The sequence below is a fragment of the Panthera uncia genome (assembly GCF_023721935.1).
Source record: "Panthera uncia isolate 11264 chromosome B2 unlocalized genomic scaffold, Puncia_PCG_1.0 HiC_scaffold_24, whole genome shotgun sequence".
NCBI lineage: Eukaryota > Metazoa > Chordata > Mammalia > Carnivora > Felidae > Panthera > Panthera uncia.
In genome coordinates, this window is record NW_026057580.1 from 119,380,874 (window position 1) to 119,502,882 (window position 122,009).

The following is a 122,009-nucleotide window of genomic DNA, read 5'->3' on the forward strand; positions in this document are numbered from 1 at the left end:
AGGCACAAGGCACTCTCCATGTTTCTGCTCCACTGGCTTTGGATTGACTTCAAATGTTGCTTAACTCCCTCCCACGACTGCATGATGGCTGCAGGGGCCCAGAAGTCACAAGCAGACATAACAATGACCAGAGGAAGAGGCTCATTTTCTTTCTGTGTGACACTTTGTAACAGCCATAAAACACTTCAGTAATATTCAAGGTGGACTAACCATGTACAAGTCAGTGTATTGTTATGGTTATGGCTTTTTTTCTTTCCCAGTTTTTGGATGGTGAACTATTGCTCAAATGAAACCACATCAACCCATGTGGTTGTGTTCAAAGAAATTCAGTTCAGCATTCAAATAAAATTAAAACTAACTCCAAATAAATTTCAAAGGCTGTTTGTTACCAAGAGAAACCCGCCCTGATCCCACCCTTCCCAAGCTCATTTCATGCTCCATGTTTCTTCTGTTTCTCAGTGGATGTGAAGGCTTTCCCTTCACCCTTATACTCTCCCTTAACTCCCTTCTCCCTACTTTCAACCTAGTTTCTTTCTTTCTTCTTTTCTTTCCTTCCCTATTTTTCTCTTTTATGTAAATCTGCCATCCTGTTTTTAGGTTCTCCTTACAATTCATGTCTGATGTGCACAATAGGGCATAGGAAACACCTATGTGTGGTGCCAAGCAGGAGGCGGGGAAAGGACCTGAATAATCACATGTAACTTTTTTGCTTCTGTTATGCTGATTTCCATGTACAACTTTCTGCTAGTGTCCTGGGAAAGGGGCCTGCAAAAGAATCTTTGGCTTCTCCCTTCCTTCACTATTGTGCGCTGGAGTTGTAAAACAAATTTTAAAGCCTATAGAATTTAGACAGATTTGAGTCTGAACAACAATTGTGCCACTTACTACCACTTGCACTGGTTACTTAACAACTCTTTAAAACTTAAAGTTTTTTCTTTTACCAAAGTAATACGGTTACAGATTTTAAAATTCAAGTAGGATTTCCAGATTCATAACAAAAAATAGCAATCACCTGCATCAAGCATTCCCACTTTCAATTCCTTCCTCTAACTTAACTCTTCGCTATTGTTTTTTAAAATTTACTCTATTTCTTTTTTAATGTTTCTTTTTGAGAGAGAGAAAGAGAGAGAGAGAAAGAGAGAACGAGCAGGGGAGGGGCAGAGAGAGAGAGAGAGAGGGAGATACAGAATCCGAAGCAGGCTCCAGGCTCTGAGTTGTCAGCACAGAACCCAACGCGGGGCACAAAGTGTGAGATCACGACCTGAGCTGAAGCCAGAGGCTTAATGGACTGAGCCAAGCAGGCGACCCCTCCCCCCGCCCCCGGGGCCTTTTTTTAATGTTTACTCTCCTATTTCTTATAAAAGAGTCTCTAATGCTATGTCTGTCTTATTCCCTTGCACGTATTATCTATGGACTTACCAGCTCTAGCAGATGAAGATTTAACTCTTCCACCGGATTTCCCAGACACACGCATTTATGAACACGTATAAGATTGCCTCCCATTTTTTAAAAAAATTATAGCATCCTTTTGTATTAAATTACCATTCTGTATTTACTTTATTATTTTTTTTAATGTTTATTTTTGAAAGAGGGGGAGAGAGACAGAGTGTGAGCGGGGGAGGGGCAGAGAGAGAGACACACACAGAATCGGAAGCAGGCTCCAGGCTCCAAGCTGTCAGCACAGAGCCCGATGCAGGCATCGAACTCACAGACTAGGAGATCATGACCTGAGCTGAAATCAAGAGTTGGACGCTTAACTGACTGAGCCACTCAGGCGCCCCTCAATTTTTTTTTTAACAGATGTCATTTAAGGAATGTTTTCCATTCAGATAGAATTTTCTTAAAAAATTTTTTTTTTAAGATTTGTTATTTTTGAGAGACAGAGACAGAGTGTGAGCAGGGGAAGGGCAAAGAGAGAGAGAGAGAGAGAGAGAGAGAGAGAGAGAGAGAGAGAATCTAAAATAGGCTCCAGGTTCTGAGCTGTCAGCACAGAGCCCGACATGGGGCTCGAACCCACAAACCATGAGAACGTGACCTGAGCTGAAGTCAGACACTTAACCAACTGAGCCACATAGATGCCCCATGTATTTGCCTTACTAAAGCTAGGTAATTATTCACAGCTGAGGCACATGCGGTGATTACATTTTATTTTTTGTGCACTTTTTTGTCTTTACTGGATTCAACAATTGCCTAATATATTTGCTTGACGTTTCTGTGTACCTCTTACTTATCATCACCAAACTCCAAAGATCTTCCTTTAAAGTATTCAGACACATCAGGTGTTCATGGGTGTCACTGTCCTGGATGAGGAAGGTATCTCTGGGAGGCACCTGCTCTAGTTTAAATGGTCTCTATCTAGGACTTACTTTCCTCCTCTGTCTTCACTTGGATTCCCTGCTACCCAGGTCCTAAATATCCCTCTTTCCGGACTACTTAATTTTGGAGAGTATCCCTCTGCAGGTTTCTGAATGGATTTGGTAGATCATATTTTTGAGCTGCATATCTCAATATATCTTTATTCTACCCTCACACTTAACTAATATTTTGAGTGAGAGTAGAATTTAGTGTTAGAATTATTTTCTTCAGAATTTTAAAGTTAAGTCTCCACTGAATTTCAGCTTCCTGGGATTCAATTGAGAATTTCCATGCCCTTCTGATTTCCAAACCTTTAAATGTGACCTTTTTCTTTTTCCTATGGGAACTTTTTTTTTTTTTTTTTTTTTTTTTAGGAAGGGGCAAGTCTGAATATTTATTACCCTTCTTAAAAATATGATTATTTAGGGGCACCTGGGTGGCTCAGTCGGTTGGGTGGCCGACTTCGGCTCGGGTCATGATCTCGCGGTCCGTGAGTTCGAGTCCTGCGTCGGGCTCTGTGCTGACAGCTCAGAGCCCGGAGCCTGCTTCAGATTGTGTCTCCCTCTCTCTGACCCTCCCCCGTTCATGCTCTGTCTCTCTCTGTCTCAAAAATAAATAAATGTTAAAAAAAAAATAAAAAAAATAAAAATAAAAAAATATGATTATTTACATAACTTGGTTTTTAATAATTGGCTCTCCTGAGTCAGTACAAGCCAGCTTCAGCACACCACTGCCCCTAAGCCTCTAGGAGGCCTTAGGATTGTACTGTCCACCAGGAGACAGCCTGACTGCATTTTCTTATGGAACATGTGGGAGTAAGCAGGGAAGGAATCTTTAGGCAGAATGCCACCAAGGTTCACTTAAATTCAGTTATCTCCTGGTCTCTCTTCTTCCTGATCTGCATGGAGGCTCAGAAGTAGAAGGATTTGCTCAAAGGAACAGAAAGGAACAAAAAGAACCAGGAAAGACTTCAATGCGAAAGGAACAGAGCCAAAGCTCTGGAGGGGGACAGGTCAGGGAAGAGCTGAGGTTGAAAGCCTCTGGCCCTCGGTTCTCAAGAAAGGCAGACTTGGGGGGGGGGGGGCAGATGCCTTTTATTGGTCTAACCAGCGTAACTAGTAGTAGGTTTGGGCAGAGCTCCCCTATCTGTCCTGGCCCCCATCTTTCCTGGGTGTTCCTGACTCACCCCAGGGGAGGAGAGTGTTGGGCAGGGGTGGCAGGCAGAGCCAGGATCGAAAAGGGGATCAGGGTGAAGTAGAAAGCACGGGGTTACCAGATCACTCAAATAAAAAGCCCATCAGGGCAGAAGAGAGGATATTTCCCCAAACAGGCCCCTCTGCCCTTGCCAGGAGTGGAAGGGGGCAGGAAGCTTTCACTAGAGGTTTCCTACTGTGCCCTTTGTGCTATCAGCATCTCCCAGATGTGTTCCTCAGCTTCCTTCACACTCTGCTCCAGGTAGGATTTTTTCTGTTCCAATTCTTTAATTTTTTCTTCTGCTATTTTCTGTTTCTCTGAGTTGATTGTGAATTACCTCCTTGGACTGAAGAATAAACATTCTTCCTACACCTTCATACAGGTTAGTCTCATCTATCAAAGTCATAATCTCTGTATCTGTAAGATGTGCATGCTTTTTTGTCTGTTTAGCTGTTCAATCTGTATGTCTGCAACTTCACCTTCTGTTGAATGTCAATAACTTTGGCTTGAAGCTCTGTGAAGGCCCTCTTCAATTCCAGATCCACGGGAGCGGCCATCTTGGTTCACTCAGGGTGCCTCTCCCTATGGAAACTTTTAAAGATCTTTTCTTTATCGCTGGTGTCCTGAAATTTCATGATGTACTTTAGTGTGGATCATTTTAGATTTGTCGTGCTGGGCATTTGGCAATCCTTTTCAATATAAGAACGTGTCTTTTACATCTGGGAAGTTTTCTTGAATTATTTCTTGAGTATTTCCTCCTCTTCATTTTCTCTTTCTTGTAATTCCTATTTTTCACGTCAAACTTTAATCTTCTAATTTTCTTATGTTTTGTCTTTCTCCATATTTTTCTCTTTGTTCCAATATCTGTGAGATATCATCAGATTTATCTTCTAACTTTAAACACTTTTTAAATTTAGGGCGCCTGAGTGGCTCAGTCGGTTGAGCGTCCGACTTCCGCTCAGGTCATGATCTCATGGCTCCTAGTTCGAACCCTGTGTCAGGCTCTGTGCTGACAGCTCAGAGCCTGGAGCCTGCTTCTGATTCTGTGTCTCCCTCTCTCTCTGCCCCTAACCCACTCGCATTGTCTCTGTCTCTCTCAAAAATAAATAAACGTTAAAAAAAATTTTAAACACTTTTTAAATTTATCATGGCTTTTATAATTTTCAAGAGCTCTTATTTTTGGAATGTTCTTTTACATATTCCCTCTCTGTTTCTCTCATGGATAATCTTCAGAGATTGCAAAGAATAATGTTTTTTTTTTTTAATTTTTTTTTTTTTAACATTTATTTATTTTTGAGACAGAGAGAGACAGAGTATGAATGGGGGAGGGGCAGAAGAATAATGGTTTTTTTTACAATATTTTTCTTCTTTCTTCTAGTTTTTTGTTTTTTCCTTTTCTTCTGTCTTCCTCACATGTCTGTCAATCCTCGGTCACAGGTGTCTATTTCGGAGGGAGGCAGACATACTTATCAGAAGCTCTGTGGGATAGATGAAGACCACCAAGTGGTGGGACTCACCTAAGGCAGTTTGAGGAGCTTGGCTGGCCTGTCACCCTCCGCCTCCACTGTCTGGGTCCCCACAGGCTGCAGCTGGTGTCTCTGCTTGCCCCTCACTCCTTCCGAACTCCTTTTGTTTCCTAGGTTTTCTCCTTCTGACCTTCCTCTTTTGAGATTCCACTTCCTTCCAGGCTCAAGTCACACTTTATCTTCTTGTTGCCTTCTTCATCCGCATGTTATAAACTTTACACTATGTTTCACTTGTTTCCCAATATTTAATGTATGTTCATTTGTCTTCCCAACTGCAACGTGTGTCCCTTAAGATGAGAGACCACTTCGCATCCTTCTTGGTGTGGCACCCAACCAGTAGTAGCTGCTAAGCACTGTTGATTTTACCGAAAGAAATTTTAAAGTCAGCCAGAAAGGAAAGCCTTGTATGCCGGGTGGAGAGATTCCTTCTCAGATGTAATACATACATGTGGTGTCGCTGCAGTTTGGTAATGCTTTCTGAGTGCTTGATCTGTCAAGTGCTTTGCAAGAGACTCTGAAGAGAGCAGCATTTGATCATTTTACTTCAGCGGAAGCCTCTCGTTCCCTGGGGTTCACAGCAGCACTACCAGATATGTTGTGTGTACAGACAGGTTTTGAGATGCGGCCTAAATAATTAGGTATTACTAATAATTTAACTTCCTCCGTAATTTACCTAAAAATAAATTAGATTGGTTTAAAGGCTAATCTGCTATCACACTTGGCCAGTGAAACATTCTCTTGGTTGTAGAGAAAAGGGTGGCATTGCAGCTAGAGGAACGGACATTGGGTATAGTCTGGACTGCCTGATATCTGAGCCTTAAGGGAGCGTGTCCTGACTGTGAACTTGACTGATCTTAAAGCGGTTTTCCAAATAAGGTGGATATGGTGGCTTACAAGCAGAGTCCAAACTCCTTACCATGAGATGGAGACGCTGCATGACCAGGTGATCCTGTTCACCAACCAGTTTTATGTGCCACCACTCTCTCATGTATAGGTTACAGTCCGTGAAATTCCTCTAACATGTCCTGCTTCTGCACCTGTCCTTGCTTCTCCCCAGAAATCTCACTCCATTCAGACCAGAAAACCTGCCCAGTAAATAAATTCGGCTTCAAGGGTAATTATGATCATCATCATCACAGACAGCAATGCCAACAAATGGCTAAAATGCACGTGCTTACCAAGGGCTGAGTGCTCTGCCATATTCTTTGTTTTTTGGTTTGTTTTTGCTTTTTAAAGTTTATTTATTTTGAGAGAGCGAGAGCAGCAGAGAGTCAGAGAGAGAGGGAGAGAGAATCTCAAGAACTGTGACACCAAGACCTGAGCAGAAACCAAGGTTTGGACGCTTAACCTCCTGAGCCGCCAGGCGCCCCTCTGCTGTATTCCTCGTAAGCACTGCCTGGGAAGTACCATTACCGTCCCAACTAAAGAGTCGAGGAAGCTGTGCGTACAGAGGTTAAAAAACAACTTGCCCAGGATCACGCACCCGATTCCGTATTCCCCACTCCCACTCCCCATACCTCACGCGTAAATGGGCACATTCAGAGTTGGTTAACACAGGTTTGCCCCGGTTTCCCAAAGTTTGTCACCCCACTTCGTCAGCGCGTTTCCGCTAACTCAAAGAAATCCGAAGAGGTCTTCCGCTTGCATGAAAAAAGCCACCGGGGCACCAGTGCAGGTCTTTCCTAAAAGCGAAGTGGTGTACTCTTCGCTTTGCACCGTTTGGACTTAGAAAAGGTTTCAGAGAGCGCTCTGCTTTCCGACGGAGCGGCAACCTCCCAAGAGCCTTTCGGGACAGCCGGGCTTCAGGCAAGCCTGACCTTCTCCCGAGCCGGCCGCGGCGGTCACCTGGGTCCCCGAAAAACTGGCGCCAGGGGCTCCGGGTAGCGTCGGCCCCCACAGGCCAGCAGGGCGAACGAGCCCAGGCGGCCAGCCTCAATCCACCCGCGGCCCGCAGCGCAGCACCGGCAGAAAGGAGAGGAAAGAGGGGGCGCCCCGCCGACGCCCACGGGAGGCGCAGGAACCGTGTGACCCCGACCTAGGAAGCAACGCGCGGTTTCCAAGGACACGGGCGTGGCGCCTGCGCAGCTCGCTTCCCCGGAGCCGGGGGAACGGGCCGGGCAGGCCCCGCCCCCCGTGCAGGGAGGTTCCCGCGAGCGGAAGCGCTTGGGGCGGAAGCGGAAGTGCGCAGACGGCTGCGGCTGGGCCGAGGGCGGTGCGGGCGCGTCTCTGGCTGTGCTGGCGTATCTCTAGGTAGGGCCGGGTCTGCGGGGCCAGCGCCGTCCCGACCGCTCCCCGCCTGCCGGGCTCGGCTCGCTGCGCTCGCGTTTCTGCGCCGTCGCGGCCGCCCCGGCCGTGAACCCCGTCGCGGGTCCCTTGGCCCGGGTCCGAGCCCTCCGCGGCCTTGCCCGCCCTCAGCCCCGCCGCCCCGCTCCGGGTACCTGGGAATCGCCGCCCACCGCCTTTCCCCTCCTGGGCCTCTCCGTCCCGGTCACCTCATTCCCTGACCTCCCGCCCCCCCCCCCCCCCCCCCCCCGGCTGCGACCTTCGCTTCCTCCTCTTTGGTGTCGTCCTGACCCGACCCTCAAGAGACGTGTGCCAATTCCGGGTCCTGACCTGACGGTCCCCTCAAGAGATGTGTGCCAATGCCGGCTCCGCTCTTCTCGGCTACCCGGCCGCACAACTGTGTGATCGCCCCCAGAGAGGCGTCCTCTGATGTCTGCACTCGCGTCTCAAAACTTGTGTGCCTTTCCCCCCAGGCATGTCTGGGCTGTCCTCAGCCGGGGCTCCAGCCCCTAGCAAGTGCTAAGTCCTTGCAGAAAGGAAGATGAAAAGACGGCAGACCAGTGTACGGATAGCCGAGAGGACGACTTGTCTACGGTGGCCAAGCAGGGGCAGGAAAGTGTCTTTGCAGGAGCGGGGATTTGAGCTGAGGGTTAAAGAAGTAGGGTTAGATAATAGAAGTAGAAGATAATAGCCTAGCGATGGGGAATGGCAGGAAGTTACAGAGAATTTGGGGCAAGGAAGTGAAGTGATCAGATGTCATTATTAAGAGTTAGCCTGGCAGGTGTAGGATGATGGCGTGGGGTGATGGTACATCATGACAAGAGGGCTTTTGCGGTTGTGCAGGAGAGAAGCTTTAAAACCTAAACCCGGAAATGGTAGTGGAGAGAACTTGGAGGTGAGTTGGATGCGAAAGGCATGAGGTGTTGGTATTTCTAATGACTTGTAGGTTTTTGGCTTGACGTTTGAGATGACTCAGAGAGTGAGAAATGGCTTGGGGAGCAAGTCTGGAGCATCAGGCTGCTGACTGCTCACCTCCCAAGCGTATTAAGTTGTTTGGCCTGGAGCTGTATTTCACGGTTCCTCTAGTCACCTCGCCCTTTATTTTTGTCCTTGGTCTCTGTCATTTGTGAGTCATGGCCTCACGTCTGCATGTGCTCAGTGACCTGCCCCTGTTTGGGCCTTGCTCGTAGGAGCTAGCCTCTCTGCACCGGCACAGCCTTCACACATTGTCTGTGTTTAGATTTCCTCGTCACCCTGTCTCCTGCCATCCCTAAGCTCTGCGAAGTGGTTCTCGCCCACCGTGTGGTAACGCTGGTCTCAGAGCTGCACTTGTCCTTCCTCACCAGCTGTGCTCAGGAACAGCGCTGACAGCATCCCAGCTGTGCCAAACCCCTCACTGCCCATGTCTGTACGCACACTGTCTCTGAACCACCTTCCCTCTTACCTACCTTGTATAATTTCTAAACCCCTAATCTCTCCGACACGTGGCGCCCTCTCCTCTGGTCACTTCTGGCCCGCTGTTTTCTCGCCTGCAAACTGAGAAGACAAGGAGGTGGCATCTGAGGTCCTACCCCATCCCTGAGCCTTAACCTGGGTGCCGTTTATGGGGTAGATTTACCGTGAAGCTAATGAAGACCAGGTTTCAGGGTCCCTCACTTTCATGAGCCCCTTCCAAGACCCTGGGAAAGACCTCAGTGGTCTTGTGTTTATAATTTTGTAGTTTTTAAAAAGAAGGACCCCAACCGTGTAGGCTTCAGGCCCTGCACAACTTGGATCCCTGTGAAACTGGCCATTTGTCACATCCTGCTGTCTTGCTGTTTGCATTCTTGTCCTTCAGACTTTCCCCTTCATGTGTGTGCTAATCATCGGGGCTTGGAGACAGAACAGGAGTGAATGGAGCCCAGTTCCTGCTGGAACCCTCAGCCGGGGAGGGGCATGCATTTGGCAGAACCTTTGCGGCGATGCCTGTATTGATTTCACTGCTGCGTTGCCACCTTTTTCAAGAAAAGGTTAATGGTGAGAAGGAAAGTCTGTTTGATTGAGGTCATAAAAGCAGTTCTTATCTCTGGAAGAAGCTACAGCAATACATGGAAAATCCTTCAGGGGCATTAATTGCATCCTTTCAGTAGTTTGAAAGTGAGGTAACCCCTATGCTGTAAGTTAGTTTCATAAGGCTTCGTAATAAGTATGAATAACTTTTTATTTTGATTTGCTTTTACATATGTTTCTTTGTAAAGTGCTGTTGGGAAGATCTTCACAGACTAAAAACGTGTTGTTTAAGCCTTAAATTACTTACATAAAATAACATATTTTTAAAGCATTTTATAGCAGTAGTTTAAAATCTACCAAATTGAGAGGTAAATCATTATTTAATTTGTACAAAAAAGGGAATCGATGATCTACAAAGAGATGAAATGTTTTGTCTCCGGTCAGACATTGCCAACCAAAAACCCAGCTCCTGAGCATCCTTACAAGAAGGAACCCACTGCTTTTGCTGTAGAACGTTTGCTATGATGTGGACCAAACCAGTAGGTCCTTCAGTATGCCTGTCTAGCTGCAGAGTCCTGCCGGGACGCGTGAGGTTCCACGAGGCTGTGCAGCTGAACTACTGTTCCCATTAGCGCTGTAGCCCAGAGTTGCGTTATTGTAAAGTCAGTTATATCCAAACCATCGCCACCCAGGACAAGAGGAAGGTAATTCTGTTTGAAACAGGGGAGTTTTCTGGATAGTTCAATTCTGGGTTTTTGCCCAGTAAACACTAAAATCTCCCATTTCAGGGTGGCAGTCTTTGTAAAATATAACATTTCCCTGCTTTGTTAATAGAATGCATTGGATGTAGTATAAACTTGCTTTAATGATCTCAAACACTTTAAACATAATTTGTTAGTTGTGATGTAAACACTGTTAGAACTTGTTGAGGCGCGGGAAGCTATTCCGCTGTTATTTGTAAGGAGTTTTTGTGTCTCTCGGGTTTTTTTAGTGTTCCTGTTCTTCTGCTTTCTCCTTATCAGCCCTCAGCAGTTCCTGCTGCCATTGGTGTACATATGCCTGCTTCAGATGCCCTTTCCATATTTTTCTCTTCTGTGGACATAGAAGCTTCTTGTTAGAACTGAATAAAGAAATAGTCTGTAGATATAAATAAGAGCTTGAAGAAGTCTCTTACGAATAAATTGTTTTAGCCTTAACTCATGAGTTTATATTGATTCTTACCCTGAATTCTGAATAAATGAAGCATAAATTTGTGCATGTATACGTGTGTCTTCACCTGTGTTCAGTGACAGTGATTTTCACATTATGTGTCATTGTCCTTTAAGGGGTTTTGTAGAGCTGAAGTGGGTTAGGGAAAGGCCCAGTGCTCTGGTTGCTCCTTCAGTCCTGATTATTCTGTTAATGCCCTTATGACTGGGAGAACCTTCAGGAAGGAGAGCTCTCTGGCTGAGGACACCCACAGGGTAATTCCCAGCACTGGAGCCGACAGCAACCAGACCACTCCGATGTGACGGTTAGGTGGGGGTGTGGCTTAGTAAAAGGTGCATAGGCTTTGGAGGCCGATGGGTTCAAATCTCGCCTCTCCTGTTGTCTGTGGCCTCCGGCAGGTGCCCTGATGTGGCACACACACTGCTGCCCAGCACCAGCTCTTTTTCCTTCTTGGCTGGTACAGCATGCCTGTCGCAAGTCTGAAAAACGGATCATGGGCCCGTGGGACTAGAGATGTCTGCTGCGGGACTTTTAGAGTAAGTGTGCAATATGGTGCATTTTGACACACGTGTGCACACTGCTAGGCTTTCTTCTCTGATGGACCCTGTGCCTTTCACTCCCTCTCTCAGGGCTCATATCTTAGTGACTTTGCCTTGCCTGCTGCTGTGTCCACAGCCGCTAGCACAGGGCCTGGAGTACAGTAAACACTAGATGGACATTTATGGAGCAAATATGGGAACTTAGAACTCTTGCCTTTGGTACGTGTGTGGGGGCCAAAAGAGGGTCTCTTCCTCTGTTGTCTTGCAATGGGAGTTAGGACTCTGCACCCCACCAGTGTCAGGGTTCTTCCAGAGTAGGTGTCTGGATGTTGGGCAGCTAGAGCAACCAGTGCCTCCCAGAGCCCCGTCATTTATCTCCAGTCTTGCCTGTCTCCAGCCTTTCTCCACCACGTCAGGTGAGTGTTTCTAAAATGTTCTTGTTTAGGAGCCTTGATGACCAGTACCTGGTCTCCCTTGGGAAGAAGTGCAGGTGCCTATGTGTCCTTTGGGAGCCCTGTGCTATTTGGCCCTGTCTGCAGCATCATCGCCTCACTCTTCCTCCTTTAAATCAGAGTTCTGGCCACACAGAGGTTGTTTTTTGTTTTGTTTTTTTCCATTTTCCATGTTCGAGGAACACATAAGTAGCATTGCAGGTAAAACTGGTGAATAGAACACGTATCTTAAGCACCTTAGAAACACCCATTTACTGATTAAAAAAAAAGATATCTTACAAACTTTAAAACATTTTCACTCCTTATTTCTCCTGTGCCTCCCGCCTGCCTGCTGTCTCATCTCCGTCTGGCGCATCCGTCTTTCCTGCCTTTCGTCAAGGCTCACTTCTAGTGCCCTGGCTCAGGACAGCCATTGTGGATCCTTGATCTCGGATGGGTCCTCCTGCTGAGTAGCTCTGTGCCATTTCTCTGGCCTGTAGCTATGCTCAAGTGACTGTTGTTGGTTGAATGTTTTCCTGATGAAGCATAACCCTCTGGAGGGCAGGGCCCCTGTGTCTTGTTGGTAGAGAGGGTCTGCCGTAGTCCGTGACCTAAGGTGCTTGCTGAAGGAGTAAACCAGATGTATGTTCAGACAAGATCCCTTGGTATTGTTGAGGAGAACTGAGTGCTAATGAGTGGCAGCTACAAATGATATCTTGTCGAAAAAAGGACCAATATGTGCTTTTACTTGACTCAGCAGTTTCATATCCAAGATTTGTCCCAAGGAAGTGCTCAGAGATGGGCTCAAAGATTTATATACACAGATGGGATTCACTTTCTTCTCTCTGGCATTGTGCATCCATTAAAAGTGACACTGCAGGAGAAGTTTAACACAATGATTTGGAAATCTATTCATGATCAATTAAGACAAAAAAGTCGATTACAGAAAAGTATCCCTATTTTTAAAAACAATGAGTAATAATAAAAAAAGGCTAGAAATATGTACTCTAAAATTGTTGTAGTCATTGTCTTTGGAAGATGAGATTATGAGTAGTCTTTTTTTTCCTCCCCCTTTGTGCTATCTCTGACTTTTCTGCAAAGGACATGACTACTTGTTAAATTAGGAACATTTTTGTGAATATATTTCCGATAGTGAAAAGTAAACCAACTTGTAAAAATCATAAATACAGTAAAACCTCAGTAAAACTTATAAAGCTTTGTTCTAAATTTTGAGATAACTTAAGAATTTTGACTGGTGCTGTGATGATTTTACTAACCCTAGGCGATGATGGTATGCTTTATGAATAAATTTGTAATACAAGTGAAATTGCGTCACAGTATATGAGGCAGGTCTTATACCCCTCATTTTGCAGATAAGAAAAATGAAGCTTATAGAATAAAGTAACTTGCTCAGTATTTTACTGCTGTTGAGTGGAAGTTAGAATCTGAATTCACTAGAGCCTTCCCTTTTAATGACAGTATTATGCTGCCTAGTGGTCTGTCACTTCTCCCTAGGGCACTGCTTGGGGGCGGGGGGGGGGGGGGACTGACCTGTTGACCTAGCAGCTGCTGAGTGCCTACATCAGCCATGCGCCAGTTTTCTGGATCTTGGCACCAGTGGTCATGGCCTGACTGTGTCCTGGAGGGCCCTCCAGGACACCCTGCATGTTTGATGTACGTACGGTGTACATCAGAATAGCTATAGGCTTTCCGTTTCTCATGTGAAGAGCTTCATAGAGATGTGGTGTGGGAGAAAAAATGTTCTGACGCTTGCTGAAACAGTACGGAAGGTTTTACTCAAGATTATTGCAATAGGGGTGTTCCACTAAGGGAGAGAGATGGGGCTCAGCTTTGAACACAGCAAAGATGCCTGGGGATTTGTAGCCTGCCAGCAGTAAGAACCAAGGGGATGACGCATTTGATCGGATCTTGAGGGTGATCATCTATTGAGGGCAGGGATCTTCTCCAGACAGACTCAGCAGGACTCTTGCTGAGACTGGACTCAGCCAGGATGCACGCAGATGCCCAAGGTTGAGGCCTTATTGAGAGGAGGGCCCGGAGGAGTCTGATGGAAATCTGCCTCGGTAGGGCATCTTTTCGGTAGTTAATGAGTCCTGGGTGGAGGGGCTCCAAAGCATGGCCACCAGCGCAGTGGCGGCCGCCTGCAGCTTGCTTGTTCACCTGGTTTGTGCATTCATGAATATTCAGTAAACACTGAGCTAACCCTGTCTCATGTGCTGCTGTGGCATAGGTATTCATGTCACGGAGTTTTCAGTCCTCTTTCTTGCCTTGCTGTGCTGAAGGGGGTCCCTGTCGGTTTCCCTTTGTAGGTGAGGTTGGTGGGGAGCCAGGGAAAGAAGCCCCACGTCCAGCGACAAGGTGACCTTCCTGAGGCGCGGGCCCAGCCAGCATGTGACCGGGGAAGGAAACACCTGACTTGGAAATGAAGCAAAGAAAAAGGAGGACCGTGTGTTTTGTCACCATCGTGCGGGCCGTTATTTAACAGATTCACCCAAGATTGTTTAGTTTTCTAACCCAACGTGCCTCTCCGACTTTGCCACTTACTCTTGATTGGAGCCCAGATGCTGATGCTCCATGTGTCAATTTATAGGTTTTTGTCTTGTACAGATACAAATTATTTCTGTCTGATAAACGTAAACCCCAAAGTTTTGATTTCATTGCTTTGTAGGTCTTCAGCTGAATTTGTCTCCGGCTGAAAATAGCTCATTTCAGTGAACTCCAGCTCTTCGGTGCCCTCTGAACCTGCGTCCCCTGTACAGACTTCCTCGTTAACTTGCATGCCCATTGCAAAAGTATGCTCTGACATTGTTGCATGCTGGTGCTTTAGGGTGGCCAGAGCTGCTGCTACCGATTGTCCTTCTGCAAACACTGATCTCTGGGTAGGAGGTGTCCCTCCCGCCCCCCCGTCTGTGGGTTGTCCATGAGTCCATTTGTCCCTGTGTCCAGAGGGACTCGGCCCCTTCTGTCAGTGGCGGTGTAGAGATGTGTCTGTGCTGAGGCACTCACTGCACCTTTCATTCCTCTAAGTGTTCATCGTCGAAGGTTGTGAATAAAGAGACTTCGGGATTTCTCTTTCATCTTCTGCGTCCTCATTTCCCGGTAACCAGTATGTTGGGACTGGTCCAGCTGTATAGAGGGATGCCGTTCCTAGGAGGAGGCCCCTTCCCGTGTAACACGCTCTGTACTTGTGTGCCTGCTTCTCCTTCATCAACTTCCTGCCTTGAGGCTTTGTTTCCCAAATCAGTGTCAGCTCCTTGAGGGCAGGGTCTCTGCTTCCTACTCTTTATTTGCCTGCAGACGGAGTCCATAAACTTCAATGCCTTCTTTTCATTCATTTATTCGCAAGTACTTACTGGGCCCCTGGCATGTCGGACACAGTGCTGGGTGTTGGGGATGTGACACAGTGACATCATCTGCCCTGAGGAGGCCTGCATTAATGGAAGTGATTCCCAGATTGTACTTTGGGCAAGAAACTCCTCTAATGAGACATCTGTTTTCTTTCTGAACAATATCTAGATAATGAAAATTGTATATATGTAGGTATATGTACGTGTATATTTATAGTCACCTTTAAAACCACCTTTAAAGAATGAAAACCTCAGTACAGTTGGCCCCTTCGCACAGTCAAAAATCTGCAAATAAACTTCTGACCCCCACCCAAGAACTTACCTCCTAATAGCGTGTTGACGGAGCTGTACTGGTAACACTCAACTAATACAGTTTGTGTGCCATTGGTATTGTCTACCGTATTCTTAAAGTAAGCTAGAGAAAAGAAAACGTTATTAAGAAAATCCTAAGGAAAAGATAATACTGTACTATATATATGTATGTATGTATATATAAAATCATACTGTACTATATATATATATATGTATGTATGTATATATAAAATCCACGTCCAAGTGGACCCATGCACTTCAAACTTGTGTTCAAGGGTCAGCCGTACATGCTCTTAGCAGCAAAAGGCTTCACCAAAAAAAGGAAACCTACAATTATTTAAAACGGTAGTGTCCACAGAATTTATTTTCTTAGCCGTTTCATTTCATGTGAACTTAGGCGTCTCATTGAGGGGCGGGTGGCGTGAGCCTCAGAGCCGAAGGACCGGAAGATGTCGTCCAGAGTCACCAGTCCCAGGTCTTCGCCTGCCCGGGGTTTTCTTTGTAAATACTGTAGAAGAGCACGTCGTAGCGGAACGTTCCTGAGGTAATTTGCGATTCAGAATGTGAGAAATTGGCAGTGCGAAAGAGGAAAAACCCGTACATGTTTAATTACAATGGTGAGCTTTTCACTGCTGGGTGGGAAAGGACGCAAACATTTGAATAAAATCAAAGCAGAGGCTGAGCCCGACTTCTCCCAAAATAAAGAGGAGAGTGTTTGGAGCAGCTCAGTGTTGTCACTCGCGGTTTTAGCAGAAAAATGCTTGAAACAAAAATCCCTTTTTCTCGGTGAGGGAAGGCAGCCAACCCGAATGTGGCGGAGCCGCCGCACAAACGGGAGCCCGCGTCTGTGTGGGAGCGGGCGCTGATCTCTTTGGCTCCAGCTTGATCTCCACGTGCGTCTCGCGCGAGCCAGTGGCCGACCGGGAGGTCCCACCGGTGCCGGTGGGCTGGATGGGGGGGGATCCTCCCGCGCCGGCGGTGGGCTCTGTCGGATGCTGGGCACCCCCCGGGAACCTGGTGGAAGCGGGGGAGTCTCAGGTCATCGTGCAGGCAGAGTCGGAATCCGGAAGACCGCCTTCGGTACACCGCGCAAGTCTGCTGTTTGCAAAGCTGGGCACCGAATAATGGCCCGCAGTGTATGCGCTCTAAGCATCGTTTCTTTAATCCATCCTGACCACCCTTATGTGTGTTCTTTGGTTCTCTTTCCGAACCTGGGCCAGACTGCTGTGTTGGGACACCGGGAGAAAAACCGTCTGGCCTCAGAAACACAGCGGAACCTTCGTCGACAGAGGGTCCGCACGCAGAGGCCCAAACCGTAGAACTTCCTTGTAGCTGAAATAACCGTGAAGTCCAGCTTGGGCTTCAGACACTCGTACCTTGGTCATGTTCCCGAGGTAAATGCTATGAGGGTTCTTTCCGCAGTGGATTGGGGGGTATATTCAATAACTTAATGGGCAAGACTTTCTAAGTTTCGACATAAATGTGTGAGATCTATATCCTCTCCATGTTTATATATTTTCAGTATCCGTGGCCATTAAACAGATACGCAACTTCGGATTCTACTAGGGGCCGGTGTCCATTAACAGGCAATAAATTCTTAAAAGAGGGTCCTGTGTGAGGGTACCTTTTCTCAACATAGTGGTTTATTTGCAGTTTCTTCACTTGTAAAGTAGAGCTTATAGTGTTTTGCCTGTCAGAGATGTTCTAAAGACTGGAGATTTTGTGTGTTGAGTGCCCAGTGCCATCTGGTAGGAGGTGAGCGCGCCGCGAGGCTGGACGTCACCGATGCTCATTGGCAGCTGATGGCTGCCGCCCTCGGTCCCGAGCCTGGAGAGGCGTTGTTTGTCCTCCCATAGCTATTTGTGTAATAAGGACTTTTTGTTTGTTCTGTCAGTGGACATGAAGCCATGATGAGTCTTAAAAGAAAACCAAAGTGAAAATTATACGCCGTTAAGATCAAAGGTGTCATCATGGAATTTTTTCTGACCAGTGACAGATGTTATTACCTACTTGAAGAATGTCATGGGTCGCCTGGGTGGCTTCAGCGTCCGACTTCAGCTCAGGTCATGATCTCACGGTTCATGAGTTCGAGCCCCACGTCAGACTCTGCGCTGATAGCTCCGAGCCTGGAGCCGGCTTTGGATTCTGTGTCTCCCTCTTTCTGGCCCACCCCTGCTTGCGCTCTGTCTCCATGAATGAATAAAGTTAAAAAAAAAAAAAAAAGAATGTCATATGTTACATCCTTTATTATACATAGGACACCTTACTTTTTATACAAAGTACTCTGCTTAGGATTTTGCCAGATTTTCAGTTTGAAGTCTTTTTACTACTTTGTCAGTGTTTGCATTTTTTTTTAAGTTTATATATTTATTTTGAGAGAGAGCGAGTGAGTGACCGTGGGGGTGGGGCAGAGAGAGAGGGAAAGAGTGAATCCCAAGTAGGCTCCATGCTGTCCGTGCAGTGCCCAATGTGGGGCTCAATCCCACAAACTGTGAGATCATGACCTAAGCCAAAATCAAGAGTCACATGCTTAACTGACTTGAGGCACCCAGGTGCCCCTGTTTTTGCATTTTAGAGTAGGCAGTTTTCCACTGAAAGCCAGTCACCAACTCAGATATTACATTTGACAGGGTCAAGTTTTATGTGTTTTTCTTTTTGATGCCTTTATTCAGGTATACTTGATAAATAGTAAGCCACTTACAGTTTACAGTTTGACGAGGGTTAGCCCGTGTTTACCCGTGAAACTATCACCACAATTAAGGTGGTGAGCATATCCATCACTCCAAGAGTTTCCATTATGTAAATCCCTCCCTCCCACCTGCCCTACCCCAGACCACCACCGCCTGCTCTCTGGTGCCACAGATCAGCCCCACTCTCGGTGAAGTAGAATTTCATACAAATGGGTCACATGGAGTGTATTCCCGTTTGGCCTACGTTCTTTCACTCAGCAAGATGGTTTTGAGAAGCATCCGTGTTACGTGCATCTGTCTGTGTTTGGGGCTTTCAAAATTAACTTCTGCTTGAGTTCCTAGATGGGAAATAATGACTTCTTGAGAACCGTTACCCTTCATTAATAGTTTCAATACAAATCTTAGAGGACTGCTGCGCTGTGTTGTCCTTACGAAGGCCAACTCTGGTGATTCATGCTTAGGTTAAGGTTCCTCTTTGTCTTCAGTGAAAACTCGTTAGGCTTCTAACCGGTATGCCATGTTACATACCTTGTTAGTGCCTAGAGTGTTTTGAAAATAGAGTGCGAATATGAAGTATTGTCTTCTGTTTATTTACTTTAAAAGGTATCCTATGTCTAGTGATAATGTCATAACAACTCATTTAATTTTCCTTTCCAGATCCTTTCCAGGAGGCCAGTTATGGGTGTGAGAGGTTTGCAGGGATTCGTGGGCAGTACCTGCCCACATATATGTACAGTAGTGAATTTCAAAGAACTGGCAGAACACCACCGAAGCAAGCATCCTGGATGTACTCCTACCATTGTGGTTGATGCCATGTGTTGTCTCAGATACTGGTACACTCCTGAATCTTGGATCTGCGGTGGCCAGTGGCGGGAATACTTCTCTGCTTTGCGGGATTTTGTTAAGAGTTTTACAGCTGTTGGCATCAGGTTGATATTCTTCTTTGATGGCACGGTGGAGCAGGATAAGAGAGATGAGTGGGTGAAACGAAGACTAAAGAACAACAGGGAGATCTCCAGGATTTTCCATTATATCAAGTCACATAAGGAGCAGCCTGGCAGAAACATGTTCTTCATTCCCTCAGGGCTGGCCATATTTACACGATTTGCTTTGAAGAGCCTGGGTCAGGAAACTCTTTGTTCGTTGCAAGAGGCCGACTATGAGGTGGCATCTTATGGCCTCCAGAATAACTGTCTTGGTATTCTTGGAGAAGACACCGACTACTTAATCTATGATACCTGTCCCTACTTTTCAATTAGTGAGCTCTGTCTGGACAGTCTCGATACTGTCATGCTCTGTAGAGAGAAGCTCTGTGAGAGTCTAGATATCAGCCTGGCAGACCTTCCTCTTCTGGCCTGCCTGCTTGGCAACGATATTATTCCAGAAGGCATGTTTGAAAGCTTTCGGTACAAGTGCTTGTCTTCCTATACCTCTGTAAAGGAGAACTTTGACAAAAAAGGGAACATCATCTTAGCTGTAGCAGACCATATATCTAAAGTTCTTCGCTTGCATCAAGGTGAAAAAAAGCTAGAAGAGATGTTACCTTTGGGACCAAACAAAGCTCTTTTTTATAAGGGTGTGGCATCATATCTTTTGCCAGGACAGAAATCTCCATGGTTTTTCCAAAAACCTAAGGGTTTAATAACTTTGGACAAGGAGGTGGTATCCATGAGTTCAGACCCTGAATCCAAGCAAGAAGTTCCCATGTGTACAGACCCCGAATCCAAGCAAGGAGTTCCCATGTGTACCGACCCCGAATCCAAGCAAGGAGTTCCCCTGTGTACAGACCCTGATTCCAAGCAAGGAATTCCCATGTGTACCGACCCTGAATCCAAACAAGGAGTTCCCATGTGTACAGATCCTGAATCCAAGCAAGGAGTTCCCATGTGGACAAATCCTGAATCCAAGCAAGGAGTTCCCGTGTGGACAGATCCTGAATCCAAGCAAGGAGTTCCTGTGTGTACAGATCCTGAGTCCAAACAAGGAGTTCCTGTGTCTACAGACCCTGATTCCAAGCAAGCTGTTCCCATGTGTATAGATCCTGGCTCCAAGGAAGGATTCCTCCTGTGTACACATCCTGAATCCAAGCAAGGAGTTCCTATGTGTACACATCCTGAATTCAAGCAAGGAGATCCTGTGTGTACACACCCTGAATCCATGCAAGGAGATCCTGTGTGTACACACCCTGAATCCAAGCAAGGAGTTCCCATGTATGCATACTCTGAATACAGGCAAGGAGTTCCCATGCGTACGTACTCTGAATCCAAGCAAGGAGTTCCCATGTGTACACACACTGAATTCAAGCAAAAATCACCTCTGGGTGCAGACTCTGAATTTAAGCTAGAAACACCTATATGTACAAACCCTGGAATTAAACAAGAAGACCTTGTGAATATGGAGCCTGAAATCAAACAACAAGTAACCATGGTTTCAGACCCTGAAATCTTAAAGGTATGTAGATGTGCCCACCCAAATCTGACATGTCATGATTGAAAGTATATCCATTAATGGATTTGTCATGGATCTTTATTGACTACTTGCAGCGGTTAGGGCACTGTGGGGGACACAGAACAGGGCAATGTAGTTAGGAAGTATGACATAATGCATATGGAAACTCACATTATAAAGTATGCTGGATGTTGTTACATGCCTGTTCTAGAAGAGAGCTCTAGAAATTTGAAGGAGAGGTCACTGTGGGTTAAGTACAGAGAGAAGTTACTGAAGAGGTAGAGTGGAACCAGACCTTCATGAGAGCCGATATTTGTTCTGAATAAGCAGATCTTTGTTGCTTTGGGGCACGTGGTAGAACAGTAGGCTGGAGGACAGGGTCTGAGGGGAGCCATGGGGAGAGAGGTTGGAAAGGGTAGAATGTAACCAGATTGGGAAGACTGTTACCTGCCCCACTAGGAGTTTGGACTTAATCCTGAAAGTGACAGAGCCCTTGGGAGGTTTTACGGAGGACTGCTATTGATGAACCACGTGTTACGTGTGAGGCTGGGGGGTTACACGTGTTGTCTCTTACCCACAAACCATCCGTTGTTCCTAACAAAGTGTCACCATCTTCCATTCCCGGTGCACAAGTTACAAACCTAGCAATTACCACTCCTGGTAACTGTTCTCTCCCTGTCTTGTTACTTGTACCTAGTCAGTTAGTCTCACCACCCTAGCATATGTGGTCTCTGGTCTGAATTACTCAGGAATGGCTGACAACTCTTCCGTGTAGACTTTTGCCCCTTCTAGTCCACTGGCCATGCTGCATGCAGAAATGAAGCCTTATTCTGTAACTCTTAGGGTAGAAACAGTAGCCTTAAGCAGGCCACGGCCTGCCATCACCTCACCACGGCCACTTCTCTAGCCTGGTCAGTCCCTTGTCTGTCATGGCCCGGCACGTGCTCCTCTGCCTCTTGGGAACCTCCCCCGCCCCTTTGCTGCTTCATGGCTACTAGTCTTCTGTCCCATCTGGGCGGTCACTTACTCAGAGAAGCCCCGACCAGCCACCCACCTGTGTAGCGCATGCCTCACTGGAATGTCATGCTCGGGACGGTGCCGTGAGGGCAGGGTCTCGTTTGTTTCTCCCACTGCTGAGCCCCTTGTGCCCGTCACACTGTGTCTCACTGAACGTTGAAGGCAGTATTCCTTTTCTCTCGTACCTTTAGGGCCTTTCCCTTGGTGGCTCCTTCCCTCCGTCCTGTACAACTACATGGGTTCTCCTGTCTTGAGAAGTCCTTCACCTCTTCCTCCATTACATACATTGTAGCAGATAAGTTCCTTTAGTAACATAAAAAATTACGGTACAAAGTAGAATGCAATATGTACTTTAAGAGAATTACAGGTGAAAAAGTATTAAGGAGTTAAAATTATCCTACCTGGAAGCATCCTTAAAAGGTGGGCTTCGTGGAAGGAAAAGAATGTGGGTTAGAAATTGGAGGGAGGGCAGAATCTGAACCCCAGGTGGAAGCGTGCTTGGACAGTAGAGAAGGAGAGGTACGCATGGGGAAAGGCCTGCTCTCAACACAGACTTGGACACCATCCGAGCAGACTCCACTCGAAGTGAGGGAAATGGACAGAGAAGACCTAAATCTAATTCTGCTCGTTTATTTGGTTTGGTTTTATCATGAGGCTGGATGTGAGAATGCTAGTTTAATACAGACCATGCAGAGATGATTCTCCACTGATGTATCTTTGTACGGCTGTTTGTAGTTACTGGAGGCTGTTCCTCACATCGCTGGCCTTACTTGTCACGCAGCTCTCGGTAGACACGCTTGCCTCCCTCCTCACATGAGAACGTGTTGTGAAAGGGCTAAATGACATTGCCTGCAGTCACACAGCCAGTACTTGGCAGACCCTAGCTTTGAACTCAAGCCTCTAACTGCAAGTTTGACCCTTTACAAGATCACATCTGTGCTCCCTCTCGCGTGGGGAGAGGCGGGTTGGTCGTGGTCAGTAGCCTAGAAGTGCGAGCTCAGAAGAATTGGTCAGCTCCTGCTCGGGCCTGGCTTCAGAGAGAGAACTTGGAGCCACCGGAACAGTTTGCCTGAAGGACAGGACAGGGAAAGGCACGCGGGCAAAGGACGGCAGTGCAGAAGTGGAGCCTGCAGGGTACCTCAGTGCCTAGAGGAGGGCAAGGTCTGCCTTTCAGCCAGCCCAGGACTCGTGTCAAGTACGAGGCGGCATCACCCTGGGCTCTCTGCCTTTCCCGTCTTGACCCGGCCCCTGCTGGTTCCCGACCCACGCTCCTTTCCCAGCTGTGTGTGGCCTGAAGCACCATGAGGCAAGGGAAGGTGGGTTCTAGTTGGGAGCAGAAGACAGGGTGCCACTTGAGGTGAACCGTCACGGGAGAGGGGCTTGTGAGGTGGGGGGTGGGGAGGCCCAGAAGGGGCGCATTTCCGGGAGCCCAAGTGAGGCTGTGGAAGGCTTGACTGTGCCTGAGGAACAATGGAGCTGTTCCACTGTGACCGCATGGCAGTGGTCTCTAGCGGGTGTGTTGGTGGACTGGAAAGAGGACGCCGGGGCCTTGAATGTTAGGGTGAAGGTTTGTGGTAGCCATTCAGACACTCTGGGGAGGGCAGTGGCTGGACCTTCTTCTAAGAACACAGGCTGTGGGTGCTGTGGAGGGTGGACTGGAGAGGGGAGGAATGGGCCGAAGTCAGCCGGACGTTTTCATAGTAATGCCTGTCAGCGGGCAGACAACACGCTGTGCGCTAAGTCTGCTGGTGATTGGGAGGCTGGAGGTGGAGGAGGAATAAGACGATTTCGAGCCCAGATGCCCCGAGGCAGGAAAACAGAGACGCCAGCTTGATGTCATGAGCTTGAGGGACAGTTGCTCCATTTCCGAGAGCCTAAAAACACTGGCATGTGACACAGGGGTGTTGATTTTTTCTCTTTAGAGGTTACTGTTTCGTTTTCAAGGAGAAACCAGTCATATCTGAATTTTGAACAGATTGCTAGAGCACATCACGTCCAGGCAGAGAGCTACCTGGTGTACAACATCATGAGCAGCGGGGAGATCGAATGCAGCAACACCTTGGAGGACGCGCTGGACCAGGCTCTGCCCAGCCAGGCTTTCGTCTACCGCCCGGTGCGCCAGCGCGTTTACTCCCTCCTGCTGGGGGGCGGCGAAGGTGAGTGGGGCGGGCCGCTTAGCAGCGGTGCTCTCTGGAGTTGGAGTCTGAGAAACGGGCCAAATGAGGTGGAATGCATTCTTTCGGGACGCGGACACGATTGGAAAGGGGTTTGTCTGTCTTTAAAATCTGTCATTGAGAATCCCAGTCACATCTGTACGGCATTAAGGGAAAACGCCAGGGGGCATCTCTCTCTAATTAGTAAGCGGTTGATCAGTACTCATTAAAAGAAGAGTGCATTGTTGTTATAAAATCTTATGTTTTATCCAGTTATATTTAATTTATTATAAATTCGTAATTTATAATAATAATTCATATAATAATAATTTATATTTAGTTTTCTATTTTTCTTCCTTAGAAGGTTTGGTGGTTTTTAAAAATGTGAAAACCCTTTTCTCCTGCAGGAGTGTGGGGTATGTTTATTATTAGAAGACAGTGCCTACTTACTCCCCCCTCAAAATGTGATTTTCATAAAATAATTTCATAAAATCTAGTACATCATATTTTAAAGTATAAACAAAATTTCCCTTTAGAGTAGTTGTTGTTTCCTGTCAATATTTTCATCGTGCAGTGGCAACAGTTGTGTAGGGGGAGGACTGTCAGTGACCAGAACAGAAAATCTGGGGGCCTTCAACGCCAGGTATAAAATTATTAGACCCTATCGCTGTCTTTTCGGAGCAGTTTGGGGGGCATCATGAGTGGAGAAGAGCACTTCATAGTAGAGACTAGGGACACTTGACATATGGGTTACCTCCTGCGTAAGGTCCTGCTCCCCCGAGACGGGCCTCCTGGGACACTGCTGTCTGACTCGAGAGTGCTTTGATGAGAAACGGGGCCTCTCACACTGTGACCAGGACTGGAGATAGAAGCAGCGGGGTCCCAATAAAAACATGTCTTTGGTCCTTCTGCCTAAACTCCATTATTTCCAAACATACCAATACAGTATTGGTGTTAGTATTATTCTGTTATTCCGGAAAGTAAACATTTACCTGACCTAAAGGTGGTGACAGAATTGTCAGATTAAAATGCTGTAATCATTCTTTTCTCTGGTGGGAGATGGAGTGGCAGAGTTCTTTGAATCCAGTTTTATTAGATTCCCGGCACTGCCCAGGACATACTGCCTTTTCCCATGTGTGCTGTCAGGCTTCAGAGGCTTATGGGTCCTGAGAAAGACACAAGAAAGATGCTTATGCTAATTTAAAAACAGAAACAAAAGAACCTACGGGATAAACTTAGGGACCAGGTATTGTTTAAGTAATTTTTTCTACTTCTTTTCTTATGTGATTCTCTCTCCATATTCGCTCTTCACATGAGTGATTTCACATTGATTCCCATGATAAAAAAAAAATCTTAACCATGAAAGAATTTTTACATTACAGAACATTTCAGTTCCAGTATATAAAGTTTACTAAAATTTCAGACTTTGTTAGTGTGATTTATTTGCAGCCATATTGATGACTTTATTACATAACCAGAATAACAGGAAAAATTTCTGTGAAGACAGGAACTCGTCCTCACAATTGATCTTTACTTTTTTCCTTTTCAACTTTGTGGCTTTCTACATGAAGTTAAGATCATTAGGACGTTATGTGGATGGAACTAAGAGGGTATTATGCTAAGCGAAATTAGAGAAAGACATATATCCTGTGACTTCACTCATATGAGGACTTTAAGACACAGAACAGATGAACACAAGGGAAGGGAAGCAAAAATAATATAGAAACAGGGAGGGGACAAAACAGAAGAGACTGTTAAATATGGAGAACAAACTGAGGGTTGCTGGACGGGTGGTGGGGGGGATGGCCTAAATGGGTAAGGGTTTAAGGAATCTACTCCTGGAATCATTGTTGCACCATATGCGAACTAACCTGGATGTAAATTTTTAAAATAAATAAATTACTAAAAAAAAGACTATTAGGACGTGAACATACAGTGTTGCTACCGCCAGTTTACTTCCGGTGATGAGAATGGAGCGTGTTCTGTGTCGTTTGCTTAGCTGTTATCCCACGTGTGTTGGAAACCACGTATGTTCTGCAGTGCTGCTCCAAGAGTATCAGTGGTGTTAACAGGGCTGTTCTCCCAGTTTTCTTTTGACTTGTGCTTAGTTCTTGAGAGAAGAGTGTGGGAATCTGCAGATGTTACTGTGGATGTTTTTATTTATTCCCTCAGTTCTGTTAGTTTTTGCTTCAGATATCTTTTTTAACTTTTTAAAAGTTTTATTTTTTATTTACTATTTGAGGGAGAGAGTGCACGTGTGCACACGAGCGGGGCACGGTGGGGGCAGAAAGAGAGAGAGAGAGAGAGAGAGAGAGAGAGAGAGAGAGAATCCCAAGCAGGCTCTGTGCTGTCAGTGTGGAGCCCAACCCGGGGCTCTGTCTCATGGCTGTGAGATCATGACCTGAGCCAAAATCAAGAGGCAGGTGTTTGACCAACTGGGCCACCCAGGCGCCCCTGCTCCAGATATTTTTGAACTTCTATTGTTAGGTGCGTATATGTCGAGGATTGTTATGTTTAGTGGTGAATTGACCCTTTTAACATTATGGGATTTCCCTTAAAAAAAAATCTGGTAATACTCCTTGTCTTAAAGTTGGCTTTGCCTGATACTGCTGTATACACCTTTAAGTTACCACAGTTTGCCTTCAGATAGTACGATACTGCATTGTGTGTGATGTGGAAACCTCATAGCAGTGAACTTTAATTTTCCCCGTCATTTTTGCTGTTATTATTTTATGTCTTCTGTACATTTTTAAACTTTTTATAGTGCATAGACTTTCATGTACCCTTGCCCCAGTTCCCCCTGCAAAGATGACTGTAGTAAAGTATATGTTAATTCATTAGTATGTTTTTTTTTTTTTTTTTTTTTTTTTTTTTTAGAGAGCATGAGTAGAGGAGGGGCAGAGGCGGGGAGAGAGCGAGAGCGAGCGCGAGAGCGAGCGAGAGAGGGTCTAAAGCAAACTCCACACTCAGCACAGAGCCTGCCGCAGGGCTCAATCCCATGACCCTGGCATCATGACCTGAGCTGAAACCAAGAGTTGGACGCTCAACCAACTGAGCCACCCGGGTGCCCCACATTAATACAATTTTTATCACTTTTACCATTTTTTTACATTCACTCATTTGTTTGTATGTGTGTATAGTTTTATGCAGTTCTGTTCTGTCAAGATACAGAATTGGTCCATCACCACAGAGGAACTCTCTGATGCCATCACTTTGTACCCTGCCCTCTGGCTCTGTCCCCTGTTGGCCGCTTGTCTGTCCTCCATCTCTGCATTTTGGTTTTTTTGAGCGTGTCACAGAAATGGTTGGTCATGTCAAGAATATTACCTATAATGTATAATCTTTTGAGGTTATGCATAGGTTTTAAATCTCATAATATGTGATTCTTATTCTTACTTTAAACCAGGGGTTGGCAAAGTTTTTTTGCGAAGGGCCTGATGACGGTAAATACTTTGGGCTTTGAGGGCCCTTGTAGTCTCTGTAACACAGCCCTGCTGCTGTCACGCACACGTGACAGGGTGGAGCTCCGAGAGTTAGCTGTGTTTCAATAACGTTTAATCTCCTTGTCTCATGCCACAGAATTTGAATTTTATATTATCTTCCTGTGCCACAGAATATATTTTGATAATTTTCTGGTCATTTGAAGTAATGCGAAAAGATTTCAAGCTTTCAAACTGTATAAAAACAAGCAAGCCAGATTTGGCCCATCAGCTGTAACTTTCCAACCATTATCTTCAATAGTAAGTTGCTTTTGAGAGGAGTTTTCAAATGAGAAGTCTTCTGTCTGCCATTTCTGGTGTAGATCCAAATTTCCTTTAGTGTCATCTTTCTTCCTTTAGAGAACTTGGCTTTTACATTTCTTATCATGCTCATTTCAATTTCCTGGTTTTTTTCCCTGAAAATATCTATATTTCAGGAGTGTAATTTTGCTGTACATAGAATTTTAGGTATTTTTGTTGTTCAGCACTGTAAAGACGTTATGTTGTCTCTGGCTTGTGTTGGCTGTCATGTGGTGACAGTGGCCCTTCTTACTGTGGTTCCCCATCTGTAATGAGTGTTTTTCTCTCTGGCTGTTTGTAAGATTTTCTCTTGAGCACTGGTTTCAGCAGTTTGTTTAACTGAGCTTTGGAGTGGTACCCTCAGTGTTTATTCTGCTTGGGGTTCTCACGCTTCTTGGATCAGTGAGTTTATATTTCCTATCAAATTTGAAACAAAATGAGCATTACATCAACATTGTTCTCTGTCTCCGTTGCTTTCATCTCTCACACTGGGCCTCCAGCTTACGTGCGTGATTTATGGCGCATGTGCTCCTTGCATACCAAGGAGCACTTGCTTTTTAAGCCTCTTATCTCTGCTTTGATTTGGGTATCTCCTGTTGGCTTGGTTTTCAAGTTCTGTGAGCCTTTCTTCTGCAACATCTAATCTGCTGTAACCCATCCAGTGAAATCTTTGTTTCAGATATTGTGTTTTTCAGCTGCTGTTAAAAAATCTTCCATTTCTTTTTTTTTTTCCCCTGTCTTCACGTTTGCCTTTAAAACCTTAAATTTATTCATAGGAGCTGTTTCCAAGTCCTTGTCCACTAACTCCCATCAGCCCCATCATTTCTGGGCCTGGGTCTGTTTACTGAGTTTCCTCCTTATAAGAGGGCCACAGGGTTCTGCTTATTCTCATGTATTTCTGCTTTTCTCATGTCCATTGTATTTAGATTGTAAGCTAGAAGATTTTGGATCACTGAAGGGTATTGTCTTGTGGTCCGTCAGGCAGTTAATTTACCTGATCCTTTAAATTTTACGCTTTATTAGGATGGGTCTGTGGGAACTTCACTCTAGAGCTGGAGTGGCCCGGCTCCTGACTGTTGGCCTTCCTGGGCTGTCACCTGAGTGCTAGGTGCCTGATGAAGTAAGTCTCTGCACATTGGCTGGTAGGACTCTGATGTCACGGAGCTCTGTGCGGGCTCTGGTGGTTGCTCAGTGGGGCTGGTCAGTAGTTGTCTTGTCCAGCCTCCCTGAGTTTTGCTCTAAACACAGAGCTCAGTTCTCAACGAGGACCTCCGTGCAGAGTTTGGGAGCCCCTTTCTGCATAGGGCCAAGTCTTTGCTGTTCTGTGTGGCATTCCCAGCTGTCCTAGCAGTCTTGATCTACAGGCTCTGTCTCCTCATCTCAGAGACTTTCTTGCTCTGCTCGGGCTCTCCCTCCCGAGGCCGCAGTCTGCACAGGCCTCTGTCCAACTCGAGAATGCAGTGGCTTCAGAAATTTGTCCAGGGGCGCCTGGGTGGTGCGGTCAGTTAAGCGTCCGACTCTTGATTTCGGCTCAGGTCATGATCTCGCAGTTTGTGGGTTCGAGCCCCACATGGGGCTGTACTCTGATGGTGCGGAGCCTACTTGGGACTCTCTCTCCCCTTCTCTCTGCCCCTCCCCTGCTTTTGTGAGCACACAAAATAAATGAATATTTTTCTCTCTCAAAATAAATAAATAAACTAAAAAAAAAAGAAATTTGTCCAGATATAGAGGTGTCGGTGGGAACACTGGCCAAGCAGCTCTGCCCCCACCTTGGCCACCTCCCACCCTGCTCCAGTATCAGGGGTGCTGATGAAGTCAGCGCCAGTGTGATGCCAGTGTGATTCTAGTTCCTTTTTTGGTGCCTCTCTTTTCTCTGCAAAGTTTTAATGATAGCTTCTTTACCCTTTATGTTTACAAATTTTTCTCCTCTCTGTTATCTCTGTTTCTGTTATTAGAACTGCTAAGAAATGGATGTTTTACTTCCTAGGATGATATTCTGTGTTTCTTAATCTTCTAATTCCTGGTTTGTTTTTCCTACACTGTGGGAACATTTCACCACTTCATTGTCAACATATGGAAAAGTTTCCATCTCTACTTCCTTTCTCCATCAAGGCCTGGTGCCCCAGTGAGTCCTCCACCTGTCTGCTCTCTGCAGACACTGTCTGTCCGCCAGCTCCTCCCTGGCGGTCAGCTTTCTGCTTGGGACCCCACGTCGATGGCCCACGTCCCTCCCGGCCTTCCTCCCCCAGCCCCTGCTCTCTGCCGACCCCCACATGTGGGAGGTCCTCACACTGCATTTGACCCCTTTACACCCAAGTGGTCCCATCTACTTGCAATGCTCTAGAAACTATATCCATGTTGACAGATACAACTTTTACTTTTTTCTAGCTCAGGCCATTCTGATCAATTCTGTTTGTTCCTTATGCCCTTAAAAACTACCTCCCCCAAATTCCTCCCTTACTCCTTTATCAAAAAAGGACCGTGTATGTTTGTTCTGATCTCCTCACAGTTTGTTTATGGGCTTGTTTGTCTGATGTCTCTTGTCCCCGTTTGCTGTCAGCTGAGCTAGCAGAGACTGTTCAGGTGGCATTTTACTGTGCCCTGCAGATTCTTGGTATAAATTAGGTGATTCGCGATCTGATTTTTGAGTATATGTTTAAAATATGACCATTTCAGGAGTATTTCCACTTAGCAAAGCTTTCCTTAGAAGAGGACTGTAACGGTGGAATTTCAGACACAGGAGAAAGAGTGATGGGCTTTCAAGTCCCACAGGCGAGCAGCCTTCTCTGAGCCCAGTCTGACCGGCAGGTGGGAGCCACTTGACTAAAGTGAGATTTAGAACCAAAGGCGCCTCTCACCCCACAGGTGTAGACCCTGAGTCTTAAACTCGCGCAGCCGCCGACACCGGAGGCCTGAGCCAAAAAGCACGGGCACTGGATTGACAGGCAGGCGCTTCAGAGTCCCCAGTTTTGGGTATAGCTCGGATGGCTGGTCTGTTGGGTACTCCACCTCCTCTGATTATATTGAGGTGCTTGGCTGGCAGCTCTCCTCCGTGTATTCTGTCTGGCCAACTGTGTGCTGTTTAGACGGCCAGGTGGTGTCATGGCCCCAGACCGGCTGCCGTCATTCCTGCCTCCTCCCATCCTGCCTTCATGCCCGTTCTCACTTTACTTCAGGTTCTGACTGTCTCCTAATGAAAAGCTTAGCTTACATCACTGTGAAGCCTTATACATTTTAGGAAATGGAAAAAACTCAGGAAGGTGCCGAAGCAAAGGCAAAGTGTGTCCTCCTTTACCGCTCTGCCGACGGAGAGGCCGGCCAGAGCCGTGCACGCAGGCAGCCGTCTGCGGTTGGGGGGGGGGAGGGGTCGTCACACTCTTCCCTTGCCATTCTGCCCTCCTTCTCCCCCAGCGCCCTTCTAGGGACCCCCACACAGCTGGAGGAGGCTGGTGCTCTCCTGATGGGGCGGCCAGCCCCGTGGGTAAATGGTCACTGTCCAGGCCACTGGCTCATTAAAATCCTAGATACGTGTACACAAGAGAGTATGTTTGGGGAACTTTTTTAACTTTTTCAGGACTAAGGCCACATATAAGCATAGATTAAACTAGGAGTATAAAAATATCACAGAACCCTAAGGACAGATCTCTTTCTTTAAAAGCCTGAGGGATGTTATCAAACTTGGAAGTCCCAGTAATTGAGAGGTTGTGATCAACATTGCTTCTCCTCACTGTCTCGCCCCTTGCCCGCCGCTGCCCCAGCACACGCCTGGGGAGGAGCGGTGGGCATAAGCGAGGCAGAGTTTTCCTGGGGAGGGACTGCCAGTGTGGACACTTCCACAACTTTGCTCCGAGAAGAGGTGTCTTCGTTACATACAGAAGATCGTACGCAGTGGAGCCGTGTGTCCGTCCTTTGGGAGTAGCAGAAGACCAAGTTTGATTATGTCTTTTTTTCCTTTTTCCGTATAAAATGTTACAGCTTGAAGGGAGGTAAACTAGCAGAGAACTTTTCTCAAGTTCTTCACTCCTTTGCACGCGCAGCCTGGCAAGTCGAAAGTCTGAGAAATCAGCCTTTTCTTTTAGGAATTACCAAACTTAATTTCCTCTTCTCTTTTTCTTGATTTTTAGGCATTTAAGAAGATTATTTCATTTCAATTCAGACACACCGAATTGTTGCCCATGTTTCTGCTGTAGTTTCAAAGTGCATGCCAGATTAAAACCTCTGAAATTTTGTTTTTCCTGTTAAACAGAGTTTTATTTTTTTAATTTTTAACATTTTTAATTGAAGTGTAGTTGACATACGATATTCATTTTAGGTGTACAACACAGTGATTCGACATTTATATAAATTAAAAAACGCTCAGCATGGTAAGTATGGTTACCATCTGTCACCATACAAGCTTATTCCCAAATTATTGACTGCATTACCTACTCTCTACTTTCGTCTTCGTGCCTTATTTATCTTGTAACTGGAAGTCGTCTCCTTAATCCCTTCCGCTATTTCATCCACCCTTCCCACCCCCCACCTCGTCTCTGGCAACCTCCGCTTTCTCGGTATTTATGAGTCTCTTTCTGTTTGTACATCTGTTTTGGTTTTTTTTAGATTCCACGTACCAGTGGAAATTATATGGTACTTGTCTTTCTCCATCTGGCTTGTTTCACTTAGCATAAGACCCTCCACATCCATCTTTGTTGTTGCAGCATTTCATTCCTTTTTATGGCTGGCTGATAATTCCTCTGTGTTTGTGTGTGTACCTTTATCCATTCGTCTATCGGTGGACAGCTTGGGCTGCTTCCATATCTTGGCTATTGTAAATAACGCTGCCACAAACATAGAGTTGCACATATCTTTTCAAATTAGTGTTTTCATTTTATCAGGGTAAATACCCAGAAATGAAATTACTGTATCACGTGGTATTTCTATTTTTAGGTTTGTGACGAGCCTCCATACTGTTTTCCGTAGCGGTGGCAGCAGTTTCCACTTCCACCAACAGTGGATAAGGGTTCCCTTTTCTCCACGTCCTCCCCCATACTCGTTGTTTTTGTCTTTTTGATTCTAGCCATTCTGACAAGTGTGAGGTGGCATCTCATTGTGGTCTTGATTTGTGTTTCCCTGATGATGAGTGACACTGAGCATCTTTTCGTGTGTCTGTTGGCCATCTTTGGAAAGATGTCTGTTGGATGTCTTTGGAAAATGTCTGTTCTGGACCTCTCTCCCATTTCTTTTTTTTTTTTTTTTAATTTTTTCTTTCAACGTTTTTTATTTATTTTTGGGACAGAGAGAGACAGAGCATGAATGGGGGAGGGGCAGAGAGAGAGGGAGACACAGAATTGGAAACAGGCTCCAGGCTCCGAGCCATCAGCCCAGAGCCTGACGCGGGGCTCGAACTCACGGACCGCGAGATCGTGACCTGGCTGAAGTCGGACGCTTAACCGACTGCGCCACCCAGGCGCCCCTCTCTCCCATTTCTTAATCAGATTGTTTGATTCTTTAGTGTTGAGTTGTAGGAGTTCTTTATATATTCTGTATACTAACCCCATATTGGATATGTTGTTCGTAAATATCTTCTTCCATTCAGTAGGTTGCCTTTTGGTTTTGTTGATGGTTTCCTTCACTGTGCAGAAGTTTTTTTAATTTGATGAAGTCCCAATAGTTTATTTTTGCCTTTGTTGCCCTTGCCTCAAGAGACAGATCCAAAAAAGTATCGCTCGCACCAATGTCCAAGAGTTTATTGCCTCTGTTTTCTTTAAGGAGTTTTATAGAAAAATCTCTGAAATTATGTGGCACCCCAGATAACAGGCTAAACTCTAGGATTTTTCAGCAGTATCTGTTTCTTTTAAGAGGATCTCAGGTAACACTTTACATCTAGCTCTGGGTTTTGGAAGGATTGCGGAGTTTAACCGCGTCTGTGAGAGGGATAATTTGAATAAAAGTGAAAATGCTGCCATCTGAATATTTAGGTTTGGAAAAGTCATTAACCAGACTATAAAACTTAATTCTTGTAAATGTTGACATTTTCTAGCTACCGTGCACTGCCCTTGTGGCCTCTCATGATAGAGGAAGGAAGTGAGGACGCACCTTGGGTGTCCCTGTTGCCCAGCAGCTCACACGGGGAGGGACAGAACCCACAAAGTGATTTAATGCTCCTTTACTTGCCCTGCACCTCAGAAAAATACTCATGTATTAATATCTCTGTCACTTCCTGTATCCTGGCCCACAGCTTCAGATAAAAGTTCATTTAGGGAGTGAAAGTTCAGATCAGCAGGGCGGCTTTAACTTTAATCCTCTGGCTAGCTAATTTGTTATGTGATAGAAATTGCGGGTTTTCATATTCAAGCCTCTGTGTGGTCAGTAGCTGACAGGTACTGCGTTTTCAGCAGCGTGGTTCACTCTTGTTCCGTGACTGTATTGTGTGGTCAATGAAACTCATTGGGTTTAAGTCAGTCACCTTAAAAGCAAAAGCTTTTGTTCTTTTGTTAATTAAGAGAAACTTTGTTAAGGGTTAATGTGGACTTAACCCTACTGGCCTAAATCGTGGAGAAAAGAAGGAATTTGCTGTCTGTGCTGATGAGAATTCTGGAGAAGAGGGGGAAGCCGGGGTCTCTGCTGGTCTTCGGCCCAGTGCGTGCCTTGCACAGCAGCAGGGTGTATGGATCCTATTGAGCTGGTCTCACTGGGCTGGGCAGCTCTTCCTGGATGGTAGCCGAGTAAGTGACTGCTGTGTGGCATTTCTCTTGGAATATGTGTCCAAAAACTGACTTCTCTAGGTCTTAACAGGGGAGGAAATAAAAGACAATGTACCTGGTGTTGTTTAATAAAGGATACCAGTGCCTATCATGAAACTGCTTTCTTCTCATGTTATTTGGAATTGAAACTCTGAGAAGTCAACCCCAAACCCTTATATTTAGAGATTTGGAGCAGTTGTAGATGAAAGATGACATAAAATGTGGTTTTGTAAATGTTTCAGTCTTGCTAAGGAGACAGTCGGCAGACTAGGCGCGTGACGGTGGTTGAGTGTCCTCATCCAGCGAGACGCCGAAAGCCGGTGACGTTTGTCTTGGGTGTGAGAGAATGCTCTCCTTTTGGAAATAGTGGCTTAGAACACCATTCGCTCAGCTGACTATTTTTTAGGGTGGTGAACACCTTGGCCAAGAGAATTACGTAGAAAGTGGGTTGGGTGTTTTTGTTTGTTTTTTTAGCAGCCGTAAGAATACTATTCAGATTTTCTTTTTTTCTTTTTCTTTTTGTATGTGTGGGATTTAGGCTAAGTTGAATGTGTTCATTAAAGTTAGTAAGCATCTGCCCTGGGACCATGACGACGACTCTCTCCTGGTCCCAGGAGCTCGGTCCGGTGGGCAGTGATGAGGGGAGTAAGCAGGCACGTGCAGTGTCGGCCAGAGAACCGTGGTGGGGAAGCACACAGGTCTTGAGTGGAGGAAGGGGAGAGGGGAGGGGTGTGGACCACATCCACATGTGGAGATGAGAAAGGGCATGGTGGGGTGGAGGATGGGAGGTGCTCTAGCCGGGGAGCAGGATGTGAGCCAGAGCTGGGGTCCTCGGGGGCCCAGCCGAGCAGCACACAACCCCAGGCACTGGTGAGCCAGAGACCTAGGGGTGCTGCAGGCCCGCCGTGTGCAGATCTAGGTGAGGACGCCAGGGCACACGGCGTGCGGTGGGGCGGGGGCTGCGGGGCTCTACGTGCTCCCAGGTCTACACTCTTATGCTGGCACCTTGGGCTTTATTGTGCGATTTCCATTTAGCGTGTCAGCCTGGTCTAACTTTCATTGTAAAAAAGCAAAAACCAAAAAGCCTGCATTTACATGGACAATGGCTTGGGTGGGGTGAGTCTGAAGACAGTCTAAGCAGGGCCGGGCCGTGTGGGGAAGGAAACCAGACCTCAAAGGGTCAGGGGGTGGTCAAGAGGGCCCTGGGGAAGGGGAGGCAGGCATGGAGGCAGGAGGTTTGGGTGCTGAAGAGACAGCAGCCCGGAGACCCCAAGCTAGGCGAGTGTGTGCAGTAGGAGAGCCACCTTCCACCTTTGCTTACGGAGTAAGGTAGAACAGAAGACAAACTGAATTTTTTTCTAATTTCTTTTTCAAACGTTTATTTATTTTTGAGAGAGGTAGATGTGAGCAGGGGAAGGGGCAGAGAGAGAGGGAGACACAGAATCTGAAGCAGGCTCCAGGCTCCGAGCTGTCAGCACAGAGTCTGAGTGTGGTTCGAACTTGCGAAGGTCGAGATCATGACCTGAGCCAAAATCGGACGCTTAACTGACTGAGCCCCCCACGTGCCCCATAAACTGAATTTTTAATAGCAGTTAATGATCCAGCATACAGAAATGCCTGTTTTATTTTTTACTTTATTTATTTATTGAGAGAGAGAGAGTGAGCAAGCGAGCACACGCATGAACAGGGGAGGGGGGAGAGAGAGAGAGAATCTTAAGCAGGCTCCACTGTCGGCGCAGAGCCCCACAGGGGTCTGGATCCCATGACCCTGGGATCGTGACCTGAGCCGAAATCAAGAGTCGAATTCTAAACCAACTGAGCCACCCAGGCGTCCCAGAAATGCCTTCATTCTATATTATTCCTACCAGCTTTTTGAATTGTCTAATGTCATAGTAGTCTTGATAGTTGCATTAAATAGTAGATTGAAGACCAGAAAGGACTGTCCTCCCAGTTTTCACTAAATGCTACGTGGAGCAGTGTGAGGGCCCAAAAGGAAGGACATTATAGGAACCATCTAGGTGGTTACCTCTGCCCTCCATCATTGCTTACTTACCCAAGTTATCCTGCCGGCTCTCCCACCCCAGAGGTTCTTGTTCTTGTTGAAATGGGATCGGAGGGTACGGAACTAATTGTTGGATGCCTGAGGTCCCTCTCAGTGACCTTGGATGTAAGGACTCCCTGTACTCACCAGCTTGAAATTGGTCCCCGGGGGAGCTGGGTCTGTCTCACTGTTAGCCTGGTGACGAGTGTCGGTACTCATGCGTATCTATTGATCCGGCTGTCTCTACTCAGATGGCGCCAGCACCTGCCCCACTGTCAAGGAGTGGTTTGTGTACTCTGGGAACCCACTGAGGCACCCGGACCTCGTCAGGCCTCTGCAGATGAACATTCCAGGTACAGACAGCTTTGGTTTCAATAAATCAAATCTGTTCACCATTTGATACAAATCCAGTAATGGATCCATTGTGGAAACATATTTTTCTAGAACTGCGCTTAAGCCAATTTTCATTTTAACCCTGGGCCCAAGAGGAGTGTATCTGTCTAACAACATTCAAACATAGCAGAGGAAAGGGCGTTCGACAGCTGGGAACAGTCTGGGCCAGTCTGCTGCCTGACTGCCTCACCCCACCTGTGCTCTGTTCAAGGGCCGCACTAGGGGAGAGCGAGCCACTCCGAGAGGAGCATGGCTGCGGGTCTGAGCCCATTGCTGCCAGATCCCCAGGCCTCGTGCCTGGTCATCACTCAGTAAATGTCCACCAAATTCACAGGGTTGGGTTCTTGATATTCTGATTAAATTAACTCTTGTCTCCTCCCTACCCCTGGAAGTGTGTTTTGATGAACTGAAAAGGGAAGAGAAAGGGAAGTTATTTCAGCTGGAAAAGTAGATTTTCCTTCCACGAGTGTTATCTTAAAACCCTTAATGGGAGGGAAGGAAAAACAAAGTCCCCTAGAAATTAGCTGAAGTCCTTTCTTCCTGTGAGTTCTTGGTACCTACACAAGAGCACGGATTTATGACTCAGGTGGTGTTCTACACAGAGGCAGGTCCAAGAGCGGGGGGGGGGGGGGGGGGGGGGGTGGTGAGGGCTTATTTTTAGTGTCCCTTGTCATTGTTTCAGAGAACAGATATTTTCTAAAATTTTGATAATCTGTTTTTGTATGCATTAAATTCTCTCATGCCACTATTATTTTTAATCACACGGGCCTGTAGTTTACCAAATAAGGATGTGAGCACTGCAAAGTATTTTTCTCCTAAATAGAATTGTACTGGGGGAGAAGGTGAGGAAAGTTATTATAGAGAATATTTCCTTATTCTCTCAGTCAGTGATAGACGCACACCTAAAAAGGTACTTATCAAAAAAACAAATGAAGATGAATTGACATTTGTGTTTACAGCAAGAAATATTTTGAAAGGATAACCAAAATGATTTTTCAAAAATGTTTTATTATTTCCATCTTATTGTGTCTTTCCAAAAATAATATGAAAAGGGATTATTATAGTTTTCTAAATGGTTTGAATTAAAGAGAATATTTGGCTATTCGTCATTATATTATGAGTTAGTTTTAAAGGCCACTCCCTAAAATGTTTTAATAAACTCTGGAAGTCATAAAATTATCACAGAGACTCCTTCTGGGGCTTATGCAAAAAGTCTCCTTGGCACGACTGGCCCCACAAGGTTCTGCCTGTGATGCAGACCCACGCGGGGCAGCGTGCCGGGCTCTGCTCTAGGAAGAGCTCGTGCAGAGGGCCGGGTCTGAAAGGCTCCTTTGTCCCCCATTGCCAGTGACCTGGATGTGGTCCTGAGCTTCCATTGCTGATAATGTACATGAGTCGCTCTGCTTGTCTATGCTTGTGTTAATGATACAAAAATGACAAAACTTTAAATTTATTTTTTGAGTGAGAGAGCATGTGCAAGTGGGGGGGGGGGGGGAGAGAGAGAGAGAGAACAAACGGGGGAGGGGCAGAGGAGGGGAGAGGGGGGAGAGAATCCCAAGCAGGCTCCACTGTCAGCCCAGAACCCGCTGCTGGGCTCCATCCCATGACCCTGGGATCGTGATCTGAGCTGAAATCGAGTTGGACACTTAACCGACTGAGCCACCCAGGCGTTCCCCCCTCCCCCCCGCCACTTTTTTAACAAGATTTTTTTTTTAATATTAAATACTTTTCTGTATCCATGAGGAAACATGCCAAATGGTTTTTAAACTAAAATGGAGGAACAGACTGTCCATGCTTCTGTGACAGGCGTTTTCCGAGGCTGAGACTACATGTGGTTAAAAACCATGGAATCCTCTGACCGGGGCTTTCCTTACACCTACATCAGAAGACTTGACACCTGTAGGTGCCTCTCATGTGGGTGTGAAATGCCCCTGAGGTCTGATCAGAGTCCTTGTTCCCAAGTGAGGCCAGTAGTGCTGTCGGTGGAAGGCACCTGAGAGTTCTTGTTCTCCTGAGAGAGCTTCAATCAGGTTGATTCCATAAATGTTATATTTTCAGTGAATCTCCTGGTAGAGAGACCAGAGTGTTTTTCTCTTAAAGGCTTTCTTCTAACAGCACATTTGATACAGCTTGCTTTCTTAAATAGTGGAAATAAAACAGAAATCATAAGATATTTTTCAACAAAATGGAAAGGAAACAGGGGAGCAGAAAAATTGCAGAGGTTACCTAAAAAGGAGAAAGAATTAAAACTGACCAGTCAGGGAGCAGAAAAGTAAATGTCATCACTGGCATATTTTATTCAGGTTGCTCACTGATCTTCCTGTGTTCCCCTGTGTGTGCAGGTTGTAGACAGTCAAATGTCCCCTGTGTGTGTGTGTACAGGTTGTAGACAGGTGTCCCCTGTGTGTGTATGTAGGTTTTAGACAGTCAGATGTCCCGTGTGTGTGTGTGTGTGTGTGTGTGTGTATTTGTGTGTGTGTGCAGGTTGTAGACAGTCAGATGTATGTGCGAATGCCTAATCTGTGTTACAGGGATCACGTGTTGCTACGTGTTACAGCTCTCATTTATCTCACCACATATTGTGAGACATGCTGTTTCCAATGATGCAAGAAGGGTGTACCTTGAAATCTAGCTTCCTTTCCCCAGACATAGCTCTTGAAGAGTCTGTGGACATGCAACCCGCTTTCTTTCTTCTTCCTCACTTACCAGTGTTCTGCATTTCGTGGAATGAGTCTTGGAACAAACAACAGGCAGGCATTAGAAATAGCATTTTTATCTCCAGAATTGGAGATTTTTTTCCCTTGGACAAAGTAGTAGTGATTTTCTCCCCCCCCCCCCCCCGTTGTCATTTTTCAGTCCCCATAAGCGTACCCTTATTTTAGAAACCTGGGACAGCTGATTATAGACTTCTAATTGGCAACTTGTCTACCTGCAGTTTTTGTCAAGTGTTGTTCAAGAATCAGTAAATAAACTTAGTATTTCTGGCTATATAAGGACATTTTACTCACCAAAATCTTTCAGGTCCTCTTAGGAGACTTTTACAAAGTGAAATGACATGAAATGGTACATTTCCTGAAAGAAGGGCTGTGTTTAACTCATGTCTCATTTGCTGGGAAGTGGTAGTGAAGCTTTCTGATTTCAGCCTCTCTTCTGTATACTGTTGACACTTTTCATCTTGACACCTGATGGGTGCAGATCAAGAAAGTTGTCAAATGTTGTCAACTTCTATGGGTGGTGAGTAGAAATCCCCAGCTGCCATCGGGTGCACACCAGGTGAGGAGGTGATGACAGGACGGCCCACTTCTGGAACTGCCTACCTGAGATCTTGGATCAAGAGAAATGGGTTTGGGGGGCCGTGGTGGTTCAAGTCAGTGAGGTGTCTTGATACAAGCGTGGGTCATGATCTCGCCTTTGTGGGATGGAGCCTCGTGCTGGGCTCCTTGGGATTCTCTCTCTCCCTCGCTCTGCTCCTCCCCCGCTGTGTGCACAGTGGTAAGTAAGTAAGTAAATAAATAAATAAATAAATAAACATTTTTAAAAAAGAGAGAAATGGGTTTAAAACCTCAGTTGTGGTTTTCTTTCCATTTGTAAAAATAGTTTGAAGATTTGTCGGATAATGTGTTACAAATACACATTTGAGTCATAAGCCAACAGTTGAATTTCACACTGCTTTTTTTTTTTTTTTTTTTTTTTTTGGGACAGAGACAGAGCATGAACGGGGGAGGGGCAGAGAGAGAGGGAGACACAGAATCGGAAACAGGCTCCAGGCTCCGAGCCATCAGCCCAGAGCCTGACGGCGGGGCTCGAACTCACGGACCGCGAGATCGTGACCTGGCTGAAGTCGGACGCTTAACCGACTGCGCCACCCAGGCGCCCCTCACACTGCTTTTTATAGCCACATTCACTGTATTTTGAGTGCATTAGGTAGATGTGGTATAACAGTATCGTTTCGCAAGCGTGAAATTAGACATTTCATCCGTGTACGTTTAGAGCTGAATATGTTATTAATGCATTCTACTCTGTTTATAGCTGAATGAATTTTTTTTTCCTCATTATAAATAGGCTGTTGAAGTTTACCCAGCCATAGTGAAGATTCAGTTCACATATAAGTCCTCAGGGATTTTAATTTTGTTTTATTTTGGCCAGGAATGCTCTATTAAACAAATATTCATGTAAATCAAACTCATGAACTAATGAAGTCTTCCCAGGTAAACATGAGACATAAGATGTATTTAACTTTGAGAACACTCATCAGTCACATCCTGACAGTGGGCACAAACCAGACAGGTGTGTGGTTTTTATCACCCTAGTGATGTGCAAGGGAGATAGCCATAAGATAAGTCTTAAGACACAGCTATTGAAATACATATTTCCATATAAAAAGTGTACACAATGGCCATGGCTTAGAGTCTCAAGAGTGTCTTTACTCAGTCGTGTTCACTGCTGTAAAAACACAAACAGAACCATTGCTCTATTGCTTTGTTACTCAAGAGGTGCAGCCAGCAGCCCTTTGCCAGCAGTGGGTCGTCCAGGTATCTCTCGAGAAGGTCTTCACCCTTGCCATTCACAGAAGTGACTTCCTTCCCTAGCCCTCTGCCCCACCTCTGTGGGCTCAGGTCCCCCGGAGGGCTCCTAGGCTTTCCTGACCATCTGTTCACACAAAATCTTTTACCAAGTCACATAAGCAGGTTTTTGAAGCTGATGTGTTTTAGATGCGATGCTAGTTGATGACCTAAAGGTGAGATTGATTTTTTAGGTCTGTGGCTCTTTGAAACATCTCAGCTGCCCATGGAGCTCTGGAGGAAGTCTAGGGGCCACCCTTGATCTTTTCTGGCCCAGTCTTGTCTGTCCCCAGGAGTGAGGGGTGTGTGTGTGTGTGGGTGTGTGTGTGGGTGTGGGTGTGGGTGGGTGTGGTGGAAAGAGAGGAGCTCTGAGCTGATCTGCCTTTCAATTCTGATCAAAATAGGTTTCGTGGGTTTTTTTTTTAATAATTTTTTTAAGTTTATTTACTTTGAGAGAGAGCATGTGTACATGAGTGGGGGGAAGGGCAAAGAAAGAGGGAGAGAGAGAATCCCAACCAGGCTCCAAGCCATCAGCATGGTACCTGACATGAGGCTCGATCCCATGAACCAGGAGATCATGACCTGAGCTGAAAGCAAGAATTGGACACTTAACCAACTGAGCCACCCAAGTGCCCCCAGATTAGGTTTCTTTTAATTTTGGTTTTCATTTTATTTATTTCAGAGAGGGAGCACACAAGTTGGGGGGAGGGAGAGAGAGAATCCCAAACATGCCCCATGCTCCGCACAGAGCCCAATGCAGGGCTCGATCCTACAACCCTGGGATCATGACCTGAGCCGAAATCAAGAGTCAGATGCTCAACCAGCTGAGCCACTTGGGCGCACCTTAAATTGAAATTACTAACAGTATCTTTTGTGTTAGGTAGGCCCAACCTCTTGGGTTATCATACCAAGGTTAAACACCACTTTGACTAGAGTCAGTTTACGAGTAGAAGAGAACTAATGTAAATGATCCTTCAAAGAAATTCACCCTTTATGGCTTAAGATGATGAAATGTATCAACTGAGGAGTATATCTGTGGATAGTACTTAGGAAGAGAACCAACCTTATAATTACAGCTGTTACATGGGGTCATCAGAGGGTCCCCTTTACAGCCCAGCGAGTACTGCTTGTGGCATGAAATGATGACAGCTCCAGAATATGTGGTCTTGTATTAAAGACAAAGACCCTCACGTTCTGGAGAAGGCTGTGGTGGTGTCTTACCTCCTACATTAACATGCAAATGGGTGTTCAGTGCCTATTTCTGACTGAATAATTGATTGAATTTAGGATTAAAATTCTCTAATTTCTGAGGACATGATTTTTCAAACTGGTGGTTTTCTATAACCTATTTTATCATTAGACCTCAAGAACCAATTTAATTATTGGTAAGTTATTCTTGTTTATGTAATTGATTTTTTAGCTTTTTTTTTTTAAGGTATTTTTGTCTGCGTAAATTATTTCTTAGCTGTTTCGTGGTATTCAAACTTTGCCTGCACCAGAATCACCTGGAGAGCATGTTACAACAGATTGCTGCCCCCTGCCCCCTGGAATTAGATTTAGGAGGCCTGGGGCAGGGCCCCAAGAATTGGTAATTTAAAAAATATACATATTTATTTATTTTTTGAGAGAGAGAGAGAGAGAGAGAGAGAGGCAGGCAGGCGGGAGGGGCAGAGAGAGGAGGAGACCCAGAATCCGAAGCAGGCTCCAGGCTCCGAGCTGCCAGCACAGAGCCCAGCGTGGGGCTCGAGCTCACGAACTGTGAGATCATGACCTGAGCCGAAGTCGGACATTTAACCGACTGAGCCCCCCAGGCACCCCAAGAATTGGCAGTTTTAACAAATTCCCAGATGATGCTAAGGGTGGGAGTAACTGCCATCAGCATGTCACACTGTTTGTTCAGAACATCTCATGTTCATTACTGCCACAATACTTGGCTCTAAATATATCTCATGAAGCTCATTCTTCCTGTATTAAACTCTTATGTGTAAGCAAATGAAACACAAGTAAAATCTTTCATTGTCCATCCCCTTGCATTGTAATGGGGACTTGGCCTCTTAGCTGGGTGGGTAAATGCTTTACATGCACTGAAAAAAGGACCAGAAGTTATGTTTTAAAATATGGCTATATCTGAGTGACAGGGTTGTCGATGATTTTTATTTTTATTTTATTTATGCTATTTTTTCCTAAGTTTTTTACAATGCATGACTTGGGGAGGGTAGAGTCAGAAAAAATGTTTTTCAACTACTTTAGTATATTTGAAATAACTGTGATAATGGGATATTCATCCCTTACCTTAGATCAGGGCTTGGCAAACTTTTTCTGCAAAGAGTTAGATGTAAATATTTTAGACCTTGGGGGCAATGTGGTCTCTGTGCTGCTACCCAGCTCTGCATTCAGACTGCGCAGGGAGCCACAGGCAGCACAAGAATGAATGAGTGTGGTGCTGTTTCGATAAAATTTTATTTAGGGACATTGAAATTGGCACTTCATGTAATTTTCTCACATTGAGAAATATTTTTCTTTTGATTTTTTTCGGTCATTTAAACTTCCGAAAACCATTCTTAGTTTATGGGCCTACAGAAACAGGATGAAGTGCATTTGGCCCATGGGCTACGGTTTGCTGTCGCTGCAAGATGATTATTTCCCTGAAAAGCGTGTTTCTGGGAAGTCATGACTGACCACTGTGATCACCTTGGAGTAGTATCTCTGTCTTATTAACTAGCGCGGGAGATTGGGTCCGGGTTTTTTTTGCCAGTTATCTTTAGTATTTTCAGTCTTTAAAGAGAAAAATGATTTTTTTTTCTCCCCAGAATAATGGTAAATGTTTTTTGATAGAGGAAACACTTCAGCCATTTCAGAAATGCAAGTGACTTTGCTCGGTTGTTTCACTTTTGATGGTGGGAGATACACAACTGAGAATGTTAAATCATACTGTGAGCGATATAAGGAAAAAAGAGCTTCCTTTTTGAGTCATTTAATTCTGATGCCATTTGGTTACTGGGTTTTAGACCCCAGCTGTCCTGGCTTTTCAGGCATGACCCTACAGAAATGCCCAGCAGCTGCCCGTACAGGGACCTGGCTCGGCCCGGAATCTGTAGCTCTGTCTGCCAGCACCAGCGAGGCCTCTGTCCTTCCTGCAGACTCACACTGTCATTTGTTGTGGTTTAAGGAAATGAGTAACGGCTGTCTCTTTGTTTTATTTTACCCTGATAATTTAAACGTATATGTAAAACATAGAAATGAAACACTAAAAATTATGTTAGGAATTTCTGCTTACTAGTTTTAGGGACATGCTTTGGAAAGCATGGGGTCCCCAGATGCCCTGCACCCACGCCTGCAGGCTGTTCAGTGCACACTCCAGGTACTCTCAAGCTGGTGGAGCGGGCTTTCTGCATGTAGGACCCAGGAAAACGTGGTTTTTACATTTATATCTGTCTCTGCAGCGGGTTCTTTTTACGTTCAAGTTTGGAAACTGCTGGTTAGGGGAACAAGAGAACACGCTAACAGGGTCAGTTGGTGGCCTTTCCAGCAGCGTTTCATGTGGCTGTGTTGTTTCTCACACCCTGAGACAGGGCCTTTGACACATACTCTGAAAAGCACTCCTCACAACGCAGGATGCAGCGCAGGTAGGAAAAAAGCCCTCATTTCCCTCAAAGCACCGCCTTTAAGAAAAGAAGAATGTTCTCAATGAAGTACATACGTGCTGGCCTTTTAGGGTTTGTTTCTTTTAACCAGGTAGGTCTGTCCATGTTTACTTTCTAGCTCTTTAAGCCCTAAAGCCCAAGGATGTCAGAAAGAGAAGAGGTTAGTGTCTTTTATTCTTTTATTGTATTTCTACAAGAAGCATGTGATGACTTGGTGGTGCAAAGGATAATGATAAATGGAGTTTGTGCTTTTATCTAGGGGGAACCCCTAACTTGAAATTACTGTGGCTGAACCAAGACGCAGGGATACAAGCCCGGCGCTTGGACGCGCTGCTAGGCTGCTTCGACCTCTCCTCCTCAAGAGAAGAGCTGCAGGCGGTGGAGAATCCCTTTAAAGCGCTGTGCTGCCTCCTGACCTACCTCTTCGTGCAGGTGACCTGAGCTCCTCACTCTGGGTGCTGCAGTGGCTCCTCACTCCTGCCCTTGCCTGTGGGAGGGTGGTGGCCTGGGGTGTGGCTGCGGACTCTTTCCCGTGCCATCTTTCCAGCATCTACCCCACGAGCACTAGCCCCCCGCGGTTCTCTAACTAAAACACGGGTTCCATGTTGGCACACATGTCAGAGGCCTGTCTGCTGTCGGACCTGGAGGCTTGCAGTGCACGTAAGTTTAGTGAAGGCTGGGGAGACCTTGCAGGTGAGGGAACCTGCTTTCACTTTGCTTATGCTTTCCAAGCATTTTGACTCATGTGGTGCCTCCCCTGTGGCTGTCACTGTCTGGGAGGTGGCTCCCGTCCTGGGGTCCAGTGTTGTGGTGAGAAGGCCCAGGGCTCCTGGCAGCTTACTTCCACTGTCCAAGGTGCAGTCGCTCGCTCCTCTCCAGATGTTTACTAAGCACTTCCCTACCCCAGTCTGGGACGAGGTATGGTTACTCCCTGGGGTTACTGGGGCATTGCATTGTGGGACACATGAAACGTGTTTTGTAGAAGGGCCCAATAAAGTGTCCACTAGGATCACTGTCGTCACAGTGTGTGTCCTCCTTGCCCAGATAAACCCGGGGTTGGAGGCCTCGAGTTAGGGTGCAGTGCTAGGTCTTGATTGGTGTTCCTCAACAAGTTGGACAGTTTGTTTCTTTAGTTTTACACTTAATGTGTGAGAATTATAAAGGCGCATGAAGGTATTTGCCTTTTTAAAAAAATATTTTTTAAGTTTTATTTTTGAGACAAAGAGACGTACGGCACAAGCGGAAGAGGAGCGGAGAGCAAGGGAGAGACAGAATCCGAAGCAGCTCCAGGCTCCTGAGCTGTCAGCACAGAGCCCAACACGGGGTTGATCTCACAGACTGCGAGATCATGACCTGAACCGAAGTCGGGTGCTTCTCGACTGAGCCACCCATGTGCCCTAGTGTTTGCCTTTTTAATAGTTGCCCAAGTGCAGGGTAAGGAAGGACTGGATCACTCCCTCTCCCACTTCCCTTCCTTGGCTGTATTATTTTTAAATGACTTTTGTCTCACTTTTGTCACAGCAACAATAAAAAAAGACCTTTGCAATCACTTCTCTATTTCTTTAGCCCACTTAGAGCTCCCGTATTCTCAACCCCTTTGAGCCATCTTGCCTTCTACTCTGGGCTCCGATGTGACAGATCTTGGGTCTCTTTCTTTGGCATAACCATCAGATTTTCCCTTGGCTGGAGTAGAAAGTTACATGACTATTTCTCAAACCTGAATTCATTTTATGAATTATTGATTATCATTAAGAAACTTATTCTTGGGGCGCCTAGGTGGCTCAGTCGGTTGAGCGTAAAACTTCGGCTCAGGTCATGATCTCACAGTTATGAGTTCGAGCCCCGTGTCAGGCTCTGTGCTGACGGCTCGGAGCCTGGAGCCTGCTTCGCATTCTGTGTCTCCCTCTCTCTCTCTGCTCCTTCCCTGCCTCACACGTTGTCTCTCTCTCAAAAATAAATAAAGATTAAAAAAATTAAAAAAAAACCTTATTCTTATCGTGGAATTACATTTCAAGGGCACGTTACACTGATTTTTCTTTTTCTTTTCTAAATTTTTCTTTTGTCTCTGCCAGTCTATAGCTAGTTCTGCATTTTGCATTTTGTAAAAATGTGGTATGGCTAAATAACTCACAGAGATTTTACTGCTTCATTACTGGGTTCACATGCACCAGTGTAAACTTTAGTTTTTGCATTACTGGTTTTTTTAAAAGCTTTTTTTTTTTTAATGTGTATTTATTTATTTTGAGAGAAAGAGTGTGGGGATGAGAAGCAGAGACAGAAGAAGAGAGGGAATCCCGAGCAGGCTCTGCAGTGTCAGTGCAGAACCCAACATGGGACTTGATCTCACGAACTGTGAGATCATGACCTGAGCCAAAATCAAAGAGTCGGACCCTCAACCGACTGAGCCACCCAGGCACCCTGCATTACTGTTTTGAGTAGAAAGTTCTGTTATTTGTACCAGACTTAGAAATATAGATGGACAGAAGATAGATTTTTTAAGTATAAAACTGCTTTTCTTTTGATAGTGTTTATTACATACACATGCATTATCAGCTCACATTTTCGGCTGCGAGGGGGCCATAGTGGGGACTGGGAATGGTGGATAACCAAGAGCTATAGCTTCGCATCCAGAAACATTCGTGTGTTTTCTTCCTAATAACCGTGTGCATATGGACAATAACTTGTGGGACACACAGTTTGAATTACTTTTTCAGCACAAGAGACGGGCTGTTGGACCCAGTGTCGGTCACTCATACAGCTCTGTGCTTGTCACTTGTGCAGGTGACTGTCAGTTATGAAAATCCCATTTCCAGCAGAAAAAAGTCCAAACCACACAACAGTAGCTCTACATCTCATATATTTATGTAAACCTGAGCAGATAAGTATCAGGAGGAAAATTTCCACTTTTATCTTTCTGGTGATACTAATTACCTTTAAATAAGAATACTTCTAGCGGGAGTCAGCGCGAGGTAGACATGTTGGCCTGACTTAAAGGGCACATTTAAAAGGGGACTTTTTAAAACTGAAAAACAATGAATCAACACATCAGTGGCATCTCTGAGATGAAGGTACTAAAATGTATTCACAGGTTCGTTATCTTCTTAGGTTTCATAAGGCTAAAAATATAAATTTATAAAAATACTATATTTTTATACGGTCAAGCTTAAGTTAAATGTTTTGATGTACGGTGGGTGGTAGAGAACCTATGGAGAAGCTCAGTGGTCTCATAACCTCCAAGTTAGCAACAACACTTCCTATTAAAAGTTTATCTGAGAAAATTCCCTGGAAGAGTAAGTTTACATTAGAGCAAGTGTACGTTTTTTTTATAATTTATAGTAGAGCAAATGTTTTATAATAATAATGTCTGTTATGTGAAATTCTAAAAAAAACTTTGGTGTTATTAAGAATTTGGCACTCTCTGCTGTGGTTTAAGATTGGTTAACTACGAAGATGGTGGCAGAATATGAAATTAGCTAAGTGTGAAAACCATGACATGAGATAGTTATTCTTTTCTCATAAGTAGGCATTTTACTCAAAACTTGCTAATGGCAAGAAGTAGAATTACATGCGAACAAACCCAGTCTAAACAGAAGAGAGGTGGGCGCTTATGGAATAGAAAAATAGTGTGTTCTTTGCTTGGTCTGGCTTCTGTAGATTGGAGCCTTTCTTCTTGGTCATGAGTACCACACATCTGTAGACTTTTGTGTTTTTCCTGAAATCATTATAGCTGTCATTTATACAAAGGCAACAACTTCTTCAGAATAAAAATGGAACAGGGCAGGGTAGTGACAGGGTTGCTGCCTTGTGTGGGGCAGAGGTGACGGATGCCAGAAGTATTTGCTTCTCCAGGAGAGCAGGGGGGAGCAGGAGTCCCCAGGGAACAGTCGTTCTGGTTTATGATGGGGTCATTTTTATTGGGAGTAAACATATTAGCCATTTTTATCATTGAGAAAGAATCGAAATTCTTATCCATGAGTTTGTGGTTGTTTCCCTGATTTTTTCCCCTTCAAGCGTTTACTTGCCACAGAATGCATTGCCTTCCAGAAAGAAGGTCTTGTGTTCCTACGATGGCAGTGAGAACGCTTAGCAAGGCTTCGTGTAGTGCTTTCGTCTGGCTGGCAGAATTTGGTGGCTGAGCTGGCAAAGTCACTGCCCGTAACCCTGAGAGGAGATGGTGTCCGAGAGTAGCCTGCTGTCGTCATTCCCATCATTCACTTGAGATCCAGAATTTCCACATCCGTTCTTCAAACCCCTGCCCCCCTGTTTTCACTCACACTTTGGTTAGCCCCGATTCCACGCAAGACTGGAGGGGCTCAGATGTGGAGGTTGTGGTTTCCGTCAGACTGGGATCTGAGTACACAGGTTTCACCGGGGCTAGCAGGGGCGGAAGTTTATCCAGCCTTGATCTTGCCAGCTCACACTACAGACCCCTGAACTGCCAGCCCTGGGAATTGGTGCCCAAAACAATCACCTGTGTTGCTCTAAGAGTCCAGCTTGGTTGTAGCTCATGCCCCTCCCAGGCATCCCAGAGATTTCTGCCTTGCTAGAGAGTGACCAGGCCTGGTCCATCTTGGCCCTGGACGTCATGGAGAGCTTTACACCAGGACTGTGGACTCCTGCTCACCTCTGCCTCTTCTGCTGCCCTGTGCAAGTGCCTGCATTTAGCCATTGAGCCCATGGCAGGGTCAGGTTTTTCCCGGAGCTGATGCTGGTTCTCTTTCTCCGTCCCTTTCAGGTGGACACGCTTTGCCTGGAGGATCTGCATGCTTTCATTGCTCAGGCCTTGTGCCTCCAAGGAAAACCAACTGTGCAGCTCGTAGACTTACAGGTACTGCATGACTGACTGACTGTCACAGTTCTGAAGACACCCTGCCTCACCGCCCCTTTGTTCTGTTTAGTTTTGGTTGGTGTTTCACAGAAAAGATAAAAAGGCATAATTAGCCAAGATGTTTTCCTGGTGCAGTGGTGTGGTTTGTCTGTCCACAGCGGAGCCTTGAGTCCTGCTGGGTTAGTGAACTTCAAGCAGATCTCTGTACAAATGGCGTCCCACATTTCTTGGAAGTGGCCTTCCAGAGCTGTGTCACAGCTGGGTCATGTGCTCACAAGTGCTGCCTCTTTCCAGTGCTGAGAAATTGACAGTTCTTAATCCTGTCTCAGTGTTGTAGTAATATGAAGACAGCAGTCTGTTTGATCCCTTATAAGTCTTGCTAAGTTTAGGAGAACAGGATGCCTTTTTCTGGTATTAGTGACTTTGGTGCATACACACCTTGTCTCCCAGACTTGGTGTCTGCTCTCTGGGGCTGGGCTACATCCCACCTGCCTTGTGTCCTTTCCCAGTGCCTTGCTTGTGAAGTGTTTAGTAAACAGTGTTGGTCACTGGAGGTTATTCAGACGCTGCCATTCACGAGTGTTTACTCCTTTAATTTCATGAACTAGTCCATTTGCAGCTAACCCCGGCTCCTCTCCTTTGTGGCCACACCCTCTTACGTCTGATGGTTATTTCTTAGAAGAAGCCCCAAGGTCAGGCCAGTTGTTTGTGGAAACTTAAGACTGTGCTTTGTAAATGCCATTGGATGATGATAATGAGTTTTATCCATAGTTTCTAGTTAATTGAATTAGTTTTCACTTGTCTTTCTAGTGAAAAAGAAGCCTGATAAATTTCATTTATAAACAATTTTTAATCTCATCTCAGAACTCTTATGTACTAGGTTTACTTCATAAACTGATTCTCATGGTGGTCCAATTAAATGAACAGGGCCGGGTTTTTTCTTTTGTATTTTCACTTTTACATCCATCATATTCAAGAAAGTTCATTTTAAAAGTGGACTTTTTTTCCTCCTTTGGCAAGACCCCATTTTAAATAATGGGTTTGGGGTTATTAGTAGGTTAGTGCTGATTCTTTTTTTATTGAGGTATCATTGACATTATAGAAGTTTCAGGTGCTCAACATGATTCAATATTTGTGTATATTGTGGAATGATCGCCACAGTAAGTTTGGCTAGTATCTGTCACCACACATAGTCACAGAACATTTTTCTAGTGCTGAGAACTTTTACGGTTTCCTCTCTTGGCAGCTCTCAGATCTGCAGCACAGCAGTATTAACTATGTACATCCCATGGCTTATTTATGTTACCACTGGAAGTCTTACCTTTTGGCCCCCTTCACCTATTTTGGTCACCCCAGGGTCACAGATATGAGTGAAATCATATGGTATTTGTCTTTCTCTGACTTACTGCACTTGGCATGGTGCCCTCAGGGTCCATCCATGTTACCACAAATGGCAAGATTTCTTTTTTTTTTTTCTTTATGGTTGAATAATACAGTATTGCATTGTGTATGTATACCATGTCTCTTTTTTTTTAATCTGTTCATCAGTTGATAGACACTTAGGTTGTTTTCATATCTTGGCTGTTGTAAGAATGCTGTAGTGAACGTGGGGTGCACATATCTCTTCAAGATAGTGACTTGACTTCCTTCAGATATTTCCACAGAAGTTGGATCGCTGGGTTGTACGGTAGCTCTATTTTTAACTTTTGGAGGAACCTCCACACTGTTTTTGACAATGGCTGCACCAGTTTGTGTTCCCAGCAGCAGTGCACAAGGGCTCCCCTTTCTCTACATGCTCGCCAACACTCATCTTTTGTCTTTTTGATGATGGCACTTCCAAACCAGTGTGGCAAATTAATTGACCATACATGCTTGGATTTACTTTTGAGCTTTCTGTTCTGTTCCATTGATTGTTGTGTCTGTTTTCATGCTGATGCCATACTGTTTTGTTTCACGATAGCTTTGTAATATAGTTGGAAATCAGGGAGCATGATGCCTTCCGCTTTGTTGTTTCTCAAGATTGCTTTGGCTATTTGGGTCTTTTGTGGTTCCATACACATTTTAGGATTGTTTGCCATATTTCTGTGAAAAATGCCACTGGAATGTTTTTGAGGTTGCACTGAATCTGTAGATTGCTTTGGATAATATGGGCATTTTAACAACACTTGTTTTCCCGTCCACGAGCATGGGTGGTCTTTCCTATTCTTTGTGCCGTCTTCAGTTTCTTTTGTCAGTGTGTGACAGCTCTCAGAGTACAGGTCTTTCACCTTCCTGGTTAAATTTATACCCAAGTATTTAATTCTTTTTGGTGCAGTTATAAATGGGACTATTCTCTTAATTTCTCTTGCTGCTATTTCATTCTTAGTATATAGAAATGCAACATGTTTTGTGTATTGATATCGTGTCCTGCAGCCTTATTAATTCATGTATTAGTTCCAACCATTTGTTGGTAGAGTTTTAAGGGTTTTCTCCATGTAGTATCATGTCATCTGAAAATAGTGACAGTTTTACTTCTTCCTGCTAGTTTGGATGTCTTATTTCTTTTCCTTGCTCGATTGCTCTGGCTGGGACTTCCAGTTCTGTGTTGAATAAAGGTGGTGAGAGTGCACATCTTTTTGTTGTTCCTGATCTTAGAGGAAAAGCTCTCAGCTTTTCACCATTAAGCATGATGTTAGCTCTTCGCGTTGAGTGTGAACACTTGATCGCTGTTCCTCCTTTTGGCAAAACACAATTTTAAAAAGTGGATTTTCAGTTATTAGTAGGTTCATACAGTTCTTAATACCAAATTGGGCCTTCCTCCCAGACTGCTGTCCTGCTACCACTGGCCTGTATATTCCTTGACCCTCATCTGCTTTCCTCTCCCCTCCCAGTGAAACTAAACAGGCAGGCAGAAAGAGAAAGGAACTTGGAGGTCATGCTCTCTCCTGCCTTGTTACGTGGATGGGGAAACTGAGGCAGTGTGGGCAGCAGAGTGAGCTGGAGTTTGGGTTCATGCTGATAAGGGTAGGTTTGGGTTCTGTCACTAACCAGCTGCGGGAACTCTACCGAGTTCTTATGAACATACCACAGAATACAACTCCTCTCTTGTGAACTGGAGGGGATGTCTTAACGCCGGCACCATGTGGGACGTTCTTTGACTTTGTCCACATCAAGTGCATCATCCTACGCTTACCTTGTCATTGGCGGAGCCAAAGTGGAATCGGCTCTTGACAACCAACCAGTGGTCTTTTCCGAAAGAAAGGCGCTATCACCGGGAGGGAGGGACCGGAGGGAACGTGCGCCTTCGAGTTAGAGTGACTCCAGCGGGAGCTCACCTTGCTGTGCCCTGTCTCTCTGGCTCAGCACTTACTCTGCACTCAAGATTTGTGGCCTGTCTAGTCAGACCAGGTACCTTCCCCGTTGTCAGAGCTTCTCCAGCAAGAATGGGATCTGTGCCAGCTGTTATTGGCGTCGGTTCCCTGTTAGGACCATAACCGGGTGGTGTGTATTCTCCTAACGTGAAGGGCCGCTCCCAGGGGCCACTAGAGCCCCTGTGGGAAGTGTCCCAAGGAGGATGGAGGTTTTTAACCAGCGGTGGGGACTGAAAATAGATGCAGTTTCAGTGGCCTACCTTCTCATCAGCCCAGGGTCGTTCCCTCTTGGCTGTCCTGGTTGATTGGGTTGGTTGTGAGGGTGGGCAGGGCAGGGCCCCCCCAGGGCCTCACTCCGCTCCCACTGCCGAGGAGCGCCTTATCTGGGTGGTCCAAACATCTGTCTTCACCATGAACAGTGGAGCCACGTGGCTGCAGGGCTGGGCATCCCTGCCCGCTGGTACTCATGGGCAATTTAAAAAGTGCCCTGTTAGGTTTGCACCCAGCAATATTTCTCTTGTCCCAACAGCTTGACTCTAGCTTTAAGGTGGTATATGGATTTACATATTTATTAAAAATCCAGGGAGGTAGATTATATATGTGAAGGTTATATCCCATATTACACATACATGCATTCATTTACAGGCGCAGAAGTCTGCGATCTATGACAAGGAGTCATCTGCAACAGTTACATAAAAAAAAAAAGAAAAAGAAAGGGCTGCAGTGTTACTTCTAGTGAAGAAAAATGCAAAGACAGCTTGCCTTCCTCACACACAAAGGGCAGTCACACAGCTAACAGGAGACGCTGTCCTCGGTGCTGAGAACACATGTGAGGAGCCGGGCTTCCCAGCTGTAGCTGCGTCCTCTCTGAAAGCTGGCTGTGTGCTTGCTGCTCTTCCTGTCCGTGTTGACGACTGTGCATGCGTGTGTTCACCTTACTGTTCTAGAGGACGTGGTCGTCGTTGTACTTTGAATAGCTCAGGGGGGCCTTTGGCGCTTGGCTCGTACAGCCCATGTGAGAGTACACACAAAGGTGGGGTATGTATGGGATTAAGTTGGGATCTCTGCATACTTAGGAGGGAAAGTCAGCGAAGCAATGGACTGAATTACACAGTGATCAGATAACTTGTGAGGCCCCACTTTAAGGAGCTGTAGGTGGGGGGGGCGGATTGTTGGGCTTTGGCATCTGTGCAATTGAAGACGAGGTTGCCAAGGTAGAGGAGATAGTCGCGTGTCTTGAGGTGTCCCGCAGACACTTCTGTCGATGCCTCGCCACCCTTGCCTGGCTCTAATAGCTGGGCCCCTGGCATGTGACGGGGAGTTCCGGGCCTCCGGGAGCCCTGGTTCCTGATCCATTCTGTGCACACTGGCTTCTGATGTGGGCATGCATGTACTTGTCCAGAAATGTAGAAGGGCTAGAAGTAGCTATCTCGCTCATTCTGTGGTATTTTGTCAGACACGGGTACCTGCCCAGAGCATTTTGTGAAGTCCTCTAGAGAAGGTGGGGTTGTCCCCCTGCCACTGCTGAGCCAGGTAGAATGCAGCAAGCAGACGTGGTGCCTGCTCTCAGAAGCCTCCTGCTCTCCCCTTCCCAGAGCACAGTGGTGCTTTTCAGTTACCTCTTGCTGCTCTGTTTGGGAAGAGCCAACGGGATGCTTAGGACATTCCAGATGCCTCTCTGGTGTACCAGGGATCCGGGGAGCACTGTCTGAGTGCCCCAGCGGCTTCTTCAGAGCTTACAGGAGGCGGCAGCCACCTTTTCTGGTCATCACCACTCATCAGAAAGTGCCCAGTCATCTTTGATTGGGGAATAAAAGGAAAGAAATACGAATAAATGGAAGGAAAGTCCTGTTATAAAATTCAAGCCATACCACATCAGAAGGTGATGAGTTGTAAGCAGTGCACTTCAGTGCCACTGTAAGACTTTTCGAGACTTACTGGATGCACAGCTCTTGGGGCACACGCACCTTGGTGGTGTCACCGTGAGCCGTACCAACGCCAGCAGCACCATGTACGTGCAGGGAGCATGGTTTGGCCCACAGTGGACAGGGAGTCTCGTACGGGTGAGCTGTGTGCACAGCCCTGCAGTGAAGGTCAGCTAACGTCCATGCAGCATTAGCTTCTGGTTGGACTGGCCTCCACATGCCTCAGGCAAAGCCTGACTGTATTACGGTCCTCTTTACCCTGGCACTCGGCAACCCGGCCCTGTTCGTTCCGGGCACTCGGCGGGCAACTTGAGTGACAGCGTTACTGAACGTGCCACTCTCGGTGAGGTTCCATCATCGTGTTTATCACACATAACACTCTTCACGCCTTTCCTGCGGGCATCTCTGTTATGTGAGGCAAAACAGCCTCCTTTGAACTCTAAGACTCTAATAGTCTTTGAGTCTTCACGAACTCCTCGTGTAGTATGTAGGTTTTAAACTTCCATACTTTAATAATTTATGTTGTAAATTGCAGAAATAATCTGGAAGAGTACTTAAAATGGGTCAGCCTTACTGTTCACTGCAAGTGTGGGCACTGCCCTTCGCCCTGAGGCTTCTCCACCTGGGCCTGGAGCCCGCCCCTTGCCCTCCCTGGGGGCTGCTGTGCAGATGGGCCCCGCTCCCTGTCTTTGCTTCCGCTTCATCCTCCGTCTTTAACTTGGTCTCTCTGTCTGGCTCTGTCCTTTGGTGGATAAAGCAAAAAGCTTCTGCAGTAAACATTCCCCGCCAGTCACTTGCCTGCCTCATTCTTCAGAGGACGCCGCAGGATGGGGCTGCATGTTTGCTGGTCTTCTCTGCCCCCTGTCCTCCAGCCCTGCAGGAGCGTCATGCCTCTGTTGCACAAGGTCACTGAAGCAAAGGTTAGGAAGCGCTCCGCTGACACCGGGTCTTGTGCTGCCTTCTCTCTGCTTTTGAGCCTGTGGCGCGCCTTTTATTTATTTTTGTTAGGTAGTACCTTTCACGTTCTAGACATCTTCCATCAGATACGTTCGCTGAGCCTCACTCTGGAGCACCAGTGTTGGTAGCTCGGGAGTAGAGCGAGGGCAGGCTGTTGTGGCGGGGACCTCGGTGAGGAGGCTGCGTGTCCCGAGTGGGATCTTCATGATGTCCTTCCTCTGCTAGACAAAGGCCTCCTTGGAGGGAGGGTCAGTGCTTTCTCTCCCATTCGCTTTCCAGTGCCCGGTACCCTGCTGCTATGGCTAGAGCCAGTTTGACTCCACAGACTGCTTGTGCAGGTGCAGCCCTTGTGAGGAAGCCCCCTTTGCAAAGCCCCTCTGCTTCTGACATGTCTTCACGAGGTTCCCAGCAGAACTGAAGAGACGGCTGTGGCTGGGTTCTGCCCTGGGGTCCGGGGGGCCGGCAGGGCAGAGCAGGAGGTGCAGGAGGCCCTTCCTCCTCCCAGCTATTCTCCTCAGGTAACTGCCGACATAGAATTTTACCACTGTGTTTGCTGTGGCTCGTGGTGGGAGGACCAGAGCCCTGGAAGCCACGCGTGGGCATGGGCGGTTGTGCAGTGGTTTCAGTCAATTGGCTCCTGGCTTGAAAAGCAGAGTGAGGACCCTACAGCTCACAGCATGAAAGCGGGGAAGGAGGAGAGGGTGGGGCAAAAGTGGCAGAGAAGGAGGGTGCAGGAGAGAGGGCTCTGTGCCCATCCCATTTCTGCCTCATCCACTGGGAAGGCAAACCCCACATGGTTTCCTATCCCACAGCTCCCACCTGGTGCCCTGCTCATGTGGAATTGAATGCGTATATTCCTTTTTGTGAAACTGTTCACACTTTTCAGACATTTGGATTTTCTGAGACCAAAATGGGATAACGCCAAAGCTTATGGGAGACTTCCATCGTGGTTACATCTGAACATAGAGATAGGGATTCACATCGAACTTCAGAACTTGCCAAGAGTTACAGGCAGAAGAGATGTCTGCACTCAGCTCCTGGACTTCTAGACTATGTTCTTGCTGTATCAGGTCTATGTCATTCATTCTTGGCTGTTTAAAACTATTGTATTTGGTACTTTCCTTTGACGGTATCTTATAATTACCTTGCATCTGAGAGATGTGTTTCTGCAGCTAAATTGTATGGTCCCAAGGGCAGGGACTGTATCTCATTCTTGTTCATAATCCTCCGGCATCTAGCATAAAACAGTGCCCAGTGAATGCTTGGTGAAGTGCCTCATAGCAGCGATGAGTGATTTTTATGGAGCGGATCTACAACATGCAGTTTTATCTGTTTCCTGTGTTTTAACATGGGGTCCGTATCATCTTGCTAGAGCACTGTTGGACGTTTAGCTGCTAGAGTAGAAATAAAGAAACAAGGCATTTTGATGTTTCTGTGGGCAATTTTCTGATTCTGCATTGGATCTGGGACTTCACCCTTTGATCATGTTCCTCGTTCTCAGATAATCTCCATCTGAAAAGAGGTTGCCAGCAGTGTTATAAATGATAGCAAGCGCTAGACCACGAACCCGCAGAGGAAAGAATCACCAATCAAGACCAATCAGATCATCAAGACAAGGGCCTTGATGTCTCCATTCAGGAAACGTAGGCCTCCTGGGAGAACCTAGGTCAGAGCTCTTAGCACAGCTGGGAGCAAGAGCAGGGCGGGCCAGGGCTTGGGGGAAACACGCGCACTCACCCACCCATCGGGGCCGCAGAGGGTCTCACCATGGAGTTCCCGAAGATGTTCTATTGCCACTGTTGGATGGAGCGACTTGTAACAGGCTTGGCATTTTTTGCTAAAAAAACTGCATGCCTAGAAGTGGAATGTTTGATGAATCAAAGGATCTGTTTCTATCAAAGGACCAGGAAATTCCTTGCTTTGGTGATGGGGATGATACATCTCTGGGAGGAATATTTGTAACGTAAATCAGTTAAGGAAAAATAAGTAAAATATAGGTTCAGTGAGGTGCCACCATTTGGTGAGACGTCAAATGCCCAGATTTTTAAGCTAAAATGAAGCCTCTCTGCAACTAACTGTTAGGAAGTGGCACTAAATTGCTTTTACTGGGGAAGAGTGTCTGACCGGCTGAAGGTAAAACAGACTTACGGGATGAGACCCGCGGTCTGATGGGTGCGGTGTGGGTGCTGGGAACTGGTTGTGTTCTCACAGGAAGGGGCCGCCGTCCTTGGGGGGGCGCTGAGGAGCCGCCACTCGCCAGGCTTCTTGCCAGAGTCTCCACTTGCCTTACAGTAGAGGGTGTTTGCGGACTTGGAAAGGGAAGGTTAGGTGATGTCTGCCTGGTCATGACCTGTGCGCCGAGTGACAGGTGATACAGGGTGTGGGGGACAGAGGTGCACACACCTGCCCGCCTGTGCCCCTGACGGCCCGCACCTGTCAGGAAGCCCATTGTTCTCCTGACGGGAGTGCAGGTGCCGGGGTGAAGCGCTGAGAGCCGAGGTGCTCGGGGCCTCCACACAGAGCGCCTCGGCCTGGGGCCACAGCCATAGAGCTTGCTGAAAAGTAAACGACCAGGGTAAGGAGCATCCTTGAATTGCAGGCTTTGGAAAAAAACATTTTGCACACATGGGCAACTCACTGACAACTCATTGAACCGAGTCTGTAAAATGGACAGTATTCATGGGCCTCTCCTCTTGGGACGTGGTTTCCGTGGACACGTGTCAGAGCACAGAGCTCACGGGGTCGCTCGGCGTCCTCCGACCACGGGTGGGTGCACAGCTCTGACGGAAGAGCACACTGCCTCAGCTGTCTTCTCACCTCAGAAGAGTATCCAAAAACTGCTCTATAAGCCACTTTGAAGTTTGGGAGAAGACTCAAAGAAGGGTCATGTCTCATGACGTGTGGAAATTATGTGAAATTCAGGTCTCAGCGTCTAAGGTTAAGTTCACACCGCGACAGCAGAGTTGAGAGCTATGACAGAGACCGTAAGGCCCACAACACCAGAAATACTGATCTCTGGCCCTTGGCAGACTTACCTGCTGGCCCCTGGCTTAAACCAGCAGGTAAGTCCGCAGGCTCTTCAGTGAGCAGAAAGGTCACTGGATAGTGTGTTTCCTAAGGACAGAGTCCGTCCCACTGGTCATTGTGCTGGGCCTGGCATACATTCCTCAGGAACAGGAAAAATTAGAGCATTTTGGGGGGAAATTAGGAGGGCCTCGTAAACATTACACAGTTAATTTTGTATCATTCCTTTGAGGGAAATAAAATCCTTGTTATGTTGGTAGGGAAATGAAGACAAAGATTGGTGTCTTGGCTGAGGTCCCTTGAAGGGTCTGTGAGGGTGCACATTCTGTGCTCCGGAGTCCAGCCTGCCCACGATGAAGCCTGGATTCGGGGTCTAGGGGGTGGGTCCGGGACGGTGGCTGGCTCTTGTTGGATCCTCTGTGTTGCTCGATGCCGTACAATGTCTGGTGCTCAGTAAGTTTCAATACTGAAGATGATGTTGTCTGCTGGAGCCAGATGAACGGGACCTTGGTGGCGGTGCAGGCAGGCTCTCCTGTCAGGCTCTCGTCACAGAGTGATTTGCCCAAGGTCAGGGCACCAGTGTGTGTCACAGCCACGTTAAGAAGTCAGGGCTGCGAGGTGCACCAGACATCATCATTGCTTCCCACTGTCTCCCCGAACAGCCTCTAAAGTGAAGAGCAAACATGGCGTGTGTAACAGCAAGCGTAGAAATCTTCATTACAAGATCTCGAGTCAGTATTACCCCTGCTGGTGAACCGTCACTTTCCAAATCAAACACTTCAAATTCTAGTGATAAAATCAAAATGCTTCAAGGAGATCACATTTTTAAAGCACATCAGAATAAAATCTATGAAATGGTGCTTTACTGATTAAACTGCTAAAACAGCCAGAGAAATACAGGATTGTGTAAATGTGTATTAAAAGAGATATTTAGAAAAAATGCTTTTACTGTTAGGCGCTCAAAAAGTTGATGAATGAATGAATAGTAGAAATAGAACCTATTGGGAGCGCCTAGGTGTCTCAGTGGGTTAGGTGTCCGACTCTTGATTTCAGCTAAGGTCATGATCTCATGGTTTGTGGGGTCAAGTCCCGTGTCAGGCTCAGCGCTGACAGCACAGAGCTTTCTTGGAGTTCTCTCTCCCTCCTGTCCCCTGCTTGCACTTGCTCTCTCAGAATGGGGGGAAAAAAAAAAAGAGAGAGAATCCATTGAAACTTTTAGTAGGCTTTTTAAGTTGATATGTAAGCACAGAAGATGACTCCCCAGATGGGTTAAATTAAATATGTCAAAGAAAACAGGTGGGAAACCTTCAGGGGACAGGCCCTCAGTCTGATGCTCATGTGCACGTAGGACTTGCAAATGCTTTTCCGGAGCATCCGCAGGCAGAAGGTCATTGTGCGACTGACCAGGAGGGCACTCTCAGGGGCCCAGCCACCCCTCCTGGATCTGGCAGCAGATGACAGTGTCCCTTCTTGTGCCTGTGGCCCTGTGATGAGGGTTACACACGTCACCTGGCGTGTCCCCGGTGTGTGGTTCAGAGGATATGAGCTCTGGTAAGCAGGCACATTTGTGGAGGAACATCATCAAAGGTGGAAAAGGGGAGCGTATGGAGGAGCAGGAGCGTCTCCTGCTCTCATGACGCTGGCTAGCTACAAGCATGGGGGCTGCAGGCCGCTGCCTGGCCCGGGTGCTACCCTGGTGCCTTTCCTGTGCCTCCGTCCCTAGTACTAAGGGGAGCTGTTTCTGTCTGGAGAGCCCTGAGGAAAGCAGATGTCCTCAGTGCCCACAGCCACCCTTCCAGGTTGTTCCGGAGGAGAGCTGGTGGCCGCCCATAGTTTAGTGAGGACAGGTTGGGCTGGCTCGGGACAGCAGGTGGGACACCTCATGGAAGTTCTCAGGGGAGATCTCTGGTGCCTGGGTCTCCAGCACATAAGGGTCCAGAACGATCCAGATGCCCCACGGCTGACTTGCCTTTGCGGAAGAGAGACACAAGTCAGAATAGAGGTGTAGAGCAAGGCAGGCCACACCCGGGCCACCGCCTCCGAGCTCAGTGAAGCTGCTTGCTACACAGCCTCGCCTGTCCTGCCATGTGGCATCTATGGATGCTGGCAGGCCACAACAGCAAAATTGAGCAGCCTCAGCATGGAGCCTGGGAGCCGGCCATACGTCCGCACAGACACTCAGGCTGGCGGTACCCGGAAGAGGCTCCTGTCTGTTCTGGGTGCCATTCACACCTGCAGAGAAGCTGTTTGCTGACTGGGGCCTCAGTCCCTCTCGATTTGTCCTCTGCTGTCCCTGCACTTCTCACTGTGAACCCTCCCTGGGATTTTGAATCTGGCCTCTGGCCTCCCCTCTGTTCGCTGCTTGCATCTGGGCAGAGATGAAGGACTGGTGCTTAGAGCTTTCCCACTGGGCCCTGGCCTGGCCTTTCAGGCATCCACAGTCTGATTCCGTGTCCCCAGTCCCATCCAAAGCCCCCCACCACTCCCCTGCCCTGGAGGCAGGCCCTGCCCAGACCCCGGCCTCACTGCCTCCTCCATACACCTGCTGCAAAGGGGCTCCTTCCTCTGCTGGGTACCCACACATGGTAGTTGCTGACATGCCCCGTGACACCTCGCCAGTGATGCCACATCTGCTTCAGGGCCTGTCCCCTTCCTCTCTCAGCGAGTAACCCTCTCTCCTGCTCAAGGATACCTGTCCCCTCTCCTGGGGTTTCCCTGGGCCACGGCTCTTCAGGACTGGACACTCGGCCTCATTCACCCCTGTGTCTTCCCTTGTACCCGCACTTTCTGGCAATTTAGCAGGTACTCAGCTAGTTTTGTTTAAATGGATTGAAATACATCCTCAGTTACTTGGGGTGGAAACTGAGTCCTCTGTGACTTCTGTGGGACCTTTGTGCCTTGTCAGCACTCTGATGTTGATTCGCTTAATACTGTCATCAGTATTGATGTGGGCTTATGTTCGTGCCGGATGCTAGCAGACGCATTCTGTCCTTGTGAGTAAGAATATTCACGGGCGCCCGGGGGGCCCGGTTGGTTGAGTGTCCCGACTCTTGGCTTCAGCTCAGGTCATGATCTCAGAGTTGTGCAGTCAGGTCCCACATGGGGCTCCGCCCTCACCTGGAGCCTTTAAGACTCTCCCTCTGTGCCAACTCTGCTTCCACGTGGGCGCTTTCCCTCTCTCTAATTAAAAAAAAAAAAATTAAAAATAAGGAATCTTCAAATAAAATTTTTTTTCTATAGAAGAAACAAATCTCAGGATGGAATTTTCATTTTAGCTTTCTGTTTCAAACCCCATTCCACGGATTGGCAGAAATGTACCCTGGCTTGAGGGGGGTAGGTGTCCCTGAGATGTCCTTGTCCCTTTCTCTATGCCTGTGGTCCCCGTGCTGCTCCCACACTGCCAGCCCACAGAACGTGGGTACCCCATGTAGCGTGTCTCCCCTGGGCTTCAGCGGGCCCACAGGTGGTGGCAGGGCCTGTGCCCTCTTCTTCCTGTCTCTGTGCCATTGCTCCAACATTTCACGCCTGTGGCAGATCAGAGCCTCTAAAGTTCTCCCAGGAGCTGGACATTGGAAAGTAAGAAGCCAGAACTTAATGACTTGTAGCCTCATTGCTCCTGTGTATTGGTTGTAGGATGTCTTTGGTGACCAAGATCCAGGCAGCAAGGGGGAGATGGTGGAATCACGGCTAACAGTTTAAATATTATCTCACTCCGTTTCTTGTAAAGGTTAGCCTTTTATCATTCTCTTAAACTTTTCTGTGATTGTACATTTGTGAGTAGAGCTGTAGACCTCGTGGCGGTCGTGGGTCTGACGGCGGAGGCAGCAGTTCGGGTCTGACGGCGGAGGTGGGCGTGTTGCCATGATGTGCGAGGATGTAGGGGGGCAGAGAGGTGGAGGTTTCACTGAGCCCGTCTTTGGTGCCATAGGATGGTGTGGGATGTCCTGCGTGCTCAGCGACTCGGCCTAGAGAGGGTCCCGGGTAGGGGGATGGCTGTGGAGTGGCCGGTGGTATGCTGGCCCACAGCAGCAGGGGGCTATACCCTGCGGGATGCACACATACTGTGCTGCTCCCTCCGTGGTGTCCTCAGGCACCCCGAGGTCTTCAGGTCGACACGCCTTACACCCAGCTCTGCTTTCTCTTCTTTGCCCTGTTCTTTCGTCTTTCTTCTTTCCTGTAAGCCATCCAAAAAATACATAGAAATTGTTTTGTTTGTTTGTTGTGCGTGGTCATCCATTCTGGACCTTAAGAGCGTGTCAGGAGGGCTGCAGAGGAGAATGGTTGGTGCCCTGCCAGCTGGCACCTCGAGGCTCCCATCCTGCTGACACTCGCTCCTGGGACAGCGTGCCGACCCGGCCAGGCAGAGTGTTTTCTCCACATGCTGCTCCCAGGGTGCTGCCGCCAGCCAGTCCCTGGGGCTCTGGGCTCCTGTGTCCTGCTCTTCTGGGCAAGTGTCCACCCATGCTCCAAGGGCATCTCTTGCACAGCACGCTCCTGCCTGGATTAAAGATGTGACACGAAGTGGCATTGGGTGAGAAGGGCGTGGGAGAAATGGCTCTCTTGTGTGGCTTCTCAAGACGGGCCGTGGAAGGGCCAGCCCTGCTGTTGTCACTGGCCCAGCACTGCCCCTCCCCTGCCCCTGTGCCTTAGGAGAAAGGGGAGCCCATTTGTATTTCCCTGCAAGGCGGCCTTAATGGATCTTCATGTATTTTCATGTAAATTTTTGAATAAAAACAACTGTTTTTTTTAATTTTCTTGTTGAAATATAACTGATATACAATGTTATATTAGTTTCAAGTATATAGTGAACAGCTATTTCTAAATGTTTATTTATTTTTGAGAGAGAGAGAGAGCATGAGCAGGGGAGGAGCAGAGAAAGGGGGAGACAGAGGATTTGAAGCAGGCTCCAAGCTAAGAGCAGACAGCCGGACACAGGGCTCAAACTCACAAACCATGAGATCATTACCTGAGCCGAAGTTGGACGCTTAACCAACCGAGCCACCCAGGCACCCCAGTCAACAGCTATTTTTTTTTTAATGTTTATTTATTTTTGAGAGAGAGGATGAGAGAGAGAGACCCAGAGTGTGAGCAGGAGAGGGGCAAAGAGAGAGGGAGACAGAGAATCTGAAGCAGGCTCCAGGCTCTGAACTGTCAGCACAGAGCCTGACACGGGGCTCAAACCCACGAACCTTGAGATCATGACCTGAGCTGAAGTGGGACACTTCACCAACTGAGCCACCCAGGTACCCCTCCAATTTTTTTTAAACATGTTTATATGAAAGGAGGCTCGTGAGTTATCTGGGTGGCTCAGTTGGTAGAGCATCTGACTCTTGATCTCAGGGCTGTGAGTTCAAGCCCTATGTTAGGTGTAGAGGTTATTTATAAAAAAAATTTTTTTAACGCTTTATTTTAGTTTTTGAGAGACAGAGTGCAAGCAGCGGAGGGGCAGAGAGAAAGGGAGACACAGAATCGGAAGCAGGCTCCAGGCTCTGAGCTGTCTGCACAGAGCCTGATGTGGGGCTCGAACCCGTGAACTGCAAGATCATGACCTGAGCCAAAGTCGGACGCCCAGCCAACTGAGCCACCCAGGCGCCCCTCAACAGCTATTTTTAAATTACCTGCTATGTGCACGGTGAGGGGCCTTGCTGATAGGACAGCCCCACACACTCGCCTAATGCGTTTAACCTGAGAATGGTGTTCTCAGAGGCTCACGTGTTTATCAGGCACATCTGGCCATGTCGTTCCTGCACTTACAAATAAATGGCTTTTCCAGGGCCTACCAACTATCCTGACTCCGGAGGGTGGAGTAACAGCGGGATGTGAACAAAGGCCAGACCAGCATCCTCCGCTGGTCCTGCCCCTGCCTGTCGAAGCTCAGGCAGTACCTTGGGGGTTACTTTGTACCGTTGTGCCTCACTGCAGGCAGGGGACCCTAAAGGTGAGCGGGAACTTCAGGCAGAACCTCTAAAATCTAATCAGCCTTTCAGACCAGAGGAGCTCCCAGGTTTGTTTTTGGTGTTTGGTTTGTTAGTGTTCTCACCCCGCGTGGGTTTCCAGTTGCTCACGGGACAATCCGCTGGTGAAGCACTGTCTGAAACTGAGTTTAGGTTGGCTCGGGGGCTGCAGCTGGCCAAGAATGGTAGTTTTGTTCCATAGGATCATCGTTTTACATAACTGCCAATAAGCCCTAGTTAATGAGCCTTCCTTGGCATGTGAACCCACGCCACACCGTTGACTGTTTACTGTTAAATATTTCCTGTGAAGCTTTGGGACATCAGAACTGGTTTTTCCAGTTTCTGGGTCCCCACCAAATGCCCCATCACCTGGGCAGGAAACGTGCAGGGCTTAGCTTTTCCTCGTGTTTATTCCAAAGCACCTTAAATCCTATTTCTAAAACACGGGCTGCTCGTCTTTATTGATTTTATTTATTTGTAAGGCCATACCTTTTAGCCACATGGAGCTGGTCCGTGCTTACTGGTGACTGAGCCTGGGCCAGGCCCAGCCTCCCGCCCTGACTTGGGCTCCCAGGGTGACCCTCAGCGCCAGTTGTTGGGGAATGATGGCTCTGGGGTCCCTCTGGTGGGAAGGTGGCCTCAGAGTTTCAGGTGTCAATCCTGCAGCCTGTGAACACGGTCTGCTCTCCTCTTAGCCCAGTTTCTCTGGCTTTCTCTGCTCACCGAGCAACCGGGGAGTTGTTGGTGGTCAGCAGGCTCCCCCGGTCTCTTCACTCTGTTTCCCATGTAACTTCAGCCAGTTTGGGACAGTCCTCTCCCTGAATAGACTTGTGGAGGAGAGGGGGCGGGTGTAGATTGTCTTCCAGCCCTCACGTTATAATCAGAAAAGGAAAATCACAAGGCAAACGTGGCTGAGAAATACTTTTTATTTTTAAGTTTGTTTTATTTATCTTGAGACAGCACATGAGCTGAGGCGGAGGAGAGAGTGAGAAGCCAGGCAGCTCCACACTGTCAGTGCAGAGCCCAGCGAGGGGCTCAGTCCCTCGGACCGTGAGACCATGCATGACCTGAGCCGAACACCAAGAGTTGGCCGCTCAACCGACTGAGCCCCAGGCGCCCCTGGCTGAGAAATACCTTAACATGTTCTGGGAAGTAGAACTTTCACAACCTGACGCTTACAACGGTACCTTCTGCTTCCCAGATGTGGAGGCACAGGAGAGCCCCGCCAGTGTGCCAGCTGATCCCGACACTGACGCAGTGCTAGCAAGCAGTTGTACGTGGCAGTGGCTCAACCTGGGTGAGCCAGCTGCGGGTCTGAGGCCCCGGCACCAGCCCTGCCTGTGCTGTCTGTCCCCTGGTCTCCCTGGGTTTTCCACGCTTGCTTGCTTCGAGCAGGAGGAAGAAAGCCATGTTTAGGAAACTGAATTAATGGCCGTACAGCTTCTTGAATTAAAAGTGTCCCTAAAGTGCCGGTGATGTCACCGCCCATCCTGTGACCCCAGGGCAGCGTAACGGCTTGAGACCAAAGTCCCTCATTAGTTGTTTCACCTGCTTTGACGTGGTTGCGGGCTCACTTCTCTTACAGAAGTCATTTGTAAGCTGTGAGATGGGGCACAGCATGTCCAGTGCAGCTCAGTGAGCCTAGAGGAAGTGCAGTGAACAGTGGGCCCTCGGGGGCTCTGTTTCAGCTGCCCACTCCGCCCACACGAAGAACATGTCCTTGGTGCTGCCCTGTGCTCACTGGTGCCACCAGGACCTGGCAAGTCCCGACTGTACCCGACAGGGTCGCTGGGGATGGTGTTTGATGCTGAGGCTTTGTTTTCACTTAAAAAAGTGACTGAGCGTGAACATTGTCTTTTACGGTTAGTTATTTTCCAAGAGCAGACTTTACAGTTTCCGTCACTCAGTCCTAAGTGACGCACACGGTTGGTTGGGTGTTTACAAGATAAACTCTGCAGATCGCATCACTTGACCTTCCATCACTCGCGCCTTGCTGTGGCACATGACGACTTCGTACTTCTGGCAGTGGGGGAAAACTGCATTTGAAGGGCTTTTGGAGGACCTCAGTAGGTCGGGTTTGGGTGTAAATCTGTCTTCATTCCGTTGCACTTTGGTTCTTCAAGGACCTACACGTTTGCAGCGCACGTGGCACTCATCAGTACCGATGATTCGCTGGGACCAGGTGAGACCACGGAAACCCACACAAGGTATGTGACTCGCTCGCAGTTGCTCAGCTGGGACGGGGACACCCAGCCTGGCTCTTCTTGTGGCAGCCTTGGCACTTGGGCCGCTCCTGAGCTGCGGTTAAAGTGAGCATGTGGAGCCTGTCCACTGTGCGACCATGGCTGTGACCCGTGTTCCGGCCTGGAGTTTGCTAGTTCAGCACCCCGCTGAACGAGGACTCACAGAGGAGTGCTCACGGTGTGCACGGGTGTGGGCAGCAGGGCCTCCTAGAGCGGAAGCTGGCACAGCACAGCTCTTAGGGCCGTGTGCTGTCCTCAGCGGCACACGGCCGGGCACACCGTGCCTGCCTGTGCTGCAGAGAGAGGCCCCCGGCTTGTGCGGAGTCACGACCTGCCCCGTGTCACGTGGCACATGTACAGGAAGGCAGCGGTTGTGTCCTTGTACACAAGCATCATGTTATGAACTGGAGCCGATGTACTTCCTAACAGAGACCCTCTGCCTGTCCATTTGTAGGGTCTTAATAGAGAAGTAAATCTCATATGTCATGTTGATACTTAAGCAGCAACTTCACTCTTTCAGTAGAAACTGAATGCTGGCCCAGTGCCAGACCTGTACTGGGGGTGCAGGGGCAGGAAGGTGGTCGTCCCGGGAGGGTGGCTCAGCGGGAGTGCCACCATGGTGACCTCCTCCTGGGGCGCGGGGGCAGGGAGGGCATTCCTGTCCCCCCAGCTCCTCCAGGCATCTACCCCTGCACTGGGATTTGATGAGTCAGAGGTGAGAATAGAGTAAGGACAGGAGGGCCTCAGAAGGGAACAAAGAAATTCGTTGGGTTCATTGAGCAGCTTAGAGCCTCTAGAGGTGGCTCTGGTCACAGCTGGGACTCCCCTGGGTGTTGAGGAATCCAGGGGGCTTCGGACAGCAGAGTGACATGAAGCCCAGCCCTTCATGGGGGGGGCCACGTGTGCCAGTGCAAGCGGGGCCTAGAGTGGGGACAGAGTGGGTTCAGCGAGGGGCCTGGCGTGGTGGAACTGAAGGTCGAGGTGAAGAGAAAAGTGGTGCAAAGTGTGCAGGAGGCAGGAGGAGCCTGGCGTGGGATCCCGTTTTCCTGGATCAGCTGTCCAAGGCGGGAGGTGAAGAGCTCCGTTTGGGGAGGGTCACATGTGTGATGTATGTCTGCACAGCGGGACTTGCAAGTCTGGAGCTTGGGGAGAGTTGGTGTTGGAGGTGGACTTGGGAAGCATGAGCACATGCGGGTTTATCAACACAGGGAGAAGAAAGAGGTGTGGCCTGAGGACGTCCGCTGGGGGTCTTGAGAGCACCACCCTCATTAGGGATGGCAGAAAGAGCGTGGGCAGAAGACGGGCGCTCAGTAGGCTGGGCGCCCGTGGGTGGGTGCGGTCAGGAGAAAGGATGAGGAAATGAACGTTGGACTTAGACCTGGAACAGCTTCTGGACAGCAGTGGGGTGGAGGCCGGTGGGGGGTGGGGGTGCTGAGACAGGTGAGGGTGAGACCCCCTCCCCTCCATAGGGCCTGGAGAGGGAGAGGATCGGGGGCCAGGTCAAGGGTGACTGAGTGCAGGCACAGGGGCATGGGCACCCTAAAAAGGAGAAGGAAGTTTCCTGCTTCAGTACAGCCTGCTGTCATGAGTGGCTCATACAGTGTTTCCTGACCCCGCGTGTCCAAGAGAGAGCATGGCCCATTCTTGGTAGCCTGGAAGCCCTGAGAAAGCTGGGATCAAAAGGGAAATGATTATGTTTGAGAAACAAAACTATCAACACATCCAGCCCTTTAACACTGTGACCTTATTCCCAGTTTAATGTGCTTTTCTTGGTTTAGACTTTATTTTTAGTGTTTGATAGTTAAACGGGTAATAGAGGCTCCAAAACTGCCCATGTCTTTTGGTGGAATTTCCTCTGTTAACACACTTTGCAAACTCTCCAGCAAAGATTACATCAATGTAAGGAAACCAATTGCTGGTCCCAGGGTTACGGCCGTCTATTTAAAGTACTCACCTGCCACAGTGTGTGTTTATTTTTGTCAGACCCTGAATTGTTGTTGTACGTGTGGTATAATTTTGAGGATTCTTTAAATGGGAGTCTACGAACTGGAACTACTGGAAAAAAATACATCTTTATTTTCACCAACTTGTAACTGAAATTCATCATTTCCCTTATGTAGTCAACAAATCCGAATAATAACGGCAGCACCTGTGGCTTTGTCACCAGGAGAAATCACAGAGGATCCCACGTTACGTTACAGTTGGAGAAATTCATACATGTTATCTCCTGTCCTCATTTTCTCAAAATTATGGTTATTACAGCCACCGTTTTATCTTTTAAGGTACATATGGAGAAGTTACTGTAAATTACTGCATTGTCAATTTATGTTATTTTGAAAACTATACTGTAACTAATTCTTTTATAAACCTATGTATTTTATTGTATGTATTTAATGTTATTCTGAGAAAGAACCCATAGGTTTCACCAGGTTGCCAACAGTATTTTTGGTACGAAAACATTGAGAACCCAGCTGTGGAGACCAAGTGTGTGGGAGATACATCCTGAGGGTGTCTGGGTGGGTTTTCCTGTTGAAGACAAATAGAAAAGCTAACAAAATATTTTTTAAAAACAATAAATCAAAGTATCAGATGGCTAAAAGGGCCATAAAGAATTACTGAGTTGCGACTGTAGGAAACAGAAGTCCAGGAAGGTCAGCCCAGCATTTGGGAACCACTTTTGCTCCAGAGTATTTGCCTGGCGAGAAAGGAGAAAATATAATTTGCCACCGTCAGGAGTAGACGAGGTATCACCACAGACCTGCCGAGAGCGGAAGGGTTAAGGGAATGCTTCGGGCAGCTTTACACATACACAAATGCAGCAGCTTAGATGTAACAGACCAGATACCCCTAAAACACACATGACTGCAGTCTACTCATTACTAACATAGTTTAGACGGTCATATAACTGTTAAGGAAACTGCATTCATAGTTTTCAAAACTCTCTCCAAAATACATCTATAACCTAGTTGGTTTCACCTGGTCATTTATCAGTGTTCAAAGAATTAATGCCACTTCTACCCATTACCTTCCAGAAAATACAAGGAGATGGAATACTTCCCAACAAGACCAATATTACCCTGATACCAAACCCAGATAAATGAATTACAAAAAGGGAATACGTCAGACCAATGTCCCTTGTGAACATAGACACAGAAATCCTTAACAAAATGTTAGCAGATCAAATCAAGCAATGTGTAAAAAGAAGCACACGGACCAAGTGGGATTGTTTATTGCAGGGATGCATGGCTGATTCAGAATTCAAAAATCTGTCTCTGCAATTCTCTAAAATGCAATGAAGAAAAATCACATGATCACGTCAGGTATTCAGAAGAATAGGCATAGAGGGGACCTTCTTCACCTCAATAGAGAATATCTACAAAATCCCCTGCAGCTGGTATCGTGCGTACCATGGAAGGACTGCATGTGTCCCCCTGTGGTGGGGAATAAGGCCAGGAGGTCTGCTCACATCGCCCCTCTGGAGCTCAGGGCTGGCACTTGTGGCCTGTGCACTGGGGCTGGGAAAGGAAGTAAATGACATGCAGATCACTGAGTGAGAAAAAACTATCCCACTTTGCACATGACAAGATTCTCTACATAGAGAATCCCAAGGAACCTACCAAAAAACTTCTAGAGCTAGTGAGAGTTCAGCAAGACCTCAGGCTGAAGATCAACATAAAAAAGTCTGTGTGCTGAGAATTATAAAATGCTGGTGGAAGAAGTCAAAGGAAACCCAGGTTCGTGGAGAGAGACATACCATGCTCATGGACTGCAAAGCTCTGCACAGTGGAGAGCTCAGTTCTCCAAATTGATGGACTGTTTCTAGCAAAATCCCAGCGAAGGTGTTTTTGTTGTTATTGATATGACAAGATTATTTTCAAATTTATATGGAAGAGCAAAGGAACTAAAATATAGCCAAAACCGTTTTGAAAAAGAACAAAGCAGGAGGAATATAGCTTGTTAACATAGCTTGTTATGTAACCACACTGATCGAGACAGCGTGGATGGGCTGAAGAATGGACACATGGGTCAGTGGAACCGAGCAGAGAACCAAGAAGCAGAACCACAGAGGTACTGCCAGCAGATTTTGGCAAAGTGCAAAGGTCTTGTCAACAACACGTGGTGCTGGAGTATTTGGACAACCACGGACAGTGGAGTCGTGACCTTAACCTTACTGTTCATTCGTGGAAAGTTGAACTCAAGTGGAGCACTGAGCTAAGTGCGAAGTATAGCGTTATAAAACTTTCAGGGAAACAGGAAACCTTCGGGATCTAGGGCTCAGTAGAGAGTTCTTAGGTTTCACATCAAAAGCATGATCCATGAAAGAAAATTAATAAATTGCACATCATCAGAATTAAAAACTTTTATTCTGTAAAAATGAGGAGACACCAAGCTACTGACTGGGAGAAAAATATTTGCCAACATGTCTGACAGAGGTCTTGTAAGTAGGAAATAAAAGGAGTTTCAAAACTTAGCAGTCAAAAACAAACAGCCCACTTAGAAAGTAGACAAAAGACACAAATAGACATTTCACTAAAAAAGATATTTGGGTGTGAAATATCAAGCAGTTAAAAGTCTTTCAACATCTTTGAAGCCACAGTGAGGGGCCACTGCGTATATATCAGAGCAGCCAAAACTACGCATGGTGAAGGTGGCAAAGGCTGGCAAGCATGGGGGTGCTTGGAGGCCAGCTGCACAGTGATGGGAGCACTGGGAAAAGTTCGTCAGTTCTCTAAAAAGCTAAGCTTGCACTTACCGCGTGCCTCAGCGGTTCCCCTCCTGGGCACTGGTCCCACAGAAAGGAAGACTTCTGCTCACACGGAACCTGGATGTGAGCATTCACAGCAGCTGCGTGTGTGGCAGCAAGAGCTGGAAACGAGAAATGTCTTTAAATAGGCGAGCGCTCAAACCCCTGGCCCATCCACACTGTGGGGTGGGACCAGCCATAAAAGGGAGGGCCTCACACACACAACAGTGTGAGCGGAACTCAGTGCGTCGTGCTGAGCGAGGAAGCCAGCCCCGCACAGCCACACTCTCGGAACGAGACAGGGAAACGGAGAGTGGGGCAGGACCCCCCCGAGGCTGTGCGCAAAGGGGGTCTTTGTGGTGATGGAGCAGCTGTGTCATGGCAGTGGTGGTGGCACAGGTTGCTCCTGTGACGGAAACTGCGTAGCACACAGGCGCCCACATGTACACGCGTGTGGAGGGGCCCATCTCCTGGTCTTGATGCTGCACCGTGGAGTGTAGAACGTTAGCACTACGGGGAACGGGGTGCGTCCATGGGACTCTCCATGCAACCCTTGCAGCTTCCTGTGAATCTGTCAGCACGGCAAAATAAAAGTCCCAAAGTAGCCATGCGCTGCCTACAGACACACACCTGGGGTGGAGGAACACCAAGAGTCTGGGAAATAAGGACAGAGGTGAGCCACGTTCTCGCCCTGAGAAACTGGTGTGGCCATGTTGCGGGAAGTGGACTTCAAGCGGGGATCGCCGGAGACGAGGGCTGTGTCCTGATGACGTCACAACTGGCTGACAGCGTAAATTAGCGTGAGCAGCTTCAACGGTATTTCCAACGAAGAGTGGCAGACTTGAGAACAGAGCTCAGCAAACCATGGCCCTGTGGGCTGGATCCAGCCCATAGCCTGTTTTTGTACCATCCTGCGAGCTAAGAATGGTTTTTATGTTTTTTTTTTAATGTTTATTATTTGAGAAAGAAACAGAGAGCAAGCAGGGAAGGGGCAGAGAGAGAGGGAGGGAGACAGAATCCGAAGCAGGCTCCAGGCTCTAAGCTGCCAGCACAGAGTCCGATGCAGGGCTCAAGCCCACAAGCCGTGAGATCACGACCTGAGCCGAAGTCGGACGCTTAACCGACTGAGCCCACCAGGCACCCCGGTTTTTACATTTTTAAAGTGTTGTGTCTAAAAAAGAATGTTCAACAGAGACTGCACAGGGCCAGCAAAGCCTGGCATCTTTACTGTCTTGACTTTTCACAGAAAAAGTTGATTGATTGAGTCCTGCTGTAACGCATCCCTCTCCAGAGCTGATGGAGCGAGCAGAGGGAGAGTCACTAAGGGTCAGAGCATGAGAACACAGTGCACACACTTGACCTCCTCAGCATATAGATGGGCACCCCAGCGTTGCAGGACAGAGTGTACATGGGGACCGCTGGCATCGACCGTGTGGTGGTCCTAGTGCCAGCCAGTCTCAGACCGTGGAGGCTGTCAGTCTGCTTTCTGACCACAGCAGAAGTGAGCTGGAAACCAACAGTAACACGAAAATTGAAACTCCCAATTATTTGCAAATTAAATAGCATAGCTCTGACTAATTCATGGGTGGAAGTACAACTCACAGTAGATATGAAATAATCTGAATGACAGTGAAAATGGTAATATTGAAGTTTGCAGATGAAGCTAAAAGCTGTTCTTAGCAGGAAATATACAGCATCGAATGAATATGTTGGGAAAGAAGGAAGGCTGAGAGCCCGTGGTGTGAGTTGACGTCTCTGTAAATTAGAAATGAGCAGGGGTGCCTGGCGGGCTCAGTTGGTTGAGCGTCTGGCTCTTGATTTCAGTTCAGGTCATGATCTCCCGGTTTGTGGGATCAGGCCTCGCATTGGGCTCTGCGCTGACTGCTTGGGATTCTCTCTCTCCCTCTCTCTCTCTCAAAATAAATAAACATTAAAAAAAGAGAAATGAGCAGATCAAACCCAAAGAGTGTGACAGGAAGATCATAAGAGCAACTGTCAATAGGAAATCATAGGAAAGGAGAAAGCATAAACGGCCCATTGGAGCGGCATTTGCAGGTCATGTGGGCACTAAGGAGACAATGAGAGGGTATTATGAACAGCATTACACCAATGAATTTGGAAGGTTAGGTAAAATGAACGTACTCCTCGAAAAATACAGTCTATTTAATAAGACTGAAACAGGAAGAAATAGAGAATCCAAATGGTTCTAAATCGGTTGAAGACATTGACCCTGAATCAGGCAACCACAAATCCCGATGGCTCCTAGCGAACGTCCCTAACACCTAAGGAGGAAGCAGCATCACTAATCCAACTTCTCTTAATGAATCCAGCAAAACCTTGGTACCAGAGACAAAAACAAATGAAAATTATAGGCCATTCTCTTTCATGAAATTGAATTCAAGACTTCCAGATAAAATACTAGCAAATTAAATCTGGCAATACGTAAAACTGATACAGAGTTGATTTAACATTTGAAACCAGTATGATTCACTGTAGCACAATAAATAAGAAAAAGCAAAGGGTTTTGTTAATGGATGCAGTAACAGTATGTGATTCAATTCAGTACCTGTTCATGATAAAACCCTCAGTCCACTAGGGTTAGAAGGGCACTTCCTTAATCGAGTCAAGATTAAAATCCACGGCAGAAATCACACTTAATGGTTAAATATTGAAAGATTTTCCTCTCTAGTGGGCGTGAGTGTGGGATACCTTCCTTCACCATGTCTGTTGAATTGGAAGCCATGGCCAGAAAAGTCAGAAGAAAGAAATACAAGGTGTAGGGTTTGGAAGAAATAAATAAAACTTGTCATTGTTGACAGATGACATGATTATGTGAATGGAAAATCACATCTACAGAACCATCATTAGAAGTAATAAGCAGATTTTACAGGTGCTAGATTCAAAGCATATACAACCCAACTGTATTCTGTAAAACAATACCAGGTAAAAATAACACCCCAATTTTATGTGTATACTAACCTCAAAGAAAAAACAAGGATAGGAAAAAACAAAAGTTGTATAAAATCTCTACATGGACAGGCACAAAACATTTCTGAAAAAACCTAGCTTGAAGAAGACTCACCATTTAAAGGTGTCTGTGGTCCCCAAAGTCATGTTAGAATCTGTGCGTTTCCTGCACAAAGTGCGTGCAGTGGCACACGGGAGGGCAGTGAGGACAGCCTTCACGCTCACAGCATGAGACAGCTTCACAAGCAGTGTCACCATAAGCCAGAACCTATGCTGCCTGATTCATTTCTGTAAATTCACAAGCAAGTAAAACCAGTGACAATTTGAGAGGCTGGTGGGTGCTTACTGTTTGGGGGCAGTAGGGGTGACAGGGAGGCCACCAGGGCTTCCTTATGCTGGCAGCATGTGCTTTGTCTCCCAGGTGTTGGTTACACGGTTTGTGAAAATCCAAGTGGTACACGTAGGATCTGTGCTTTGGGGCTGGCATAGCTCATGTGTAATTGGGATGTATGATCAAGTACACAAGGGATGAGCACAAGACATGAACAAGAATTGATTCCATTACAGAAAAATCTGCCCAATTAGAGAATTTCTCCCGGCGCCTGGAGAAAATACGGAACATCTGTGTTAGGCACATTGCCCATTGGTCTGCCATTGAGTAGGCGCTGTGGTCTGAGCGTTGGGGTGAGGCCCACGGTGCTGGGGCCAGGGTGAGGAAGCTGAGGACTGCTCACAGTCTGCAAGGTCGAGGCAGAGAAGAGGGGGCGTTTTAGACCGAAGTGGTCCCGTGGCACACTGTCCAGTTGGGAGGGCTTAGCTGCATGTGGCCCTGAGCACTCGAAGTGGGGACAGTGCATCTGAGAAGCTGACTGAGTTTGGTTTGTGGTTCATTTAAATTCAAATATCACACATGGCTCCTGGCGGCCAGCTCTGGTGGTGCAGTTCTAGATGGACAGCTACAGCGTGTGCGTAGATGAGGAAGTGCAAGGGCTCGATGCACTGAACACGCAGTGATGATGGAGGGTTCCTGAAGGGCAGTGAGGTAGGTCGCGTGTCGGGGAACGGCCGGCCAGCACAGGCCTCGGCTGGAGAAGCCTGTAGAGCAGGGAGTGAGGACCCCCACCTTGAATTAATCAGCGTCACCGCAGCCCCACAAACCTCTGCTGTGGTGGCTCATTTTAGGACAACTTCAAAAGCAGTGCTATACAACAAATACATTTTCTTTTTTTAAAACGTTTATTTATTTTGAGAGAGCGTATGTGTGCACACGTAAGCCAGGGGGAGGAAGAGGAGGGGAGAGAGAATTCGACTCCACGCTCAGCAGTGAGCCCAACGCAAAGCTCCATATTACAACTGTGAGATCATGACCTGAGCTGAGATCAAGAGTTGGATGCTTAACTGACTGAGCCACCCAGGCGCCCCAACAAATACACTTTCATTAAACCTTAGATTAACTCGAGGGTAATCACAGTTGGTGATAACTTTCTTAAAATGATGATCTTAAAATGATCAATAAGTGAAGTGAACCCTTAAAAAGGAGTTAAAATGTCTTTGATTTATTTCGTGGTTGATTTTGGTTTTATGAACTCTATTAGAGATGCAGTGACATTTAAAATAGCCACCATTGGGGGCGCCTCGGTGGCTCAGTCAGTTGAGTGGCCGACTTCAGCTCAGGTCATGATCTCGCAGTTTGTGGTTTTGAGCCCCGCGTCGGGCACTGTGCGGACAGCTCGGAGCCTGCAGCTTGCTTCGGATTTTGTGCCTCCTTCTCTTTCTCTGCCCCTTCCCCACTCATGCTCTGTCTCTCTCTCTCTCTTTCTCTTTAAATTTAAATAAACTTGGGGCACCTGCATGGCTTAGTCTGTTAAGCATCCGACTTCGGCTCAGGTCATGATCTCGCAGTTCGTGGGTTCAAGCCCCGCGTCAGGCTCCGTGCTGACAGCTCAGAGCCTGGAGCCTGCTGCGGATTCTGTGTCTCCCTCTCTCTCTGCCCCTCCCCCACTCATGCTTTCTCTCTCTCTCTCAAAAATAAATAAAACATTAAAAAAAAATTTTAAATAGCTGCTGTCGAATTGGAGCAGCCTAGGTCAACCAGACACCTACAGATTTAGTGGAGCTAACCTTGACCAAACCATGTGGACATGTGCTTAGGTGTAAGCTCAGCTGTGTGCGTTCAGCACAAGCCAAGAATGCCAGAACCGTGAGCGGCGGCAAGCTCTCACCGAACACAAGAGCCCGCCTGTAGCACAGCCACAGCCAAGCACAGTGAGTGTGTGTGATGTCAGGGTAGATCTGGCAACGAAAAGAGAAATTTAGATTCGTATGACCTTAGTTTGTGAAAAGTTACTCACCAGCCCTGTGCGATAATACCTATAATTGGAACAACTGAGTGTGATTTTTTAAGAATGCAGTGAACTCATCAGTGTCTCAAATGATACTCTCTTGGCTTCTCTTCCTTTGCCTTCGCTTTTAAAGAAACTCAGAGGCGAGTACCCCTGAAGGAGACGACCTTGCAGGGTTTCCTGGTGAACCGCAGCTCTGACACGTGAAGGAGCCGTTCCGAGTCGTAGCCCGGTGGGCGACGTACGCACAGGCCCCGGCAGATGCCTGAGGTGTGCACAGCGGGTGTGCGAGTGAGCACGCACACTCACGGGTGCCGCTCCCTGTCACGTCCCCCTGAGCAGCAGAGTGAGCGCACGGCGCTGAGGGGCAGCGTCCGCTTCCCCACACGCGTGACCCCTTCTTTACGTTCTCCGTGTGCCCCCACAGCTTGACTACATCGACGCCCGAGCCGTGCAGCTTGGCTCCCTGCTGGTCCGCGGCCTTACCACTTTGGTCTTGGTCAACAGCGCGTGCGGCTTTCCCTGGAGGATGAGTGACTTCATGCCCTGGAACGTGTTTGACGGGAAGCTCTTCCATCAGAAGTACCTGCAGTCGGAGAAGGGGTGCACCGTGGAGGCTCTGGTGGAACAAAACGTGAGTCCGTGGTGCTATCCCATTCAGAAATAACGAACAGGCTTGGTCAGGTCTCAGAGGCGTCATCAGGCTCAGAGTCCTTGGCCAGACGTCCGTTCTGTCTGTCCCAGCGGCCACCTCAGTGAGGAAGGCACACACGCGTCCCAGAAACGTCCCACTGGAGGGGGCTCGCATTCCCACCTGGGATCTTACACCGTTAGCACAGATGCCGCTTACCTTGTGCAAACCACTGCTCTTCTGACCCAGAAAGCCAGAAGCGCGGGATGGGAGGCCTGAGGCCTCGGGGCCAGCGTACATCCTCGCTTCCCCTGAAATACCACCGTGGGGCTCGAGTCCCCCAGACTCCCGCTGAGGGAGAGTGCGGAGCACCCAGTCCAGCACAGCCCGTTTTCAAGTGCTTTCTCTCCTTTACCCTTTTTGAGTAAAGAAGAAAGGTTTGTCCAGAGGTGACCAACCCGATGTGTATTACCTGAAAATGTTCCCCGAAGGCTGTGGTTTAGTCAGGGACATGGGCTGCTGTCCTGCTCCATGAGTGCAAGTGCTCCGTGGTTCCTGGGAGGTCTCCACACGAGGCCCCTGCCAGGCTCACGTGCAGTGTGCATGGATAGCCGCAAGGGTGCGTGAGAGTGCGGGGTCCCAGGAGGACTCCCCAGTTGTGAGGATGACGAACGCTGAGCTTCGCATCAGATAGGAAACGTTTGGAGAGGTGCTCCCACCTCCATCCCTCACGCGAACAAAACCAGGGCACCCTAGGGGTTCAGGGGTTCAGGACTGAGAAGCAGTCTGGAAATGTTATGTGCAGCAGCGGTGGGGGAGCAGGGAAGGGCATTGCTCAGATCTGACTTGTCACCGTGTGTGGAACCGATGTAGGAGCAGAGCAGAGCCAACTGCAGCCACCACCCGTGAGCCCCCAGTCGTGGCCCCATGTCTGATGTGGTCGCACACCAGGTGATCGCACTTGCGGTTTAAAACAAGTCGGGGCAGATGGGGCCGCGTGTCAGCAGTAAATGAGGCAGCACGGAGGGGTGAGTCTGCCCGAGAGCGGTCACCGGTCAGATGACGGGCCCAGGTTTGTTAGGGAGGACCACCCCGTGGCGGCCCAGGTTCACCACAGAGCTCGGAGACCTTTTGGCAGTGACTATCGAACCCCTGAGACCAGAGGGTGTAGCGCTCCCTCAGGAGAGTGTCGGTTTTCTGAGAAGCTCTCGTTAAGTTCCAGCTTTGAAGGGAGTGCTCGCCCAGTGTTCTCGGACACCGTGGTCACTGTTGTTGTTTCCAGAGGGCGCGCACGGGCCTGACGCTGCTCACGCTGTCTGCTCTGTCCGCAGAGGTCCCGGCTGACCAAGTTCCACGCGCTGAAGTCGGTCGTGTGCAAGGCCTGCGTGAGGGAGAACCGGCGCATCGTCAGCAGGCAGCACTGGCACTCCCCCCAGCCAGGTGGGCACCGGGCCAGGCCGCGCCGTGCAGCCTGCCACCCGCTGGCTGCTGAGATCGGGAGAAAGCGCACGCTTAACGCCACAGGGTGCCACCCAGCCTTTTAAATCCTGGTCCCTTGAGGAAAGGCATCTCAGATGCGTTCTGCGTATCCCGTGACCGAGAGCTCCACTGTGGGCCCGTACTCTCCCCTCTCCTCTCCACGGCTCCCTGCAGCCAGATGCTGCTTGCGTGGCATTTGCCTGACCAAAGTTGTTTCTCCTCCCAGTAAAAGTATGTTAGGAACATTTAGCATATAAAGAAAACAGATTTTAAAAAGGAAGCGTAAATAATGTGTGTTCCGTCCCCTAAAGATAGCAGATGTTGGCAGATGATTTTTTGCAGTATTTTTCTGTGCTTCTACCTCACTGTGATGATCTTCTGTGTGGCTGTGCGTCCTCTGTGTGTCCAGACCCCTCGCACCCGGCTCGCCGCTGTGCCTGGTGGGAGAGCTCTGAAGTGGCTTCCGTTTTATGTACGTGATTTTCTTCAAACAAAGCAGCAGAGCGTACAAATTATGGAACGAAATGCAATCGAATTTTAGATAAATCTTGCCAGCTTGTCTTCTAAAAGCCTTTTATCACTTTATACCTTCACCAGCAGTGATGAAGAGTTTGTTTCGTGGCCCCTTGTCAGCATTGGCCAGGTGTTGGTTTTTTTTAACTAACTTCATAGATTAAACAGTGTATCTCACTGACTGGATGATTCTTTATCACTGAAGTTGATGTCTTCTAGATTAACTGCTCGATGAGTTTTTATTACTTCACGTCCTCCGTTGGTGAGGGTCTGTGCTGTACCTCTAGCAGCCCCATTGCTTTCTTTGGTGGAATCTGAGAACTCACCCCTGTTCCGACCCAGCAGACTGTCTTCAGGGCCTCTGCTTGGTGTCTGCCTTGCTGGTCTCACTCTGAGAGGCTTTATGTTGTGAGGTCCGTAAGCCCCTGTTGGGCGCTGTGTGTGGGACCCGCGGCCCACAGGTGAGCCTGGGGGGTCGGAGCGGGGCCTCCAGCAAGTGAGGAGGGCACTTCCTCCCCCGAGTCCCAAGAGCGACAGACTCCTGCCTTGTCCTGTCCTTTTGTCTCCGTTTGGCCTCCTCCTGCCAACTGTGGATAGGCAGGATTTGACCCCAAAGCAAGAGCTTGTTCCTTGCAAGATACACGTGTGGCATTCTGCCTCTGTCGCCTGTGCCCGAACCGGTCTGCGTCCTGTCCTGCACGCACAGTGCGTGGGTTCTCGAGCGGTGGCCGGAGGCTGCAGATGGCAGAATGCAGGCCGCTTGAAGTTGGCAGGAGACTCTGAGTCAGACTTTCTCACGAAGAAGGTGTCAGAGCTTAGGAATTTATGAGAGGAAACTCCAGGGCAGTTGAGTGTGTGGAGGACTGGGAGGGGCACGCACACCTTGGTCTGGTTCTCGGGGTCCCAGGCCCCCTGCTTACCCAGAACCCAAGTGCTGGGGGTCCAGAAGCTGTGCTGGCAGCCTGCAGAGCTCAGCCCCCAGGCCTGGGAGGCAGGGGCCCTGCTTGGTTGGAGCCCTGACAAAGCGTCCCTGCTCTGCCTCGGCACCCGCCGGTCTGCTCGTCTGTCCCCTGCACGGGGTCTCCCGGGGAACGTGTTTAAATGTGGACGTCCAACTCCCACCCCCCTCGGCCCAGCTGTGGCCCCTCAGTCTGCATTTCTCACGGGCTCTCCCTGTGATTTAAGGGTACCAGAAGTTTGGGAACTACAGACCTGGTGCCACCCTGCTGCCCTCGTAGACAAAATGTGTCATTTGGGGTTAGGCATGTGGTGGCCTCCTAACGTGCTGATCACGTGTCCCTACAGGCAGGTGGGGGAGGCAGGGATCCGGCTCCCACAGGACGAGCTCCGGGTACAGCCGGGCAGGCCAAGGACAGCACTGGAGGGATCAGGGTCCAGGTAAGAGGCCGGCGGCCGTGGGCTGCTCGCGATGGTGCTGTTTCAGCATCGTGCTTCTGCTGAAGGCTGGCCACCCGACGTCTGTTTGGGCGTCGGTTGGTGTTTCCAGGTAAACAGGTCATTATACTGATGATGTCTGATTTCATTGCTGAGTGAAGTAGAGACCAGTAATTTCCAAGCTCGGCACTAGTCGGTCTCTGCTCCTTGCCACTTTGTTTCTTCTCTGTGAATTCGTTCATCTGTTTGAGACCCAATTTTTTTATAAGTTAGTCAAAGAAAGGTTCTTATAAAGGTTTCATGCACAGGGATCCTTCTGATGGAAAAATAGCACAGAAAGTAGCATTTTACCAGTAGCAGCATTTTGATATTTTCTGTGATCTGGCTTGTATACAGAAGAGCCTTTTGGGTGATCTAGGAAATAAAATGAATCCTTTACTTCTTGGGTGTGTAATACAGATGTCTGATTTTGTGCGTAAAACTGAATTTAATATGTAGTAGTTTACGTTTTAAATACAAAGAAAACCTCATCAGTATTTAAACTCAAAATTCCTTACAGTTTTGAAAACCTCACTGTACAGACTCTTATATTAGCTAAGGTTTACAATTTTATCCTTGCAAATACAAACATGCCTTTAATTTAATTTAGTTTTTTGCAAACTCAAAAATGTGTAGAGATTTCACAGATTACTCACATTGTCCCCCTAGAGCACAGCCAGTCCGTGTCATTAAGCAAAGCCGCCTTTCTCGGTTTGTCTATGTGGGCGTCCACGGTGTCTGCTCACTTGGGATGTTGCTGAGGGGAATGCGAGCCTCTCGTTCTGGCAGAAACATCAAGGGTCTGCTGTACAGTTCAGCGCTGACCGGAGTTCATGGCGACTGGGTTTGAAATGCCCACCCCTGGGGACAGAGGGCAGCTCTGTCAGATTCGTAGCTGTTTCACGTGGCCCTTTTAGCCGGGGAGCCTGCAGAGTCCACCTGGCCAGTCCTGCTGCCCACCGTCGCCTGCAGCTTCTGGACGGTCGGCCAAATGCGTGTAGCAGTGTCCCGCCCTGCCCCCGCCTCGTCCAGCGTAGGCACACGGTGCCTCCACCTAAACCACCTGAGGGTTGGTGCCGGTGCAGCATGACTGGGATTAAGGCAAATTCCTTCTTTCCGTTGTTTCAAGTATATTTGAGATCGCTTTTAATTTAGAAGGTAGTGCAGTTTATTGAGCTGAACCACAAAGAGAGAACCCAGAAGACGAAGGAGGGTTTGTAAACTTACCTAAAGTCAGACTCTGACACCCGGAGCTGTGGGCTCGCGTCTGCGAAGGTGGCACTCCAGGTGCCCTCTGGTTGGACCCGTTGTGTGTGCACGACGTCAGCGCTTACTCAGCCTGTCGAGCTGAGCTGCCCTAAGGGTGCATACATGCAGCAGGTGGCCCCCCCAGCCTGGAGGCTCCACAGTGTGTGGCTTTGCCCCGTCGGGCTGTCTGCCTCTTCTTGGGGCTCCTAACTCGTTAAGAACGACACGTCTTCCAGCAGCCAGGCAGAGCCGGACAAATGCACGTGGAGTGTGCATCTCCCCCGTCTTCACTGGGGTCCGAGAAAACCCCTCTGAGAGGTGGTGTTTAAGCAGAGACCCCGTGAGAGGGAGCAGCCACCAGACGCCTACGGGAGGGGTGTGCGCAGAAGGCGGGGCCCTCGGGACCCTGTGTGGCTGGAAGGGGAGCAGGAGGCAGGCAGCAGAGGAGCTGACCTTTCAGAGCCTCACGACACTGGTCAGAGCCCTGCAAGTTCACTTCAGATGAGAGGCTCCATGTGTCCATTCTGGAGAGATGTTCCCTTAGTCACCAGACCACCACCCACAGATCTCAGAGCCTGTGGACCATCAGTACAAAGCTGGTGACGAACCTCTTCTGTAATCCTAGCAGCGCGTGACCTGTAGGCCCCCATACTGTGTTTGAAATACGTGTGTGATGGGCTTGGAGCGGAGAGCGGGTCCAGCCCTGTCCGTCTGCGTATCCCATCCCACGTATGTTTAAGTAGCAGGACCCTGGGTCCCTGTCACCCTTAAAGCTACGGTGCTGTCAAGCTCGCAAGGCCCTGGCCCCTCCAGGTGAGGATCAGAGCGCACCCACCGAGCTCAGGCAAGCAGAATGAGGGCAGGCGTGCTGCACGCCTTCTAGGCAGCCCGGCGTGACGGGGTGTACGTGGTCCTCCCCGCGTTCCTCTGAGCAGATGACAGAGGCTCCCCGGCAGCCCCTCTCCCCGACATCACTGCTCCCCACGTATGGCCTGGTATGGGAAATGGAAACCTTCCTCTTAATCCCCTTTGGCTTAGGCTTGTCTCCTTTTCTTCCTGCTGGTGTCGCAAGTCAGGAAAGATGAGATAGTACGAAGTCAGGGAGAGGAGGGCTGCAAGGGAAGCCCGGGCACGGTAGAGGGGAGGAGGTGACGAGTTCTGCGGGGAGGTGAGCACAGTCACCTGGGCTGGGACAGACGACCACCACGGACGCATTTCCGCTTCCAGGCCGCCCGCTCACGTGCTACATGCCCTCAGTCACGGCCTGGCAGCCTTGGCGTCCTCCTGGCCCTGAGCCCTGCGGTTCTGCCGGGGAGTAGCGACACTCGAGTGACGATGGTGGCGCCACTCTCGGACGTGCCATCGAGGACGTGCCTCACCTTGCCCCAAGCCTGGTGCCCTTGAATTCGAGCTTTTCGGAAAAAGAGAAAGCTCTGCAGGATTTCTCAGTAATTCATCTCTTCGTTCCCCGAGGAGGCCTGCTGCAGCGGGTTCTCACGGGCAAGCGCAGCCTCAGATCCTGGACTCAGCACTCGCCCGTGGACTTGGCCCTAGCAGGTCGCAGGGCCTCTAGGTCTGCCTGCCGTGAAGGCCACGCAGAAAGGGCTTCTCGCTTCGGGTGTGATTCCCCCACCCACGGGACCAGCCTGGATTTCCGGGAACATTGGGAACTCTCGGGGATGTTTGTCAGGCTGGGTGCTAGACCACGGAGAATCAAGGAAGCCCTGATGGCCTCAACGGCCCAAGCCTGCAGCTGCTTCAGAAGCGCCCTGGTTTGAACCCAGTCCCTCCTCAGGGGACGCGACCGCGGTGGTAACATAAGAGTCCGGGAGTGGCGGTGCCTGAGGGATTGGGGCTGAAAAACGTGCCCGGGAGACCTCGGTCAAAGGCAAACGAGGTGGCTTGCGTTAGGGTCAGATGTCAGGATTTGGGGACGGGGATGCGGGCCTCCAGAGCACAGTCCCTGGCCGTGGACGCAGCAGCACGTGCAGATTTGCCGAGCGAGACATCGTGTGTCAGCTGCACTCAAATTAAAAGCAAAAAGAATTTGGGCGTGGGGGCGTGAGGAATTGAAAGGCTCCTGCAGGACAGTGGTTAAGCACGGACACCGTTTCATTTGCATTTTGCCTCACGTGGAAAAATGTTCACAAGAATTTTGTTGGTGGTACCAGTAGGTTTTCTAATTTCAGATGTGTCTACATAAAATACACGTTCACACGCGTATGTCACGCCTTTTATTTGTTCGGACCGGAGCATTGTTTGAGGTCACGTCATCCCCTTGTTCAGCTTTAGTTGCTGTAAAAGAATTACATCGTCTTTACTTGGCCCCCACACATTTTGCTGGGTTTTATCTACCCTTGAACTCCTATTTTAGCATTTTTTAGAGGTATCTAAGTAGTCTAAGTAGAAAGTTGTCAGTACTGCCTGGACAGAGTTAATGGGAAAAATTCTTTGTTTTAGTGAAAAACTAAAAACGCCTCGGAATGAACATATTGAGTTACTGAGACAGTTGGGAAGTTTCCGAGGCCGGTGCCTGCCTGGCCCGATGGAGGAGCGGGGAGCCTGCCCACTCTGCTGGGCAGGGAGACTCAGACACAGAGCTGCAGGGCCCTTCAGCGGCACCGGCCTCCCTGTGAAGCATTTGCTTCCAGACCTGTGAAGTGCAGTGGGGAACATCAAAGCCGCTAAAGTGAGAACATTTGAACATCTTCCTTTCTGTTGGTGAGAAATGTGTTAAATTCCACAGTCAGTAGCAAAGCACATTTGCCTGTGATTTCTTGAGCTTCTCACTTATCGGTGGTAAGGTGGTAATTCTGTAGGAGGCCTGGACTGTTGTAAAACCACCTCTGGTCATCTGTGATAACAAGGTGGGGCCTGGAAACCTCATTCTGGCCTTGCTGTGACCTTCTCCTGCCACCCAGCCCTCTGCCAGAGCCCCTGCCAGCCTCACACTCGTGGGAGGGACAAAGGCCGCCCTCAGTGGGAGAGGCATGGGCGTCGTCAGTCAAGCAGAAGCATGGAAAGCTTTGTAGGAAAAGTGTCATTTTCTGAATGTGAAAACAACCACCTTTTTTGATGGCAGGCTGGCTGTCTTCTGGTTCTCGCCTGCCACTCCCTGTATAGCGGGGGACAAAAAGTGGCCGGCTGCACTGGGAAGGGAACCTCCGCACTCAGCTGTAGGGCCACACGTTGCTTTTTCCGTCCTTGGCAAAGTGTCCTCCGTGAGCCATCTGCTTACGAAGTTCCTTTCCCAATATCATTGGCAGCAGAGACCGTCTAGATTCAGCGCAGGTGGTTGGACACTGCTCCGTCTAATGGCAGAACCGCCTCTTAATTAATTGCTTCCTACTCTAATGGAAAGTGTGTGCAACAAACTTTTAATCACAGTGGCAACATCAGAGAAGAGAGTAATAAGTTATGTCCTCCAAGTACAACTCAGCATGTTTTTATGCATACTTAGAAATGTGCGGTTTTCGCGGTTTGAATTTAGAGAAATGTAATTAACCTAGTTTTGGTTTGCATGTCTGTTTGGTGCAGGAAATAGACAGTATGAGCCTGACCATTGGAGAAGATACTCCTCTTCCGGGTAAGTGCACCTCTTAACAGCCTCAGATAAATCCATCTTATGAAAGATGGAAGTCAAGCATCTGCCTTTGTAACCTAAATCTTTCATATCAGTTGCTAAACTGTAAAATAATTTAGACGTTAAGTTCTGACGTGGGGCTAAGTGAACACGGTTTTCAGATAGATGAGTTTGCTTCTAGAAAGAGTGTGGACAGAAAGAGACCCCGAGTCTGGACTTAGAGTCCTGGGGATATGCCCTTCTTGAAAGTGAGGCGCTCAGAACAGCATAACAGTTGTGTCCTTGGGGAGAAACAGTCTGTGAGGTCTAGACCTAGCTTTTCATGAAAAGGAAAAACATCCTTTTCAGTGACTTCTCCCTTGTATCATACAAAAAAGCTCTCTGTTGACTTATTTTCAGAGGTTGTGCCTGAGTCCGTGGCCCCAAACAGCTGTTAACAACCATAAGTTCTTCATCTGTGTCTGTGGGGAATGGTTGTTTTTTCTTTTCTTTAATGAGTTGGAATCTTACTGTGTCTTGCTTTTTTTAACTTAACAGCAGATTGTAACGATTGGAGACATGATGCCCTGTGGTTGTAGAATATTCCAAGAATTGCTTTCTAATTATAAATACAGAGAAAGAAGTCACAACCTCCTTCTCACCTTCCTGGCGGGAGACCCTGCTCTGCATGGAGGGCCCAGCCCTGCCTGGGAAGCATAACAGTGTGTGGCCCGCGGGTCTGTTCCGGTAGTGTCGTCCTTTCCATTTGACTTTTGCCGGGCCCCAGCTCAGAGTTCTGACAGCAGTTGTGTGGGGCAGGCCTGGGTCCATCAGACAGGAGGCCTCGGGGGGTGTGGGAGGAGGCAGTGGTTGAGTATCAGCAGCCTACTTTATGACGCCATTAATGAATGGTTCACTTGTTGCTCTGGTCTGAACATTGAAGGGGTTTTGTTTTTAAAAAACCATCCTAGAGGGGCGCCTGGGTGGCTCGGTCGGTTAAGCGTCCAACTTCGGCTCAGGTCGTGATCTCACGGTCCGTGAGTTCGAGCCCCGCATCGGGCTCTGTGCTGACCGCTCAGAGCCTGGAGCCTGTTTCAGATTCTTTGTCTCCCTCTCTCTCTGCCCCTCCCCTGTTCATGCTCTGTCTCTCTCTGTCTCAAAAATAAATAAACGTTAAAAAAAATTAAAAAAAAAAAAACCATCCTAGACACATCCAAGTTTCATGGGAGAATTTTCAGGTAATTCAAGAATTGAAATTGTAAGGCTAAAATTGTACTGAGCTCAACCCCTGGGGTATTGACGATGGAAAGAAATCTAGATTAGAGGTTAGGAGACAAAGGCCGTCCTGCACCACACGCAGTGGCTCTGGAGGTTCCCAGAAACTCTCAGAAATGTGTGTGCGTGTTGCCCAGAGGACACGTCCAGCGCTGCTGTCTGGAAAAACCAAAGAAGCCCTGAGCATAGTCACAGTCTGGTCTGTATATTGCGCTGGATGAATTCCCCCAACAGCTCAAGTATGCAGAGCTCCTGGCTTTGTCTTGCCTGAAAATCCCAGCTAGCGTTTACCAAAACAGGGATACAGTCTCCAGATATTTTTATGTTTGAAGCGTCCTCACCACTTCCTGCGATTCCTTATGAAGGACATTTCCATATCTAATTACTTTTCATGCAAGGCTTGTAGGACGTACAACCTAATTTCCCATCTTTACAAATAAATTTTTTTCATTCTACTTCTGGTGTTTCCTATCTAAGTATTAATATTCTTTCATTTCTGCTCATTGGAGACCACTGCTGCTTCTAGAAGTTTCACTTCTTTGCTGCTATTTTTATAACTTTGAGATAAATTCTCATCCCTTAGACTAAAAGAGTAGACTTCCATGGAAATCATTTCCCCCTTTTATAATATCTGAATTCTAACTTGACAATAAAATATTTGAGGTCAGTTAGCAAGCTTAAGTAAGCCATTGAGTTTGTATAATCTTTCTTGGGTTTGAAAAGCCAGTACAGTAAGTTTCTGTGATCTTGTTACTGTTCCGTAGGTTAATTACCTCTGCAGCCTAGTCTTTTGACGAAATGTCCATATATCAATTTAAAAGTGAAAATAAAACAATATATCACTCATAAGTAAATATAGTTTCAGGGATGCCTGGCCGGCTCGGTTGGGCGTCCGACTTCAGCTCAGATCATGATCTCACGGTCAGTGAGATCAAGCCCCACATCGGGCTCTGTGCTGATGGCTCAGAGCCTAGGGCCTGCTTCCGATTCTGTGTCTCCCTCTCTCTCTGTTCCTCCCCCACTTGTGCTCTGTCTCTCAAAAATGAATAAACGTTAAAAAAGTTTTTTTAATAATACAATAAATATATTTCACATTTCTTTCATTATTTGGGCATTTCACCATCCAATATGTTGGGATCTTGGTGAAGGAAAGGATGTTGAATTTTGTCAAATGCTATTTCTATATCAATTGAGATGATCATATAATTTTTTTATTCTTCATTTCTCAATGTGGTGTATCATGTTGATTGTTCTGCATATGTTGAACATTTCTTGCGTCCAAGGGATAAATATCACTGATCAAGGTATATGATCCTTTAAATATGCTGTTGAATTTGGTTTGCTGGTATTTTGTTGAGGATTTCTGCATCCTTGTTTATCAGGGCTATTGGCCTATAGTTTTCTTATAGTGTCCTTGTCTGGTTTTGATATCAGGGTATCATGGCTTTGTAAAATGAGTTTGGAAGTTTTCCTTCTCTTTCAGTTTTTTGGAAGAGTTTGAGAAAAATTGGTGTTAATTCTTCTTTCAGTGTTTGGTAGAATTCACCAGGAAAGCCTGGCCCTGGACTTTCCTTTGTTGGGAGCTTTTTAATTACTGATTTAGTCTCCTTTCTCATTGATTCGTCTGTTCAGATTATCTGTCTGATCATGATTCAGTCTTCATAGGTTGTATGTTTCTAGGAATTCATTTGTTTCTTCCAGGTTGTCTAGCTGTTGGCATATAATTGTTCATAGTAGTCACATCTGTAGTATCGGTTGTCATTTCTCCTTGAGTGATCTTTTTCTCTTGTCAGTCTAGCTAAAGGTTTGTCACTTTTGTTTATCTTTTCAAAAAAACAATTTAGTTTTATTTATCTTTTTCATTGTCTTTCTTGTCCCATTTATTATTTTTCTTTTAATCTTTGTTCTTCTGTCTTTGGGCTTAGTATTTTTTTTTCTAGTTTCTTGAGGTCTAAAGTTAGGTTGTTGAATTGAGGTGTTTCTTTTTCTAATGTAGTAGGCATTTATTACTATAAATATCCCTCTCAGAACTGCTTTTGTTGCATCCTATTAGTTTTGTTTCCCATTAGTTTTTGTATGTTGGATTTCTGTTTTTGTTTGTCTCAAGATACCTTTTGATTTCTTCTTGACCTACCTGTTGGTTGTTCAAGAATGTGTTGTTTAATTTCCACAGATCTGTGAATTTTCCAGTTTCCTCCTCTTACTGGTTTCTAGTTTCACACCATTGTGATCAGAAAATATACTTAATATAATTTCGATCTTGTTAAGTTTTTAAGACTTGTTTCATGGCCTAATCTATGATCTGTCCTGAGGAATATTCTGTGTGTGCTTGAGAATAGTGTGTATTCTTCTGTTTTGTAGATGTCTGTCAGGGTCATCTGGTCTAAAGTGTCGTTCAAGTCCAGTGTTTCTTTATTGATTTGCTGTTTAGGTGACATACTCACTGTTGAAAGTGGGATATTAGAGTCCCCTCCTGTTATTATATTGCTGTCTATTTTTCCCTTCAGTTGTGTTAATATTTTCTTCATATGTTTGCAAAATGTATCATCCTTTCATGGTAAAAGCTCTCAACAAAGTAGGTATAGAAGGAATGTACCTCAGCTTAGTAAAGGCCAACCAACCCATAGCTAGCATCATATTCAATGTGACATCTTTCTCTAAGATCAGGAATAAGAACAGGATGTCCACTCTCACCACTTCTCTGCAGCATAGCACTAAAAATTCTAACCAGAGCAATTAGGCAAGAAAAAGAAATAAAGGAAGTAAGATCTGTTTGATGATCGCATATGTAGAACACCCTAAAGACTTCATCCAAAAACTGTTAGAACTTTGAATGAATCCAGTAAAGTTGCAGGACACAAGATCAATACAACATTTCTATATGCTAACAATAGATTATTCAAAAGGGAAATTAAGAAAATCTAATTACGGTGACATCAAAAAGAATGAAATACTTAGAAATAAATTTAACCAAGGAGGTGAAAGAGCTGTATAATATGAAGTACAAAACACTGATGAAAAAAATTGAAGACACAAATAAATGCAAAGATATCTTGGGTTCATGGATCAGAAGAATTAATATTGTTAAAATGTCTACACTACCCAAAACAATCCACAGGTTCAGTGTAATCCCTATTAAAATTTCAATGGCAGTTTCCCAAAAATAAAACAAATAATCCTAAAATTTGTATGGAACCACAAAATACCCCAAATACCTAAAGCAATCTTGAGAAAGAATAACCAAGCTAGAGGTGTCACATTTCTTGATGTCAAACTATATTACAAAGCCAAACTAATAAAAATAGTGTGGTATTTACATAAAAATAGGCTCAGAGCTCAATGGAACAGAATAGAGAGCCTCATATGTATGGTCAACTAATCTTCAAAGTGGCTCTGAGAACACACAATGGAAAAAGGACAGTGTCTTTAATAACTTATATTAGGAAAACTGAATATCCACATGTGTAAGAATGAAATTAGAGCCTTAACTTACATAAAAATGGGTTAAAGACTTAAACATAAGATCTAAAATTGGAAAACTCCCGGAAGAAAATATAGGGAATAACCTCCTTGACATTGGTCTTGTAAATATTTTGGATATGACACCAAAGCACAGACAACAAAAGCAAAAATAAACAAGTGGTACTGCATCAAACTAAAAAGCTCCTGCACAGCAAAGGAAACATTGTGATCAAAGTGAAGAGGTGACCTATAGAATGGGAGAAAATATTTGTGAACCATATATCTGATAAGAGGTTAACATCTAAATATATAAAGAACTATTATAATTCAATAGTAAAAACAAAACAAAAAACAACCCCCCCCCAAAAAAAAACCCCCAGATAACCCAATTGAAAAAGGGGCAAAGGAAATGAATAGACATTTCTCCAAAGAAAACATACAGGTGGCCAACAGGTACATGAAAAGATGCTCAACATTTCTAATCATCAGGGAAATGAAAATCAAAACCACAGTGAGCTATTACCTCATACCTGTTAGAATGGCCATCATCAAAAAGACAAGAGACAAGTGTTGGTGAGGATGTGGAGAAAAAGAAACACTTGTGCACCATTGATGGAATGTCAAAAATTGATGCAGCCACTGCGGAACACAGTATGGCAGTTGCTCAAAAATTAAAAATGGAGGGGCACCTGGTGGCTCAGCCGATTAAGTGTCCAACTCGATTTCAGCTCAAGTCATGATCTCACAGTTTGTGAGTTCGAGCCCTGCGTTGGGCTCCATGCTGACAGCACAGAGCTTTCTTGGGATTCTCTATCTTGCACTCTGTTCCTGCCCTGGTCACACTCGCGCCCTCTCTCTCTCTCTCTCTCTCTCTCAAAATAAAGAAACAAATAAATAACTGACACCATGGGGGATGCCTGGGTGACTCAATGGGTTAAGCATCTGACTTCAGCTTAGGTCATGATCTCATGGTTTGTGAGTTTGAGCCCCACATCAGGCTCTGTGCTGACAGCTCAGAGCCTGGAGCCTGTTTCAGATTCTGTCTCCTTCTCTGTCTGCTGCTCTCCACTCAGGCTCTGTCTTTCTCTCTCAAATAAATAAAGATTAAATTAAAAAAAATAACCAACACCATGGAAATACAAAGAATTATAAGAGAATCCTACGAAAAATCACATCCCAACAAATTGGACAACCTAGAAGAAATGGATAAATTCCCAGAAACATAGAGTCTTCCACACTGAATCAGGAAGAAATAGAAAATCTGAACAGACCAATTACTAGTAATGAGATTGAACTGGTAATCAAATAACTTCCATTAAGCAATAGTCCAGGACCAGATGAATTCTACCAGTCACTTTTTTAAAGTATATTTACTTATTTTGGGAGAGAGAGAGTATGTGTGTGAGGGAGAGGAGCATAGAGAGAGGAGGAGAGAGAGAATCCCAAGCAGGCTCCACACTGTCAGTTCAGAGCCCAACACAGGACTTGAACTCACAAACTGTGAGATTATGACTTAAGCCGAAATCAAGAGTCAGACACTTAACTGACCAAGCCACCTAGGTATCCCTCTATCAGTCATTTAAAGAGGAGTTAATACATACTCTTCTCAAACTATTCAAAATAGAAGAGAGAGAAAAGCTTCCAAATACATTCTGTGAGTCCAGCATTGCCCTTATATAGAAACCAAAAATATTATAATAAGAGAAAATCATAGTCCAGTATGAACTGGATGAACATAGATGATATTCTTTCCATATGTTCTATCCCTGATGAACATAGATGCAAAAATTCTCGACAAGATAGTAGCAAACTGAATTCAACAATATATTAAAGGAGCATTCACTCCAATCTAGTGAGATTTATTCTGGGGATGGAAGGATGGTTCAATATCTGCAAATCAGTAAACACAATGCACAACATTAATAAAATAAAAAACAAAAATTACATGATCTTCTCACTAGATGCAGAAAAAGCATTTGACAAAATTCAGCATCTGTTCATGATAAAAACTCAACAAAGTGGGTTTAGAGGGAACATCAACATAATAAAGGTCATATGTGACAAACCCATTGCTAACATCATACTCAGTGGTGAAAGAGCTTTTCTGCTAAGATCAAGAACAAGACAAGGATGTACACACTTGCAGCTTTTATTCAACAAAGTACTGAAAGTCCTAGCCACAGCAATCAGACAACAAAAAGAAATAAAAGGTATCCACTTTGATAAGGAAGAAGTAAAACTGCCATTATTTGCAAATCACGTATTATACACACAGAACCCCAAAGACTCCACCAAAAAACTATTAGAACTAACAAACGCAGTAAGTTGCAGGATACAAAATTAATACACAAAATTCTGTTGCATTTCTATACACTAATAATGAAATAGAAGAAAGAGAAATTTTAAAAAATTCCATTTACAATTGCACCAAAAAGAATAAAATATCTAGGAATAAATGGTTTTAATGAAGGGGATGAAAGACCTATACTCTGGGGGCGCCTGGGTGGCGCAGTCGGTTAAGCGTCCGACTTCAGCCAGGTCACGATCTCGCGGTCCGTGAGTTCAAGCCCCGCGTCAGGCTCTGGGCTGATGGCTCGGAGCCTGGAGCCTGTTTCCGATTCTGTGTCTCCCTCTCTCTCTGACCCTCTCCCGTTCATGCTCTGTCTCTCTCTGTCCCAAAAATAAATTATTAAAAACGTTGAAAAAAATATAAATAAATAAATAAATAAATAAATAAATAAATAGAAAGACCTATACTCTGAAAACTATAAAACATTGATGAAAGAAATTGGAAGAAGATACAAACAAATGGAACAATGCATCATGCTCAGGGATTGGAAGAATTAATATTGTTAAAATGTCCATACTATCCAAAGCAATCCACAGATTCAGTGCAATCCCTATCAAAATACCAATAGCATTTTTTACGTATTTAGCATGAATAGTACTAAAATTTATATGGAACCACAAAAGACCCTGGATAGCCAAAGCAATCCTGAGAAAGAACAGTGTTGGGTTTCACAATCCTAGATTTCCAGATATACTACAAAGCTATAATCAGAACAGTATGGCACTGACACATATGTGTCAAATATGTGTATGTGACAGACATGGATCAGTGGATCAGAATAGCCCAAACACACACTTACATGGTCAGTTAAGCTATGACAAAAGAGGCAAAAATGTACAATGGGAATAAGTCTCTTCCATAAATGGTGTTGGGAAAACTGGACAGCCACTTGCAAGAGAATGAAACTGGACTGCTGTCTTACACCACACACAAAAATAAACTGAAAATAGATTAAAGACACCAGTGTGAGACCTGAAACCATAAAACTTGTAGAAGAAAACCAAGACAGTAATCTCCTTGACACCAGCTGTAGAAACATTTTTCTAGATAGGTCTCCTCAGGCAAGGGAAATAAAAGGAAAAATAAACAATTGGGACTACACCAAAATAAAAAGTTTTTTATACAGTGAAGGAAGCCATCAACAAGACAAAAAGACAACCTACCGAGTAGAAGATATTTGCAAATGATATATCTGATAAAGTGTTAATATCCAAAATATATAAAGAACTTCTATAACTCAACACCAAAAAAACAAATAATAAAATTTAGAAATGGGCAGAGGACTTGAACAGACATTTTCCCAAAGACATGCAGATGGCCAGCAGACACATGAAAAGATGCTCAACATCACTAATCATCTGGAAAATGCAGTCAGAACCATAATGAGGTATCACCTTACCTCTGTTAGAATGGGTAAAATGAAAGGAAATAATGTGTTGACAAAGATGGATTCAAAGGAACCCTTGTGCACCATTGATGGGAATGTAAATTGGTGCAACCACTGTGGAAAATACTATAGAGGTTCCTCAAAAAAATTAGAAATATCATATGATCCAGTAATTCTATTACTGGCTATTTACCCAAAGAAAACAAAACACTGTTTGAAAAAGATATATGCATCCCCTTGTTCATTGCAGTATTTACAATAGCTAAATTATGGAAGCAAGCCAAGCGTCCCTCTATAGATGATTGGATAAAGAAGATATAGTACATATACACAATGGAATATTACTCAGCCATAAAAAATGAGTTCTTTCCATTTGCAACAACATGGATGGACCTATAGGGTATTATGGTAACTGAAATTAAGTCAGACAGAAAAAGACAAATACCGTAAGATTTCACTCATAAGTGAAATCTAAAAAATAAATGAACAACAAAAAAAACCAGAAACAGACCCATAAGCAAAGAACAAACTGGTGGTTGCCAGAAGGGCAAGGGATAGGGGGGATGAGCAAAGTGGTTGAAGGGGAGTGGACGTTACAGACTGCCAGTTATGGCATGAATAAGTCACGGGATGAAAGGCACAGTAATGGGAATATAGTCAATGGTATTGTAATAGTGTATATGGTGACAGATGGAAGCAACATTTGTAGTGTGATATATAAACTTGTCAAATTACTATGTTGTACACCTGAAACTAATGTGTTGTTGTGTGTCAACTATAGTTCAAAAAAAGTTTTAACACACCAGGAAGATAAAACAATTACAAATGTTTGCTTACCAAATTACAGACACTCGAAATGTATGAAACAAAAATTGACAGAATTGAAAGAAGTAATTCAATAATAATAGAGACTTTAATACTCCACTTTTAATAATAGAACAGCAGACAGGAAGTAAGGGAGGAAATAAAGGAATTAGACGACATGATAAACCAACTGGACCTAACTGACATCTGGAACACTCTTCAGGTAAGGCCTTGTATTAGCCACAAAGCAAGTCTCTTTGATACACAGTGAGAGGAAGTTAGAAATCAACAACAGAAGGAAAACTGGAAAATTCATAAAATTGAAAATTAAACAGCATACTACTAAACAACCAATGGGTCATAGAAGAAACCACAAGGAAAAGCAGAAAATACTTAGACATAAATGAAAATGAAAACACAAAATACTAAACTCATGGGGTTCACCAAGAGCAGTGCTTGGAGAGAAATATGTAGCTATGAACACCTACATTTAAAAAAAATTTTTTTTTTAATGTTTTTATTTATTTTTGCGACAGAGAGAGACAGAACATGAGCAGGGGAGGGCCAGAGAGAGAGGGAGACACAGAATCGGAAGCAGGCTCCAGGCTCTGAGCTGTCAGCACAGAGCCCGATGTGGGGCTCGAACCCACAGACTGTGAGATCATGACCTGAGCCGAAGTTGGACACTTAACCGACGAGCCACCCAGGCGCCCCTGAACACCTACATTTTAAAAGGAAAAAAGGATCTCAAATCAGTAGACTGTATTTCATCTTGAGGAACTATAAAAAGAAAAAGCAAACTAAACCCAAAGCTGCCAAAAGGAAAGAAATAATAAAGATTAGAGTGGAGATATACAAAATGCAGAATAGAAAAACAATAGAGAAAAATCAGTGAAATCTAGAATTGGTTCTTTAAAAAGGTAGGGAAATTGAGAAATCTTTAGATGAAAACAGAAGATAGAAATAAAATCAGAAATGGAAGTGAGGACACTGCAACTGACGTGACAAAGATAAAAATGATTTTAAGAGCATGGTATGAAAAATTATATGCCAGTCTAGAAGACATGGGCAAATTCCTTAAAACTTAATAAATCACCTAAACGGACTGAAGAAAAAATAGAAAATCTCAATAGACTTTAATAAGTAACACGATTGAATTAGTAATTAGAAATCTCCAACAAAGAAAAGTCCTGGACCGGATTGCTTCTCTGTGAGTTCTGCCAAGCATTTAAAAAAGAATTGACACCAATCCTTCTCAAACTGTCCAAAAAAATTTTTTTTAAAGACCAAATATTTACTCAATGAGACCAAAATTTCCCTGATACCTAAGCCAGATAAGAACTTTACAAGAAAAGAAAATTATAAACCAATATAGTTTGTGAATATAAATGCAAAAATCTTCAACAAAATATTAATAAGTTGAATCTGATAGAATATTAAAAAGATTATTCACAGTGACCAAGTGGGATTTATTCTGGGAATGAAAGGGTTATTCAATATAAAATAGGTGTAATATACCACATTGTTAGAATGAAGAAGGCAGTCACATTCGATGCATTAAAAAAGACATTTGACAAAATCCAACATCCTTTCATAATAAAAACTCTCATAGGTGCCTGGATGGCTCAGTTGGTTGAGCATCTGACTTCAGTTCAGCTCATGATCTCATGGTTCATGAGTTCAAGCCCCACATCAGGCTTTGCACTGACAGCACAGGTCCTGCTTCGGATTCTCTGCCCCTCTCCCTGTCTCTCTACCCCTCCCCCATGTGCACACTCTCTCTTTCTCAAAAATAAACATTTAAAAATTTTTTAATTAAAATAAAGTTGATAAATATTAAAAACTCTCAGAAGACTAGGAATAGAGGTAAAATACCTCAACATGATAAAAGGTATTTATGAAAAACCCATAGTTAATATCATATTCAATGGTGGAAGGTGAGAAGCTTCCCCCTTAAGGTCAGGAACAAGGCGGCCACTTTCACCACTACTGTTCAGCCTTGTACTGGCATTCTAGCTAGAGCAGTTCGATAATAAAAAAATAAAAGGCATCCAAAATGAAAAGGAAGATGTAAAGCTGTCTCTAGCCATACATGTCATGAACTTATGTATAGAAAATCCAAACATTCCACAGGAAAGCTACCAAAGCTAATAAATTCACCAAAGCTGCAGAATTTAATAAGTCAACAGACAAAAATCCATTGTGTTTCTACACACCAGCAGTGAGTAATCAGGAAAGGAAATTAAGAAAGCAGTCTATTTATTCATTCATTCAAAGTATTTAATAGTGTGGGAAAATTGGATATCTCATGCAAAAGAGTGAAATTAGACCCCTCACCTCACACCATATACCAAAATTAACTCAAACTGGGTCGAAGACCTAGACTCAAGGGCTGTAATATAAAACTCTCTATTTTTTTAAATGTTTATTAATTTGGAGAGAGAGAGCACCAGGGAGGGGCAGAGAGAGGGAGAGAGAAAACCCCCCAAGCAGTCTCCGTACTGTCAGGAGCAGAGCCCAATATGGGGCTGATCCTATAAACCGTGAGATCATGACCTGAGCCGAAATCAAGAGTCAGGATGTTTAACCAACTAAGCCACCCAGGTGCCCCTAAAACTCTTTAAATAAAGCATTGAGAAAATTTTCATGGAATTGGCTTTGGCAAAGACTTCACGGGTATGACACCAAAAGCATAGGCAACAAAAGAAAAAATAGATAAATTAGATTTTATCAGAATTTAAAAATTCGGTACAATAAAAAATAATATTAAAAAAGTGAGGGGCGCCTGGGTGGTTCAGTCGGGCATCCAACTTCTGCTCAGGTTATGATCTCACAGTCCGTGAGTTCGAGCCCCATGTCGGGCTCTGCTGACAGGCTCAGAGCCTGGAGCCTGCTTCAGATTCTGTGTCTCCCCCTCTTTCTGCCCCTCCCCCACTCACACTCGGTCTCTATCAAAAAATGAATAAAAGTTAAAAAAAAAAAAAAAGTGAAGGGGCACCCGGGTGGCTCAGTTGGTTGAGCGACCAACTTCGGCTCAGGTCATGACCTCATAGTTCATGGGTTCAGGCCTTGCGTTGGGCTCTGTGCTGGCAGCTTGGAGCCTGGAACCTGCTTCAGATTCTGTGTCTCCCTCTTTCTGTCTCTCTTTCTCTCTCTCTCTCTCTCTCTCTCAAAAACAAATATTAAAGAAGTGGAAAGACAATGTACTGAAAGAGAAAATGCTATGTTTCTGATAAGGGATTAATATCCAAAATATGTATATGTATAAAACCTCCATAACTTGACAACAAAAAGGTAACAGGGCTTGAATAGATTTTTCTTTTTTAAAAAGAAAATTTATTTTTTGAGAGAGAGCGCACGTGAGCAGGGGAACGGCAGAGAGCAAGGGACAGAGGATCCCAAGCAGGCTGTGTACTGACAGCAGCAAGCCACTGTGGGGCTTGAACCCCCAAACCGTGACACCGTGACCTGAGCTGAAGTTACATGCTTAACCAACTGAGCCACCCAGGTGTGAATAGACTTTTCTGTGAAGAAGATGTGTAAATGGCCAGGAAGCTTATCAAAGGATGCTCTGCATCATTTGTCATAGGAAATACAAGTCAAAACTGCAAGGTACCGCTTCACACCTACTAGGATGATACTACTACTACTAAACAGAAAATACTAAGTATTGACAAGCATGTGGAGAAACCTGACCCCCATGCACTGCCGGAGGGAATGTGAAATGGTGCAGCCATGATGTTCATAACATCATTATCCACATCAGTCAACAGATGGGAACAACCCCAGTGTCCATCGGCAGAGAAATGGCTCCTTACTTGGCAGCTCTGCGGACAGGCTGCACCCCCGAGAAGTCGGTGGGGCAAGTCCTAGGAGCAGCCTCAGGCTTGGCTCCTGTCCCCACGGCCCAGCCTCTGGACACCTGGACTCCAGGAGAGCCCCCGCGTGGAGTGCGATGGGGAATGCCACGGAAGGCAGCCCAAGCCAGAGGCCTTCCTGTGTCCAACACACCCGGCCAGCCGCCTCGCAGATGGCAGTGAGAAGCTGGTCAGCGTCTTTCAGATCTGGAACCTTCTTCCAATGATTTCTCTCGTGATGTACTTCCTTCCATTCTCTCTGCTCTCTGTTACTTGTCTCAGAGGTTAGACACTATATTCCAGCCCTGTAATTGTCCTGTATTTTCTCTCCTCGTATCTTTGTCTTTTGCTCTGCTTTGTGGGAGATTACATTACATTTGTCTCCCATTCTTTCTGATCTTTAATTGTGCTGTTTGTAAATTCTGAGAGCTCGGAATGTCTCTTTTTCATAGCATACTCTTCTGTTTCGTGGCTGCAACATTTCTTTTGCATCTGAGTAAATTACACCAATAGTTTTGTTTTATTTTGTTTTTTCCTTCTTCCTTCATAGAATCTTCTTCTGTTTCTCTTTCTATATGTTTCTTTTGGTCTTTGTTTTTATTTTAGATTAAAAAAAATTTTTTTAATGTTTATTTATTTTTGAGAGAGACAGAGACAGAGTGCAAGCTGGGGAGGGGCAAGAGAAAGGGAGACAGAGAATCTGAAGCAGGCTCCAGGCTCCAGGCTCTGAGCTGTCAGCACAGGGCCCGATATGGGGCTGGAACCAATGGACCAGGATATCGTGACCTGAGCCGAAGCTGGACGCCCAACCAACTGAGCCACCCAGGCGCTCCTACTTTAGATTTTTGTTCTCACATGGCTGGTAATTCTTCAGGGCAGATTGTGTTGCAGAGTCAGGCATTGAAAAAGTGATGGGAAGCCAGTACCCCAGGTGAGGCTTTCAGCCATGGGATCCTTGGGGAGGTCCTGATGCTGAAATCCTTGACTCTTACCTCGGGTCATAGGAAGAGCCTTCCTGCTCTTCCTGGAGACACCAAGGGAATGACGTAATTACAAAAATCTGAGGAAGTCCTGGGGGACCATTTGTAACTGGGGTGAGGGGAAACAGTAGAGAAGGGCCCTAGAATGATCCTCAGGTCCCTGACTTGCATTGAGTTCAGATTTCAGTGCTATTAACTTGGGTAGGAAATACAAGGGAAGGAGAGTGAGTGTAGACAAGTTTTAACTTTTGGGTCCATTGTGATTGAGGTGCCCCTGCTGGCTGTGGTTGACTTTGGAGCAGAGAAGACCGGTTCAGCTTCTGCTCTGTGGCCTGCTGTGTGTATGGCCTTGGACGGCACACCTGGCCTCTCCACTCCTCGCTTCCTGTTGAGGGCGATGTCACCCCCGCCCCCAGGATTCAGTGGGAGGGTGCATATGCTCACATGCATCTTGCAATGTGCAAACCCACAGTGAGCATGTCCTCTGTTGCATCCATAGCAGTGAGCTCCTGTCAGAGGAGGCATCCGGGGGGTGACCGGAGAGGGATCTGGCAGGGCCAGCATCACTCAGCACATCATAGAGACCTAGGCGTTACATTTGTCTCCCAAGTCCTGGGCACCAGCACCTGCAGACCTGTGGGAAAGTGAGGGAGGCCTATGCAAGTGCCTCTCTAGGGGTCTGGAAAGACCAAGTAACACGGTGCCCTGGGACCTGGGGGGGACGGCATTTCAGAAGAGTGGTGGGCAGTTTCCAGTGTTGTAGAGGTAGGAATGATCTCCAGAATACGGAGGGTGCCAGCACTGAGGGCCACATGGGTCAGCACTCAGTAAGCACTTAATAGGTGACATCAGGACTAAGTATCTGGTTGAAACGGTGACCTTTGGTATTAACAATTAGGAAGTCAACAGTGATGGCCACCATTCTCCAGTAAGGGTGTGCCCTCAACTCATTCTGGAATCGGGCAGGACATGCTTACGTGAAACATTGTCTCCTCTCCCAGACCCAGGGATACACCACACACACGCACAGACACGCACACCCCGGTGGATATGCCACACACACGTGTGGACATGCGCACCCCAGTGGGTATCCCGTGCATACGTGCAGACACGCAACCCCAGTGCATGTGCCGCGCACACCCCGGTGCATACTCCCCACACACACGCAGACACACCCCAGTGGATATGCCGTGCACACGCGCAGACACACACACCCCGGTGCATATGTTGTGCACACACGCAGACATGCACACTCCGGTGGATACACCACACACATGTGCAGACACGCATACCCTGGTGCATATGCCCCACACACGTGCGGACACACACCCCAGTGGATATGCCGTGCACACGCGCAGACACTCACACCCGCTGGCTCCGGCCAGGCCTGCCAGCTGTGGGCCCTGGGCACCTCCTCCCTGCGGCCAGCTTGCAGGACGCACTCATCAGGGAGGCTCATGCAGTCACTTGTGTTGCAGGTGGTCCAACTGACGCCCACCAGCTGGAAGAGGACAGACCCGCTCGCGGGTGAAGAAGGAATCATTGTAAACGTAGACATTGAGCATAAAGCCAGTACAGTACATCTTGCTTACCTACAGCCAAGACCTAGAACGAGATTGCTGTATTTCACCCATTACAGGCACACAGTACAGACATGTCGAGTGAGGTGACCTGAACGTGGTATGTGTTTTTAACTCCACTCTACTGTGCCGTTTACGTGGCACCAGGCAGCCAGGCGGAGCTGAGGGCGTGTGAAGAACTGCCTGCTGCCTCCCAGAAGCTTTGCTGTGGCTCCACCCCAAGTGCGGAGATTCCCTGTAGTCTGACAGCTTGTAAATGTACGACCTTCGTGGGGAGAACGGAGAAACGATGAACGCCTGTGTCATCGAGGCCCTGCTCTGCGTGAATCTGCACAGCATGGGCCACAGCGTCTCCCGAGACAGGGAAGCCAACCCGGAAAGGACCGCGTAGCTTCGGGCAGCCGCCCTTGAGTCCCTTGTGCTTGAGTTACACGTGCGACTTCCAGCAAGTTTCTTCCTGAGTGGTTGGCCCGGGCCTGGGATGTGCAGGCCCTTGTGAAAGTTCACTGTGGTCCTCACGGCACAGCTGAGGTCTCTGTGGTCACTTCAAGAGTGCTCAGTTGGTGAGTGGGAAAGACTGTTTTGTGGCTACCATTGTGTTCCAGGGAATATGGCCGGACCACCCTCGTGTGAAGGACACATCTGAGAACAGGCAGCACAGGGAGCCCAGCGGCTCCCGCGGGACTGGGACGTGGGGCCCCGTCTCACATGCTTGGTTCAGCGGCAGTAGGGATGGTGTGGTTGGTTGGCCTCACCCGCTCTCCTTTGTGTTGTGACGCCGATCTGTAATACGCATTTCGCTCTACCAGTTACCAGTGGTTAGTCTGCTGTTACAGCAAGTGAAGACCCACTTCTTTGTCCCGGTTCTCATTGGGCCCTGTTGTCGAAGTTCTACAGCTGGAAAGGCCTTGGGCACCGGCCGAAGTCTGGCCAGGTCTCCTATGGGCTCTGTACCACCCCCTTCTCAAATGTAAGTCTGTACACCCGTGAGAGGAAAAAGAAAGTGGTGATTCCTGAGTCAATGTATTAATTGTTATTCTCATGTTGTTTAAATATGTGCAAACGTGCATTAGGGTCCTTAATGCTCAGAGCTCTTTCTTAATGCAGCTTTCATTCCAACACGTCATATAAATAAACTGAAACTAGATTCTGAGTCAAGCCGCATTGTTACCACAGTCCCCCAGCCGCTCCCCGGGGGGGCCGGCCAGAGCCCTCACCTCTGGAGCTGCCGTGCTAGTGTCCACGGGAGGCATGGACGCCAGCGGAAGGCAGAGGCAGGGGACTGAGGGTGCCCGTGACGGGAACCCTGTGAGTGCGCCCCTTCGTTGAACTGGCAGGGGTGCCTGGTGTGGCTGAGCCCACAGTGGCGTCTGGTGCGCTCGCCTGCACACGGGACTAGGTTTCAAGAGGGACGTCTGCCATATCCGTGAATTTTTGCCACAAGAATGACTTGTGTGTCGTGCAGTTGAAGATAAAGGGAAAGAAATAACGATGGCCAGTGACCACTTTGGTATCTCAGGTAAAGTGGGTTTTTATTTCTAAAGTACTGACCAGTTGGATTTAATGAGTTCAGCACCCAGAGGATTGGACATGTTCACTTTTTTCCCATCCTTTGAACTTTGTGTTTAAAATTTCGAGCTGTTTCAGGCGTTGCCACAACTTAGGATGAAAAATAAGTTGGTAGCGGCAGCATCTTCTGACTGTCACAAAAAGGAAAAAAAAATCCCTGGGGCTCCTGGGTGGCTCAGTGGATGGAGCGTCCGACTTCAGCTCAGGTCACGATCTCACAGTCTGTAAGTTCGAGCCCCGCATCAAGCTCTGTGTTGACAGCTCAGAGCCTGGAGCCTGCTTCCGATTCCGTGTCTCCCTCTCTCTCTGCCTCTCCCCTGCTCATGCTCTGTCTCTCTCTGTCAAAAATAAATAAACATTAAAAAAGTTTTTTTTAATAAAAAGTTTTTTAAAAAATGCAAAAAACCCCTATGCTTGGAGAGCTGCAGCTCCGTGTGGGGAGAGGGGACCCTGGCTTGTTCCCCTCCTGGAGGCCAGGGACCCTGGTGTTTCTAATCCCTTCTCGTTTGATGCCAAGTGGACCATCCTGGGGCCTGAAGCCCGTCCACACCAGCAGCCTCCGTTACTCTAGTGAAAGCTGACACGTGCCTCTTCCTCGTCGGCTTCCGTCCCCCAGTTGTCCAGGGGCTCTCGGTAAAGCTTCAGGAAGGGCCCCAGCACTGGGGGCCAGCTTCCCCAATGTGACCCTGGGGTGCGGTGGTGCAGTGATGAGAGCCGCCAACGACTGACAGACATCGCAGTTTGAGCCAAGTGCGCAGGGAGGTCCTACATCGTTAGAGAACTGCACCTACACATCCCTTTCCGTCTCTGGCCGTGGCTGAGGCCTTGTGGCCTGTGCCCCTGTTGTCCCCGCTTGAGGCCAGGGGTCTAGGCACATCGCATCCCCCACCTGCAGACAGCCCTTATTCGCAAGCTCTTTGTGGTTCTGAGAGAGAAGATTGCATGGGGAAAGCCAGTGCAGGCATCCGATTTCTCTCATTATGGCCAGCTCTGCCAAGTGTTAGATGAAAAGTAGAAAGTTAACTGTAACCTTTTGTATTTGGCCAGCCACCTGAACTAAAAAAGCCAAGAAGCAGCCATTCAAAAACAGACCAACTTCACTTGTTTGTGGTTTCCCCAGAAGCCTCTTTCAAAGGCCTGGGGAGGCCGAGGTCAGGAGACCCCATGGGACACCTAATGAGTCATGGCGATCCCTCATGGTGCCAGCAGCCAGGCTGGGTGGGCCTGGTATTTCCCCAGGAGACTGAAGCTGAGGGCAAGTGTGACCCAGCCCCGCGGGCCCTCCAAGGGCATGTTGGCCCATTAAGGCACGTACGTCCATATATCCTTAATCTTCAAATGGCGTGTCCCTCTTAGGGGCCATTGAATTGATAGTTTTCAGTCAAACTGAACAGTCATCCAGGGAAGGAACGTCTTCCAGGAAGGTTTGGTCGACAACAGGTTTTCTCACTGGCTGCCTGTGCACTTTGTCTTTTCATCCCATTTTGTAGGAGACACGTTTTACCAGGTGCAGAAATGGCTGAGCTCTGTTCTTTTTTTTTTTTTTTTTTTTTTTAATTTTTATCTTTATTTTTGAGACAGAGCATGAGCAGGGGAGGGGCAGAGAGAGAGGGAGACACAGAATCCGAAGCAGCTCCAGGCTCCGAGCTGTCAGCACAGAGCCCAACACGGGGCCCAAACTCCCAAACCGCGAGATCATGACCTGAGCCGAACTCGGATGCTCAACCGACTGAGCCACCCAGGCACCCCATGCCGAGCTCTGTTCTTGATGGTCTCTCAGCCTCTGGGCATGTCGGCCCACCGTGCTCCGTTTAGCCTTCAACCTGTGAGTTCCTGTAAGATGGTGTGAGACACATGCTCCCTTGTCGTGGGTCCTGTGGCTTTCAACTACGGGAAAGTCTGTTAAAGGAAGCCACCGATCTGTTTACTGAATGCTTCAAGCCACAGCCTTTAACGTACGATCCAAACAAAATGAAAGCCTGTCACATGTGAGGGGACAGTAGGAGAGTAGGAGCTGCAGAAATAAGCTTGGAGCCCCCTTGAGCTGGTTCCGTGCTCGTGTCCTGGACAGCAGAGCAGGGGACCGGCCACTGTGTGATTGGGGACACGCAAGTCCGCTGGGAAGGGGGAAGCGGCCCCAAAGAAGCTGTTCCCAGGAGACAGACTTGTGGCAGCCGAGTGGTGACCAGAAGGAGTGGGTGCCAGTTCGGGTTACAGTTTTATTTTGTTCTGAAAAGGTTTTCCAAAGAGTCAAGACTCTGTTATCCTCAGAAACCTTTTTCCTTTGCTCTTTTTTTGCACATTTCCTTCCAACAGTTTGACCGTTCTGAGTCTGGACGCTGACTTGAGAGAGCTTACCTCGGCTCCAGAGGTTCAGCCAGCCGACTGTGAGGCCCGGCAGCAGGTGGGGGTGAGCTTGGGCCCGGATCCCAAGCTCGTGGGTGTGGACGTCACAGCAGTGACTCCTTGTTTGGGTCCTGAAGGGTTTCCCCTCTCAGAGAAACACGGATCATTATACCACAAACCTCCTCAGTCATGTGGATGGTGACAGGTGTGTAGGGCAGAAGTTAGATGGTTGTGGAAACTGGCTTTCTATCCAGAATCCACATTATTCAGCAGTGCACTCTTTCTGACTTTAGTACCGAGGACGCCCTTTTTACTGTATTGAAAATTTTAAATGACAGAAGTTTTAAATATGTGTTTATTTAAAAATAACAGTGCACCGATTGTATGCCAACATTTTGATATCTCCTCCCCGCCCCAGGAAAAAGCTGGAGGAATGCCTTGTTTTACACTTTGGCAAATGGGTTTAATGTCTGGTTTTATTACAGGCAGAGCCTCAGGCCTCTGCAGTCATCTGTGGTCACGTATCGTTTTGGCTAAAGTACAGTTGAAGACCCCTCCTCACAGGCCTTCAGGTGAAAGGGGAGGAGGCCCTTCGGCCCTTTCCAGAGGTTTCTAGATGCTCTCCTTGCACGCACTTCTCGATTCAGCAGGCACAGGAAGGGTCTCAAAGCACATCGGATGTGGGCGGCTGCCTGCTTGCTGCTTGCCATCCGTCCGTCGGTCTGTCTTGCTCTCTGAATGGATTTTTCTCTGCACAGTTTTGTGACATGCTTCGGTCACTGGGACAGTACTGGTCATACAGATGAGCCATGCAGGTCTTGTAAATGCTCCTCATGGGAGATCAGAGATGTTTTTGCTAAACCACTCCAGTTTCATCAGCGAACCCTTCAGTATTGAGAAGCCCCGGACCTTCCGTGGCTCATACAAGTATTCCAAGTTCTAATTCTTGCTTGAAATCTTGGATCTCCTCACTGGCAACAAAGCTGTCCAGTGTTTTCCTTGAAGTGACAACTTCAGACCCCCTGGAAAGGGGACGAGGGGCAGAGACTTGGGCAGGGTGGTTAGCTATGGTTCATGCTTTTAAAAAAGGCATCAGAAAAACACAGCAGAAAGCTAGTGCCTGTTGAGTCTAGACAACCAGTACAGAGACGTCCCAGGCATTTTGTGTATGTTTGTAATATTTTGTAATAAAAATTTACAAAGTAGTGAATAGGCCTGGAAACCCTGCAGCCCTAAGGCCTGTCCTACACCCAGGGGAAGGGGACACAGGCACCTTTTACACTCTGCGGTGGAGGCCGAAATGCCTGATCTCAGGAACACCTTAGAGAACCAGAAGGAAGGAGGGGAGTGGGCAGAGGTGACCAGGAGCTTCAGGACAGAGCAGAGGAGGGCGGGGTCCCCACGTTTGCCGACAACTCTATGGCTGCGTTCCTGACGTGGCGTTTGCGCTAGGGACTGCAGTGGCCGGGCCCAGGGTGACTGTACCCGATCCTGCCACCCAGAGCGTGCTGGGAGGCACCCCACACCCACCTCAGTGGCAGGGCGGGATGTGTTCAGCCGTAACTAAACAGAGAAGGTGGCCTGTGCTGTGACCTGGCAGGTGGACAGCGCTCATGGGAGCCTGTCTGTGTGGAGTGCAGCACTCCAGGAAGAACCCAAGTGGGGGGCAGTGTCCACAGAGGCTCCTGGGACCTGCTCCCAGAGCCCCTGATGCCCAGAGAGACTGGGTTTGACTGTGCGTTACTGGAGTTTGGAAGAGGCTGTCATGGCGACAGGAGGGGCCAAGTTGGAAGTGAAGAGGCTAGTGGTCGTCACGAACATGGTCCCGTGGGTTCCTGACCTTGCTCAGAAACCTGGAGCATGTGCTGGAAAGACAGGGCCCTTTGGAGACACCTGCCTATGAGAGCCTGGGGTAGGGGAGACAGGTGTCTGCACGCACCCATGCATGGCCCCGCATCTGCTAGGTCATTCCAGATCTTGTCTACTTAGAACACAATGTTTGGAGTTGTGACATCAACTAGCAATTTGGATTTGAGTCTGCAAGGCGTCTGGGAGTCTCCTCTCCGTGCAGACTGCCTCTGGCAGGTGAGCCCCCTTCTGCAGGATGTGGTTGGAGTGGCCCAGAGCCCCAGCTTCTGAGTGAGTGAGAAAGCACCAGAATAGAGTACAAGGAGGGGAGAGAGCAGACACCAAGTAGCAACAGGAAGGGGCCTTTGCGGTAAAAGAGAAATGAAAAATAAAATGAACTTTAATTTTTTCCAAAAAGATAGCCATCCGGTGATGTTTCCTTTACTTCTTTTTTTCTCTTCGTCCACTGCACAAACTCAGACCTTTGATGCACTTTGAAAAGGGTCAAGTTAAATACCTAAAATATGAGGGATTCGGGGGCAGGTGATTCAAAACCGTAGCCAGCTTCAGACATTTATGCAGATAAAAAAAGTTCATCGTTAAAGCGGCAGATCAGCTCTGATGCCCTCTGCCTGGTCCAGCGGTTTCTGCCCTGTTCACCGCACATTCTGACCCATCCCCTTGGGAGCACTCACCCCCGGGCAGGGTTGTTTGGCAGCTGTGCGGCTGGAAGGTGGTTAGAGAGTGAAGGTGGGTACCGAGAGCTTGGAGCCCAGACGGGTGATGGAGCCGCGGCCGCCCCCTGGGGTTCAGGTGCCGCCAGCACAGGGCCCAGCACCCAGGACCAGCCTGTGTGACGACTACAGGTCACTGAGGGATGCTTGCAGCCGTCTGGACAAGGGGCCCACGCTGTGCCCCTGCCGTGCACTCAGCCTCAGCCTGGGACCACGTGTGCACACGCGTGTGCGGGCCAGACCCGCAGTAGGTGTGTGGGCTTAGGCTTTCAGAGTTCAGGGACACACTCCAGCACCTGGTGCAGTGAGCCGGGCACCCTCCTGGCTCACGGAGACGTCTTCTCACCCCGTGAACTGCTGCCCTTGAGCATTCTTTGTAAGTCACTTTTACTAGGAATTGATATCAGTAAACTGGCCATTTTTCCCCAAAGTCTAATAAGTGTTGGAAAGAAACCAGTAAAAAAAGAACAAGAATATGCTTTTAAATTCAGGTGTTACTAAATGTCATGTAGCTTAACGAAATCGATGGGGCTTTGAGATCTGGAAGTCTGCTTGAGGCCCCTGATGGCCTAACCCCGTTTTGAGTTCACTTGCACTCCTTTTGTCTCTGTCTCTGTCTCTATCTCCCCAGGGACCATAGATTGCCTTGTCTTTACCTAAAATAAACTTTTGTTTCCTAGCCAGTTGCCCTTCAGGCCCTCCAGCGGCTGCCATTTCTCTTACCTCTGGTCTAAGCAGAGTTTACGTCTGGCAGGTGCCCAGGGGTGGCCTGGAGGAGCTGGGGTGCAGGCTGGCCCTTGCTGTCCAAGTGAACCCCTCACATATGTAGCCCAGCATTGAGCAGGGGCAGGCGTCCTCAGGTGCCTGCCCTGTCACTGTGGAGCACCAGGCCCCCACACGCCAGTATTGGTGTGAGTGGGCCTGTCCGGGCCCAGAGGCCTGTGCAGACCCCGTCATGGTGCAGGTCCTGGCCCTGAGGCCTGTGCAGACCCCTTCTGCAGTGCAGGCCACGGGCCCACCACAGGCAGTTGACAGAGCAACGCGGATCTGCCTCCTGCCACTTGGCCAGCCAGACCTAAGAGGTCATCCGCTTCCTCTGTGGCCCAGCTAATAGCCTTGATGCTCTTGGGGCCCACAGAAATATGTCCAGGATCCATTATTGGCTTTGAAATCCCCTTGGGCCCTGAAGCTTAACCCTTCCTATGACCACTTGTGCATCTCGGTTCGGTTCAGGCAGAGGTGGACAGGAGGCCAAGGCCATGGCACTTTGTGTCCCCAGGGTCCCTCCCCTTCAGCCTGTGAGTCGAGGATATAGGTTGGGGTGCTCTGGTGCCCGGGGATCCTGTGCAACTCACCCTACAGCCGCACCCCCGGACTGCTTGGCGTGCTCGGCTTTGCCTGTGCCCGCTGGCATTTGCTCAGGAAAAGGGAGCTAACTTTAAAGCTAGCTGAGAAAACACACAATTGCGGAATTAATCGTGTGCCAAGTACCCATGAGACGTTCCAAAGCCTGATACGGGTTACGGATGGAAAGGCAGCCTCCTGGGACTGCTTGCCGTAGAGCATGAAGGGAGTCGGTCGGACACAGACCCCGCTGCTGTGCAGGTGATCCCCCCCCCCACCCCGTCCCACGGCACCTGAGGATGGCACCACCCCACAGTTCAGGCTCTCCCCCTGCCTGGCACATCCCTGCACATCCTGTTCATTTGGAAAGAGCACGAATGACAGTCCACTGAAACTGTAGTGTGACTTTGGGAGGACAGTGAGCTGCAGGCCACACAACAGCCCATCAGGAGCAGGCTTCGCCAGGAGCCCTCCACCCCACCCCCACCCCCACCCCACCCCCAAACGGGGCCGGGAGGCGTGCGTCCCAACTGCCAGAATGGCCTGTCTTCATTTAGTCTCCCAATGGAAAACATGTTCGTGAAAACCGTCGGCAAAAGGCATCCAGGAAGAACGTTTCACAGGAAAGAGATAAATGCACCAACCCGCGTACCTGTGTCTCAGGCGCCAGCCGTCACATGAATGCGTCTGAACGAAGTGAAGCCCACTGGGAGTCACATCTGCTTTCCGTAAACTTCCCGAAGCCGCGAAACCTCTCTAGATGCCAGCCGTCTTCCCGTCAGTGTCATTATTCATTCATTTGTCTACAGAAAACTGTCTCTTTTAACTCAACCTGAAGCTTGGTTTTTAAAACAGAACAGTCCTCAGCAGATGCAGGGTGATATCTTCTCTGGGGCTCCTGGGGCCCCATTCAGTCACCTGTTCCTTCACATGTATTGAGCAACGACTGTGGGCCTGGTGCCAGGGCTGCAGGGCAGGAGACGGTGCCCCTTCCTGGGGTCCCCAGCCAGCCAGAGAAAGCCAGGGGCACGCTGCAGCATGTGGCCGGGTCAGGAGGGCATCACACAGGTAGGACTCTGGGGACTTGTGGCTCATCACGGGGATGCGGCCGTACTCTCGGGCTGTGCATTTGTTACGAAACCAAAGAAAAGCTATGTTGTTGCTCTGAAACGAAACAGAGGCTCACTATGTTCTTTTTGGGTCTTATGTGAATTATGTCGAGGACGTTTATTCAGTCAGTATTTATTGAGCACGGAATGCATGCCAGGCACTCGATTCACCACACATCTATGGTGGTGTTTGATTTTGTTGTTACTGAAGATTCTAAAGTCCGAGCGACAGATGAAGGATCGTGAGAGAAAAGTGTTCTGAGTCTTAAACAGCAGAAAGACTGTTAAATAATATCCTGACATTTCCCACCTTCAGGAAGTTGTTCCGTGGCCGGCCATGAGGATGCCTGAAACCTGCGCCCTCTGCGCCTCAGGGAAGAGCAGCAGCTTGGCTCCACAGCCCCGTTGGAGGCTCTGGTCCCCCGGACAGGCCAGCCCACATCCGTCCACACTGTCACCCAGGTGACCTGGATGTCCAGTCCCCAGGCAGCCTCTGAGATGAGCCGGTTCTGGTCCTCACCGCTGCATCCGGCTTCCCTAAGGCCTCCCAGGGGGTGGTGCCGCAGGGGGAGGGTGCTGGCATTTGGGACACTCGGCTGTTAAATGACAGAGAGGCTCTCTGAAGGCCACCTCCACGTCCCTCCGCGCCACGAGCCCACCCTGTCAGGCCCTGAAGACAGGGACCAGTAGAGAAGAGTAAACAGATAAGGTGCTGTCCACACGTACCTTGGAACCCTTGCTCTTCCTGTAGAATCTTAGAAGACCCATCAGCCCGGGACATAGTTGACTGCAAACGAAACACTTGGGTGTGACAATCCAGTTCTGTGGGCTTGGTTCTCAGAGTGTATGTGGACAAAAGCTGTGTTCTATGTCTCCCTGTCCTGCCCCGGTGGCTCCAGAGTGCAGTCCACACTGTGTCACTCTGCAGGGTCAAGCTAAGTAATGAAGTGACCGTTGGTACCCAAGGAGATGGGCAGGGTACAAGGTGTCCCCGAGGGCTCAGGCCAGAGGGGATGGGCTTCCTGGGCCCGCTGTCTTCCACGCAGTGCTACACCTTCCAGGTTCCCTGCAGACCACAGAGCACCAAGTCCTCCAGGCGCAGTAGAGAGCTGGTCCCTGCCAACACCACCCCAGAGGGCAGAAGACACCCCCAGAGAGCCCCTGCCTGCTGTCCTGCCCACTGACGGTGGGAATGTCTGTGGCGTGGCAAGGCCCCAGGGACACAGGGTGTCCCAGCCCACTTACCGCCGTGGAACTGGATGCCACAGTCTTTGGCTTATCCATAAAATTTACTCAGCCACACGCATTTCCTCAGACCCTTGCCAATCAGCGGAGACACGAGGCCTGTCCCTTTGAACGTTCCTCTGTGGTCCGGCTTAGCCGGGAGTGATGTGAACTTGGACATCTTAACCCAAGTGACCTCAGAGAAGACACCCAGAGGTACCCAACCCAGATGCCCTCCGCTGCTCCATGCTGGGCAATCCGGAAGAGCAAAGAGGAGGCCCTCTGCTCTCTCGGCACATCGCAGGCACCTGGCAGGTGTCGGGGGTGCCACCAAAGGAAGCCAGACTTTGTTTTTAAACAAATTGAGTTCGTCTCTCCTGATTTGTTATGGAAAGGACACCTATTGAGACCGCTTCCTGGTCACTTTCCAGCTGGCACGGACTTCCACAGTGTCTCACCCAGAGGCAATTTGGGAGGCGTCTCCGGGGGGCTCCCAGCAGGGCCACTTAGGACTGGGGCACCGCAGCCCAAGCAGAATCTCCTGAGGACATTCCTCGGGAGGAACAGGCCCTGGAGAGCCGCGTCCATGCTGGTACTGAGCACCAGTGAGCAGTGAGTTTTGAGACCTGCGGAATTGGACCCCGGCAGCACAGACAGGCCAGGAAGAGAGCTGTGATGGGGGCAGGTGGACGCTGACCCATGCATACTCACTCCGGGTGGAGACATGCTCCCAGCCTGCAGACCCTCGTTCAGCAGACCGTCTGCAGGAGAAAGTGTGCCCGGCTCTCCTGGAGGTGGCACAGCCCCAGGGCGGGGCTCTCCTCCCGGGCCTGGCCACACACAGCCGGCCCAGCCCGTGCCCAGTGACCGTGAGGACCCAGCCCACGCACCTACTCTGCCCAGGCTGCTTGGCCCACCTCGGGAAGCCCAGGACGTCTCCAGGATCTGCAGTCGCGCTGCTGGTGACTGGACGAGCACAGCCTGGTCTGTCGGCCATGGTGGAGCCTGACATTTAAACCTCACTTCAAGGGGGCAGACGAGGTGCGGAGACGGTCAAATGAGGAGCCTACAGGAGACAGATCACTGGCCAACACCAGCCGGCCGTGGCCTTGAGTCCGAGAGTCCCATTTCACCCCTCACCCCACTCTCTGCCCGTCCCCCGCCCCCGAGAATGCTCCCGACATCTCATTTCTTGTGTAAAAGCCACAGAAGCTGAGGCAGGACAGCAACGGGCTGTTAGGGTCCTCAAGGAGCGTCTGTGTCCCTGGCAGCCCCACCTGGTTGGGTGGAGCCTGCTCTGCGCGGGGTGTCGCTAAGGCCCCGCAACCCCGCCACCTCCGGAGGACAGTGCAGCGCCAGCGAGAGGCAGAGGGGACACGGCTCCCAAGCGCCCTGCCCACCCTCCATCTGTGCCCGTGTCAGGGCTTACGGAGCATATGCTGCCTGTTGCTCACTGACCATCTGCTCTCGAGCTGATGAAGTGTCCCCGTTACTGTGGCAACAGAGTCCTTGACTGGCGGTGGCACCACAAACATTCCCTGCTCAGGTTTCTCTTTTATCTGTGCTCCGGAATGGGGCTGGGGGAGGGGGCAGGCCTGGGGCTGGGGGAGGGGGAGGGGAGGGGCGGAGCTGGGGGGGGCAGGTTCCTCCACAGCTTCCTTTCTCCCTGCTTTCCTGCCCCCCCCCCCCCCCCCCCCCCCCCCCCCCCCCCCCCGGCACTCCCCCGTCCCCCACCACGGGCCTGGCCTCTCCCACCCTGTGAGCAGGTGCGTTGGGAGTTCCACTGACAACTCTGGGGGCTGGGGGACAGAGCTGCCAGTAGAGCCCTGTGAGGACCCTGACCCTGGGCCCAGCCCCTCCCTGGGGGGTACTTCTGGCTTGGGTCCCCAAAGCGTGACGGAAGCATCAGACACCTGCCGAGGGTGTCGTCTAGGGCAAGACAGAACCTCTGCTGAGTCCTGGGAATTGAGTGCCACAAAGTCAGATTCCATTTCTCCCATTAGTTCTCAGTCTGGTAGCCAGTGTCCGTAGGGAGAGCCACCTCCCCGGTCAGGGCTGTGACTCTGGGGCTGCCTTCTCTTCGGGTCAAGATTGGCGTGTATGTCTGGGGGTGCCGCCTGCCAGACACAGACAGATGCCATTGCGAGTGGAGGCTGTGCTGGGCTCTGGAGCCCTTGCAGGCAAAGGACTGCCTCATGTTTTATTGTGAGAGAGTCAGTCTCCTCTCAGAAGAAAGAGCACCAGGCCGTCCTGCGATGTTCCAAGATGGCGACACCATCTGGGCAGCCTGTAGAGCTGGAACCAGGCAGGAGGGTCTGCTCTGGGGCTTTTCTGGGGCCTCCTTAGCACTTCATGAGGCCAGACCCTATGTGGCAGCAGGGGGGTGACATACGATACCTGTGATGTCAAGTGCATTTCCACGGATGTGATTTCCAGTGTTCTGCAGGATCGTGTGAGATAAGGAGAAGCCACCTCTTAGAACACAGTGAGCCCATCTCAGAGAAAACTCGCCATGCCCAACCCAAGCCTTTCCCAAAACGCACTGGCCAGGCTGCCGTTGCTCTCTCTGCTGGTGGATGGCGTGAACCCCCAGGATTTCAAGAAACTATCTTTAAGGGTTCATTTGTGCTAATACAGAAAGTGACCTCCCCTCAGTCACAGGGGTTGGTGTCACTGCTATGGTCTTGGTGCCCCAGGGTGGTCATTTTTTCAGCATGGCGTCTCTCGAGTTCTGCAGTGGCCCTCATCCCTCCGCACAGCCACAGGCCCAGCCAGGGTTAACTGTCTTCAACCTTAACTGGAGTCCCTCCTCCCAACCCCCCTTCAAAACTCCAATCACATCAACTTCTCCAAGACCCCATTGATGTGCACGTCTGTTTCCGTGTGTGTGTGTGTGCATGTGTGTGCACGTGTATCCGTGTGTGCATGTGTGTCAGCGTGCGGGAGCGTGTGCACGTGTGTATCCACGGGGATGTCCGTGTGCAGGTGTGTATCCGTGTGCACGTTTGTGTCAGCGTGCAGGTGCGTGTGCGGTGCCCTCCTGGTGCTTGTCCAGCAGGCAGCCCCTCCTTGTCCTGTAGGATTCTAAGCTCCATAAAGCAGGCACTTTGTTGCTTCCTAAATTACATTTTCCTGTCATTCATTATTGCAGTTTATGAGCATGATGTTTTTTAAATAGAATTAAAGTCTGGCCTCCAAACAACTTCCAAATTAACCAACAGACATGTGCTAGGCACCAAACGGGTGCAAGACAAGAGCAAATCAAACTTGGAATTTTACCAAAAGTAAAACCCCTACTATTACACTGTATTATCTCAGATTAAAATATAAATTTCTCCCTAAGTATCATTTATCTCCTGGTTTCCAACAGATGTACATAAAAGACCCATTTCCAGGTTCCTTGTGTAGAGTAGAAAACGCCAAATTCTGGCTGTGTCACTTCCGTGTCTGTTCCAACAGTATTTAGGCTGTTCCAAACATAGAAATCTTCCATTGTTTTATTATTGAAGTATGACTGGCATTCATGTCATATTTGTTTCAGGTCTACAACATACTGACTCAGCTTCCAGGGTTTTTTTTAGTGAAACAAGCACAACTTTGACACCAAAGAAATCAGTACATAGAAAACCATCGACTAATCGAATGTACAAATAGCAATGTGAAAATCCTAAATAATTAGCCAACATAATCTAGCAGTGTGTTAAAAGGATTATACACTGTGACCAAGTATTTTTTTCAGTATAGCAGGAACAGCTCAATATCAGATCCATTGATACAAATCACCATTTAATAGAACAATAGGGACAAATAATATGATTATCTCCATAGATGCTGCTGAAACATTGGATGGATTCAATATTCATTCCCTTTTTAAAATGCTCCTGATGAAATAGGAATCAATGACTACTTCTCTAATATCATCAGTGATGTGTCCCTGGGGACGTTCCCACCCACTTCAGTGTATTGAAGCCTCGAACACCGACAACCCACGTGCACTTTGACGTGGTGTTGGTAACACAGGCCCACACGACGTAGTCATGAGTAAGAAAGCAGAAGTACAAAGGTAGACAGTTACTTACAGGTTATTTTATTATACATCTGGAACCCCTAGAGAAGCACCTGAAAAAAAAATGCACAGAAATAGAATTTGGCACGTTGTTTAAAAGCAGAAACGAGAACCCCTAGGAAATATCCTCGAAGGAAAGACTGCATTTATCAAGAAACGACCCAATACCGACAAGTGTGGGGAGGAAATACGGATGCTTCATGGCAAGAAAATTGGGCAGTGCCTCTGGGGGGGCCGGACAGACGGGCGGCAGGCACACACTTGACCGACACTGGGTCATGAGGGTGCCTGTCTTTGCAAAGCTAATCTGCACGAAGCATGCAATCCCAACTAAAATGTTAGCTCTTAAGCATCCAGACAAGCTCGGGGCGCCTGAGGGGCTCATCGTTATGCCTGACTTCGGCTCAGCTCATGATCTCACAGTTTGTGAGCTCGAGTCCCACATCGGGTGAGCTCCACTTCTCTGTCTCACTCTCTCCCCCTTTCTCTCTCTGCCCCTCGTGGGATTCTCTCTCTCTCTCTCTCTCTCTCTGCCCCTCACTCTTGCACCCTTTTTTTCTCTCTCTCAAAAAAAAAAATATCTAGACAAGCTAAATATAAATTGGTATGAAAGTAGAAACAAGAGGGGCGCCTGGGGAGCTCAACTGGTTGAGCATCTAGACTCTTGATTTCGGCTCAAGTCATGATCTCACGGTTTGTGAGTTCGAGCCCTGGAGTGGGCTCTGCACTAGCAGCATGGAGCCTGCTTGGGATTCTCTCTCTCTCTCTCTCTCTCTCTCTCTCTCTGCTCCCCCCCTGCTCTCTCTCTCTCTCTCTCTCTCTCCTCTCTCTCCCTCTCTCTGCTCCCCACCCCCGCTCTCTCTCTCTCTCTCTCTCAAAATAAATAAACTTTTCTAAAAAGCACGTTGTTTGAATCAAACATTGGTTTAAGAAAAAAAAGAATAGGTAAGACAACCCTAAAAGAAACAAATGTCATCTCAGATGTTAAAACATATCATGAAATTATATTTTAAAGTCTACCCTACTGGCAAATGAATAAGTACAAAGTGTAGACACAGACCCAAAATGCATGCAAATTATATGATAAAAGCATTTAAGTCATTGGGGAAACAATTTTCCTATAATGATGTTAAGATAAATGGGCAGACATTTAGGAAACAGGCTGCTTTTTTATCATGCGATTGATTCTAGACAGGTCAAAGATTTAAATACAATTGAGAAGAAACAAAAGAAACATGGGCGAATCCGTTTAACGTACCGAAACATGGGAGGCCTAAAGATAACACAAAACCCAGAAGCTGTGGTAATATGTTAATAATATTAATAAATGTGACTACATGAGAACAAAAAAATTCTTCATGGGATAAAACACTACCATTAGCCAATCAAAAGAACAATAGGCTGGAAAAAATATTTGAACTTGTATCAGAAACAAAGAGTAATTTCCCTAATATTCAAATCGATGAGAAAAGACTAATGGTAAGGAAAGAGAGGTACAGGATATGATCAGAGAGCTCACATGGGGTGATGCCCGATGCTACTCAACGCTGGCCGGCAGCCATGTCACCTGTCGGCTCAGGCGGGTGGGTTCCACTGTGCTTTTGGTGGCAGCGTAAAATCCATCCCTTCTCAAGGGAAGAAGACTTGGACACGCCCACCAAAATTACAAATGCACGTGATATGTGGACTAGTAACTCCATTCCGTGGATTTATGCCACAGACAGCAGCCACACACATGTAGAATGGCACGTGTGTCCTTGTTCATGATCATGTTTCCATAAGCGTTGGCAAGTAGCAGTTCCACCAACAGAAGGCTAGTTCTAGAACCTCCCTGCACGCACACATGCTACCATGCACACGGCCCTCGGCCGGGATTCATGTCCTGATGTTCACTGTTCTTCATTAATTCCTTTGTCTGCAGAGGCTATTGCTCATTAAGTAACAGGCATGTGCCAACCCCGCTGAACAGAAAAACACCATACACTCCCTCTGGACCTTGGAGCTCGGCACAGTGGCCATCAAGCACCCTCACTCTAAGCTTCTGACCCCCATGCACATTGTTGTTCCTATTAGGACCCAGGTATGAAGGTTGCATCTGGGCTGGCCAGGGGCAATCAAAGGACAGGCTTGGGGCAAGTGTGACCTCCAGAATCCCCTGTGGCTTTCTGAGCTCTGAGCTGTGGGGAGTATGTCCTGTCCTGGTCACAGACCATCCTACAGGGACACCTGGCCTTTTGCTGTAATGCCCTCAGGGTACTTACCACCTGGGTGACTACCACCACCAAGAGAGAGCAACTTCCTGAACGTGGCTGCCACTAGGTTCCACACCAGCTCCATGCAGCAGTGGGAGGAGGGCGCCTCTGTGCCTGCCTGGTGTGAGCGGGCAAATGTGGAAGGGCTGTCCTGTTGTCAGAAGTGGAGTGGAGCCCACTCCGGCTTCCCTGCCCACAAGGGCCACGGAGCCCACCAGCTAGGGCCCCCCGGACAATGACCACGCTCTGCACGAGCTTGCAAGCACGTGGCCCATCCTGAGCGGCTCCTGCAGAACCTTCTTGCCTCCACTCAGAACATGAGTGTTTTACATCCCTTTGTCATATTTACAGAGTACAAGGGACAGAAACACCCTTAGTACGTTTGCTGGTAATTTGTTCAAAGCTGTCATGCTCTCCATGCATGGCAGTGGGGTTCAGACTCCACTAAGGGCCGGGGCAGGGTAGCATGTGCGCGTGTGTGCGTGAGCGTGTGCATGAGCATGTGTGCGTGCGTGAGCTTGTGCGTGTGTGTGAGCGTGAGCATGTTCATGCGTGTGTGCATTGCGCGTATGTGAGCATGTGTGTGTGTGCATGTGTGTGAGCATGTGCGTGAGCATGCATGTGTGCATGCACCTGTTTGTGTGTGAGGCTCTGTGTGAAGCCAAGGCATTCGACCCCGCGCGGAGCGTGGTGCTGGGCCTTTGAACCGGAGCAGCGGCAGCCCATCTGCCCCTTTCTGGAAATGCAGTCCAGTCACGCAGAGAGCATCAGTGGGTCGTGCGGGTGAATTCCCTTGGGGAAGACGCAGACGTTAGATCTGCACGGTCTCCACCGTAGGCGAACTCAGCGTGGACACAGTTGGAGGGCGGCACAACTAGGACGCGGTTTACAGTCGGGCTCTCTGGTTCCGAGAGCCGGCCTGATGTGGTGTTGGCTGTGCCGCTGCCACGTCCCCGCCGGGATTCGGTCACACCCCCATCATATGCAAGCCCCAGCGAGCATGCACACAGCAGGGCAGATATTCCCATGCTTTGCCTCGGGCACAGAACCAGAGCCTGCCTCTGGGGACCGGGTTGGCGGTGGCCCTCTCTTCCCCCTCTCCCAGCCTGCCCCTCCCCCCCTCCCCCCCAGTACTGGCACACAATTCTCACTGCGTCCCCCCGGATCTGAGAACTCCTGGCTTCACAAGGTGGTGGGTGGACGAAAGTATCAGAGCCTTGGTAATTTCAGAATTCCACAACGTGCAGAAAACCACAATCTCCAAAATGAGCCGCGTTTACTTGTTTATCCCAAGTGCCTTGTCTCATTGGGGATCGCACAGTGTCCTGATTTAAAGACAAACCCTGGTTCTGGAAGCCTCCACACACGGTTAGGAGTTCCATCCTGGTGTCAGGCAGGTGGGTGGGCACAGACGTCCCTCCCTGGCAACACCCAACTGCCCGGCCCGACTGTACGTTTGCCCCCAGGGGTAGATGTTCTGTTTGGGCCACGTGATCACGATTACAACCATTTTTTAATTTCTGGGCTCAGTGAAGCAGGTGCTTCTCAATAAGTGTGTTTGGTAAACATTGAGGACCTGCCCTGTGACGAGAGCGTTGAGTGTTCTCGTGGGGACGAGGAATGTGACGGGCGTCCCGGCTGGCTGTGGGTGGAGAGCAGCCCAGGCCTCCGGCCCCAGACTTTGCAGCCCCAAGGCCGACTCCATGTGCTTCATGGGATAACCTGGGATCCCATGACCTGACCTGGCCATCCTTCATCTCCCTCCCAGCACACACACGCGCGCACACACGTGTGCGTCACACACCCTGCGTGAACGCACACACTCGCAGGCACTCGCCCGTGTGCCCACAGCTGGAAACAGCTTCCTGGGAGCATGGCTTCCCACTGCTCTCAACCCGCTTCCCTCACGTGGCTCCTCCTCTGAGCCCGTGGCTGAGGGGTGACGCCTGCATGTCCTCCCCACTTTGCTGCCAGAACCCTTCCTCACCCGTTGGCCCCCACACCTAGAGGCTCCGTCTGTCACCTTCTGTCACCGTCCGAGCACGGACCGGGTAGCCCGGGCCATCCAGCCACTGATGCCCTTGTGTTCTACGTGCCCCCAAGTGCGCACGCCCATGTCGCTCACCCCAAAAAGCCCTAGGCTCCCAGCCTGTATCGTATCTGGTTGCCAGGAGGGGACTTGCTTGTGGAGAGTCACGGGCCACCAGCGAGGGAAGGCCTGGTTGCCTCTGCTGGATGCCCCTGGCTGTGCCCCTGTCCGGGTAGGAGCCTGGATAGCGGCCTGTGGGTAGGCAGCAGCTTTTCACACACGGACGTGGAAGTAGGTCCAGTCCCTGCACAAGACTGGAGACCCACAGGGCAGGGCCTTGACCCCAGCTCGCCTGCCCGGAGCATGCCGCTGGCCAATGCACTATGACCTTATGCCGCGTGACGGAGACCAGCACCTGCTTCTTTCTTCTGACCCTGTTCCCTGCCCAGCCCTTCACACGGGCGAGACAGGTCCCCATAAAGTGGGGATTTTGAATGAGTGGCGTGTGTGGATGGCAGAGGGTGATGAAGAGCGTGTGAGTAAATGCAGTACGTGTCACACGCTGAGTGCAGAGAAGCTGGAAGCGAGGACCGTGAAGGAAGAGACTTCTGGAAGAGGGAAGGACAGAAGCAATCGGGAGTGTCGGCAAGCAGACCCCCCGGCTCCTGCCGTGGGGTCGAGGCCGGTGCACAGTGGCCCTAGCATGCCTCCTGAAGGGGGCTGTGTGATACGGCCTGGCTGCACAGGGACAGGTGGCCTCTCCACCTCGGGGACACCAGGCGAGGTGGCTGGCCCTGAGCACAGGAGTCGCAGCCCAGTGGCACCGCCATCGCTGATGTGGTTTTGAAACGCGGCGGCCCCCTGAGCCTCGTCTGCCTGCCCTGTAGCTCAGAAGACCGGAAGAGTGGGTCCCGACGGCCAGGGGCCGAGTCCTCCCCGGTGGAGCACCCACCCGCCACATCCTCTCGCCCCCGGCCTGTGTCTGTTCTTGGTGCCGGGCCGGTGAGCCACCTGGGGACACCTCTCAGGGAGGCTGGGTCCCCGTCACTGCGCTTCCTTGTGGCTCGCTCGGGCCCCTGGGGCTGAGCCCCCACTTCTGGGCTGTAGTCTCATTTCCATCCCCCCGCCGCTTCTCTGAGCTGTTGTTTCCCGCCGGGGCCCTGGCAAGGGAGGAGGCTGACGCGGCTCCAGCGGAATAAGCACAGGCGTCACAATGCGGAAGGCGGGAGGACCGCGCCGCTTGGTGAGGGTGGTGTGCAGACTGGCTGTGACCTTCAGCAGTTAGCTTCCCCTCTCTGGGCCTCAGTTTCTTCAGTTTCTCGAAGAGCGAACCAACCCACTGGCGGATCATGTAAGAACCTCCAGGCCCCACCTGGCGCGGCCGGCAATGCAGCTCAAAGCCCTGAGGCTTAGGAAGGCTTGGTGTGCCTGGGAATCGCATGCCAGCAGCTATTCCTGCTTTTCTCGGCGAAGCTGCCACCGCCCGCATGTGGCTGATCTGCACTGAAGACAGGTGCAGAGCCCCTCTGAGGACAGCGTCCACTCCAGGGGTGCAGAACCAGCTGGGGGCCCAGGGAGCCAACATGTGTCTGCCTCAGACGCTGCTCGCAAAGGCGGCCGGAGATCGCAGCTACCGTATTCATGTTAGAAGCACCGTATTTCACGAAAGGGTCTTTGATGAGCTACTGTGCCCTTGGGATGACTTCCTGATGTGCCCCATTGACAGGAGACATTCGGTGGCGTTCCAGACCCGGGAATTGTGGCAATCTCCTTCATTATGCTGAGAACATGTAATTCGTCAGTTGAACGAATTTAGCACTATTTTGGGAAACTGTTGCCACAACAATTGAAAGGCTGCCATGTCTAGGCCACAAACCTGTGTGTGTGTGTGTGTGTGTGTGTGTGTGCGCGCACCTATGTGTCTGTGTGTATGTGTG

The 122,009-nt window shown here is 48.0% G+C and overlaps 1 protein-coding gene and 1 pseudogene across 9 annotated transcripts; one reads left to right on the top strand and one right to left on the bottom strand.

Annotated features, from left to right (window-relative positions):
* Positions 1-3,448: 3,448 nt before the first annotated feature.
* Positions 3,449-6,750, bottom strand: LOC125939077 (prefoldin subunit 1-like; annotated as a pseudogene).
* Positions 6,751-7,091: 341 nt separating this feature from the next.
* Positions 7,092-102,704, top strand: FAM120B (family with sequence similarity 120B). Of its 9 annotated transcripts, none has more exons than XM_049654622.1 (11): positions 7,092-7,325; positions 18,554-20,347; positions 23,337-23,517; positions 36,308-36,409; positions 44,915-45,087; positions 49,391-49,483; positions 77,417-77,623; positions 78,952-79,060; positions 80,918-81,010; positions 85,832-85,880; positions 101,450-102,704. In XM_049654622.1, the coding sequence occupies exons 2-11, from the start codon at positions 18,575-18,577 to the stop codon at positions 101,460-101,462; spliced, it is 2,793 nt and encodes a 930-aa protein (XP_049510579.1). In that variant the 5' UTR covers positions 7,092-7,325; positions 18,554-18,574; the 3' UTR covers positions 101,463-102,704. The 9 variants fall into 9 exon arrangements, 8 of the variants coding, with proteins under 8 accessions (XP_049510579.1, XP_049510578.1, XP_049510586.1 ...); XM_049654621.1 differs by lacking the exon at positions 7,092-7,325 and adding an exon at positions 13,056-16,600; XM_049654629.1 differs by lacking the exons at positions 7,092-7,325; positions 101,450-102,704 and adding an exon at positions 98,901-101,437.
* Positions 102,705-122,009: the final 19,305 nt, after the last annotated feature.

Excerpts from the sequence above, each read along its gene's own strand:
- FAM120B (XM_049654629.1), top strand. The coding sequence starts at position 18,575 with ATGGGTGTGAGAGGTTTGCAGGGATTCGTGGGCAGTACCTGCCCACAT. Across the intron at positions 77,624-78,951 it reads AGGCTCTGGTGGAACAAAAC|AGGTCCCGGCTGACCAAGTT; the intron begins GTGAGTCCGTGG and ends CTCTGTCCGCAG. Across the intron at positions 81,011-85,831 it reads CTGGAGGGATCAGGGTCCAG|GAAATAGACAGTATGAGCCT; the intron begins GTAAGAGGCCGG and ends TGTTTGGTGCAG.